This window comes from Wickerhamomyces ciferrii, contig 00207, assembly GCF_000313485.1.
Source record: "Wickerhamomyces ciferrii WGS project CAIF00000000 data, strain NRRL Y-1031 F-60-10, contig 00207, whole genome shotgun sequence".
NCBI classification, from domain to species: domain Eukaryota; kingdom Fungi; phylum Ascomycota; class Saccharomycetes; order Phaffomycetales; family Wickerhamomycetaceae; genus Hansenula; species Hansenula ciferrii.
The window spans coordinates 1-111,440 of NW_011887533.1; the positions used below are offsets into that span (position 1 = coordinate 1).

General features: G+C 31.5%; 43 protein-coding genes across 43 annotated transcripts; 31 read left to right on the forward strand and 12 right to left on the reverse strand.

Annotated features, from left to right (window-relative positions):
* Positions 1 to 884: 884 nt before the first annotated feature.
* Positions 885 to 2,036, reverse strand: BN7_5265 (SIS domain-containing protein; the record flags this gene model as incomplete). The annotated part of the gene is made up of 1 exon (XM_011274119.1): positions 885 to 2,036. The coding sequence occupies one exon, from the start codon at positions 2,034 to 2,036 to the stop codon at positions 885 to 887; it is 1,152 nt and encodes a 383-aa protein (XP_011272421.1).
* A 1,042-nt stretch (positions 2,037 to 3,078) lies between these two features.
* On the reverse strand, positions 3,079 to 4,458 carry BN7_5266 (Vacuolar protein sorting-associated protein; the record flags this gene model as incomplete). Its single annotated transcript, XM_011274120.1, has 1 exon — positions 3,079 to 4,458. One exon carries the CDS (start codon positions 4,456 to 4,458, stop codon positions 3,079 to 3,081), a length of 1,380 nt encoding a protein of 459 aa, XP_011272422.1.
* A 411-nt stretch (positions 4,459 to 4,869) lies between these two features.
* Positions 4,870 to 5,628, reverse strand: NIS1 (Nis1p; the record flags this gene model as incomplete). Its single annotated transcript, XM_011274121.1, has 1 exon — positions 4,870 to 5,628. One exon carries the CDS (start codon positions 5,626 to 5,628, stop codon positions 4,870 to 4,872), a length of 759 nt encoding a protein of 252 aa, XP_011272423.1.
* A 1,269-nt stretch (positions 5,629 to 6,897) lies between these two features.
* SFI1 (Sfi1p) lies at positions 6,898 to 10,038 on the reverse strand (the record flags this gene model as incomplete). Its single annotated transcript, XM_011274122.1, has 1 exon — positions 6,898 to 10,038. The coding sequence occupies one exon, from the start codon at positions 10,036 to 10,038 to the stop codon at positions 6,898 to 6,900; it is 3,141 nt and encodes a 1,046-aa protein (XP_011272424.1).
* A 427-nt stretch (positions 10,039 to 10,465) lies between these two features.
* On the forward strand, positions 10,466 to 12,634 carry FAA7 (Long chain fatty acyl-CoA synthetase; the record flags this gene model as incomplete). The annotated part of the gene is made up of 1 exon (XM_011274123.1): positions 10,466 to 12,634. The coding sequence occupies one exon, from the start codon at positions 10,466 to 10,468 to the stop codon at positions 12,632 to 12,634; it is 2,169 nt and encodes a 722-aa protein (XP_011272425.1).
* Positions 12,635 to 12,740: 106 nt separating this feature from the next.
* On the reverse strand, positions 12,741 to 13,001 carry BN7_5270 (uncharacterized protein; the record flags this gene model as incomplete). The annotated part of the gene is made up of 1 exon (XM_011274124.1): positions 12,741 to 13,001. The coding sequence occupies one exon, from the start codon at positions 12,999 to 13,001 to the stop codon at positions 12,741 to 12,743; it is 261 nt and encodes an 86-aa protein (XP_011272426.1).
* A 205-nt stretch (positions 13,002 to 13,206) lies between these two features.
* CSL4 (exosome non-catalytic core subunit CSL4) lies at positions 13,207 to 14,076 on the forward strand (the record flags this gene model as incomplete). Its single annotated transcript, XM_011274125.1, has 1 exon — positions 13,207 to 14,076. One exon carries the CDS (start codon positions 13,207 to 13,209, stop codon positions 14,074 to 14,076), a length of 870 nt encoding a protein of 289 aa, XP_011272427.1.
* A 644-nt stretch (positions 14,077 to 14,720) lies between these two features.
* On the forward strand, positions 14,721 to 16,163 carry BN7_5272 (Prenylcysteine oxidase 1; the record flags this gene model as incomplete). Its single annotated transcript, XM_011274126.1, has 1 exon — positions 14,721 to 16,163. One exon carries the CDS (start codon positions 14,721 to 14,723, stop codon positions 16,161 to 16,163), a length of 1,443 nt encoding a protein of 480 aa, XP_011272428.1.
* A 1,424-nt stretch (positions 16,164 to 17,587) lies between these two features.
* Positions 17,588 to 19,060, forward strand: MEP2 (ammonium permease MEP2; the record flags this gene model as incomplete). Its single annotated transcript, XM_011274127.1, has 1 exon — positions 17,588 to 19,060. The coding sequence occupies one exon, from the start codon at positions 17,588 to 17,590 to the stop codon at positions 19,058 to 19,060; it is 1,473 nt and encodes a 490-aa protein (XP_011272429.1).
* A 543-nt stretch (positions 19,061 to 19,603) lies between these two features.
* On the forward strand, positions 19,604 to 21,016 carry BN7_5274 (Thiol-specific monooxygenase; the record flags this gene model as incomplete). The annotated part of the gene is made up of 1 exon (XM_011274128.1): positions 19,604 to 21,016. The coding sequence occupies one exon, from the start codon at positions 19,604 to 19,606 to the stop codon at positions 21,014 to 21,016; it is 1,413 nt and encodes a 470-aa protein (XP_011272430.1).
* A 1,527-nt stretch (positions 21,017 to 22,543) lies between these two features.
* Positions 22,544 to 23,980, forward strand: BN7_5275 (Ammonium transporter 1 member 2 2; the record flags this gene model as incomplete). The annotated part of the gene is made up of 1 exon (XM_011274129.1): positions 22,544 to 23,980. One exon carries the CDS (start codon positions 22,544 to 22,546, stop codon positions 23,978 to 23,980), a length of 1,437 nt encoding a protein of 478 aa, XP_011272431.1.
* A 323-nt stretch (positions 23,981 to 24,303) lies between these two features.
* Positions 24,304 to 25,314, forward strand: WSS1 (metalloendopeptidase WSS1; the record flags this gene model as incomplete). The annotated part of the gene is made up of 1 exon (XM_011274130.1): positions 24,304 to 25,314. The coding sequence occupies one exon, from the start codon at positions 24,304 to 24,306 to the stop codon at positions 25,312 to 25,314; it is 1,011 nt and encodes a 336-aa protein (XP_011272432.1).
* Positions 25,315 to 27,761: 2,447 nt separating this feature from the next.
* On the forward strand, positions 27,762 to 29,225 carry BN7_5277 (Zinc finger protein; the record flags this gene model as incomplete). The annotated part of the gene is made up of 1 exon (XM_011274131.1): positions 27,762 to 29,225. One exon carries the CDS (start codon positions 27,762 to 27,764, stop codon positions 29,223 to 29,225), a length of 1,464 nt encoding a protein of 487 aa, XP_011272433.1.
* Positions 29,226 to 29,931: 706 nt separating this feature from the next.
* On the forward strand, positions 29,932 to 31,911 carry BN7_5278 (CLPTM1 family protein; the record flags this gene model as incomplete). Its single annotated transcript, XM_011274132.1, has 1 exon — positions 29,932 to 31,911. The coding sequence occupies one exon, from the start codon at positions 29,932 to 29,934 to the stop codon at positions 31,909 to 31,911; it is 1,980 nt and encodes a 659-aa protein (XP_011272434.1).
* A 1,056-nt stretch (positions 31,912 to 32,967) lies between these two features.
* On the forward strand, positions 32,968 to 34,113 carry BN7_5279 (uncharacterized protein; the record flags this gene model as incomplete). The annotated part of the gene is made up of 1 exon (XM_011274133.1): positions 32,968 to 34,113. The coding sequence occupies one exon, from the start codon at positions 32,968 to 32,970 to the stop codon at positions 34,111 to 34,113; it is 1,146 nt and encodes a 381-aa protein (XP_011272435.1).
* Positions 34,114 to 34,575: 462 nt separating this feature from the next.
* CHS1 (chitin synthase I) lies at positions 34,576 to 37,641 on the forward strand (the record flags this gene model as incomplete). The annotated part of the gene is made up of 1 exon (XM_011274134.1): positions 34,576 to 37,641. The coding sequence occupies one exon, from the start codon at positions 34,576 to 34,578 to the stop codon at positions 37,639 to 37,641; it is 3,066 nt and encodes a 1,021-aa protein (XP_011272436.1).
* Positions 37,642 to 38,399: 758 nt separating this feature from the next.
* DTD1 (D-tyrosyl-tRNA(Tyr) deacylase) lies at positions 38,400 to 38,673 on the forward strand (the record flags this gene model as incomplete). Its single annotated transcript, XM_011274135.1, has 2 exons — positions 38,400 to 38,451; positions 38,513 to 38,673. The coding sequence occupies 2 exons, from the start codon at positions 38,400 to 38,402 to the stop codon at positions 38,671 to 38,673; spliced, it is 213 nt and encodes a 70-aa protein (XP_011272437.1).
* Positions 38,674 to 39,796: 1,123 nt separating this feature from the next.
* Positions 39,797 to 45,541, forward strand: BN7_5282 (uncharacterized protein; the record flags this gene model as incomplete). Its single annotated transcript, XM_011274136.1, has 1 exon — positions 39,797 to 45,541. The coding sequence occupies one exon, from the start codon at positions 39,797 to 39,799 to the stop codon at positions 45,539 to 45,541; it is 5,745 nt and encodes a 1,914-aa protein (XP_011272438.1).
* A 553-nt stretch (positions 45,542 to 46,094) lies between these two features.
* On the forward strand, positions 46,095 to 47,498 carry NSR1 (Nsr1p; the record flags this gene model as incomplete). Its single annotated transcript, XM_011274137.1, has 1 exon — positions 46,095 to 47,498. One exon carries the CDS (start codon positions 46,095 to 46,097, stop codon positions 47,496 to 47,498), a length of 1,404 nt encoding a protein of 467 aa, XP_011272439.1.
* Positions 47,499 to 49,055: 1,557 nt separating this feature from the next.
* RIM8 (Rim8p) lies at positions 49,056 to 51,170 on the forward strand (the record flags this gene model as incomplete). Its single annotated transcript, XM_011274138.1, has 1 exon — positions 49,056 to 51,170. The coding sequence occupies one exon, from the start codon at positions 49,056 to 49,058 to the stop codon at positions 51,168 to 51,170; it is 2,115 nt and encodes a 704-aa protein (XP_011272440.1).
* A 489-nt stretch (positions 51,171 to 51,659) lies between these two features.
* On the forward strand, positions 51,660 to 52,370 carry MTR3 (exosome non-catalytic core subunit MTR3; the record flags this gene model as incomplete). The annotated part of the gene is made up of 1 exon (XM_011274139.1): positions 51,660 to 52,370. The coding sequence occupies one exon, from the start codon at positions 51,660 to 51,662 to the stop codon at positions 52,368 to 52,370; it is 711 nt and encodes a 236-aa protein (XP_011272441.1).
* A 78-nt stretch (positions 52,371 to 52,448) lies between these two features.
* On the reverse strand, positions 52,449 to 55,031 carry CHO2 (phosphatidylethanolamine N-methyltransferase; the record flags this gene model as incomplete). The annotated part of the gene is made up of 1 exon (XM_011274140.1): positions 52,449 to 55,031. One exon carries the CDS (start codon positions 55,029 to 55,031, stop codon positions 52,449 to 52,451), a length of 2,583 nt encoding a protein of 860 aa, XP_011272442.1.
* A 2,383-nt stretch (positions 55,032 to 57,414) lies between these two features.
* On the reverse strand, positions 57,415 to 60,003 carry VIR1 (Vir1p; the record flags this gene model as incomplete). The annotated part of the gene is made up of 1 exon (XM_011274141.1): positions 57,415 to 60,003. The coding sequence occupies one exon, from the start codon at positions 60,001 to 60,003 to the stop codon at positions 57,415 to 57,417; it is 2,589 nt and encodes an 862-aa protein (XP_011272443.1).
* A 1,377-nt stretch (positions 60,004 to 61,380) lies between these two features.
* Positions 61,381 to 62,064, forward strand: PNC1 (nicotinamidase; the record flags this gene model as incomplete). Its single annotated transcript, XM_011274142.1, has 1 exon — positions 61,381 to 62,064. The coding sequence occupies one exon, from the start codon at positions 61,381 to 61,383 to the stop codon at positions 62,062 to 62,064; it is 684 nt and encodes a 227-aa protein (XP_011272444.1).
* Positions 62,065 to 62,458: 394 nt separating this feature from the next.
* On the forward strand, positions 62,459 to 63,557 carry GTO1 (omega-class glutathione transferase; the record flags this gene model as incomplete). The annotated part of the gene is made up of 2 exons (XM_011274143.1): positions 62,459 to 62,482; positions 62,544 to 63,557. The coding sequence occupies 2 exons, from the start codon at positions 62,459 to 62,461 to the stop codon at positions 63,555 to 63,557; spliced, it is 1,038 nt and encodes a 345-aa protein (XP_011272445.1).
* Positions 63,558 to 63,845: 288 nt separating this feature from the next.
* On the forward strand, positions 63,846 to 64,504 carry BN7_5290 (Phenylalanyl-tRNA synthetase beta chain; the record flags this gene model as incomplete). Its single annotated transcript, XM_011274144.1, has 2 exons — positions 63,846 to 63,882; positions 63,981 to 64,504. The coding sequence occupies 2 exons, from the start codon at positions 63,846 to 63,848 to the stop codon at positions 64,502 to 64,504; spliced, it is 561 nt and encodes a 186-aa protein (XP_011272446.1).
* A 639-nt stretch (positions 64,505 to 65,143) lies between these two features.
* Positions 65,144 to 65,890, forward strand: BN7_5291 (uncharacterized protein; the record flags this gene model as incomplete). Its single annotated transcript, XM_011274145.1, has 1 exon — positions 65,144 to 65,890. One exon carries the CDS (start codon positions 65,144 to 65,146, stop codon positions 65,888 to 65,890), a length of 747 nt encoding a protein of 248 aa, XP_011272447.1.
* Positions 65,891 to 67,291: 1,401 nt separating this feature from the next.
* BN7_5292 (Isoflavone reductase) lies at positions 67,292 to 68,182 on the forward strand (the record flags this gene model as incomplete). Its single annotated transcript, XM_011274146.1, has 1 exon — positions 67,292 to 68,182. One exon carries the CDS (start codon positions 67,292 to 67,294, stop codon positions 68,180 to 68,182), a length of 891 nt encoding a protein of 296 aa, XP_011272448.1.
* Positions 68,183 to 68,971: 789 nt separating this feature from the next.
* Positions 68,972 to 70,390, forward strand: UGA1 (4-aminobutyrate transaminase; the record flags this gene model as incomplete). Its single annotated transcript, XM_011274147.1, has 1 exon — positions 68,972 to 70,390. One exon carries the CDS (start codon positions 68,972 to 68,974, stop codon positions 70,388 to 70,390), a length of 1,419 nt encoding a protein of 472 aa, XP_011272449.1.
* Positions 70,391 to 70,708: 318 nt separating this feature from the next.
* Positions 70,709 to 72,089, forward strand: BN7_5294 (uncharacterized protein; the record flags this gene model as incomplete). The annotated part of the gene is made up of 2 exons (XM_011274148.1): positions 70,709 to 70,717; positions 70,824 to 72,089. 2 exons carry the CDS (start codon positions 70,709 to 70,711, stop codon positions 72,087 to 72,089), a joined length of 1,275 nt encoding a protein of 424 aa, XP_011272450.1.
* A 246-nt stretch (positions 72,090 to 72,335) lies between these two features.
* Positions 72,336 to 74,024, forward strand: CHS5 (Chs5p; the record flags this gene model as incomplete). Its single annotated transcript, XM_011274149.1, has 1 exon — positions 72,336 to 74,024. The coding sequence occupies one exon, from the start codon at positions 72,336 to 72,338 to the stop codon at positions 74,022 to 74,024; it is 1,689 nt and encodes a 562-aa protein (XP_011272451.1).
* Positions 74,025 to 74,330: 306 nt separating this feature from the next.
* On the reverse strand, positions 74,331 to 74,696 carry VMA7 (H(+)-transporting V1 sector ATPase subunit F; the record flags this gene model as incomplete). Its single annotated transcript, XM_011274150.1, has 1 exon — positions 74,331 to 74,696. One exon carries the CDS (start codon positions 74,694 to 74,696, stop codon positions 74,331 to 74,333), a length of 366 nt encoding a protein of 121 aa, XP_011272452.1.
* Positions 74,697 to 74,990: 294 nt separating this feature from the next.
* Positions 74,991 to 75,791, forward strand: DPC29 (post-initiation translation factor DPC29; the record flags this gene model as incomplete). The annotated part of the gene is made up of 1 exon (XM_011274151.1): positions 74,991 to 75,791. The coding sequence occupies one exon, from the start codon at positions 74,991 to 74,993 to the stop codon at positions 75,789 to 75,791; it is 801 nt and encodes a 266-aa protein (XP_011272453.1).
* A 999-nt stretch (positions 75,792 to 76,790) lies between these two features.
* MRX21 (Mrx21p) lies at positions 76,791 to 77,729 on the reverse strand (the record flags this gene model as incomplete). The annotated part of the gene is made up of 1 exon (XM_011274152.1): positions 76,791 to 77,729. One exon carries the CDS (start codon positions 77,727 to 77,729, stop codon positions 76,791 to 76,793), a length of 939 nt encoding a protein of 312 aa, XP_011272454.1.
* Positions 77,730 to 79,239: 1,510 nt separating this feature from the next.
* Positions 79,240 to 79,482, forward strand: BN7_5299 (uncharacterized protein; the record flags this gene model as incomplete). Its single annotated transcript, XM_011274153.1, has 1 exon — positions 79,240 to 79,482. The coding sequence occupies one exon, from the start codon at positions 79,240 to 79,242 to the stop codon at positions 79,480 to 79,482; it is 243 nt and encodes an 80-aa protein (XP_011272455.1).
* A 584-nt stretch (positions 79,483 to 80,066) lies between these two features.
* UBC12 (NEDD8-conjugating protein UBC12) lies at positions 80,067 to 80,674 on the reverse strand (the record flags this gene model as incomplete). Its single annotated transcript, XM_011274154.1, has 2 exons — positions 80,067 to 80,545; positions 80,668 to 80,674. The coding sequence occupies 2 exons, from the start codon at positions 80,672 to 80,674 to the stop codon at positions 80,067 to 80,069; spliced, it is 486 nt and encodes a 161-aa protein (XP_011272456.1).
* Positions 80,675 to 81,292: 618 nt separating this feature from the next.
* Positions 81,293 to 82,231, forward strand: COG7 (Golgi transport complex subunit COG7; the record flags this gene model as incomplete). The annotated part of the gene is made up of 1 exon (XM_011274155.1): positions 81,293 to 82,231. One exon carries the CDS (start codon positions 81,293 to 81,295, stop codon positions 82,229 to 82,231), a length of 939 nt encoding a protein of 312 aa, XP_011272457.1.
* Positions 82,232 to 82,799: 568 nt separating this feature from the next.
* PMC1 (calcium-transporting ATPase PMC1) lies at positions 82,800 to 86,690 on the reverse strand (the record flags this gene model as incomplete). Its single annotated transcript, XM_011274156.1, has 1 exon — positions 82,800 to 86,690. One exon carries the CDS (start codon positions 86,688 to 86,690, stop codon positions 82,800 to 82,802), a length of 3,891 nt encoding a protein of 1,296 aa, XP_011272458.1.
* Positions 86,691 to 87,674: 984 nt separating this feature from the next.
* Positions 87,675 to 88,553, forward strand: SEN34 (tRNA splicing endonuclease subunit SEN34; the record flags this gene model as incomplete). The annotated part of the gene is made up of 1 exon (XM_011274157.1): positions 87,675 to 88,553. The coding sequence occupies one exon, from the start codon at positions 87,675 to 87,677 to the stop codon at positions 88,551 to 88,553; it is 879 nt and encodes a 292-aa protein (XP_011272459.1).
* Positions 88,554 to 94,635: 6,082 nt separating this feature from the next.
* BN7_5304 (uncharacterized protein) lies at positions 94,636 to 95,073 on the forward strand (the record flags this gene model as incomplete). The annotated part of the gene is made up of 1 exon (XM_011274158.1): positions 94,636 to 95,073. One exon carries the CDS (start codon positions 94,636 to 94,638, stop codon positions 95,071 to 95,073), a length of 438 nt encoding a protein of 145 aa, XP_011272460.1.
* Positions 95,074 to 101,624: 6,551 nt separating this feature from the next.
* RFA1 (replication factor A subunit protein RFA1) lies at positions 101,625 to 103,451 on the reverse strand (the record flags this gene model as incomplete). The annotated part of the gene is made up of 1 exon (XM_011274159.1): positions 101,625 to 103,451. The coding sequence occupies one exon, from the start codon at positions 103,449 to 103,451 to the stop codon at positions 101,625 to 101,627; it is 1,827 nt and encodes a 608-aa protein (XP_011272461.1).
* Positions 103,452 to 103,684: 233 nt separating this feature from the next.
* BN7_5306 (uncharacterized protein) lies at positions 103,685 to 103,987 on the forward strand (the record flags this gene model as incomplete). The annotated part of the gene is made up of 1 exon (XM_011274160.1): positions 103,685 to 103,987. The coding sequence occupies one exon, from the start codon at positions 103,685 to 103,687 to the stop codon at positions 103,985 to 103,987; it is 303 nt and encodes a 100-aa protein (XP_011272462.1).
* Positions 103,988 to 104,279: 292 nt separating this feature from the next.
* On the forward strand, positions 104,280 to 104,987 carry RPN14 (Rpn14p; the record flags this gene model as incomplete). The annotated part of the gene is made up of 1 exon (XM_011274161.1): positions 104,280 to 104,987. The coding sequence occupies one exon, from the start codon at positions 104,280 to 104,282 to the stop codon at positions 104,985 to 104,987; it is 708 nt and encodes a 235-aa protein (XP_011272463.1).
* Between the last annotated feature and the right edge of the window lie 6,453 nt (positions 104,988 to 111,440).

A 111,440-nucleotide genomic window follows, 5' to 3' on the forward strand; every position in this document is an offset into this window, starting at 1 on the left:
AATAACAATCAATTCGGGCGCGTGGCGCAGTTGGTAGCGCGCATGCCTTGCAAGCATGAGGTCATCGGTTCGACTCCGGTCGCGTCCATAATTGGGTGTTTTCCCGAATAAATTTTTTTGATCTGAAAACTTATATGTATTCAATTTTTTTTTCAGTTTTTTGTTTATATCTACATTTTTTTTGGGAAGCAATCTTTAATTATATAATAGTTTCATCATTTATAATGAAATACTGATGTTTAATTTTTTATTTATTATTAAAAATTATATTTAAGGTCTATTTCCTGTATAAAGGAATTAGGTTTTTTGTCCATGTAAAATAAAATAAAATCTTTTCCTTGATGAATATGAATATCTTTTCTGTGATGAATATGTATGCTTCAGTTATTGGATTATTTGATAATAAAATTATTGTGAATTTGGGATCCGAAGATATATTTTCATTTGATCTTGAAAATCAATCTTCCAAGTTGATTCTGATACTTTTTGGGTGATGATGTGTTGATTTCATCATTCTCTTATTCATGAAAACTTATACTGAGTAGAGTGTAATATTCAAAAACTCAAATGTTCTTTTTCTACCACTTAGTAATACTAATTTATAATCTCTTAAAATGAATCAATATTAAAAACAATAAATAATCTTTTCATATATCAAAAAAACAAAGAAAAAACACACAAACATATAGTTATATCAAGGTTATAAAGTTTAAAAATCTATAAATTTTTTCAAACTATTTATCAAATGGGCAAAAAAAAACAATAACCGATAATAACTATAAAAATTAACCCCTATAAACAACCGAATTGAATATAAATTCTCATACAATGAGAATAAAACCTTTTTTTTTATTATATAGAACCCTATATTTCTAACCCAAACTTTAAGTATATCTAACCAAATTTTCTTTAATTCTCCAATTTAATTCATTAAATGTTTTTTCTTTATCTTCATATTGATGTTCATAAACAATTCTATAAATAGATTTTAAACGATCAATTGAAATAACAAATCTTTGACTCATAATAACATAATCATAAAGTGCAATACTTTGTAAAATTTCATCTTCATTTTTGAAAAACCCAATTGAATTCCCAACATTTTTTGATTTTTTAACTTGTTCAATTAAAATTTCATCTTGAATTTCATTTTCATAACCAATATCAAATATAACTTGTGGTAAATCATTAAGAGTTTCTTCATCATCATCGATTGAAGTTAATGAAGTTGTTGGATTTAAAGCTGGTGAAAAACCTGAAGAAGATTGAGCACTTGTTGAACTTAATGAACTTGAACTATAACTTGGAGTATTGAAAACTGAAGATTGATTTGAAGAAGAGAATGAACCACCATAAGCTTCACCAATTGCACCACCTGGATGTCTTTCACCAAATATTTTTTTACGTTCATTTAAATCAGCAATAAATAATTCAGCTAAAGAAATTGAAACAGCATCAGCTAAAGTTAAACATAAAGTTGTTGAAATAGTTGGAGCAGTTAATCCATAAATTTTTTCTTCAGTTAATTGAGAGGGTAGTTCAGCATAAAGTAGTGATTTAATTTGTGGATGTTGTGATAATAGGGATTTTTTTTTATTTGTTAACAAGATTATTGGAGTATTTAATGAAATATGAGGTAATAATTGTAATAATTCTGGAGATTTCCCTGATGAAGAAATTAAAATTAAACAATCACCATGATCAGCTCTTAATATACCTAAATCACCATGTAAAGCTTCAGTTGGATGTAATAAAGCACTATGTAAACCTAAAGAATTCATAGTGGCAACAGTTTTAGCGGCAATTTTATGAGATTTACCAATTCCACTAATAACAATTTTCCCATTTTTTAATAAAGAAGAATTTAATATATTTAAAGATTTTTTCAATTGATTTTGTGAAAAATTTGAATGTTTATATTGATTTACTAAATGATGAATTGAACTTGTTTGATTTGTTAATATTGAATCAAATGTTGATAGTGAATTTTGAAGATGAACTTCATGATTTATATGAGGTTGAGGTTGAGCCGCCATTGTGTAATATGTAATAAATCTAGCAAAAATGAAATAACAAGTAGCACCCTTTTGAATCACTTAGGATTCCTTGATAGAACTTCCCTTTGATAACCTGATAACTTGATATGTGTTGGTGTTTTATGGTGGAAATCTGGGTATTATAAATTATTTTTTCCACCACCGGAAATTAATTTTAAATTGCAAAGTGTGGGCTTTGGAGCTTTGTGGGTGTGGCAGATGGTAATCAAATCGACAACGGTTGAGTCAAAGAATTGTCAAAGCAAAAGAGCAATTAACCAGTTAATTATGTCAAGTAAAGTTTATGCAAATTAAGGTAAAACAACCCCTTTATTACTTTGAAGTTTGTTTATTTGAGTTTAATTAATGGTTACCTATTCAAGTCTGAGATCAAATTTAAATGGACCCTTATCAGCGTATTACAAATAAACGGAAATAAAGATAAAAGAAATTATAATGAACTCGACGTAGTTAAATAAAACTAGGCGTAGCATCAATCAACAAATGATTATATGTTAATCAATAATTGGTGATGTCTTTGTAGCTAATACGACACTACAATACTAGAATTTGATTTAGTATTGCTTATTGCTATATATCTATGTACTTCATACGCGTCAGTGGTTGACGATGATTCGTTCATAAGGAGTTTATGGATTTTATAACCTCAGTTGGGAAAACGGTTTTTTCTTGATCAACATAAGATTAAACTTTAAACTATACAGCTATGATTATTAAAATAGATCTAGAATTAATTATTTAGCATAGATAAACAGTAAAGATGTGTATGATTAGGTATATGTAATTGATCTATTGAGTCCATACTTTGTTTTGATTGATTTTGATATACATAGTATTAAAGCCATTCTGGGGTGCATTTTCATAGCAATCTACATCAATAAAGTTATATGTATAAAATTAAATCAAATATTAAATCTAGTCTTATATATATATAGTTTAAATATTCATTAATTACATGTATATTTCTTGTTACCATCCCCTATTTCCCCTATATTTGTTCATAAAATCATTAATTATATATTCATCCCCATATTAAATTCATTAAATTACATAAACCACCACCCCATGTTAAATTTTCTAATAAATTTCTCAAGAAAAAAGGTCTTATCCAACCAAATAAATTTGCACAAACTATACCATCTTCTTTTTCAATTCCTTCACCTAATTTTATAAAATTTTTTGGTGGACAACCTTTCCAAAAATTCCACCATTTAGCTCTTTGACATAATTTAATACGATTTAAATGTTTTGTTAAAGGTCCTGTTGGTCCTTCAATAAATTTCCATTCAAATGGTGACCAACGTTGTCTTGGATCTTCTGGTGATAATTTATCATCACCCCAATGTCCTTTAAATAATAACCAATCTCCATAATTTAATTCTTTGAAATTATCTGGTTTACTTTCATTTGATACAGGTGATAAAATTTCTCCATCCCATGTATAACCAAGATAATTTTTTGATGGATCCCATAATGGACCTCTATCTGTAAAATCTGATAACATACCAAATGGTAAATCATGTGAATGTTGCCCAACACTTGCATAATTTGCATGTGTACCTCTTGAACTGAAAATTATTGGTTTTTTAGAATCAATATCAGATTTTTCTAATGCTTTATAATGATATCCACCACCACCTCCATGTGCAGACATCCAAACAAATATTGGTAATCCATTATAAAATCTCATTAATGAATGTTCCCAATCTCCAATATGATTACCATATGGTCCACCACCCATTACAAAAGGACCTAAATTAAATGAATAAAAATAAAACCAATAAGCATCAACCCATCCATTACCTTTATCAACAACAATTAAAACAGATGGTGCATTTTTAATTAATCCAGATGATAAATTTGGTTTATTTTGTTTACCAGTTAACCAATCAGGATTATCATTAAATTCAAAATCACTTGTTAAAAATAAATCATTTGTATTTAAATTTGGATCATTTGCATATTCACCAAGTTTTTTTAAAGATAATGTTTGATTTGTTAAAATAGTTTTATTTCTAAATTCTAAATGGAAATGTTTAACATAATCTTCAATATCATAAGGTAAATATTCTTCCTCAGTATATAAATGAACTAATGGAGCATAATCTAATATATATTTTGGTATTTCACCTTTTTTCAAAAAACGTTCAGATTTAATAATTGGTAATGATTGAATTGGTGGTAAATTTTGTTGTTTCTTAAAATTAGGTATACTTGATTCAATATATTTTAATGTTTCTTCATCATTTGTATTATAATCTTTAAAATAATCATCATTTAAATTTATAATTAATTGATTATCATCATTATCATTTGAATTTGAATTTGAACCTAGCGGTATACTTGTAATTCCTGGTACTAATGTTATAACAACCAAAGCAAACAATGTGTAGTTCATCATTATGATCAACTTGTATCGTAGCGCTATATTTCAATCTTCATTAAACTAATTTTTGATTAAATTGTAATTGTAATGGAAATGAATTAAATTGAAATGGTTTTATTTACTTTTCTCCTATACAACCGATTTCCGAATTCCTTATATGAAAAGTCGGATTTCACCTGGTTAACCAGCTTGAGCTGACCATATCTAATTCCGACTCTATGACACAAAATCACTTTTCTTTTTTTTTGGGCCAATTTCCAAATTTATGTTCAACTTGTTTTCGTTTAATCGTTTAAATTACAATTTTTAGTTTTCAAAATGCTTATTATTTTATTAATTTTATCTTTGAATATTCATAAATAGTCGTAAAATGTATCGTATATAGGTCTTTTCTTGGTTTTGTTCTGGTTCGTTTAATTCATTCGTTTAATATGCAATATAATCAGAAACATCAGAATCTGCAGTTATAGATCTTTGTACTGGAATTGTTAACATTCCATCTTTATAATGACGAGTTTTATTATGATTTGAATTTAATAAAACATCTGAATCACTTGATCTTTTTGTTGTTTTAGGTTTAGTTGAATTTCCAATTTGTTGTTGAGCAGGTATAAACATTTCATTTGTTTCAATATCATCAATTTTAGAAATTTCAATAGTTGGACGTGGTGATATTGTTGGTGATTTTGTTGATGATTTACTTGATGAACCTTTAGATCTTGAACGATGTGAATGACGACGATTTGAATGTGAATGTGATTGAGAATGATTTCCATGATGATTTCTATGAATTGGCATTGTAGAACTTCTTTTAAGTGTACTATTATTAAAACTATTATTATGATTTAAATGATCATATTTACCATTAATTAAATCTTGTCTTGTTATTATCTTAACATCTTTTGTTTGTAATGATTGACGTTTAGCTTCTTTAGTTGGTATTGATTGTTTAACTTCTGAATTTTTTGTTGAACCACCTGTAAGAGTTGATGGTCGTAGTATAATACCTTTTATAAATCTTGTACTCTTTGTACAAATATTTTGATTATTTTTAATTAAACTTGTTGAAGTTCCATTTGTTGTATTTGAATTTGAATTTGTATTTGTATTTGATTGATTATTACTTTTACCATTAGCTAAATCAAATGGGAAAGTTAAAATTCTTGAAAAATTTGCCATTATCATTGTATAATGTTGTATTAATGTATTGATGAATTTACTATATGAACTTCCTTTCTTGGCCGCCACGTCAATTGAATTGTTTAGAAGTATATTTCAACTAATGATGTTTATGAATTCAAATATTATAATACTATAGTAAAGTGATTATATGAAATATAGTATAATCATTCAATGTCAATCTATAGTGCCAGTTCTATCGTCATCCATAAAATCAGGGATATAGATTATATTTAAATGTAATATACAATTAAATTTAAACTTTTATATTATTAATTTCTAGAATGGCTTTAACGCATTACTTATAAATCAGTTCCCATCGTACGAATTGAAAAAATTTATAAGCTGTTAGCTTAAAAACTACTTTAATATGCATATGGAAATTTCTAAAATTCGGGTCTCGGTCATATAAATTTTCCCTAGTGCAGCGAGTAACGGCGACTCGCGAGTAGCGGATGAAGGAATTAAAAACAAAAGATTGATTCCGGCCGAAAATTTAAAATTAATAAGTTTAAACGTAATACGCGTTGACTTAATCAATTAGGAAATTAACACCATCAAGACCCTTTTAAACAATATTGAAATCTTTTTACTTTATAATTCAACCAAACATTCTCTATTCAATTCATACTTACAGACCTAACATAAAAACACTTACATAATAACCTGTTGTTTAATTGTACCATACTCAAAACCTCGGTCTTTAATACTTAAAATTCCATCCTCGGTACATATGAAATTATTTAGTTTTGAGGTCCGAATACTAGCACTTTTGAAATCCCTGTATACGTAGTAATTAATACTAGATGAAGCGCTGGATGGAGCGTGATATGTGTGAACTTGGTATATGTTACCGAATTCGTACACAAAGTGAACAGATTAGGCTTTAAGTGTCAACAATTATTAAGGTTATTCTAGTATTATAGCTGGAATCTCGGGATAGGAACTGACTACTTTACTTACTTTATATTACAGATAGATCAACTCCAGCTTAATTGTATTTTGGCGTGATATATGTACATGTATAATTATATGGTTGGTCATAAGCATTCATTAATTATTAATTGTCTATATAGGTTTCATATGTATATATAAAATGTTGGTCAATGTTATTAGGAAACGGATGTTTTGAAACTATTCTATATCCATAAAGTAAAGATGATCTTTAATTACTTAGGTATTAGTCACACAATATCAAATAAATGTTAATTACTTTGTGTGGGGGGTTTAATTCTCCTTCAAATTGGCTTCAAAGTACTTATAATTTAATTAAATCTAAAATGATGGAGAGTTTTTAAATAATTTATCAGAATAATTTGAAGATGATCTATTTGATCCAGTTTTGGATTTATTTAATGAATTATATCTTTTTAAAAAATTTTGATTAATTTTTTTATGTGATATAACTGGACTTGATATTTGATTTTCAAAATTATCAATTGATTCATCATTAAAATAAAATTGATTTTTTTCTTCATTATTAACATCAACATCATCATACTCATCATCATTTTCATCTTGTTTATTAAAATTTAATTTCTTCACTGTTGATGTACTCAATGGATTTTTAATTTCAGATTTCAATGGACTTGGTATAGCATATTTAATTTGACTATAATGATTTTTTAAAGCCTCCATTCTTTGTCTTTTAATTTTTTCACTCCCAGGAATTATTGAATTTGAAATTATTGAATTTTCATTATTATTAATTGGAGTTGAATTAGAAATTGATTTATTAAAAATTGATTGAGATGCTTTTTGAGGAGTTTTAGTTATTAAAGATTTTGAAAAAATATTGGAATTATTAATATTATTTTTAAATTTTAATGGTGAAGGATCTTCTGAAGTAATATTACCATTATCATCATCATCTTCATTAGTCATTAAACTATTATTACCAAATATTTCATCTTCTTGTTGATCATAAATTTGAGAAAAATTCAATTTTAATTGTCTTTGTTCTTGAATTTCCCAAGTTTTACCTTTCCATAATAATAAAATAGCTCTACAATGAGCACGATCCCATCTTCTTTGGAAAGATTTTATATTTTCATTATTTCTTTTAGATTTAAATGAAATTAAACTCCATTTTTTTAAATAATTTAAAATTATTTTTAAATTTGCATCATTTTCATATTCTTGAAATTGAAAATTTAAATTTTGAATTTTTAAATAACCAATTTGTAATTTTGTAAAACCTGTTGATATTAAATTTAAATTATTGATTTCATTTGATTTTAATTCCATATCTTTTAAATCATTAAATTTATTAATCCATTTTTGTAAAAAAGGTCCTTGAATTAAAGTTTTTTGGAAATCTTGTTTAAAAATTTCTTCTTGTTTTAAATATGAATTATATTTATGATTCCAATTTTGGAAGACTGAATTTATTGTTAATTGATTTTGGAAATTTATGAATTCTTTAGCTTTTAATTCTAATTTATTTTGTATTTTCAATTCATATAAATGTTTCCATTTTTGGAATTTTGTTTGTAAAATTGATTTAAAAGATTTATTTTGGTAGAAATTATCAGCTTTCTCTTCCATTGATTTTAATTTTTCCAATTTTTTTTGAAATTTTTGATAATAAATACCTTGATTATAAACATCAGCTTTTACTTCTAAAGATTTATTTTGTTTAAATTGAAGTTTCCAGTTATTCAAAAACATAATTTTGGAATAAGCTTCATAAGCTTCATCACCAATAATTAAAGTATTATTTAATTCAATTTTTTTTGATTTCCAAATTTCCCAATATTTTTCTTGTTTTTGTAAATTTATTTCATTGGATAATGAATTTAATAAAGTTCTTCTTTTCCAATCTTGGAAAAAATTTGATTGAATATTGAAATCTTTAGATCTTTCATAAATTTTCCTATTTATTGATAATTTCCATAAATTCATTGAGTTTTGTAATTTAGTTTTATAACCAACTTGATTGATTTTTTTCTTTAAAGTTAATTGTTGTTTCCATTGATTTAAAAATCTAGAAATTTTAGTTTTTTGGGAATTTTCAAGAAATCTTTCCAACATTGATTCATGTTTTAATCTTAATTTCCATTGATTAATTATAAAATTCAATAATAATTGATTTCTCTTGTCTATGACTTGATTTTCAATTTTTTTAAAATATAATGCATTTTGCCAATTTTGGAAAAATTTAAATTTAATTGAATTTGTTAAAATTGTTTCAAAATTTTGAGTTTTATTTAATGTAATTTGAGATTTTGATTTCCATTTTGTAAAGAAAAATCCTTCATGGAAAACACGTTCTAAAATTTCACCATCTTGATTTAATGAATTAATTTCTAGATGCTTTGTATGCCATTTTTTGAAAAAGTTTGATTTTTGTATAGTATTATTAATTGGAATTTCAATGGTTTTAAATTTTGTTTCCAAGATCCATTTATTTATATTTGATTTCAATAAATTTTGTTGATATAACCAATCAGCATTATCATAATCAATTTCTAATTTTTCTTTCCAATTTGCAAAAAATTTAAATTGAATTTGATAATTTGAAATTTTTTCATAATTTTGTAAAGTTTTATAATTTGTTTTCCATAAATCCCAAAATTTTATAGTTTTTTTAGTTTGATAAAACATATCAGCATTTGAAATTAAATCATCTTGGAAAGAATTAAATTTATAAATCCATTGAGATATGAATTTTTTTTTCAAATAAATTTGCCAAATTTTCCAAGATTTATTTAATTCTAAATTTTGTCTTTTTTTAATAATCCAATGATTTAATGTGGTTTTCATGGTTAATTTAGATTTAAAATATAATTTATTTGATAATTTCATTGCTAAATTTGAAGGATCATTTATGAAAATATCAATAATTTTATTTAATTTTTCATTTGATTTAGATTTTAATTGATTGAAAATTGTAATTATGAATCTATCTTTTGCAGGATTCATATTATGTTCATCTAATATAATTAAATATTGATTTAATATACCTTTAAAATCATTATAAATTTGTTGATTTGGTAATGATTGTAATAAAATCATTAGATAATCTATATCCAGATATGGAGAAGGTGGTGATTCTAATGGATCATGACTTGAACTTGATCTTCTTCTTATACCATTGGGCGTAATAGGTGTACCACTGGGTATTATTTGAGATTTTGATTTTCTTAATGGAGTTATTGGTTGATTATCTTGGAATTGCATTCTTGTTTCTGAAACATTACCGCCAAAGGCCAAATAACTAGCAGTTGTATCCAAAAAGGGGTTATCATTATCATTACCGCCAACTATACCATCACCATCACCATCACCATTACCATCACCATTATGTTTCAACCCCAGTCTATTAAAATCTTGAATCAAAGCATCTGTATTCTGATCTTGTACCCCTACCACCTTGAGCCTATGATTCTCCCTTTCCTTCACCTTATGGCTCATTGCCACCTGAACAACAAGAAAGTAAAAGAGACAACTGAGAAATGAAGAATTCAATTGATTTATAAACAAAACTCAGCGGTTAATTTTAAAATTGAAAAGTAAATAAATAAAAATTGAAACGCGACAGTATAAAAATAATTACGTAATTTATTAATAATATAATCTTTCCTTTTAAATTTCCTTGTTTTATCCGAAAATTCAATTTTCCTGTGGAGATTTTAAGGAAACAAGAGGAGAATTAATGCACAAAATGTAAAGAAATGGATTTTATTAGATTTTATATGAGATTGAGATCATTTAAATTATTCCATTTTAGTTAATTAACTTATTAATTATTGGGGTTATTGATATTTGTATTTAAATCAGTGAATTTACCTTAGATTTGATTGATTATTAGTTCTTGTTCTTATTCACTAGGTATATCATCATGTCAAAATTAGATGCTTTAAATCAATTACAATCAAATTATCCAATTCCTCAACGATTCAATTCTAAAATAATCCCAGGTTCAAATAATCACCATGGTCATTCTGGTATTTATAGAAATGAAGCTCTTTTACAAAAAAATGGTGATTTAATCTCGTCAATTCATCCAGATTTAAATACTTTAGCTAAATATTGGGATAATTCTGTGGAATTTTTCGGTAATGATCCATGTTTAGGTACAAGAAAATTTAATAATATTATAAAGCAAAAATATGATAATCATTTCACTTTTGAAACTTATAAAGAAATTGATTATAGGAAAGATAAAATTGCAAGTGGTATTATATATTTTGTTAAAAATCATAAAAATTATAAAGGAGACAAGGATTCAAAACCAAATTTTATTGTTTCTATACTAAGTCCAAATCGTAAAAAATGGGTATTAATTGATTTAGCAACAAAATGTTATTCATTGCCAAATACTGCTTTATATCCAACTTTAGGTGAAAAATCTTCAAAATATATCCTTGAATTAACTGAATCTCCAATCATATTCACTACAAAATCAAAAATTGATGAAATTTTATCATTAAAACAATCAAATTCATTACCAAATTTAAATATTATAGTTTCATTAGATGATTTCCATCAAAATGATTCTGAATTATTTAATAAAGCTAAATCATTAGATATAACTTTAATTGATTTCTTAGCAATTGAAAAAACTGGTGAAAGAAATTTATTACCAAAAACCTATAATCCACCAAATCCAAATACAATTTATACAATTTGTTTTACATCAGGAACAACTGGTTTACCAAAAGGTGTTGTATTAACTCATAAAATTGCTACATCAAGTGTCCTTGCAACAATGATTAATTTATCTGAACCAATTTGCTCTAAAAATTTAAATAATTTCCATAATTATAATAAAGATGAATTTCAAAATCAAATTAAAACTTTAACTTGTTTACCATTTGCTCATATTTATGAACGTGAAATGATGAATTTTGGATTTTCTTCAGGTTTTGCCCTTGGTGTACCAACTTTAAACCCTAAGAATCCATTACAATTATTTGATGATTTAAAAATTTTAAAACCTCATTATTTTGCAAATGTTCCAAGAATTTTTAATAAATTAGAATTAATGATTAAACAATATTTAAATTTAAATTTCCCAAATATAAAATTCCCATTAAAACCTGAATCGGAAAATCCAAATAATGATCCTGGTTTAATAAATAAAAATTTAATAATTTCCAAAATTAGAAATGAATTTGGTTTCGAAAATTTAAAATATTTCATTACAGGTTCTGCTCCATTAAGTATTGATACTATAAATTTCCTTAAAGATGTTTTAGGTTCAGGTGGTATGAATGGTTATGGATCAACTGAATCATTTGCTGGTATATGTTTTAGTAATCCTTTTGAATCTAAAACAACAAATTCTTCAGGTCCTCCAAATTTAACATGTGATTTTAAATTAGCAGATGTACCAGGAATGGGATATAATTCAAATGATCAACCAAGAGCAAGAGGTGAATTATTATTAAAAGGTCCACAAATTTTCCAAGAATATTTTAAAAACCCCGGGGCAACAAATGAAGCATTTGATCAAGATGGTTGGTTTCATACTGGTGATATTGCAGCTATTGATTCTCAGGGAAGAGTTTATATAATTGATCGATTAAAAAATTTCTTTAAATTAAGTCAAGGTGAATATATTACACCTGAAAAAATTGAAAATATTTATTTATCAAATTGTCCATTTTTAACTCAAATATTTGTTCATGGTGATAGTTTACAAAATTATTTAGTTGCAATTGTTGGATTAAAATTTGAATCTGTTTTAAATCATTTCCAAAAAAGTGTTGGTACTACTAATTTCCAAAATTTAAATGAAGTTGAATTTAAAGATTTATTAAATTCAAATATTGATCATAAGAAAACCCTAATTAATGAAATTAATAAATATATTAAAAATTGTGACTTACAAGGTTTTGAAAAAATTCATAATTTCCATTTTGATTTCCAAGAACCTTTAAAAATTCAAGATGATTTATTAACTCCAACTTTAAAATTGAAAAGATTTAATGCCAAAAAGAAATTTGAACCAATTTTGAAAAAACTTTATGATGAAGGTTCATTTTATCAAAAGAATAAATTATAAGTTTTGCTTTGAGAATTTTGTCTAATATTAGTGAATTAATGTTAGCTATAATGAAATATTAAAACATTGATATTCTTGTATTGTATTGTATATAAATAATTTGCATCTATTTCTTACCACCTTGTTTCAAAACATCTTCTAAATTTTCAGAAACGTATTGCTTTTTAGCACTATTAAAAATTGTATCTAAAGTACTTTCAGATTCTTTATCAAATTTAGCAACAATTTTTTGTGTATTCATATTAACTGCAACATAACCATCTGGTGTATTATCAACTGCAGTTTCTTGAGCCCATTCTGCATCATCATATTCTTTTAATGAGACTACTGGTGGTTGACCATTGACAAAAGCTGGGAATTGAACCATTTTAGAAGAATAAAAGAACTGGTTTCTTATATAATTTGTTAATTGTTAATTGTTGAGACATAATGAAGTTTGGTTTTTTTATATTTTTTTTTTGATCTTAGCTCATCAAGGTCAAAAAAAAAAAAATTAAAATATATATAGGAAGGTTTTACATACCTAAACATCAAACAAATAACAACGAAATACATACAAAACAGAACAAACAATGAGCATTGAAATACCCAGCTTCACAGTCCCAGGTCAACCACTTTGTCCAACTCTACAGAAAACTAAAGATCCTAAATTGGTACATAAATTCGAACCTGGTAATGGGGCAATTTTACAACAAGTTGAAATAAATAATAAAAAAACATCAATTATTTCATCAACTTTAGTTGGTAAAGTTCAAATAGAGGAAATATTAGAAGACGAAAAAGAAACTACAGATGGACAAGATGAAGAAGAATCAAAAAATTCACAAAAAGAAGATAATGAAGAATATAATATAAAAAAATTTAAAATTTCAGTTATACCAAATTTAAAAAATCAATATAATGAATTTGATTTTATAAATAAAGAAACAACAAATACAAATTTCGCAACAAATTTACCAAAAGAAGGTGATATTGTATTATCAAGAGTTACAAAATTAAATTTAAAACAAGCATTTGTTGAAATTTTAGCAGTTGAAGGATCTGGTAATGTATTAACAGATTCTGGTATTGGATCAAATGGTCATGGAATTATTGCTCCAGGTGGTGGTTCAGGTGCTGCTACTTTTTCTATCCATCAAGCTTCTTCAGATTTAGGTGAAACTTTTAAAGGTATAATAAGATCTCAAGATGTTAGATCAACTGATCGTGATAAAGTTAAAATTATTGAAAGTTTTAAACCTGGTGATATTATAAGAGCTCAAATTTTATCTTTAGGTGATGGGACCAATTATTATTTAACCACTTCAAGAAATGATTTAGGTGTTGTTTATGCTAAATCTTATAATGGTGCTGGTGGATTAATGTATGCTATTGATTGGCAAACTATGGTTTGTTCAAAAACTGGTGAATTAGAATCTCGTAAATGTGCAAAACCATTTTGAAGAAACAAAAAAAAAAAATAAATAATTTTGAATAAACGTGAATATTACAAAAGAAAGAAACAATGTAGACCTATAAATATACTTAATTAATCTTGTTGTTTAATCATTTAATAAAAAAAAAATCGCCCGAAATTGGCAAAAAATAATGAAGAATGACACGGACAGGAATTGAACCTGCAACCCTTCGATTGCACTAAATTCCAAACTGGAGTCGAAAGCTCTACCATTGAGCCACCGCATCATCTTGAAGTTTTGTGACCGCACAGATTGACAGACTGCGCAAAACATGAAATGCAAAAGTGCTACCCGGCCGTTGAGTCTTCATTAACGTATTTTGGTGCTTCATTGATGATAAATAAGCATTGTTTTGGTGTTAATACATTAAATAGTTGATGTAAGTAGTTACTTTTGAGACTGGCCATGTTTTTAGTCTGATTGGATCGTATTGTTGTGCTTTAAAAAGCTTATACTATAACCAAGTTAAGACGCGATCTATTAATCTCCACGAAATTTGACGAATATGCAGCGATTTAAAACTGTGGGATTCATCCTGACTCCTTAAGTATAAATATATAGGCTCATAAACCACCAGTTAATGTTTAATTGATCCATATGTCAACTGAAATTCACCTCAGATCTTGAAGATGATTACTTTTTCACTTTACATCAGTCTTTTAGTGATTGGATTACTTGCAGAAGTTCAACAACCTTTAGTACCACAACATAAGGAAAGAATTGCCATTATAGGAGCAGGTGCCGGTGGTTCATCAGCAGCTTATCATTTACAAAACTTTACATCTCATTATTTCAATATAACAATTTTTGAAAAAAACAATTATATTGGTGGAAGAAGTACAACAATTGAAAATTATGATAATTCTACAGATTTACCAATTGAATTAGGTGCTTCAGTTTTTGTTAATGCTAATAAAATTCTTTTCAATGCTGTTGAACAATTTGGTTTAGAAACTCAATCTTTTTCTATTCATGAACAGTACCCTGATATTTTCAAAGGAAGTATTGGAATTTGGAATGGTACAGATTTTGTTTACAAGACAAAAGGTGAAGAAGGTGTATTATTTGGAACAATTAAATTTCTTTGGAAATATGGGTTATCTCCAATAAGATCATATTTACTGGTAAGAGATATTGTTAAAAAGTTTATCAATGATTATTATCGAGATGGATTCCCGTTTACACTGAATGAAATTGTTCAAAAAAGTGGATTTGATGAGTTCACAAATACAGATGGGGAATCTTTTTTGATTTCCAAAAGTATCAGTGAAATATTCACAAAGAATATTATAGAAGCAGCTACAAGAGTGAATTATGCAAGTAATGTTGATGAAATACATGGATTAGAAGCTGTTGTAAGTTTAGCAGCTGAAGACACCGTTCAAGTTGTTGGTGGTAATTACAAGATTTTTGAAAAATTTATAGATAAATCTGAAGCTAAATTATCACTCAATACTGGTGTTCATAACATTACAAAATTAAATGGGAAATGGACTATTCATTCAGATCTTGGTATTGACGATTTTGATCAAGTCATCATAGCTGCTCCTTTAAGACAAACAGGTATTACAATCAATGGTGAAATTTCTGAATTACAAGATGTTGAATATAGGAAGTTACATGTTACATATGTCACAACTTCAAAATCTAATCCAGTAAACCACAAATATTTTGGAATTGAAGAAGAAGCACCTGAGTTGATTTTGACAAGCTCAGGAATTGATCACATTCCATTTTTCAGTGTCAATGTTGTTCATTATGATAACATTACTGAAAGAATTACATACAAAATATTCTCTCCTGATAAAATTGATTCAAATTTTTTGTCATCATATTTATTCAATGATATAACAGATGTTGATATAGTTTTTGAAAAACTTTGGAATCCATACCCAGTATTGAAACCAACTGATAAATTTGATGATTTTAAAATTGGTGATGGTATTTGGTATTTGAATTCAATTGAAAGATTTATAAGTACAATGGAAACATCAGCATTAGCAGGTGCAAGTGTTGCAGGTTTAATATCAGAGGGAAAGAATACATCAGAGATTAGACTTTCATACGTTTGAAATGGGAATCCCAAAGACAAGCTGAATGATGACTATGCTGATCCAAAAGCCAAGTTACACAGAGGTACACAAGCAAACTATCACTAATCATTGATCAATCATGCTCCGTGAAAAATATTTTGGTCTTGGCTATATACTATATACATGGATTATAATTACATGGTAAATGTTATATAAACTTTTTATCGTTAATAATTGGACAAGACAGAGCAACCTAAGATCTTTATTATGGATCTTCATACTTCCGTATTTGATACCAAAGTGTAAGGAAATCAAGAAGTATTATCAAGTTATATATGACTTTAATATACAACAGCTACGGACTTCATGATGTAGATGTAACGCGTTACCTATGTGTAAAGAAAGTCATGTAGTCAATTTGAGAACAATCTAGGATCTTCAGCATAAAAGCTGACTCGTATTTAGACCACTGTGCATCTGCTTAAAACACGAACATGTGCTTTTGATTGAACTAATTCCGATTCGAATAGCTGATTCCTGTTCCCTTATTTGCTCATGCTAAGTCCTAATCTTTGTAATTCTTTTAATTAATTCATTGGTTGTTGATAAATCCGATGCAAGATCTGGCAAGTCTCTATGATTGTTACAAAATTTACGAGACAGGTCTAGTCGGGATTTGTTATCAGAGTAGATCCATCATTAAATTAGGCAAAAGAAGAAACATCTTTTTGGGAATCAGATAGTTTTTAATTTTCAGCTACAACTATAATTTATGTTTTAATTACTTAAAGCATGCTCACTTCCATGACAATATTTAACTGATGTTCACCAAAGGATTCAATATAAATGAGGCAACTTTAAATTAATATTAAACCAGTTAGTCTCCAAATGTGAGACTAGATAAGAGCGATTGGGAAATCCACCAATGATACATGCCACCCCTACACCATCATAGAGTCTAGTCTATAGTCGCGGAAAACTTATTCTATTTGCATCGTCTTTACTGATAAGAAACTTTAAATGAAAACAATCACAAACAACTGAAGTATGCTAAAAAACTGGAATTCCAATACAAAAGACTAGACAGTTAACAGAAAATGTGGTATACTATGGTGACAATAATAGTGTGTTAATGAAGATTCATATATATCTTACAGAGACATTCAAAACAATGCCTATTGTTGTTATTGTTGATGTTGTTAACTTTGAAATTATTACTCACATATACAACCGCTTTTAGGTACGCAAGATAAAGCATTTTTTAATTGTCTAGTCCCATCTCTATAGTCATCCATATTTTAAAAATTCTCGTCAGACTTACGTGGGAACCTTACATCCATGAAGGAATGTACTTGTGAATAAAATCGTATAAAACCCCTTGATCTCCCTCGAGAATCTTCAATTTATTGTTTTCGTATTATCAATTTATACATCATACACATATAAATAATTGAAAATAAAAAATGTCTGATGAATTTAATGGTACACCAACTGAAGTTGGTACTGGTGGTGATTCACTAACAACAGATATGAACAAACAATTCAATTTAGCTGATATGGCTTGGATTGGTGTCGCTGGTGCCTTAGTCTGGATCATGATTCCAGGTATTGGTTTATTATATTCTGGGTTATCAAGAAAAAAACATGCTTTATCATTACTTTGGGCCTCAATGATGGCTATTTCAGTTGTCTCATTCCAATGGTTTTTCTGGGGTTACTCTTTAGTATTTTCACACAATGTTTACGGTTCATTTTTAGGTTCTTTACAATTTATTGGGTTTAGAAATGTTCTAGGTGCACCATCAGTTGTTTCTTCTGTTCCTGATGTTTTATTTGCATTTTTCCAAGGTATGTTTGCTTGTGTTACAGGCTGTTTGATGATTGGTGGTGCTTGTGAAAGAGCTAGACTTGGTCCAATGATGTTTTTCTTATTCATTTGGATTACAATTGTTTATTGTCCAATTGCATGCTGGACATGGAATCCTGAAGGTTGGTTAGCTTCATTGGGTGGATTGGATTACGCTGGTGGTGGTCCAGTTCATATTGCTTCAGGTCATGGTGCCTTAATTTATGCTTTAATCTTAGGTAAAAGAAATGACCCAGTTGCTAAGAAAGGTTTACCAAAATATAAACCACATTCAATTACTTCAGTTGTTTTAGGTACTGTCTTCCTTTGGTTTGGTTGGTTTGGTTTCAATGCTGGATCAGCTGGTAATGCCTCAATTAGAGCATGGTATTCTGCAGTCAGCACCAATTTAGCAGCCGCTGTTGGTGCTTTAACTTGGATGTTTGTTGATTACTTCAGATCAGGTGGTAAGTGGACCACCGTTTCATTATGTTCAGGTGCTATTGCAGGTCTTGTTTGTATTACACCAGCTGCTGGTTTCGTTCCAATTTGGTCAGCTGTTATCTTTGGTGTTGCAGGTGGTGTTGCTTGTAATTTTGCAGTTGATTTGAAAAACTTGATTCATATTGATGATGGTTTAGATGTTTGGGCTTTACATGGTGTTGGTGGTTCAGTTGGTTCAGTCTTAACTGGTATCTTTGCAGCTGATTACGTTACTGCTTTAGATGGTGCTACAATTATTGATGGTGGTTGGATAAACCATAATTATGTCCAAGTTGGTTATCAATTAGCTGGTATGTCTGCTATTATTGCTTGGTCATCAATTTGTACAGCTATTATCTTATTGATTCAAGATAAGATTCCATTCTTAAAATTAAGATTAAAACCAGAAGAAGAAGAATTAGGTACTGACGCTGCACAAATTGGTGAATTCACTTATCAAGAAGATGAAATCTATATTCCAGAACCTGTTAGATCTCATACATCACAAAAAGTTCCAGCTCAACATGCTTTGATTGATGATCAAATCAATACTGATGGTACATCAACCGGAGGTGAGGCTGAAAAAAAGAATGATATCATCGTCTAATCGACCTAATAATAACTTAATATTTATATGTCTTAATGTTTAATAAATAATGCTTTTGATTTTGTTTGACAAGTTTGTAAATTAGTGATATTCTGTAACTGATCATGAATATCTTTCGGGTCGTGATCTTATGAATCGGTATCTATACGCATTATATTTTATGATACCATGATCCATGTGAAATACCAAATTAATATACAAGCACAAAGGTTCAACAGAACAACACCATGATTCTCAATTATACAATAGATCAATACCTCATTATATCATGATTTAGGTCATGTGAGATTGAGTGATTTGGCGTGAATAATATTACTATGAATTATTTATTCGGCGTTAAGTTGAGGCGTTACCTACATACAAAATGAAATATAATTTTAACCGTTATCGTATCAGATTTAGATCGTAAGATTGAACTTGGAGACGTTGAAAATTAAGTATATCTACAGACTAAATATTAAATATATTTCTAATAATCAATTGGTTCTTGCAGAAATATTAGAGTGGTTCTTTCTGAAAATCCAATAATAAGTAACCCTTAAGATGAGAACAACTTTGATACTTAGATCTAAGATCAAAGATATAGCTGTGATTGGTGGTGGTCCATGCGGTGCTGGTCTTACGAAGGCATTATTAGCTGAAAACTCATTTTCTAAAGTTAAAGTCTATGAAAGACGTCACAAATTAGGTGGTTTATGGAATTATACTGGATTAAAATCTAAATGTGACAATGTTGTCAGTGTACCCTCAACAGATCCTAGAAGAACAATTCAAAAGTTAAAATATGGGGACAAAAAGTTTTTCGAATCACCTGTTTATAAATATCTTGATGCTAATGTTCCAAAAGATTTGATGGCTTATAAAGATCATCCATTTGGCGATGATATACCTTTATTCCCTCGTCATGAACAAATTTTGAAATATATTGAAAATTATTCAGAAAGTATAAAAGATCAAGTCAGTTTTGAAGAAGAAGTCACAAGTGTTTCATTTGATAAAGAACAACAAAAATGGAACGTGATTTCCAAATCTTTGAATACCAACGTGGAAACCAAAGAAGTCTATGATGCTGTTGCGATTGCAACAGGATCTTATGATCAACCAATGATCCCAAATGTTCCTGGTATTTCTGAATGGTCTAAACAATTTCCAAACTCAATTCTCCATGCTAAAAATTATGATGAACCTGCACAATTCCAAAATGATAAAACTATTTTAGTTGTGGGTAATTCAGCTTCAGGTGCTGATATTGCTTACCAATTGGCAACACATTTGGATAAAATAATTTATAAATCTGTAAGATCTGAAAATCCATTACCAGCTGGTAAAGATGAAAGAATTAAAGATGTTCCTGATCTATTAAGATTTGAACCAGAAACTAAAACAATTCACTTTAAAGACGGATCAAGTTTAAAGAACGTTGATAAAGTGATATTTGCAACTGGTTATTTGAAGTCAATCCCTTTTATCAAAGATGAACCATTGATTACAGATGGACAAAAAGTTCATGGGCTGTACAAACATTTAATCTATTATAATAACCCAACATTGGCAGTTATAGGATTACCAAGATTTGTATTACCAACTAGATTATCAGAAACTCAAGGTTGTTGGTTAGCTAGAGTTTGGTCTGGTAGATTATCATTACCAAGTCGTGAAGAAATGATTGAATTTGATAAATCAATTGAAGCACCAGAAGATAGAAAATACCATGATTTAGATTTCCCAAAAGATGTCGAATATTCAAATGAGTTGAATAATCAAGTGAATTCAGCTTTAGGTGACTATGGTTATTTTGCAGTTCATTGGGATGAAGAACAAACCAGGATTAGATCCGCTATTAAACAAATCAAAGAAGGTTATATCAAATACATGGCAGATAAAGGGAAACCAGCATACTCTTTGAAAGAGCTAGAAGAACAAGGATATTTTGAGTATCCTGCATCAAATAAATAGATTGTACATAAACTTAAATGGATAGAGATATAGAATGTATAGAACACATTAAAGTTCATATCGGTAATTACATACGCGTTGAACGAAACTAGATACGCCAGTAATCACCGCCAAAATCGTGAGGTTGATCTTTTTCAATTGAACTAATATATTATAGATAATTAGCTTATATACCGGGCGCATTTTTGACGCATTCGTGACGTCGTATAATGTTTAGCTGAGAGCTTTAACCCCATATGAAACTGCATTTGTTTATCAAAACATCAAAGTTACTTAAGATGTCATCTTGTGTCCTTCATTTGTCCGTCAGTAAAACTTGAAACTTGAAAGTTGAGAGTACTGAAATCAAAACCATTTAATTATGATCATGAAAAGTAGCTGATACATAATTATATCACGATAGAGCTGATATTAGCTGATGTGTTAAAGGCATAATATACAACTTATATGATCACTAGCTACTCTAGCGCATGGGTATACAAGAGATAAGCTTGCTATATTTGGCAAACTCACTGCTAATATATGAGTAGTTCAACAGTTCAACTATTTTTAAGGAGTTGATCAAATGGACATAATCGACATGAATATAAGTACTACCTTTAATGCCCTGTTCTGAATTTTGATATAGTCAGTTAAGTACCTAAAACTCCAGTTAAGTTTATTTATTACTCACAAATCAAATTTTGACCCCAGTGAGGAAAGTTGACACCTAATTCATGCGCGTACGTTTTATTTTTCCTACTTGAGCGCTACCCACTGGCCCTATCGTAACTGATGACTTATCTACACCTTTAATCCTATTGGAAAATCTCTTATCAGCAAAGATCACAAAATGGAATTGATTAATTATTATATTCAATGTTATACCATCAGGGATTGAAAGGGGTTAATAATCCAGACCATACCAAATTTATAAGTGGACCAATTTTCAATCAAAGCAAAACAGCTTATTTTGACATATCATGTACTATGTGAGTTTCAGAATAGATCAACATGGCTAGGGTACTGTGTATGATAAATGATATTTAAAATATAGATCTAGATGATTGGCTTCTAGCTTATTCCAGAAGAAATGCGCCCGTGATATATCTGTCGCACATTTGTGCGTCGACTTTAAGCTGCTCCACATTCATAGAGTTATCGGGTTATCTACTTCAAACTTCAAACCAAGACAATTGTCGTAGTAATTTTTTAGTTTGTGATCACATATAGGAAGAGTCGATAACATATGTACTGATAAGAGTTCAATGTTTGTCATAGTTCAGAACTTCAGGTGTTTTCTTCACAGTATACATGTGTATATATGACTAAATAAACACACTGTATGGTATAAAATTCTTGGAGTTTTCGCATAACAGGTGCAACATTGATCTCAAAGATTTGTTATCTATAAACTTTGATAAACCAATTTTAAAAGCCGAGAACATATTTAAAGACGAAGATGGACTTGCATTTGATCAATTGAACCCTTGAAATGTTTTGAGTCAAGCAAATTTGCTCATAGGTCCTGCTTAATATCCTATCACAATGTCAACACTAACCAAGCGAGCTATTGAGAATTATGATGAGCAAGTGGCATCGTTGGTTCCTGCTGATATGGCATATGCAGCAGTTGCAACAATAATGATCCTTTTAATCACACCTGGTATTGGTTTATTCTATGGTGGGATGCTTCGTGGAAAAAATTTCACAACAATGTTATTACAATCTTTTTTGAATACTGGTATTATAACAGTTCAATTTTTCCTTTTTGGTTTCTCATTAGCATGTTCAAATACATCATCCAGTGTTATTATTGGTAACTTTACTTATGGTGCTCTTCAAAACATCAGTGTTGGTCCACTCTCAGAAGGTGGTACTGTTCCTGCTATTATTACTTTCACATTTAATGCTATTTTTGCTGTTTGTACTGTTCAAATTTTCACAGGTGCTATTGCTGAAAGAGGTAGATTATTACCTTCATTAGTATTAGGATTCTTATGGTGTACCTTATGTTATTGTCCATTTGCTTATTGGACTTGGTCAACAAACGGTTGGTTGTATAAATTAGGTTCATTAGATTTTGCTGGTGGTGGTCCAGTTCATATCAGTTCTGGTACAGCATCTTTAGTTTATTCATTCTTCTTGGGTAAAAGAAAAGGTTGGATTGATGGAAAACCTCCAAAATATAAACCTTATTCACCAATACTATCTTTCATTGGTGCCGTTATGATTTACATTCCATGGTTATTTTTCAACAGTGGTACATTAACAACAGTCACAACACCAAAGACCTTATACATATTGACAAATACCCAATTAGCTGTTGGTTTTGCTATGGGAACTTATACTTTTATGGATTATGCCATCAATAAAAAATGGTCTTTATTAGCTGCATCTGAAGGTACAATTGTTGGTTTAGTCTTGATTACTCCAACATGTGCTGAGCTAGCACCATGGGCTGTTGCAGTAGGTTCAATTGTCACAGCAATTGTTTGCAGATCATTATACGACCTTAACATTTGGTTACAAATTGATGATACAACACATAGTTTTGTTATTCATGCTATTGGTGGTTTCATGGGTTCAATTTTCAACGGTCTCTTTGCATCACCAAATATCGCAGCAACTGATGGAGTCACAGAAAGTGAAGGTGGTTGGATCTTTCATCATTGGAAACAAATGGGTTATCAACTGGCTGGATCAGTTGCCATCATTGTTTGGACTGCTTTGATGACATATGCTTTATGTTTTATTATCAACTTAATTCCAGGATTGAAGATGAGAGTTTCAGAAGAAGCTGAAGAAATGGGATTAGATTGTTATGAAATGAGGGAATGGTCTGATCCATCTATTACTAGTGACATTTCTGATGTATCCCACGTTGAATATTTCAATGGTCAACAAGGTGCTTCATCTAACTCTAATTTGAGTTCCAATAACATTGAGCTTGGTGATGTTAAACGTCCAATAGAACAAGTTTAGAAGTAAATTTAGAAGTTTGAGCTGGTCTTATAAAAGCGAATAATATGATTCTTTGATTTTGATTTAATATAATTTCAGATTGTAGCTTAATTGTACCGTAATATCTTTGGTAAAGACTAAATTCGCGTAAGACGCGACTCTTCCCAAATCAATTTATGAAAAAAAAAAAAATCAAAATAAATGAAAACCTTATATACTCAAGATCATTTTGATAAATTAGTTGAATAATTGCTTTAGCTTTGAGATTCATACAACAGAAGCACTTAAAAGCCATCCAATACCACATGAACAGTATATGACATTTGAAGTACATTAACTCAGAAATGGTTGTGAAAGGGAGGTTCTCACGAAAAGCGCCACCACCAGAAATTACTATACCAAAATTGTTCAACAAAAATATCCACAATATAGCAGCTTTGAAAAGAAAACCACGTCAGCAGGATGCTTTGAATATCCTATATGAAATTGCAAACTTAGTTACACCCATAATGAAAGAATATGGCTTTACAGTGAAAAATTTATGTGAATTTTTTCCAAAAACTGATAATTTATTAGGTATGAATATGAATGCAGGTTATAAAATTTTTATAAGATTAAGGCCACCTTTCAATGAGAATGTTTTTTTACCAATGAATGAACTGATTGGTACTATGCTTCATGAATTAACTCACAATAAACATGGTCCTCATGATGCTAAATTCTATAAATTGTTAGACGAGTTGACCAACAAACAAGAAATTATAATGATTAAAGGTGGTCCAGTATTTGAACAAGATCCATTTGCAGGTTTGGGTAAACAGCTCGGAGGAAATAATCCATCTAATATTAGAGATGCAAGATTGAAAAGGTTGGACATCAAATACGTTGGATCTGTTCAAAAGCTTGGTGGTGATGATAATAATGGTAAACCTAAAACACAACAAGAATTAAAAGATCTAGTAAGGCAAGCTGCTATTAAAAGATATGAGGATAATAAATGGTGCCATGATGCTGTGAAAGGTGATTTACCACAAGATGATGAATTGGATATTATTGTTATTGATAGTGATAATGACAATGAAAGTGAAAATGAGAACAATGATAATGCGAACCCAAAACTAAAGAGAAGACATATAGAGAAACTTAAGTCCAATCAGATTATAACTTCCAAATCAAGCCCAAAACTGCCACCTAAACCCATTTCTACCAAGATGAATGGAAAAGAAGATGATAACGAGATAATAATTTTGGATTCTGATGATGATTCTGGTACAAAATTAAGCGAGGAGTCAGCTACCAATTCTTCTAAACCAACCGATGAACACGAGGAACTGATTGATTTGACTGAAGACTGAGGTCATTTGACAAACTAGTAATTCACAAATATTACAACATTGGCCATCATTGTTTTATAGATCTCATCTCACCCAACCACAAGCTTTGAAGATCATAATAATGAAGGATATATTCGTATAGTTTTACATCTTGATTGCATCTTCACAGATCGCATTCACCATTTATGATAGACAATCGTTAAAAAAATAGATATTTTTTTACACTAACTTATGGTAATACATAGTACGACATCTTTTAATTTATTGATGGATTGGCTAATGTCGACATTGTAGTTCTACTCTTAATTCTGAACAGGATCAACGAACATGATTAGTAGTCAGCTAGATCATCGTCGACGTGATATAGTTCAGTCTTTAATAATTTAGGCTCCAGAACCACCACCTGCTTCAATGCTTGTACGACAATGTTAATTCATTCATAATATTGACTATGATTTAAATATGCATCAGCTAAATATCCATTAATAAGAATTTAGAAACAAGATCTAATTTTCGGTTTAAGGCGCTAACGCACATATTATATAAAACTGCACACGGTTGAATTCTTAATCGGATCGATTAAATTAAAGCTATCCGATCATGAATTATACCGACGTATAAATATACTTCGTTTATACAAACGGCCAAACGTCGGTACAACAATCTAGATTCTAGAATCTAGACACTATTACAAATTAAAGCGTCATCAAATTTTCAATAATCTGCGCACTACACAGTGAAATTTGAACACTGCACATATAAAGAGAAAAAAATATTCTGATGTACTATGGCAGCTAATAGCTATACAACTATCATCACGATTCATGTTATTGCTAAGCTGAAAGCTACATCCAAGATATACACATATTCCCTCATTAACAACGTAGAAGTATATAGCATATAACTAGAGCTAATATATATAACTACGTTAAGTAGTTATATATTTTTGAATTATAACATGATCAGTAACGGGAACTAGTGTAGTACATGATTATAATTAACGCCACGGTTTAAATGGGCGCGGCCAATTCATGAATATGATCAGAACTTCATGGTACACAAGTAGATAGTTAATGGTTAATATTATCAGTCATGGGCGTTGGACGTATCAGCCATCTCTTTTGACATTAACAGCGCTACTGCAGTTCGATCGTTAACTGTCATCCTACACTTAGGCATAATATTTGACCATTCACGGAGCTCTGATTGATAATTATTGGGTGGAAAGCAAATTTTAACACCCCTAAAACAAGTTTGTTAGTAGATTGAATCTTGAATAATAGAGATCGATCATAATTTTGGGATGAATTATGTATAATCAGTACACAACTAACGGTTAAAATTTAACAGAGGTACCTCACATGGGCGATCTTAGCATAAATTTGAACGAATGATATGGCGTAGATTTGTAATTTTTGGGTGTTTTCTTAAAACCTGGGGATTAACTATGGGAATTTTGATCTCGAACGACAAACAGCTAGTTCATTGATCGACTCTTAACTCTTAACAAAAGCTGTACATATATGATATCGCAAAATCAACCAGTTAAGACCGCTTAACAGGTCTTAAAAAGTACAATTATAAGACCATAATATATACAAGGGTGTAATTTTTATCTATATATAGTCATTTCCAGAAATGCATACAGGTAGCACGTAGCGACATAGTACGCGTTCAACACATTAGTTCCGACAAGCTTTCAAAACTTCAGTCTTCAGCCCTATATATACTACAGAGGAATATTTTAGTTATAACTTACCAACTTACAACTTACAAATTAGTGACTGTTCCAGAATCGAGATTCACAATTTTAGTACAAGTACGGATTACGGATTAATCATTTACGTAGCAAAAAATTGCAATTGTCCACAGTTGAAAGAAACGGGTTTTTGAATTTTTCATCTAAAAAGGGAATTCGCGATTTCTGGCACAAAAAAATTTGTATGAGAAATAATTTTTGCTTAGAATTGAGTTCGCTGTGATTGGCTGACGATCAGATGAGCAAAAAGAAATGCGCGATTGGAGTTTATCTTCGTGCCACGCACATGATTACATAAACACATTTTGTATAAGCTATTTTGATATGGGAGTTGGATTGGGATACGTGAAGTTTGTAAAACGAAAGTGAGCTCAAGGATAGTAGAATAATCACCGTGTGAAAAGTTTTATCCCTGGTAATATCACAATCATTTCTATCATACTAGCATATTTCATTCATCAGTTGTTAGTTCAGACAGAGTTATAATAGCATCACTCCCACACATAGCTGGAATTGTCACATAGATAATAACTTATACATCATAAATTCTATCTTCTTTTGCAAGATCATTGAAAAAAAGTTTAATTAGCACAGATCATCGAGACAGAAAAGTTTTCTTTCGAAAAACAAACAACTTTCAATCATTTACATTCAACTTTCATTAAAGTTGAGTTCACACATTTCAAATTCAAAATTCATTTCATATAGCATGTCAACTACAGATCCAAATAATCAAAGTTCATCACCTCCCAACATCTGTGCTGTTACTTCACCAAATACTCAATCAACTGCACAAATTTGTTCAAATTGTTCAACTACAAAGACTCCATTATGGAGAAGAGCACCTGATGGTTCATTGATATGTAATGCTTGTGGTCTCTATTATCGTGCAAACAATTCTCATCGTCCAATAAACTTGAAGAGACCACCTCATGTTGTCACAGTGGGTCAAAATGATTCACATTCTGGTACATGTAAAGGTGATGGTCGTTGTAATGGGACTGGTGGTGCTGTTGGATGTAAAGGGTGTCCAGCTTTTAATAATAGAATTATAATATCAAATCCAAACATTAAAAAAGAAGATAGTCCAAGTGAGGGTGAAGTAAATGTTGAAAGTTTATCAAAAGATTCATTAATTAATGGTTCTAAATCTGACCAAATAAGGTCTCCAGATTCACCTCAATCAAATACTATACCATCATCAAATGTTATGGGTTCAGAACAATTGGAAAATGTTGCTATTGCTTGTACAAATTGTGGTACCACTGTGACGCCACTTTGGAGAAGAGATGATAACGGTGATACAATCTGTAATGCATGTGGTTTATATTACAAATTACATGGATTACATAGACCTATAAAGATGAAAAGAGGTGTTATTAAAAGAAGAAAAAGAAATCCTCATACTGGTGAATATGAAATTTCTCATACAACAACCAAAAAATCAAAATTAGATTCACAATCAAAATCACCAGTATCAATCCCACAACAAGTTCAGCAACCTATTTTAAATCAACCTCCTTCGTTTAATCCATCCGATTCAAACCTAAATGATGATCAGAATATAAAATTGCCACCAATAAGAATGTTACCAATAAATAATAATGCTAGTAACATTACACCACCTCACAATCATGATCATACATTTTCACCACCATCATCAAAAATACCAACATCAAATTCTTATCCTCCAGCTGTGGATTTCACATCAATGTTTGCAAAAAGATTTGGATCTAATAATCAACAACCTGAACAACCACTACATCCAAATTTTGAACAAACACCAGCTCAACAACAACCTTTATCAATCATCAATAGTGGATTTCCAAGAGCATCACCACCACATCAAAATAACACAGGGGAAGCATTAATAAGGCGCCCATCTCCAACACTTCCACCACATCAGCATAATTTTGACCGCAGTTCACCAACATTACCACCTTTGAACCAACAAAATATGAAAGTTTCGTCAATTTTGAATAACCCAGATACCAACTATTCACAAAGCTCATCTAATGATCAATATTTACCAGTTAGCTCAGTCCCATTTCAAAGTGCTAGTATACAAAATGGTGGTACAGGTACAGCTACGTCTGAGTTATCTAAAAGTAATGATGCATTATCTACATCCGATGATGATAAGAAGGATGATAATAGAACCATCCAGGTTTGATTACAATATTTATTTTATTAACAAGGCCATTTGCTAAATCAATATTGATGATTGATAATTAATTTATTCATTATTATTACCCAAAATTATTTATATTAATATACAGTGTACACATGATGTTATATTGATCAATATTCATTATATGATTTAGTATATATCCATGTGTATACGAAACTAGTTTTTTTCAGTTTTCGTCATGATATTTATGCCATTGTGTTCTTGTTTCATTATTCATCATGTTTAGTTCTTATATATTTATTTAGCAATTCATATGGCATTTTAACATTTTAGGAAAATAGTAATCGTCATCAAAGTCAGCTAAATCCACCCATAAGCTTAACACTTTGGTTGTTGAGCAGCTTAAGAGCGACTTCAAACTTTAAAACATGTTATACTTCAAGGTCCAAGCCCAACCGACCACTAGCGAGTTTTTTAAAAGTTATCTTCAAGATCAATTTCAGCTGTAAATATATATTCCAAATCATCATCACACACAAAAAAAACTATTTTATAAAATCTCACTGTTACTACGAAGCAGTTTTGGTTTTAAATATGATTTCTAACCTGCTGTTGAAAGAATGGCGAGCCACACAATATTTCACCGCGAATTATTTTAATTTATACTTTCCCACACAAGTTTATCAACGTTCTTTAAGATCTAACCATTTCACGTCTCTTCAACCCATACAGATAGCTCTATAAAACCATGCCAGAGAGCACTCAGCAACCCCAAACAGAGGAACAACAAGCTGGTGGTGGTGGTATTCTGGCTAACCTTAAGTACTACGTGTTGGTTTACTTAGCCGTTAATGCATTTCTACAATGGACGTCCCCAAAGAAAGACGATGAAGGGGTTTCATCAAGTATTAATTCCATTGCGGATAAGAGCATAGCAGCTCTTCAGAATTACAAATTCTATCCAAATATCGATAATTCATCATTTATTAATTTCGAACAGCCTGAAAATTCCACAATGACAGTTACAACTAAAGACAAAGATGGTAATGTTACAGAACATGAAATCAAAACATATGAACAAGCGTTATATGAAAACTCACTTTCACCACCAAGATTTTTGACACCAATTGCTAAAGAGGATGATCTTGTCTCGTATGAATTCTATGTTAGTGAAGATCCATATTTCCAAAGAGTTCAAGGTGATTATAAACCAGTGATTAAACTGGATAACATTGAGATATCAAAAGCTAAATCAGTAACAGAGTCATTCAAATTTCCAATTTCAGATACAATCAAAGTGAACAATGGGTCCGTATATCTATACGCGTATATAATTTATGATAATCTAGATGTCATTGGATCCAAACAATTTCAATTGAGTACCTATTTACCAAAGAAGAAAGAAATCAAATTACACAAATTAGTGGGTAATAATGATGAAGAGTTAGATGAAAATGTCAATAAAGCTTCTGAAGAGCAAGAAGAAGATGCTGGTGAGCAACCAATATTATCACATTGGCATCCAAATGTTACAATTGCAATAACAAACTTTCCAGGTCTACTCGATACTCAAAATTTACCACCTTCAGTAGTTGATATTTTCCCATTGGACCCGTTGGATCGCCGGGATAACTTAACTGGTTTGGTTACTCAATACTTTCCATTATTATACCAAAATAAGTTCTGGCAGTTAAAAGACCATATGAACGAAATAAACTCAACAACCGAAGAATTAGAATTGAATTTACATATTGATTTTACTAGATTCTGGAAAATTCAAGCTTTGATAGTGGTTGGTGAGGGCTTGAAGCAACAACAGGATAGTCCACTGGCCGCAGCCAGTAGTGGGTTGAGTGATGGTTCAGAGATTGATGCAGTAAAAAAGATTTTATTAGATACAAACCCATATTTACTAGCAATAACAATTGCTGTCTCATTATTACATTCATTACTAGAGTTTTTAGCTTTCAAAAATGATATTTCACATTGGAGAAATAAGAAAGATAATGTTGGCATTTCAGTTCGCTCAATTGTGGCGAACGTCGTTCAGCAAATTATTACCTTGTTATATCTATTAGATAACAGTGAAGGCACTTCATTTATGATCTTAGCATCACAAGGAGTGGGTATACTGGTTGAAGCTTGGAAGATCACCACCGTTTTGAAATTTGAGGTGTCATGGAATGGTGCCATACCATCTGTCGAAATTTCCGATAAATATAAATTGACTGAAACAGAGGAAAAAACTAAAGAATACGATTCAATTGCTTTTAAATACTTATACTGGGTCTCAGTACCATTATTATCAGCCTATGCTGTTTACTCATTACTATACAAGGAGCACAAGTCATGGTACTCATTTGTTGTTACTACATTAGTTGGTTTCGTTTATACATATGGTTTCTTAACTTTAGTTCCATCTGTTTATATTAATTACCGATTGAAATCAGTTGCCCATATACCAAAGAAAGCCATGGCATATAAATTTGTTAACACCTTTATTGATGATTTATTTGCATTTGTTATTAAAATGCCTTGGCTTCATAGATTAGCTACATTGAGAGATGATGTTATTTTCTTGATTTACCTTTACCAAACCTGGATTTATAGAGTTGATTATTCAAGAATCAACGAATTTGGTCAAGTTGGTGAAGATGACGCTGAGGTTCAAGATAAGATTGATGATAAAAACGCATCAAATCAAAAGGAAACCAAAAAGGCGAAATAAAGACAACAGGAAATAAAATAAATCATCCTGGTATGGAGATATCACTACATAAGTATCAGTGCAGACAGAAGATCATTGCTTTTCTTAGCTGCTCCTTTATCACGGAAACTATAACCAAGATATTATAATTGCAGCGTATAAAACATGTATATTAAGAGACTATGTCAGAATTATAAGCATTGCACTTATGTAGAGATTCGACATGCGTAGTACATAAATTACATGAAGGATACAATACATGTCTTATAACCTTCTACTTAAGAGATGTTGCATGGCCCGTTCCTACTTGAATGATGATATACAGAAGCAGATAGTAATCAGTCAATAACTCAATATATTATAGCTGGCATTATAATTAAGCATTTTTCAAGAAAATGGTAAGGACATTCAAGTGTTCGTGCTACGAGCCTTCGACTGTAATATCTATATACCCGGAGATCAAACCCGAACAACAAAAGCTTCTAAGAATTGTTAAACTTGCTATATGGATTTCTTTAAAGGCTAATTATACTTTATAACTCCTAAAATTGCTTGTGTTAGAGTTATGGAGCTCAATTACAAGCGGATCTGCCGCAATTTGAAGAAAGTCAAATTTTGATGGCTAGGTTAGTGTGAACTATGTCTTAAAATTTTCAAGTAAGCCCCCTTAGCTTAGTGGTAGAGCGTTGCACTTGTAATGCAAAGGTCGCTAGTTCAATTCTGGCAGGAGGCAATTTCTTAACTTTTTTGCTATTTTCCCCGGAAATTGCCCCCTTATACCCAGTTTGAATTCCAAACAAGCCTGTTTTTTTTTGTTCTACACTAATCTCTCTGATCTATGTTTTGTTATTACACAGAAACTCACTGAGTCCGGGCCAAGATGGTTTATTCAAAAAATATTCTTGTGGTGTAGGGGATTATGTAATATTGTTCGCGCGGCCCATGACAAATCACAACCCATACGCAATATGGGATCAGGGGTAGCGATCGCGCAGATTTGTTAATTGTAAGATCATTTATACACTGGTGTTATATATATTCTATCGTTGACTAATTTATATTAATTATTTTGAAATAATGAGCTCATCAGAAGTATCAGAACAGAAGAGAAAGAGTCAACCAATACTGGAAAGGGTTCATGATCCAAGAACTATCCAATACATCACACAGAGAATTGGAGAACAATGGGGATACAAATTATCAAACGTTCAATTTGCTGAAAAAGAAGGTACTTTGAAAGATAAATCAAAAGTTGCAAATCGGAAACCAGAACCGCTAGGTTTATATAGATACGCTTTAAGAGATTTATCAATCGAAAAGAAACATGAAACTGATGATATTGTTGGTTATGTTGAAACTTTAAATCGTAAAGCATGGAGAATTGATGGCAAAAATCCAGGTGTGTTGAAAGAAGTTAATTCTTCTACAATTGGCTCGGTCTTTACATTCGCAGAGCATAGAAAGAAAGGGTATGCTAATGTTTTTTTGACAAAGGTTGGTGAGATACTTGATGAACAATTGGGTGAGGATGCACTCACAAACTTATATAGTGGAGTTGGTGAATTTTACTCCAGATTTGGCTATAAAAGTTTTGTGATTCCAATTCATTTTATCAAAAGCGAAGGCGTGAGTATTGATACAAATGATTCAAAGTATGAGTATCTGGGCTATGAGGGCTACGACAAACTTATTGATGTTCAAAAAGAATACCTAAAACAGTTGTTGCTTCGAAAGGGGAAAGAAATTGAACAAAATGAAACTGTTGTGGCTTTAATTCCAGATACAGATACATATACCTGGATAAATGATAAAGATGCTTATACCACTGCTGCTCTGAATCCAGGTTATGAATTGAATAGTTTTGGTGCTGTATTGAAAGGATCTAACGATCATATATTATGGGTTCATGAGTGGAATGAAAACAAGTTGAAGATTGCTAAAATATTTGTTGAAAATGGTAATATTGAAAACTTCAAGAAGCTAATTCAAATCTCTATCAAAGAATCACAAGATTATGGCTTGGAAGGTGTATTTTTATGGGACTCTTCTTTAACTGAAGATAAATCTTTCCATGATACTGCTTTGGAATATTTGAAAAGTTTTGCAGGTGCTGTAATAAATGGGAGCCAAACCAGTACAACGATACCAGCAATTAGGCTACATGATAAGACTCCGGCTGAGGGTATAAAGTGGATAGATAACGACTATTGGTGTTGGTTCTGAAAGCTTTATGTTTAGATCACTGTATAGGTGTAATAATGTTAAATTTGTCGTTTCTGTGTTTCTGTGACCTTCATTTGTGACTAAAGTAAGGGCTAAGTAATTGAGTCAAATATGAGGTTGATAGCTTTTGACTATTGAAGCCTTTTCCGTAGTATAATAACTTATAAGTGACACTCAATAGTTTTCAGATCGGCTGTAGCCTGTTCCTGAAACAAAGATGACACAAAAGCGAGTTGAAGCCTCAAGGGCCCTCAACATAACATCCATTTATTTAAGGCGAAGTGCAATTTCCGACCATATTGTGTGTCCGGAACTGATTCTTTTTTTAGACGCGCGCGTCAGATCAAAACATTTAGGAATATTTAGATCTTTGGATATAAAACATTCACTTCCTAATGATTGAAAAATCGGTCCAGTTTGCTGAAGTTGATGGTTGTAAGGGCTTAGAAAGGACTAACAAATATGAGTCACAACAATAATTACAGAGATAACACAAGGCACAATCAGCAGAGCGGTACGTATGGTGGATATCAACACGACCCATATTATGAACAATATGAAAGTCAACATACCGATCCCTTTCAAACTACACAATACTACAATGAAGAAAGAAGTTCATCCACAGATAGACTTCAAGCCGTCCCACCATCACATGTGAGACCTGACTCTACATCACCACATAGAAGAAGCACTCAATTACCAGGCCATGAGTACAACCAATATATGAATAATGATACGGAATACACTGGAGCATACCATTCAGATGACAGATACCAACATTATGATAATTTGCGGAATTCCAACTATTACCATCCACAAGTTACTGGACAACCACAGACAACTGCTTATTCTCCTTTAGATAGAAATCCACCACCAATACCCAATATCGTGGAAGATTTAGTACCAGATCCAAATCAACAACGTTACTCTGATCCTTTTTACAATAATGAAACAGTTTCTGCTGCTTCCTTCAATGCATTTCCAACAAATCCAAATGAAACACCTTTACATCCTTCAGCTGATACTTATTATCACGGGGCTAGTGGTTCCATGTCGGAACTACCTTTGAACAACAATCCTTATGTTGAAAACATTGAATTGCAGGACAGTTATGGTAAAGATGAAGAAATGGAAATTGGTATGGGTCCGGTTCATGGTGATAATTATGAGTTGAATACTTTCCAAAAGGAACTATATGATGATGAATATTCATATGGTGATGAAAGCGAAGCAGATGAGTATGAAATACCACCAGAATCACAAAGAAGAAAGATCGAAGTTGGTCTTCTAAATGGTAATTTAGTCTTGGACTGTCCTGTACCTGATAGAATCTTGGAAAGATATGAAAATAAAATAATGGATGAATCACGAGAATTCAAATTTATGAGATATCAAGCAGCTACCTGTGATCCTAAAGATTTCGTTGGTGATCAATTCAATTTGAGACAACGTTATTATAAAAAAGTTCGTGAAGTTGAAATCATGGTTGTTATTACTATTTACAATGAAGATGATGTCCTGTTGGCAAGAACTTTGAAAGGTGTATTTGATAACATCAAACATTTAGAGGGTAGGAATAGGTCGTCTACTTGGGGGCAAGATTCTTGGAAAAAAGTTGTCGTTTGTATCGTCGCAGATGGTCGTTTAAAGCTAAATGAAAGAGCACAAGCTTTGTTAGCAGGTTTGGGTGTTTATCAAGAAGGGTTTGCCAGAAATGCTGTGAATGACAAAAAGGTGGTGAGTCATATTTATGAATATAGTTCAATGATCGGTATTGGATCGATCGAATCAGATACAGTCAAGTTATGCACAGCTTCAGTCCCTGTTCAATTGGTTTTCTGCTTAAAGGAAGAGAATAAGAAGAAAATTAATTCACATAGATGGGCATTACAAGCATTTGGTGAAGTTTTGGATCCAAAAGTTGTTATTCTACTGGATGCAGGTACCCAACCTTCTAAAGATTCCATTTATCATCTTTGGAAGGAGTTTGATAAGGATCCTAATGTTGCAGGTACTTGTGGTGAAATAAAAGCTATGTTGGGTAAGAATTACAGAAAATTAATCAATCCATTAGTTGCAGCTCAAAATTTTGAATATAAAATGTCAAATATTTTAGATAAGCCAACAGAATCAGTGTTTGGCTTCATTTCAGTTTTACCAGGTGCGTTCTCTGCTTATCGTTATACAGCTTTAAAAAATCAACCAAATGGTGATGGTCCTTTAGCTAAATATTTTGCTGGTGAAACATTACACGACAGACAAGCGGGAGTTTTCAAAGCAAATATGTACTTAGCTGAAGATCGTATCTTATGTTTCGAATTGGTTGCTAAACAAAATTGTTCCTGGGTCTTGAAATATTGCAGATCAGCTTCTGCTGAAACTGATGTTCCTGAAGAAGTTCATGATTTTGTTTCACAAAGAAGACGTTGGTTAAATGGTTCTTTTTTTGCAGCTATTTATTCACTTGTTCATTTCCACAAATTGTTCTTTAGTTCACATGGATTTGGTAGAAAATTTGTCTTGATGATTGAATTCTTTTACCAATTTTTATCTTTGTTAATTTCATGGTTCTCTCTGGCTTCTTTCTTTTTGGTTTTCAGAATTTTAACCACAAGTTTGGGTGATTTATATAAGCCATGCAAATATTTATCAGTGGTTTTCTTATGGCTTTACCTTTTATCAGTGGTTACTACTTTTGTTTTATCGTTTGGTAATACCCCTAAAGGTACACCCAAGTTTTATTTGGTCATTATTATTTTCTTTGCAGTTCTTATGGCATACATGATTGCTGCTGCTATTGTGATGTCTGTTAATGCTATTCAAGAAGTTGTAAAAGAGGGTCCTATAACGGCTAAAGTTGTCTTTCAAAATCAGACATTTAGAGATTTGATTATTTCAACTCTTTCAACTTATGCCTTATACTTTTTAGCTTCATTTCTTCATTTGAAACCTATGCATATGTTTACATCATTTGTTCAATATTTGCTATTAAGTCCTTCTTACGTTAATGTTTTGAATATTTATGCCTTTTGTAACTTACATGATATCAGTTGGGGTACCAAAGGTGCAACAGCTGCAGCTTTGGGTGATGCTAAAATCACTGAAGATGGTAAAGTCCAATATATTGATGCTCCAATAACAACATTTGAAATCAATAACTTGTATGAAAAGCAAATGGATATTTTAGCTCATGTTGCTAAACCTAAACCACCCGTGACAGAAGAATCAATTAAGAGAGAAGAACAACAACGCAAAGATAAAGAAGAAGAGCATCAAAAAGATTATTATGCTTTCATTAGATCAATGGTCGTTTTGATATGGATCACCACAAATTTCATTATCATTGCAGTGGTGTTAGAAACTGGTGGTGTCAACCAATTACAAGGTACTGAAGAGACAAATGCCACTGATCAAAAATCCGATAGGTCAAGAATCTTTTTATCCGTGATTTTATGGATTGTTGCATTTATGGCTGCTTTCAGATTATTTGGTACAACATATTATTTAATTTCCAGGATGGTTAGATAGTTTTAAAAGACATTATATGTGATTTTGTGGTTAGATATACACAGTAGAGAATGTAATAACTATTCCCATGAGATGCTCAGCTAATTACTACTATCAAAGCAACCAGTACTGCTTTAAATATGTTGATTTATAACAACACGAGTGCCTACTACCCAGTTGATAAACTCTGCAGTTTATCTTTCAATAATTAATAAAAGACTTAATACGCGTAAACGCGTAATTAAGACCTAGTGATATGATTATGTAATAGTCACCCGATCATCCATATGATATGAATATTCGAGATCACGGACTCGTTTACCTAATTGATCTAAATAGCGACGTCGCATGGTCCATAATTTCGAAGTTAGTTTTATTGTATATCTTCAACAAGAGAAGACGTATATTTAAATCCCAAAATGAGAGTGGTACTACAAAAGGTCAAGACAGCATCAGTGACAGTTGATTCTCAAGTGGTTTCATCGTATGTCTTTATGAGCTTCAGTTGTAGTGATTTGGCCTTTACTGACATATCATTCTAGAATTCAAAGAGGGTTAGTTTTATTGGTTGGTATTTCAACCACTGATACAGAGAAAGAAATAGAAAGACTATCCTCCAAAATCTTGAAGCTTCGACTTTTTGAAGATGATGGTGGCTACGGATGGAAAAAAAATGTCCAGGAAGCTGATGGTAAGATATTATCTAGTATGTGCTGATTTTTCTTTTTGTTTCCAACGAACAAAAACTAACTTTGAAATTAGTATCACAATTTACTTTGATGGCAAGAACTAGCAAAGGTTCCAAACCAGACTTCCACCAAGCAGCCAAAGGTAAGTTCTAATTATTAAAAGCTATATGAAAGTGAACTAATACTAAATTTTTTTTTCTTAGGAGCTGATGCAAAAGTCTTATACGATCTTTTCTTATTAAAATTGAGAGCTGTAATGGGCGAAGATAACGTTAAGGATGGTGTTTTTGGTGCTATGATGGATGTGGCATTAGTTAATGAAGGCCCTGTCACTTTGACTTTGGATACAGATAACTTGAAATAAATCATAGTAAAATAACACTTTAGACGTCATAAAAAATCACTCACAGAATCTTAAATATGATTTGAACAGATAGATATAACTTATATATATATATGATCGATGTAATAGATAGTTTGATAGTTGAATTTGTTGCCAATTATGTCTTGAATATATATAGCTGTTTAATAAACGAAGAGGCCTCATAATAAAAAATTTCTACCACTATATATGATCAATTATGAATATCGTTGATCATGATCATATATCAATGATCGTAATATTATATATAATATATATATATTTATAATATATAAAATTCTATATTATACATGTTCAATTAATTAATTGAATATTCATGATATATGGACAACGCCTAGTCAATATATATATATTAAACAGCTAGATTAATTTACATATACTAGTTCTATTAATTATAATTATCAATCCAGGGATCAGGAATCAGGATCGACGTGTATAGCGGCTTAATATATTTCCATGCAGTTAGTCGATCTAAGTATATACAGGTTATATATTAGCTCGATCGACCGGCTCGTATCTCCAGCGTACTCGAATCCCACTGAGATCTTCTAATAGATACATCGTACTAGCTGATATCTAAAACAAAATCTGAACAATTTTGCATTATTTCACCTCATTTCAAGTGTTTCAGCTTTCGTATTCTGATAGCCTGAGCATTTCCGCTTTCTTTTGAAGATTGTGTGAGTTAGCCGGAATCAACTTGCATGCTTTCGTTACTTTTTGTATGTGATAGAATCTCTGGCAAAATGCAAGATCCCTATTGTTTACTCCGAAAACGATAATAAGTTTAAATTGTATTTCCGAATTCGTCAAAACCGAAATGCATCAATAAATACAAACTGTTGAAGAGAGATTCGATACCTGATTTATGGCATACTCAAGCTGTACGAAGAAAATATTTTTGCAAATGTTGTAACTATGAGACTCTTATATACCAAACCTCAAAAACATAGAGCTTGTTTATAATGAAATGATTTCCATAAGTATATCTTTAAATATAAGTATGTAGAAGGCGGAATCTTTAACATCTCGATTGTCGATCAACCATATATTCAATAGATTAATTAAATCAAAAACTTGAAATAAGATCTAGAATATGCACAGTATGGTGTCTCATTTCAAAACCAGTGCGTTTAAGATCCTGCTTTTAATTCAACTTTTGTCTATTGTGGTATCAAGTCAAAGTATCACAGCATCAACATCATCAACAATTTCTGCCTTTTCAACAGATGCGGTTGCTTCAAGAACACTTTATTATTATTCAACGACCACCTCCGGGAAATATAAAGTCACATATGCTTCAATGAGAGTCAATAAAGAAACTGGAACCTGTGTCAGTTGTTATACTTCAACATTCAAACAGTCATCATCTTCAACTCTAGACTCATCTTCAAGTATTACGGCCTCTACATTATCAAGCTCTGTTACATTTTCAAAATCATCCAGTCTACCAGCTTCAACATCAAGCTCGTCAGTTTTGCTTCAATCTTCATCATCTGTTCCAAGCTCAGAAGTAGAGTCAATTGTCTCATCTTCAACTACTTCAAGCTTTTCCGTGTTTTCAACGGATAGAGTTAACTCAAAGACACTTTATTATTATTCATCAACCACTTCTGGTGCTTTCAAAGTTTTGAATGCTTATTTAAGGGTTAATCAAGGAACTGCAACATGTGTGAGTTGCCATACTTATACGCCTAGTCAATCCCTGACCTCGTCATCTATGCTCATTACATCTTCGAGCGTCATTATATCAGACAGTTCTTCAGAAAGATCGTCAGCTTTAGATAGTTCAATGTCGAGCTCTTCAGAATCATTATCAGTGTCACAATCATCAATATTACCTTCAGAATCAATAGGAACATCTTCCGGAATGCTATCCTCATTAACATCAGTTTCTTCATCAGAAAACTCATCAGATGGTTTATCATCGTTATCATCGGTTTACTCATCGGTATTATCGTCAAAGTCATCTGAAATATCATCATATATCCCTCCAGTATTATCATCAGTGTCATCACTTGAAGTATCTCAAATATCCTCAGATGTCACATTCTCCTCAGAAGCCCCATCCGCTTTATTATCAATATCATCATCAACATCACTACCAGAATTATCAACAAGCTTACCATCAGAGCCAAAATCAATGTCGACATCAATGTCATCATCAATGTCATCATTTATATCATCTCTAACAAGTGATTCATCATCATCTTCTTCTTCACCATCATCATCATCATTAATTGTTAGTTCATTACAAACTTCTTCAGCTAGTGATTTACCATATAGCTCATCACAATCTTCATCATCAAATAAATCACCATCATCAAAATCTAGCTCATCGGATATTTCTTCAGTTAGTGAATCATCATACGCCGCATCAGAATCTGGTTCATCTAGTGTATCAGCATTGTCTTCAACAAGTGAATCATTATTCAGCTCATCAGAACCCGGTTCATCTAGTGAACCATTATCCAGTTCATTAGTATCTGGTTCATCTAGTATATCAATATTGTCTTCAGCAAGTGAATCATTATCCAGTTCGTTTGGGATTTCTTCATCTAGTGACACATCTTCATCATTAAGTTCTAGTGTATCTGAGATTACTTCAGTTGGTGCATCATTATCCAGCTCATCAGGACCCGGTTCATCTAGTGAACCATTATCCAGTTCATCAGTATCTGGTTCATCTAGTGTATCAGGATTGTTTTCAGCAAGTGAATCATTATCTAGTTCGTCAGACCTTGTTTCATCTAGTGACACATCTTCATCATTAAGTTCTAGTGTATCTGATATTGCTTCAGCTGGTGCATCATTATCCAGTTCATCAGAATTTGGTTTATCAAGTGGCACATCTTCATCATCAATGTCTAGTGCATCCGAAATTTCTTCAGTCAGTGAAACATCATCCAGTTCATCAGAAAATGCTTCATCTAGTTATTCATTGTCATCACTAGTATCTAGTTCATCAGATACTTCTTCAGTGGGTACATCATCTAGCCTATCAGAATATCCTTCATCTAGTGAATCATTCTCATCGTCATCTAGCTCAACAGAGACTGCCACATCTAGTCAATCGACATCATTATTTTCTAGCTCGTCAGAGTCTTCTTTAGCTAGTGAATCTTCAGCATCTACATCATCATCATCATCATCATCATCATCATCATCATCATCAATGTCTAGTTCATCAGCAGTTAAAGAAAGCTTAAGTTCATCACTTTACATATCTAGCAGTGACCGCTCTTCATTTGTTCCATCAACACATTTAAGTGATATCCCATCGTCGACATTTTCATCAAGCCATCCCTTCAGTTCCATGGTTTCTAGTTTATCTATATTGAGCTCTTCTGACAACCTTTCAAGTTCTATCATTACACGCCCAGATACATCATCATATTCTTCGTTGTCAGGTAGGCCATCATCATCTTCTGTGTCGTTAGTATTGTCAGACCTTTCATCAGCCAGCAGTAAATTATCAACAGCGTTGAGTTCTTCCAGTGCATCTAGTGGGGAAAGTACAATTGAAACAGGATCTTCAGTTTATTCATTCTCATCACAAAGCCAAAGCTCAAATACGGTTTCAAGTTCATCACTTTCTTCTGTTAATTCGTTGAGCTCCATAGGTTTGCTATCATCATCAGGGTTTTCTACCACGACTGCGTCATTTGATGCAGGACTCTCTTCATCATTTAGCAAGTCAAGTTCAGATTCGGACTATAGAAGCAGTTCTTCATTTGTTCATATTTCTAGTGGTTCCAATGCGCAATCTGAAAGTGAGGGTCCTGCTTTTGAAAATAGTCACTCAAGCTCAATCAGTTCTTCTTCCCTTTCGGTCTCATGGTGGACTAGTTCTGGAGGAGCAATGAGTTCATCGTTGTACTCAAACTGGACATTTAGTCCTGTTCAAAATAGCATTTCAAGCTCTTTTTTACCCATTGAAACAACATATGAAAGTAGTGCTTATATGACATCCAGTTTCACCAGTGCGCGCTTTATATCAGCTTCATCAACAACAACTGCTCATTCAATTTCGATATCATCATCATCACCATCATCATCTTCTTATTTGTCACAATCTGAAGCGGAAAGCTCAATGTCAGAAGAACAACCATATTCAAGTGAAAGTAGCAGCATTAGCTCATATAGTTACAATCAACCTTCCAGCTCAAAACTCTCAGAATGGTCAATATCAGATATTTCTAGTTCTTCATTTGTCCCAAGCAGTTACAGAGAAATATCAAGCTCTCTCTCCTCAAGTAGCATGATCCAAACGCCTGAATCACATTTCAGTCAGTCCCTTGCTTCCTATTCCAGCTCAGAGAAGGTTTCTGAAATTTCATTCACACAAATATCAAGTTCATCAAGTTATTTTTCATCCCAGGTATCACAAAATTCAGAATCAGAAGAGGGTTTGACATCCGTAAGTTCATCGACCTCATCAATTCCATTTAGTATAACAAATTCTGAAAATGTGATTTCTTCCATCTCTCCATCAAGTTATTCAAGTTCATCAAGTTTATTGGGTTCATTAAGCTCATCAAGTTATGCTGTTACCAGCTCAAGTTCAAGAATTACCTTCGCAAGCTCTTATTCTTATCAGGAAACATCTTCCAGCTCCTTTGACTTTATAGATAGCACATCAACACTCACATCAGCCAGCTATATTTATCCAGATACAAGTTTATCTACTTTGGAAACAATAAACATAAGTGAAGAGGTTTCGAAATCAACAGCAAGCTCATCTATAACTGATATATGGACCTCCACATTATCTTCAGCTTCAACTGAACAATCAAATTCATACAGCTCATCATCGGGATCCAACACATTGATAACATCTTTGGCTCCTGAATCTTCCATAATTAGCAGTGCAATCTCCACGACAAGCTCAAAATATTCATCTGTTTTTATTCCTACAAGCTCTTCAAGAACCACATCTGGTACTAGTTTATCCATAACGACATCCAGCCAAGAACCAGTTTCGCCTTCAATTTCAGCATCAGAAGATAAGGAAAATCTTTCTTCCTCATCTAGTCTAACAAGCCAATCATCACCATATTTTTCATCTTTCTCCTCGTCATCATCAATCTCCCTATCAAAATCACTAATAGATGTTTCAAGTTCAGAACACCTGCCATCATTTTCCACCATTTCTTTCTTTTCCACAGTTTCTTCCTCATCAATGTTTGGATCAGTTGCTTCATCATCAAAATTTGTCTCCACCATCCCTTCAGAAGATACTATGAGTTCATCAGCTCCTTTTGATCCATCAATCTCAGTCTCAACATTTGAGTCAGCTTCACACACTACAGAATCACTTTCAAATCACACTGCTCTACCTCCGTCATCTCCATCCTTATTAAGTATGATTTCAAAACGTACATCATTATCATCATCAGCATCAGACGAAGGGGTCCATGCATCTTCATCATCACCATCATCATCATCGTCAACTATGGATGTTGAAATATCCCCACCAGCTTCATCTTTGGTTATTTCTTCAGAATTTAGCAGTCTTCAAAGTTCAACTAAAGCTTCAATTACTCTAATTACTCTCTCTTCATCAACAAAATCAACAAAATCAAGTTACTTTTCATCAGCAATTCAACCACTTGAAACGTTGACAACAGATAGATCACATAGTGCTTCAACACTCCATAGCTCCAATTCTTGGTTATCAGCTCCACTTTCTCAAATTTCGAATGTTTTTACATCACAGTCGAGCTCATCTGATTCAAGTGTTATATTGACCACAGCTCCAGGTTCAATGGTTTCAGGTATATCATCATACAAAAATTCGAGACCATCAATAACTCCAATAGTCCTAAGTATTGAATCATCCAGTATTGATTCATTACCACAAAACACACACACACAGACATCTGACCAGCCTTCTTCATCCCCATCATTAGAATCAAGCCAAAGAAGCACACAACCAAACGTTCAATCTATTACAGAAACATCACATTCTTCAGAACTTTCAGCATCAACAATACCATCAAAGACATCAACCTTTTCAGATGAACTCATCTCAACAAGTGTGTCAACTTCTTCAAACACCAATAGCACTTCTTATTCTTCTACAGCAGTTACTGATTCTTTCTTTTCAAGTGATAAAGAACAAAGACCAACAACAACAATTGATGCTAGACAGTCATTCAGCTCGAATGTCAGCTTTATCTCAAACACTGGTACACAAATATTGTCAGCTTCTGAAACTACCAAAAGTGATAATGAGCTTTCAACATCTTTGTCACAATATCATGATCAAAGTTCGTCATTATCTTTTACCCCAGCTCAATCATCTTCTACTCTAATGAGTTTAAGTCCTGAAAGATCAGCTTCCAGTTACTCAAGTAATGGTACAATGATTGATTCTTCACTTACTTCCATAGATAGTTCACAAACTGGGACTTCAACTTTAAGTGAAAATGTGCACATTCAACAAAGGTCAAGTTCACAATTTTTAACAGCCCTAAGTTCAGATGATCATTCTTCCACTTCCACCACAGATCAACCAGCAACAAAAACAAATACCATATCATCTGACAGTTCATACTCAAGATCTTCAACAGAAATTTATCTGAATGACGGTAATTCAAACGAAAGCTCAATTAGTAGTGTGTCATCTGGTCAATCAACAAAAAGCTTTTCCATCCCAACCAGCTCAACAGCAAACAAACATAGTTCATATAGAAGTATAGTGAGCCCAACTTCAACATCATATGTCATGAACTATTCAAATACCACCACTTTAGAAGCTGTTTCTGCTTATGAAGCTTCTGCTAACAAAATATTTTCATTCAATTTCGTTGGTCTTATTTCATTCACCTTTTTGTTTTTCATTTGATTTCTTTCCTTCAATATTTCATTCCTCTTGATGAATCATAATAATATATTATACTTCATTATATTATTTTTTACTAATTATTTTATACCCATTCACTTTGGCCACAGATCTCTTCAAGTACTTCAGTTGGTTTAAACTTTTCCCCTTTCATACAAGGTATATATATACAAATAGACACTTCCTATAATGATCTTAATCAAACGTGTAGGTTTATGAAAAGCTCCAATTGCCTAAAGAATTTTTACCTGTATGTTTTGATTCATCCCCAGTTTATTATTATTTGTTGTCAAGTTAATTATCAACAAACATTATCTGGCTTCTTCGACGACAATAAAATCTAAATGTTCTAGAAAAATGCATCGGCCCGCGGAACCGTTAGGATTACCCTGTGCAAAATTTTTCATTTTTTTTTTTTTTAAAAAAATTTCTTTTCATATGGAGAAAATTATTATGTACGTGAAAAAAAAATTTATAACTGTCTTACTACCTTTTACTTTATTTTTTCTCATAAAGTATAACATTAAGTTAATTCACATATACATTATAGATCACAATGGGTAAACCAACAAAGGAAGTTAAAGATAAGAAAGGTACCAAGAAGGTTGCTGACTCAAAATCAAAGGTTTCAAAACCAAAGAAAGAATCAAAGAAAGATGCTAAAAAAGCTGAAGCTGCTTTAAAAGAAGCTGAAGCTAAGAGAATTGCTGAAGAAGAAGCTAAAAAGAAAGAAGAATCAAGTGATTCAGACTCATCATCAGATTCAGACTCATCATCAGATTCAGATTCATCATCAGATTCAGACTCATCATCAGACTCAGACTCATCAGATTCAGACTCAGATTCAGATGAAGAAGTTAAAGACGCTGAAGAACCAAAGAAAGAAGCCAAAAAAGAAGAATCAAGTGATTCAGACTCATCATCAGATTCAGACTCAGATTCAGACTCATCAGATGATGAAGAACCAAAGAAAGAAGCTAAAAAAGAAGAATCATCAGATTCCGATTCATCAGATTCAGACTCAGACTCAGACTCTTCAGATGATGAAGAAGAAAAGAAAGAAACCAAAAAAGAATCAAGTGATTCAGACTCTTCTGATTCCGATTCATCATCTTCATCAGATTCAGATTCTTCAGACTCAGACTCAGACTCATCAGATGAAGAAGAAGAAAAGAAAGAAGTTGAAGAACCATCAAAGAAACGTAAAGTTGAAGAGGAAGCTGCTCCAGCTAAAAAACAAAAAGTTGATGAAGAACCAGCTACTTTATTCGTTGGTAGATTATCATGGAGTATTGATGATGAATGGTTAAAACGTGAATTTGAACCATTAGGTGGTGTTATTAGTGCTAGAGTTATTTTCGAAAGAGCTACTGGTAAATCAAGAGGTTACGGTTACGTTGATTTCGATAGTAAAAGTGCTGCTGAAAAAGCTTTGAAAGAATATCAAGGTCGTGAAATTGATGGTAGACCAATCAACTTAGATATGTCAACTGGTAAACCACATGCTTCAAACAACAGATCAAATGACAGAGCTTCAAAATTCGGTGATACTCCATCAGCTCCATCTGATACTTTATTCTTAGGTAACTTATCATTCAATGCTAACAGAGATAACTTATCAGAAGTCTTCTCTGAATATGGTTCAATTGTTTCAGTTAGAATCCCAACTCATCCAGATACCGAACAACCAAAAGGTTTCGGTTATGTTCAATATGGTTCAGTTGATGAAGCTAAAGCTGCTCTTGAAGCCTTAAATGGTGAATACATTGAAGGTAGACCAGTTCGTTTAGATTTCTCAGCTCCAAGAGACAACAGTAACAGATCATTTGGTGGTGATAGAAAATCATTCGGTGGTGACAGAAAATCATTTGGTGGTAGAGAAAGAAAATCATTCACTCCAACTGGTGCTAACAGTTCTTCAGTTTCTGAATTCAAAGGTACCAAAAAAACTTTTGATTAATTTCATTAGTTTGCATCAGATGAGTAAAGAAAAAAATAAACTAAACATAAAATATTGGGTTGTTTTTAAAACGTTTTAAGCATTTCACATTGTATTCTATACTATAAAGTTTTTCTATTCCTAAAATTGTTTCTCTTTTATTATTATTTTTTCATTTTGGTTATACTATGTGTTTCTTTAAAAGTCTTTGTTTTAAGCTTTGACATATGTTGAGGCATGTATATATTATACAGTGATGAAATTTGTTTTTATTTTAATTAATATATATTGCATTTGAGTTTGTTACAATATACCGTGTAGCAGTTTGGTGATATATGATTGCGCTTGGAATCTGGATCATATAAATATTATAGCTTCCTACGTTAAACCCAATATTTATACGTACGTTTTAGACTGTATAGAGTTAATCAAGCCTATTTTTCCGCCTAGCTAACGGCTGCCCAGCCCGCTACTTAGATACAAGATAAGAAATGCCACAGATCAATAAAATCAAGCTTCTTTATTGAAATTAAATTATCGAAACTGTATCTTTAAATATATGGTTCTGACATATAGTATAGGCTCATAATGTTCAGCTAGTGAACTTGTTCATAACTTATCGATCTTTCAATTGTATAAAGATCGCTCTCCGTTTGATTCTAGAATTTAGCTGCACTCTTCGGGAAAAAGAAATCTCTTGAAACAATTATAAAGAATTATGAACCAAGAGTTCAGATCGTTTGGGCCCAGACAACCTTAAGTGACAATATCGCTACGCTCATCGAACAATAGAACGATTAAGATCTTCCAATGGTGGTGCCACTGGAAATACGTTATCTTCGTGTCGGCTTCTGGCCAACATACAGTTTGTTTATTCGTCAGTTGTAGTCCTTCATTTGCATATAACCTTTCACAACTCGTGCACCAAAATATACTAAAATTGAAAATTAACTCTAGGGGGAATGAGAAACCAAAAATCCAAATCCGTGGAGGGATAGCCAGCCGGGTAGTACTGTTACAGCGCCGCGAACGGTTCACACAACATGTCTGCCTTGATATTTTAGCGCTAGAAACCAGGAAATGGGCAGAGAAGTTGTGTATGTTGAAAAACGAGTTTGGGGTTTAAATAAAAAAAAGCTTATCAACCACGCCAATAAGTTCATAATACAGCACTGCAAAAGCCCATAAACAGATCAAATCTGGACTTCATATTCCCAGAGACACATACCTTCAATACAACACATCAACACAGACACTAAAGTATTCCAAAGCTAGCTCAAATAGCGCTCAGCCACACAGTGTTCTACGGGTATTCCAACTTCATTCTTTTCATCAACTCCCGTATATTTATTAAGCCAATCTATAAAAGAGAAAGGGCATTAATTATAGCTTTTCAGCAGCTATCAATAAATTACAGTGCTTATTTCATTATTAGCTAGAACCATTTCCTGTTTTGGAAAGTTAATTTTATCTGTTAACATATTGGAAAAGGGTCAATCTTGAAGAATAGTCTATCATCTGAAAAGGTCATTAGTAATAGTCAAAATACAGATAATATCATTGAAGAAAGATATCACAATGAGGCGCGCAGTGCAACGCTTCCTGCCCTCAAGAACTCAAAGTTCAGGCTCTACAACTTCTATCAAAAAGGCGTTGAAATTTGATAGTATAAATTTGATACAAGATTTTTATATAGACCTTGATGAACCACACAAAATATTCAAACCTGGTGAAAATATCAAGGGTACTATAATATTGGATTTAAAGAGAAACATAACAGATATAAACATTACAATGACTCTGGTGGGGTTCATAAAAGTCAAACAAACAAATAACACTGCAGCGGTTAGAAGTAAACCAACATTATTATTTAGAAATACCACTGTAATATATGGGGAAGAATCAAATAAAGAAAATGAATATAGTGGTGAACAGTCACAAGAAAATATAGAGTTACCTTTATCAGGCTTAACAAAAGGTGAACATAGATTTCCATTCTCTATAAGACTACCCAGAAGAAATATTTATACATCAATCACTTTTGAAAAAGGTTCAATATCATACTCTTTAAGAGGTTCAATAAATCACACAAGACTACAATCACCAACCACATCTTTGACATCATCCCCAGCATCTTTACAATCACAATCTCCAAATAGTCTAATACCAACAACTAAAAATTCAATACAACATTGTGACAAGAATTTACAAATAATAGTACCCATTAATGTGGCAAAAATACCCAAACCTTCAACTAAAGTTGCCGTTTTGAAAATATCAGATAAAGCTTTGAAGAAGACAGTTTCTTCAACTTCAACAGTTAATTCAAATACCACTCAATTTACAGTGGCTAGTGATAATAGTATTGAATCTTTGAACAACAACAACAATAATGATAATAACAGTAATAATAATACATCACAACCAAGTAATCCAATACCAGGTCAGCAAGGTGCCAAATTATATGTTGATTTACCAGAATCAGGTTATCTACGAGGTGAAACAGTTCCTTTGAAGATTAGAGTTCAACATTACAAACCAATTCAGTCATCTGCTGGTGTCATTGTGACTTTGATTAGAATATGTAGGGTTGATAATGGCCCTGAAGCTCCAATTCAATCTTTTAGAAAAGATCTGTCACAAACCATTGCACCACTTTATATTGATCCAGCATCACTGACTGCAGATATCAGTACATCATTAAAAGTACCATTGGAATCGTTCCCTACTATAGTTGGATCTGGATTAGTTACATTTCAGTATTATGTTGAAGTTTTAGTTAATATTTCAAGTAAAAATTTGATTACAAATAACGGGACCAGTTCAACATGTTCCAAAAGTTCCAAAACTAAATTTTCACATAGTTTAGTTTTCAATACTGAAGATCCTCAAGAAATGGAAATGTCTAGGTCAGAAACTGGTGTTCTGAATGTTGACAGATTGAAAAGAATTAAAAATTTCCTGGGCTTAAATACTGAAATCATTATAGGTACTGAAAGATCTCATAAAAATGGTTCATTGGGTAAGAAAACAGTTGTTGGAAATGCACTTCATCATAACAATGGTCATATTAATAATTCAAGCTCTACAAATAGTCTATATCGTGAGGATAGTCAAAATGGTGATAGCCCAATCATTATGGATTCTGACAATTCAATAATTGAAGGATTTTCTCAAACTTCAATTAGTCCTTTGAGTATTAATGGTACATCAAATGGTGTTGTTTCTAATGGTAATCAAACAAATGGTAATACAAGTGTTGTGTCAACAGGTGAAGAAATTCCAATACCTGAAGAAGATCCTCACTTATCAGAGAAGGAAATATTAAGAATTAGAGAAGCTGCCCTGTTACCATCAGAGCCAATTATTAATGATGATGACACACCAGCACCAAGTTATTCACTAAACTCCTCAGATCTTCCACCACTCCCTGAATCCAACACATCAATAACAGCTGATCATAGTGTAACTTTGAACGGCATTGCACCAGCTGTAACAAGTACTTCAAACTCAACATACACAAATCAGTCAACAGATAAAGCTGAATTGGAAAGAAGAAGATTACAAGAACTGGAAAGTGAACCACCTGAATTTGATTATGTTCCAGAATATAATCCTGCTGGACAGGATAGGTTAGTTCATGTTAGTACTCAAGAAAGTGAAAATGGCACACTTCGACCAAGTTCTCCATGATGTTTGTGTATTCATACAGATGTTCAGGCACACTGGTACCATAAGGTAATTGGGGTTCACGTTTGATGATATTTTATTTTATTTGGTTGTTTCAACAAGTTGTGGTTCATAATATATTAGATAAATTTTTGCTTGCTTTTTGGGTTTTATTAATTTTAAGGTGTTAAGTTGTTTGTTTTTTTCACTCGTTGTGTGCCCAGTGGGATTGTGGCTAGATATACTATCGAGATAATCATTAAATATGTATAATTGTATTTATATGTACTTGTATTTTTGACTTAATTAATTTGTACTTCTATTCGTGAATACACTTAAAATTGAAAAAGTCTGTCAAAATCCCGCGTGCATTTTAAAAAAGGTGTCCGGGTGTTATAAATATTAACAAAAAATTAAATATACTCTTACTCTGTAATACAGCTATAACTAGAAGTTTATAGCCCAACAAGACCTAAACTATTGCAACACCCTTCATTTCACCAGTTCATAAAAATGGCTACTACTATAGATAGAAGAAGACTTTTAGGCCCAGCTAACGCTAAACCATTAGTTTTTGCTCCCCTACCAGAAGAGTATCAACAAAAACTACAAATTGATGCATCAAAAGAAGATGATATCGAATCACAAATCACAAGAACATTCATCAAATCAGGGCTTATAACAAACGCTAATGGCTCATCATTTTTAGAATTGGATGGGAATATTGTATCTATATCAGTTTATGGACCAAGACCAATTAGAGGTTCATTCGTGGAAAAGACAACATTGAGTGTTAACTTGGAAGATAATACTGGTTTATTTAATGATTTGCTAAACAAAAAATTTTGTCAATATATCGAAAACAATTTCCTCAGTGTGATAAATTTATCCAAATATCCAAAATCAGGTATTGATATTTTCATAAATATTATTTCAGTTCAAGATATTGATCAACTATATTTAAAGTTATTAAGTCTAGTTTCAGATGCAACTACTTTGGCTATCATCGACGCTGGTATTGAAATTATAGATTTAGTTGTTTCAAGTTTCGATTATGAAAATAATACAGTTTTAAGTTATATTAAAAATGACGAGATTGTGGGGATCTTAGGTGAGTCTGAAGATTCCATAGAGAATTTATCCAAAATTATTGAAAAGACTCAAAAGAAATCAATACATGTAAAGAATGCATTGACAACTCACTTGATAAGTACAAGTCAATAAATAATTTTAATAGATGTTTCATTTTTTTTAAACACTATTTATAAGCTATATATGTATTCAGTAGCAAGAATATTAAGATCAAAGATCACTATTCAATTCATCAAGAATTCTTTTAGACTTTTTGATTCTCTCTGCAATGTTTGAAACTGTTTTCAATTTCAAAACAAAATCTGGTGCAATATCAATATTGGTAGAATCTGAAGCCAATTGACTGATTAATCCAGGACTAGTATTTTTGAAGTTCAATGGTTCAGTAATACTCTTTATAGATGGTTCCACTCTTTGAATCAAATTAAAAAGAGATTCAGTAAAATTAGAGGAATTAACATTAAGTGGAGGAACAACAATTTCAAAAGGTTGTGATATGGCTAAAACTGAATGTGATGAACTTGCATGATATCTCAATTCATAAACACCTTTCTCAAAACTTAACAAGTTACCAGAAAATTGCACAGCACCTAAAAGTGACTCTTTATCAATTTCTGAACCTTCACTTATAATACCAACTGGTCTATCATAACCTTCTTTGTTGATTGCAACCCATCTCCCAGAGCTTGGGATTGATGTCTTCTTTCTTGAGCTTCCAGAGCTAATGACATTGTATAGACCAATCCAATCTTTCTTTGAATGATATTTTGGTGCTCTCCACGTAACTTCAAGTGGCTTACCAACTTCAATTGTGGAATCTATATCAAGGTTTGTAATTTCAACTTTATAATCTGAAGTCAAAGATGGATGTTGCTGTTGTTGAATAATAGGTCTTAAAGCGTTTCTGTGACTGACAGATTCAGATTGTGATCTCTTCTTCTTTAAATAGTCATCAAATTTGTTGAAAGTTCTGTTGTAAAGTGAATCTATAGTGTTATTTACTCGTTCAGGCATCATTTGTTTAATAGTTAACGAGACACCAGAAACGTTTTTCAAAACTTGCTGTTCACCATAAACTTTGATCATATGAGGTTTCTCAACAAAAGTGATGAACAAAGTAACATGTGCAGTCCATAACATAGCTAAAATAAACACCAAAGGTGAATATGTGATTAAAGTCAGACCCCAAATACCACTTATACCCAATAATCTTTCAGGATCGTTTAAATATCTATAAATACCAGAGTTTGTCAAGTTTCTATTTGATAATTTAGGTAAGAAGAAATCACCATAAAACCAACCAAATGTTCCAATAGATTGGAAAATTGAGCGACTAGTCCAAATTTGTAGAAGAACTAATAATCCACCCAAAATGAATCTCAATAATAACCAAGTTCCTTGATAATGTTGACCATTTAAAATTTCACGAGCTGCAACACCAAATAATGAACTATAAGATAGCACTAATGATAAATTGTATACTGATTGCCAATTTGAAAAAGCAGCAACGTTATCTAAACCATGTTTCAAGTATAACTTAGTCCACCATTTATTTACACTTTGTTTGTGTAAAATGAATCCCATACCAAAAGATTGTGTAAGCTTTATTACAAGAGCACCAATAAAGAAAATTCGAGTCCATAGTTCATCAAAAGTGTGAATGGTCAATGGAGCAACTATTGTATAAGCAGCAGCTAAGATGGTTAAATAATCAGTAATTCTAATAGGATTGAAATTTCCAAATACAATCAATGGTTTTAAATAAGATTCATGAGATTCTAATTCACCAATAGTATCATCAAATGATTCTGATCCATAAATCTTATCCATATGAGGATTTTCAACATATGTCAAGAACACAAATTGCAAAAAATGTGCAGCTAGAGAAACAATCAAGATTAAATATGATTTGGTAATTAATGCAAACCCATAATAACCAAGATACCCAATTGAATACATTGGATGTGGAGCTAAATTATAAGAGCCAGTGAAAACCAATTCTGCTTCTTCAAGGAAAAAGAAATCACCCCAGTACCAAGCAAAATCTTTAACAACTTTATGAGCATCTAATTTAACCCACAAGTTAAAACCGACTAATAATGATCCTAAAATTAATCTGGTGCTATTCAAGAATGTGCTTTGAGATAACCAATTATCAGTACCAGCGGTATAAACTAAAAACATATAAGTTGTAAAATCTTGCATCAAAACCAAATCAACAAATTGTCTAAATAGTAACCAAGTATTAAATTCATCTGGAAAAGCTTCAATATCATATGATTTACCCATTTTGGATTTTAATTCTAATTGAGCCAATTTCTGCAATAAAGTTTTGGAGTTTGTTGAAGATTTGAAAAGTCCATGATCTTTAGCAAATTTCGTTAATGAAGTATAATTGGATTGATAATATAACACAACCCCAATACCAAAGTTGTAAGCCAATCTCCAGAAAGTATAAAGAGCAACGAACCCATAGATCCTGTTTTCTTTAGTGTCTAACCATCTATAAATCAGAAAATTTGAAGCAAGACATAAACCAATAATGATTTCAGCATATGATTTCCTTAAAGTTGGATCAAACAATGATCTTACCATATCATGGGTCTCTGGGACCTCAAAAGTTTCACCATCCGGAGTTTTACCAATTGGTCTTGATGATTTATTAAACTCCTTATCTTTATTAGATGAAGTTAATTGAACTGATTCTGCTGATGATGTATCAACAGCTAATTGATCATTTGACTTATGTGAGCTGACTTTCTCATGTAAGTTAATAGTAGTAGGCTCTACCATTTTGCGTAAGCACCTCTTATATTTAAAATCTAGCCAAATTATCTTTGAGAGCACTAAAATTTTAAGACAATAGAAGCGTTGAAGCAATCTTCCGGGGCAGCAAGATATCTATAACTATACTTTGTAAACTTGGTGTAATCTGTTGAGGAAACCCAAAGTAAATCAAAATAGTTTGAACAAATATTTGTATGTCTATGTAATAATTAAAAGTAAGAAAGTGGTCGTTTGATCAAAATTGTCGAATTTATTGTTGATGTTAATCCTTAGTACTTCTTGTGGTGCATTTGCATGTGATTCAGTTGAACAAATCACGGATAAGCGAACAGACGTAGCTAGAATATAGGCTGTATTATTTTGAGTGGTGCAATTCACAGCTTCAAGAATAATTGAAGACAATAGTATATATATGCTCTGATATGTTCAATACACTGTGGCCAATATACACAAAATTTCATGAAGTTGTGAGTTAAATCCCCTTTTCTTTAAGTTGTTCTCACTTGTCTTCTCAGCTTCCACCTTCCGAAAAATCCCCATCAAATTCACATGCAAAAAATGTGTCACTAAAAAATTCGCGCCACTGATCTTTTAAATAAAATCCGAGAAGTTGATTATGTCAGCCGATTGCTAGTTCGCGATTCGCGAATGCAGAAATTAAGGTGTTCTGTGTTAAACAAGGTTTGATAAGGAGCACGTTCTGAAGATCTTAAGTTGAAAGTATATAAAGATTAAAATCCCCTGAAATCTTCCTTTCTTCTACATTTCACTTTATAGATTTCCCATTGGATGATAAAGTAGTTATCATATTCTTTCAGATACACTCATATTATTTACACCATACTGCAGGGCATCAGAAAGGGACAACATTTTCGCGGGTAGTTGATTCAAAGGACAGATCTCAGAAATATGTTTCAACTTCTCCCATCCAATTTGCTTTCAAAAAAGGGGTCAAGATGGGAAAAAAATAAAGGACTGGTCCCTAGCAGGATCGAACTGCTGATCTTGGCGTTACAATTTCGGCATAGCTTCCAGCCTTATTATTAGCACCACGCCTTAACCAACTAGGCCAAGGGACCTTCTTCCTCCGACCAGGCCAACTTGCCTGATCTCTGAAATTATGTGTTTTATGGGTCTCCTCGATTTGTAGTCAAAATTTGCAATTTTCAGCAAAAATTTCGAATTTTCAGCTTATTCTATCACTTTTAGCTGTATTTTTAATTGCTTAATACGCTTCTGATTTTTCTAGATCTCACAGATCTGTTTGTTGCCGAAAATAGTAAGTTTTGTTGCATAAGATCTCGTAAAGTTCAAACAATTGGATCTCCGAAGCACTATTTTGGGCTTGATTCGAGATCTAGACGTTACTTTTTGTCAATTGAGGCCGCTCATATTATAATCTGCAGCAGGATATTAAATATTTATGATCTAATTGAGTTAATCGAAGGTGAGTATTAGTTTATCAAGCATGTAGGTTATGGTGTTTTAAGGTTGTAATATATAGCGGAAATTATCGAGCGTGAAGTAAATCGACAACCTATAACATCCCTGATCTACATTCATATTCATATTCATCAATCGCATTAGTATTGTACCAGTAACTGTATGACGTATTATAAAAGCATTGTAGGACAGGGAACAAGTCAAATACTTCATTAATCCATGGTATTAATCTTGATGTTGCTCTATTATTCATTATATAGTGATACGTGATACCCACAGGTACTACGTCAAGATCAATATCATATGCAATAATTTTATACATGCAATTTATACAGCATGAAAATATTCTTTATATACAACCCTGTTTATTGTTACAATCCGTAGATCTTCTCCTGGTGATCACTGTTATTATATTATAAAGCTTGATTACTTTATTATATATTATACATGATTAATTAGAGCTAGTATCGAACCGTATATAATTCCCCCAAGGTGCAGAAGTATTTAGGATCTGGCTTCGGATACAGAATAATATTGACGTAAGATATAAGATAAATGTTCATTCAAAAAAATATAATCATATATATAAAAAGTAGCTAATAGCTAAAGAATCTCCTAGATCTCTTTATAAATGTAGAGTAAAGGGGGTTTTATAGTAAAACAAATTGTAATTGAAAAAAATATAATAGCAAAAAAAGTAGTGTCCAGCAAGTGAAACAAGTGTCCTAAGTGAAAAATTGGTTTTCTGGATTCTTTTAATGAAAACATTCAAGACTAAGGGACTAATTATTGTTCAATGATTTAAAGCATTGTTAAAATTTATACTGTCTTGAGATGTTGCAATTGTATACCAGAATTGATAACTTTTTTCTTTAGTTTATGATATTAATATAAGTTCGATTTGGAAATGAAGATAAGGTTAAAAAGTGTCTTTGTAATAAATGAATCATTCAAAATTACTATATTGATCAACATGGACGGATTGGGATCTGATATTTTGATTTTGACCAACGAAAGTTTGTGGGATGAAAGACTGAACATTTCTGATGTTGCTCGTTCTATAACCGTAGTCCATAGCGCCAGTTGATAATGGTCCGTTTGTATTTTGAAATTGATTAAAGTTATTGTTATTGTTATTAAATTGTTGATTGGTGCTATAATTGTAATTTGGGTTGTTAAAATAAGAAGTGTCTTGCAAAGTTGGTTGTTTAGTGAATGTGCTATTGTTCAATGTACCTGGAGTTGGGATTGATTGACTGTTATTACTAATATTGAAGCCATTATTAGTATTATTACTTGTGAAGCTGTAGCTATCTGAAGAGGAATGGGTACTTGTTGCTGTTGCTGGTGATGCCATAGGTAAAATTTCATGATCATCATAACCCAATACATTTAAATAGTATTTGGTATCAAATATCACAGAATCATTAGATGTTGTGGTTGGGATATTCAAAAATCTTTCAAATCTAATGTATTCATTAGAATTATCACTCCATAAGGAAACAAATTGGGTCAAGAGTCTCATTATAAGCTCATTGTTTTCAATCTTTATTTTGAGACCATTGCCTGAATGAAAGACCAAATGATTCAATAACTTAATAGAAAATTTTTGTAACTCAAGGTCATTCATACTAATCTTCATGATCAATTTAATTAATTTGAAAAATGCAAATGTGTCATAAAGTTTGAAGATGCTTTCAAATACTTTGAAGACTTGGAGTTGTAAAGTCTTGCCTATTGAACTGAGATCAAAGAATACTGATGAATAACCCAAATCACCATAACCTTTTGACTTTTGTGATAACTCATCTGCAAGAGTCAATGTAGAGAATAAGGAGCTGTAATTCAACAACAAGTATTTATCAGTTGCTTGAAATTCAAGATCATCGTCTTTGCCCTCAAGGTTTTGAACAGGGTGAATGAATTCCTTGAACTCGTTGTATTTCATGTGAATATCATTCAAGATTGATGAACAATAATGCAATGAGTCTAAAAGTCTTTGCAAATTTCCCAAATTTACCTGTGATTGTGATATGAAAACATTTGAGAAGTCTAAGAAATCTGAGATTGGTAAAGGTGGTAAATTATTGAATGTTATATTCTGCTTTAAATGAGTTGAAATTTCTCTTGATGGGTTGACAATTTTCAAAATGGCATCAGATAAAATAAATGAAACTTTGATGATAATAGCAGGTAAGCTTAACGATGATCCAAGATCAGATAGCGCCATGTGTGACTTGACCAAATCGAAATCACTTTTGATCAAATATAAGGAGTTCATCAATGATATTGACCATGAAGCCTCTTTTTGAAAATCAATAGCTGTGTTGTGGTCGATAATTTCTATTAACACCTTGTATCTCATATTAAGTGAAGTTTCAAATGGGCTCAAAATATCTTTATCCAAAACGCTTTTTTGTAATTTATTTAACAAAGGTTGCCTACCAATAGGAATTGATGTCTGTGATAATTTGGAAAAAATATAACCTAACTGATTAGTAAAATTTTCATCCCCAAATAGATCTAAAAATGTATCTTGCAAATTCAAAGTTTGTAAAAGGATGGCTAAAGTCTCAGCAGTGCAATTATCAGATGTGAAACTAACTAATTCTGTTAAGTGTTTGGAAATTTTATTTCCTGCTTTGATATTTGTTAAAATTGAATGAATTTTCAAAGTGTTTCTCGATAATTGACGAATGTATTGATTTTGAGAATATGGGAAAATAGTATTCAATAATGTAGTGGATATTTCATAACCCTGGAGATGACTGATCCTATTTGAAATTGAAATAGGTCCTGGTAATTGTCTATCATTCAACTGGTTTCCAGTAGAGTTTTCTAAAGTACTTTCCCAAAGCTTATTAAAGACTTCAAACATTTCAATATTGGTGGTGGGAGTAATTGCAAACAGCTTGATCACAGATTGAAGTATATCAGGGTTTTTAATTGAATAAGTAAATAGAATTGAAAGTATATTCATTAAAGATGAACTGGTTGGACTTCTTAATTTGTATGAGAAAGAAATTGTGATCAATAATGGACTAATTAATGAAACCCTTGTAAGTAAGAAATTTGGGGAGCTAAAATTATAATTTTTCAACAAGTTCAATATTTCAATGTATACCATTGTCATTTTTTCAATAAGAGATTCGTCAATTTCAGTTTTGATGAAATCATTCACAGTAAAATTTGCAGCTAATAAAGCGATTGTTTGTGAGAAATCTTTTAGTTCTTTATTCTTAACTTCATCTTCAGCAGCAGTTTTATAATTGATAGGAGACAATTTAACTTTACCAACAAGCGCTTTGATTTCTGTATCTATATCATTTGCAGCTTCAATCTTAGAATCATTAAGTTTATTTATTTTAAAAAGCCTTTGAAAAGCAGCTTCAACTTCACTCAAATCCATGAAGGATTCGCTTGTTGATAATTTAAGAGTCTCATTATCCTTGAAGTATAGGAGCACATCTTTTGAACCCTGGCGCTTAGACTCATTTGAAAGATCCAAACTTCTTAACTGATCTTCCAAAGCCATAGCTAAAGATTAATATACCAAAGCTAAAATAAACAAAGTGTGAACTGATTCAATACTGTCTGGCTGATTCAATTGGATATATCTGACCTTTGGATGAATAACTAACTTTCAAAAGTAATAAAGCAAAAGAGTGTCAAATTTAATTCGAGGAATTTGATAGCTTTTATTTGATGGCAATAACCAAATTTGGCCTAGTTTGAGATTTCACATTTTTTCGACCTTCTCTGAACAAATTCGAAACCAACGCGAAAAAACGAAGCAAAAGTAGCTTGAAGCCCTGGAAGTTCACATATTTAATGGAATACCGTGAATAATGTGATCATAGTGAGACAGAAGTTTGAAAGAAATGATCAATGGTGTTTGGTGTTGAAAAAATGGTGCAAAATTGATGTTTATGGTAGTTTATAGGTTTTGTTTCCGTGAAAAAAAAACTGATTTATCTTCGTAATTACCGTTTTAGACTAATTTCCGAATGCGGGTGTTTCGGATGTTTAACGCTTTCTCAATTCTGACACAAACACTGAACAATTTCGATTCAGACTTTAGCAGAGTTCATTAGTGGAAGGAAGAGAAGTATGCAAACTTCTGCTAAAGAGATAGTATGCTTGATTTAATGCTATATCGTTATATAGTTTGTTCTGTTAAATGCAACATGTACCAAACACGTTATGATTGCATGTACTAATACTACCAAGACAATTATACACAATACATATTCAACACCCTTGAACATAAACAGCATTGAGCAAGTGAATTGATGTCTCTTTTATTCAGTACAAATTTGTATTGGACTATTCAATGACCGTTATATGAATTATATTTGGATCGTAACCAATTAGTTAGTTCAGCTCCATAGCGTGATGGGGATTGCATATACTGGTAATTATCACTTGTTCTCACCATAGATGTAGCATAATTAGTATATAAATATGACCAATACTATATTCAAATAGGTACGCCATTGCTAACATAGATGTAGCTCCAAATCTTTGGATGAAGTGCAATCTGGTCTGAGTAGACCACCTTTACAAATCATGTATATATATAAAGTAATTGATATACCTTGTTACGCTATAGCTCATGCTCAATTTCGCGGGTGTCCCTATAGAAAATCAGATGGAGTTAATCTTTTAAATTGTTGCTTCATAAATATCTCCCTTTTATTAAGTCCACTATATATTAACAAATTGTTTGATCTTTTTTTTTTATGCTTACAGATTTTGTTGCTGTTGCTTACTATAGTATCAAGTCACGGAAAAATTGCTCTCAAAGTAATATATAAAATCAAAATATATCAGCACTTGTCCAAAATCACATCAGGTATTCACATCGTACACAGTCAAGTTCATTGATCAGCAAATTAATCAATTCTACAATATGACATCTAAATCAGCCCTTTTGGTTATTGATATTCAACATGATTTCCTTCCAGGTGGATCCTTAGCAGTTAATGATGGTAATAAAATAATCCCTGGTGTTTTAGATCTCATAAACACAGATAAGTACAACTGGGATGCAGTTGTTTTCAGTCAAGACTGGCATCCAAAAGACCATATTTCCTTTGCTTCTAACCATGAAAATATCAAGCCATTTGAAGAGATTGAATTCACTTCTACGAAAGATTCGTCTATTAAACTGAAACAAACTGTTTGGCCAAATCATTGTATTCAACATTGTCATGGTGCAAATTTTCCAGATGAATTAACTACTGCGTATAGAAACATACACTCACCAAAAACCATTATTCAAAAGGGGACATTACATGATCGTGACTACTATAGTGCTTTTAATGATGTTTGGGATGATGATCAGACAGGTTTAAGTGATTTTTTGAAAGAGAACAAAATTACGGATATCTACTTAGTTGGACTTGCTTATGATTACTGTGTTAAATTTAGTGCAGAATCCAGTGCTAAATTGGGTTTTAATACAACTGTTATCAAATCATTGAGTAAACCAATCCATTCAGATAAGATCAATGAAACTGATAAATTTTATAAACAAAACAATGTTGAGATCATTGATGAAAACGATGACAAATTGAAAGCATTATTGAAATGAATTATAAAACAACATGCCTTTTCCAAATGAATAACGAATGATTAATGTACGTCTATTACTTAACAATTAATAATGTAGCTATTTCAAACCCATTAATAATGCACAACTTAGAACACATCGTGGCTATTGTGCTATTGTTCAATATGGTTAGAAGTGCATGGTCCGACATCAAATAATAATAATCCTGCCCCTTACTAAACATTTCATAATCATTAGCAACATGAAAATCGTAAAATGCACAGGATATAATTATTAAACCCCAGTTAAGATTCTGTGTACTTAAACAAGTCAATTGGCACTCTTGTGGTTTTATTTTCATTGACTTTACTTCATTATTTCAATTCATATTCAGAATAAAGATAATTGATCAATTAAGAAATCAGAAACGTTAAATATGTCACAAGCAGTAAGTGAAATTGTAAAAGTATTATAACTATTAAGCTGGCCCAAAGTTTTACTAACTATAATAAATAACACAGGCAAAACAAGGAGGTAAAAACATCTTAAACTTTGCCAGTAAAGATGGTTCTTTCAAGAGACAAGCATCCGTTTTCAGAGATGCCATCACTAGAGATAGTGATAAATTCAAACCTGAAGCTGGTCGTTATCATGTCTATATTTCATTAGCATGTCCTTGGGCTCATAGAGTTTTCATTTATTTGGTTACAAAAGGTTTAGTTAAAGGTTTTAATCCAAAAACTTCTGAAATCTCAAAAGACTCAATCATTGGATTATCTGTTGTTCATTGGAGTATGGATGAAAAGGGTTGGAGATTCCCAAGTGAAGGTGATACAACTCCTGCTGCTACTCAAGATCACAATTACGGTTTTAAAAGATTATCTGAATTATACTATAAGGCTAATCCAGAGTATGATGGACGTTTCACTGTTCCTGTTGTTTGGGACAAAAAGACACAAACCATTGTTAACAATGAAAGTGCTGAAATTATCAGATTTTTAAACACTGAATTCAATGATTTGATTGATGACCCAGAACAAAAACAATTAGATTATTATCCAAAAGAATTACAATCCAAGATTGATGAATTGAATTCCTGGATCTATGATAATATCAACAATGCTGTCTATAAATCAGGTTTTGCTACTAAACAAGAAGTTTATGAATCAGAAGTAACAAATTTATTTGTTCACTTAGATAAAGTTGAAAAGATCTTGAAAGAAAATAAAGCAAAAGGTTTAAGATACTTGATTGGTAACAAAATCACAGAAGCTGATATCAGATTATTCACAACTATTATCAGATTTGACCCTGTTTATGTTCAACATTTCAAATGTAACATTGGTACAATCCGCTCAGACTATCCTTATTTACATGATTGGGTTAGAGATTTATACTGGAATAATGAAGAGATCAAAAATACTGTTAATTTCGATCATATCAAATTTCATTACACAAAATCTCATATCGGTATTAATCCACACAAAATTACTCCATTAGGTCCAATTCCACACATTTTACCATTGAACAAATAGTCAACAGAGATTTTCAGAATGATTATGGTTAATGTCGCATCTATTTCATCAATTCGAATGAATTTATGCTCTATTGTTTGGTTTTTCATATGAATTAATATTATGTCAATTTTTTGAAGTCTGTCTGTCAACCTGTAGTGCCAATAATTAGTCTAATGTAAAATTAAATTATGGACTCGAAAGCGACCATCAAAATTATATATAAGCTGCTGTTTATTTTTAAGGCTAGTTAATCATATTTGATCTAATCTTGATAAATCTGATCCCATTTTCAATCGGATCTATAAGATGTTTGCTTCGCAAAGATTAGGTTTGATAAGATTTGGTATACGGTATAACAGCACGTTAACCAGTATGTGTTTTAGCTTTCTTACGACCTGTATATTTTTTTGAGGAATTTTCAATTAACCATCTACAATATAGAGGCTGCATCCCCTGCTGCATTGGAACTTAAGGTTGGCTTAATCAAAGAATGTAATAGACATCCAGACGCTGATAAACTTTACGTCTCTCAAATAATAACCTCAGAGGCCGAAGATGCAACAACACTCACGGTTTGTAGTGGGTTGGTTAATTTTATCTCAAGAGAAGATTTGCTAAATAAGAAGGTTGTATTGTTAACTAATTTGAAACCATCTAAGATGAGAGGTATCAAGTCGGAAGCCATGATTTTGGCATCTGAAGATTCAGAAGCTACTAAAGTTGAAGTTGTTAACCCACCAATCTCTAGTGAATTGGGTGACTTGCTACACTTTAAGCCTTTTATACCTGAGAAGAAACCAAGCAGATTGAAATCAAAAATCTGGGAAGAGGTTCAATCCAAATTATTTACAGATTCTGAAGGTAAGGTTGTATTCAAAAGTGAAGATCAAGAATATAGATTGTCAGGTTCAAAAAGTGATGATTTTGCATTTGTTGAGACTTTAAGGAACACTATTGTTCGCTAAAATCAAACTCCGGACAATTCACCCGCTAAAAGTTGTATATAGAAAGGCTTCAAAAGCTTTGTAAATAAAGTGTTAATAGTATTTTAGCTGTACAGCTCAGTATCTGATGGCTTCTACTCTTTTATTTATATTGTTGTTTGATCCAGACCCTTGTAGGCCAGCTTTCAGACTACCTTAGTCTCCCTGTTTAGGCGAGATAATTTTACACACGTTGAGTCTCTCGAAAAAAATCAAAGTGGTGAAAAAAAAAACGACGAGAATCGACAAAAACATGAATGAGAGAAAAAAAACTTTTGGTCTTTTGACTATAAAATTTAATTGTTGAGTGGTTTAGCCCTACTATCTTTTTAACTTCTTTGCCAATTGTTCTCACCTATTTTTGATTTACAAGGCCAGTTCACCTGAGTTTTACTAAATTAAAAGCTTTGATCAAGTTCGACAATTTCGGGAAGCTTAAGTACATAAGGAAAATCTAATCAAGTTTTTTTTTGACTATCATTAATAAACAAGCTTTTTCTCAATAAAAGAATCAACAAATAACTATAAATCATACTCCAGTTTTTGCATTATTAGCGTTATTATACTGTTAAAGTATCAGATTAATTCAATAATATCATAATTACCAAATCATATTTCAAAATGCAATACATGGCGCCATGGGTTCCAGCGTTTACCAATGCAGTGACGAGACAATTAGAATCAAATCAATTACCATTTATCACCTGCTCTTTTGCTACAGTTGATTCAAATGGTTCACCAAGAGTTAGAACATGTATCTATAGGGGATTTGTATTTGATGATAAAAAGACAAATGTTATAACATTAACAACTGATATAAGGATGGAAAAATATGAACATTTAACTTCAAATCCAAAATTTGAAACATGTTTTTGGTTTCCAACTACAAATGAACAATTCAGAATAAGTGGTAATGCCAAAATATTGACCACTTCAAATACTGAAACCTTCAGTCAAGAATTGGGTGAATATCCATTAGTTTCACCAACAGCATTAAAACAATATTCATCAAGTTTAGATTTATCAAATCATGAAAATCATCATAATAGCATACATGATTTGAAACCATCTGCACAAGAATGGGAAGCTGAATTGAAAAATAAATGGGAATCATTATCAAGAAATTTGAAATCAAGTTTTAGAAAACCAGATCCAGGTTCTGTCTTAACTCCTGAAAAGCAAAAATTATTAGATTCTATATCAAGAGGTGTTGATGGATCAAATGAAATTGATGGTACCAAAAATTTTGGCCTTGTGCTATTATTACCTGAAAATGTTGATTATGTGAATTTAAATGGCCACCAAAGTCGTTACAAACATGATAGAGTTGATGAAGACCAATGGGATGAAACTGAAATATGTCCATAGACTATTTTAATATGTTGATGATGATAAATAAATAATGATTAGAAAGAAAATTATATACATAGATTGCAATTCACAAATAAAATTGAATGAACTTATAAATATTAATGTTGTTACGGCTGTTTCTCGTGTTTCCTTTATACAATTTTGAAAAAAAAACCAAAAAAAAAAACTATAATATAAAAGCTTTTGATCTATCGCATGGTTAATAAATTTATTGCATAATGAACAATTTCCTTGTGAAACTTTTGATAGATGATAATAATGTGTTAAAAAATACTTTATATACTATGATATGATAGAGTTTATAGAAGAATTATGTCTTTTGAATTGATGTCTCATGATTATATTTTGTTCGCTTTTTTGTGGTTTCAAGCTTATATATTCAAACGTTAGAACCAAGTTATAAATAATGTACATATCATAACTTGCCAATCAATTATTCTCAATAGTAGTAATATAAACAAATAATATACGTGTAACACATATACCAATAATACCTAATATATCTGTGATTTGCACCCATGCCATTTCCAAATAATGTTGATTCTTCAACTAGATGATGGAAATTGTAGATTTATTTTGGAACAAAAAGATGTTTTAACAGCGTGATCTAGCTCTCTTGTATGTCCTAGATAAAAATTCAGCATATCCTTCAAATTTTGTCTTTCAAAATCATGATGATATGAGTACGTTAGTTTCCAAACATAGTTCAGATCATAACCCATGAGAGTACCTTCACCACCAGTAACATATTAGGATCAAGTTTTGTATATCAGGTTTATTGTATTGAGCATTAACTTGAAGTAAAGATGTAAACAAATCTAACAATTTATAAGCAATTGAAAATGTCGAGAGGGCCCATCTCAATGCCCTAATTTGGATCTTCTGATACATTGTACGTTGTACGCACTTGTAGTTGTAAGTTGTAAGTTATTAGTAGTTGATCTCCGTACCTAAGCTAGCCCGGTTAAATTATCCCGGCTTTATTTTCCTAAATTAAGCCATATGTCAAGAAGTTATTTAACCGCGTGGTCATTAATCATGTCGGTTATATGAATTTTATTCTACCGGTAATTAATTTTTCCCCAAATTTCATTGGTAACCTAAGAAGTTTGAACTGATGTGCAGTTATAATGAGTATGCACTGTGGTAAATTTTGAGCTTAATCATGATTATTAACCATTTGTTGTCAAAATTAGTAATATATTGACCATAAAGTATATATTTCAATTGGATAGCTGGGGAACAGGGACAAGACATACCATGATGTTTATCAAAAGTATAAAAAGAGTTACCTTTACCCTTAAACTATTTCTAACCTCCTTGAAGTTCTTTTATCAACATTAAAGATACATTGTCCATTACAGTTACAACTTTAAACACATACAATTAATATAAATCATGGCTACTATCGCAGTTTTAGGTGTTAACGGCTTCTTAGGTAAATCAGTTATTGAAGGTTTATTATCAGAACCATTCATTTCAAAAATTAAAGCTCCAATCCGTATTTTAACTACTTCAGATAAAAAACCAGTTGAATCATCAAATGTTCAATATATTAATGTCAAAGATCAAAAATTAGATTCACATTTAGAAGGTGTTGATGCTTTCATAAACTTAGTTGGCTTCCCACATGGTGCTACTGAAGATATTATTAAAGCTGCTGTCTCTGCTAAAGTTAAATTATATATCCCATCACAATTTGGTACCAACGTTGAAGCTGCTCAATCAACCTTACCACACTTTTTACAAGGTAAAGTTGATCATTCAGAACAAGCTAGAGCTGCTGGTTTGAAAACTGTTGATTTCAATACCTCATTGTTCTATGCTAACTTTGGTGGCCCATATCTTTCACCATTAGTTACATTAGATGGTACTAAAGCCACAGTTTTAGGTGATGGTAAAACATTAATCAACCCTTCAGTTTTAGCTGATATTGGTAAAGCTGTTGCTTCTGCTGTTACTTTTGATGATTACTCAAAATTACCAAACAAAATTAGAATTTATTCTGATAGAGTAACTGTTGATGATTTAATTGCTAAATATGAAAAGGACCATGATGTTAAATTAACTCAAGAGCATACTTCAGATCAAGAATTCCTCAAAACTGTTGTTGAAAAATATAACAAAGATGGCTTCAACCCAGCTGATTTCGTTAGTTATTTAGCTGCTGTTTTCATTGCAGGTGAAGGTAAAGGTAACATTTATGAAAGTGCTAATGAAAAAGAAATCATTAATCCAAATGAATCTTTATTTAAATGGACTGAATTAGCTGATTTCCCAAAACTCTAGATGAATAACTCATATAGAAGATATAATATAGCTGATCTTCAGTGGGAACCTAATATATGATAATTGATTTGACTGAGTAGAATCTCATAACATCTATATAGACGTAGTTAATTGAAGGTGTAGACTAACCTTTCCTGATCGGGTATATATGCGCTCGGGATGACTGCTAATTAGCTCTTCGCTGGAGCCTGCGCAAATATTTAACATTTTGATATTATATTTGAATTGAATTATATTAATGCAATTATAAAAGAGGTATACTACAACTAAACACTGATCATCATCTCTCGCCAGTAATTTCTAAATGTACAGTGACAATATTTAGCTGATATCTCGCTATACTCAACTATATTATACCCATGAACTCATCACCACTAATTGACTAACAGATGATTATCGATCAGCTGTAAGTTCTTGACCGTCATTGTAGGCTACTGAAGGGCTCTTGGGTTATCTAAATTCGGTATGTTTTTCCCTTTTGTCTAGTTTGGTTCTCTAAAATATTAAACTGTCACAATTGTTAAAAGAATGAAGCAACGGTGAAGATTTACTTATCAGTGACATCGGTACTTAACCATTACCTCTCCTAGAAAAGCACCGCCAATATATTATAGCTGATTCGGAAGAACCGCGCTGAATGAATGATAATCTCATCGATTCATTTGGCTTTGGGCAATATTGCAATCTGTTGAAAAATAGTATATAAAAAGCTACTTTCCTTCTTCTTTGAATATGCTAATCTTAATTATATATCTCACATTTTATTAAGACTTTTTACAATTGGAAAAAATGTCAATTGCTTCACAATACTATCCAAACGAACCAACTGAACCAGTTGTTAAAACTGAAACAATCCCAGGTCCAGCTTCAAGAGCTGGTATCGAATCATTAAACAAAGTTTTCGATGCTAGACCAGTCTATTTCATTGCTGATTATGAAAAATCAGATGGTAATTATATCGCTGATGTTGATGGTAATGTTTTATTAGATGCCTACTGTCAAATTGCTTCAGTTCCATTAGGTTACAACAATCCAGCTTTATTAGAAGCTGCTAAATCACCAGAAATGATTAGAGCAATCATTGAAAGACCAGCTATTGGTAACTTCCCAGGTAAAGATTTGGAAGGTATTATTAAAAAAGTTTTAAAAGCTGCTCCAAAAGGTCAAGATCATGTTTGGAGTGGTCTTTCAGGTGCTGATGCAAATGAATTAGCTTTCAAAGCTGCATTTATGTGGTATCAACAAAAAAAGAGAGGCTCATTCAATGCTGCTTTCACTCAAGAAGAAAATGAATCAACAATGAAAAATCAAGCCCCAGGTTCCCCAGATTTAGCTGTTTTATCATTCCAAAGAGCTTTCCATGGTCGTTTATTTGCTTCTGCTTCAGTTACTGCTTCTAAACCAGTTCACAAATTAGATTTACCATCATTCAAATGGCCAAAAGCTGAATTCCCATCATACAAATACCCATTAGAAGATCATGTTGAAGAAAACAAAGCTGAAGATGAACGTACTTTGAAAATTGTTGAAGATTTAATCAAAACATGGCATATTCCAATCGCTGCCTTAATCATTGAACCAATTCAATCAGAAGGTGGTGATAACCATGCATCAAGTGAATTCTTCCAAGGTTTAAGAGATATTACTTCTAAATATGGTGTTGTCTTTATTGTTGATGAAGTTCAAACTGGTTTAGGTGCTACTGGTAAATTATGGGCTCATGAACATTTCAATATTACTCCTCCACCAGATTTAGTTACATTTTCTAAAAAATTTCAATCTGCTGGTTATTTCTTCAATGATGAAACTTTCATTCCAAATGTTGCATACCGTCAATTCAACACTTGGTGTGGTGATCCAGCTCGTATGATTATTGCTGGTGCCATTGCTGAAGAAGTTTTAAAACATGATTTAGTCTCAAAAACCAAAGAAGTTGGTGACTACTTGTATAGTGAATTAGAAAAAGTCGCTAAAGAATATCCAAAATATATTCAAAACTTGAGAGGTAAAAACAGAGCTACATTTATTGCTTGGGATTTAGAAGATTCTGCTACTAGAAACACTTTATTATCTAAATTAAAACTAAATGGTGCCAATGTTGGTGGTTGTGCTGAAGTTTCAGTCAGATTAAGACCATCATTAACTTTTGAAAAGAAACATGCTGACTTGTTGATCAAGATCTTAACCAAAACCCTTTCTGAATTATGAACATAATATTTAATATAGACTTCTGTATATTTCTCTGATTTTATTCGTTATTTATAATACTATAAACTGGTTTAAATCTGTAGTAACTTTTTGTTCTTCGTTAAAAAAATATCAAGATTTTGTGATTCTGGAAATCTGCACCATGAAAATTCACAAGTCCCAAAACATTTCAATAACCGCCGTGATAAAACCATATCAAAATAAGACACAAGAACCCTTTTCCAAATAATTTGAAGCGTATATGAATCCTTCTTGATTAATGAGAGAAATTAACTACAGAGAGACTGTTGTCTTTGTCATTTTGTTGTGGATTTCAGTATGGAAACAGTACGGGTTTTGTGTTATGGTGGAGTACATAACCAGCTGTCTATATTTTGCCAGTACGTATTATCAATTGATACCTTGATCTGAAACAAGCATACTTGTATATGAGCTAGCCACTAACAATTGGACAGCTATTTTAGTTCCAAGAGATGTCCTTGTACATAGGTTATTCACAAATTATTACAATCAATCAACATTTTCCCAAAGGGCAACTCTTTATGAATATTGTACAGTGAGGTATTTGCATTATAATTTCCAATATTTTGACTTAAAAACACTTGCCGGTGCTTTTTGTTCTGAAGAATTATCTAGATGGTTTCTCTATTTTAGAACTTATAGACAAAGTTTTGCCAAATTGAATGATTCCAAATGGGAGTATGTTGAAGAAGATAATGGCGTTAAAGGTATTTGGTTAACATCTGTGGGGAGATGCGCAACAAGTGATATTGATTTTGTAATGTTTTATGTTCATGGTGGTGGATTTATTCATTCATCTCCTTGGTTTTATGTTGAATATTTGAATGTATTCATGATTGTATTACAAGAACAAGGATTTAAAAATCCTGCAATATTCATTGTGGATTATCAACTGAAAAACTTCAGCAATGACTTGATTGCATTATCAAAAGCATGGGTTTATACTAGGCAGAAGGCCCCCAAGGCACATTTGACATTATCTGGAGATGGGTCTGGTGGTTTATTAGCAATGTCTTTATTATTTCACATAGCATCACCTTATGAATTTATACCCAGTGGTGAAATCCCCTTAGAAAAACCGTCAGCATTATTTTTAACATCACCATGGACCAAATTATACTATAGTGATAAGACATACCCCTGTACATCTGATGATTTTATGAATCGTAACTTGTTGAATCAATATTCATCATCTTATATTGGAGAAACTGAATTTAATGTTTTGAAAGAGCAATTAGAAACATTGGAAGAAGCAAACTCAAGTTCTTCCTCGTCAGCTTCTCTTTCACTGATCTCTCACACAGTTGACCAACGTTCAGATCATAATCATAAAATAAACCATTATCAAAATCCAATACTATGTGATTCAATGAGTCTATGGAAAAAATCATTTCCAAAATATGGTGCATTAATAACATATGGGGATGAAGAATACCTTAGAGAGGAAATAACAATGCTTTCTAAAAAGCTCAGTATGTGTGGGAAAGTTAAATATGAAGCTCAATTGAATCAAATACATGACTGGCCTATATTGACATATTATACTGAAAGGATTGAAGAACTTCGTGAAGATGGTATTCACATTTTGGCTGGTATCATCAGTCGAATGTTACTTTGGAACACTGACTCGTTCTTTGAAGATGGTGCATTAGTTCCTGTGGATAATGAGTTTACTTGACATTTGATCAATTGGTTTAATTTGAAACTTATACACTTAAGTAAATAAACCTTGTACCTATATTACTAAAGTACTTGTATTTTACGGGTAATTTTCGCGATCATACCGCGCCTGATCTTTTGGCAAAGGGAGCGCTTTTGTTATTTACCAACTGGCGAATACAGAATGTCAGCGTGAAAGCGAAATTTGAATTGAACAGAAACAAAGGAGATTTAAAAGAGATCCAATTGAAGTTTAGATTAGAAAATGGTGGAAGTGTCGTTGACTGTTGGGAAATTGGACGCATCTTTGGCGTTGTTGCTTACAAAAGATCATCATTTAATTGAATTCCCTACTGTGTTATTGCCAAATGGTGTCAATGCAGGCTCAGTTGTTACAATCAAATGTGAACAAGATCTTGAACAAGAAGCTGAAGAAAAGAAAGCATTTGAAGATGTTCAAGAACAGATCTTGGAACTTTTTGGTAAGAATGAACCAAAAGCACCAATTTTGAAGATTAAGAATGTAACACAAACAAGTGCTGTTTTAGAATGGGATCAATTAGATCTTGGTTCTGCAAATATCAAATCGTTAACTTTATATAAAAACAATTCAAGATTGGGTCAAATACCAAATCCTTTGGTTAATACCACTACAAAACTGTCTGGTTTACCAATTGATACCCCATATGAATTCTATCTAAGGCTTGATACAACTGCAGGTATTTATCAATCTGAAACTATTAAATTAAGAACTCATAAAATGACTGATTTAAGTGGTATTACCGTCTGTTTAGGTGAAATTGATCCAAAGGAAGGTGTTACACGTGAAGATATTGAAAAGTCATTAAATAATATGGGTGCTAAACCTTTACAAGATGAAGTTAAAGTTGACACAACACATTTTATTTGTACAAATGGATTAGGTACACAATGGAAAAAAGCTCTTGATAGTAATATCCCAGTCGTTAGACCTGAATGGTTGAAAGCTTCAGAGACTGAAAGAAGAATAATAGGTGTCAGAAATTTTTATTTAGATGCTGATCCTCAAATTTTAGAGCAACATAGATTCAAGAAGGAAAATTCAGAATCTCAACCAATTCCACAAAGAAATGAATCATTAAAAGCTGAAGAACCTGTAAGCGATAAGGTTAATGGAGAAACAAACAAAGATGAAAATGTTACTTCTGTTCCAGAGAATGATTTAGAAGACGTACCAATAGAATCTACTGAACAATTACCAAAACCTCCAGTGGAAGAAACTAAGGAAGAACCAAAAGAAGAATTGAAGGAAGAATCAAAGAAAGAAACTTCTGATGAGCAAGAAAAAGAATTTAAAGAAGAACCAAAAGATTCATTAGCTGTTAATGATGAATTTGAAGCACCAAAAGAAGAAACACCAATTGCCGTCAAAGATGAAGCTGAAAGTGAAGCACCAAAAGATGAAAAGCCAATTGCCGTCAAAGATGAAGCACCAAAAGAAGAATCAAAATCTGAAATTGAAACACCAGGACCAGTAGCAACAGAGCCAATTGCCGAAGAAAAGGTCTCAACTTCAAACCCAGAAGATGCCGAAAAAGTGGCTGAAGAAGAACCTGAAGAAACTGTTATCAAATCAGAAACAATAGCTGCTGAAGATAAACCAGTAGTCGAAGAAACATCCCAACCTGAAGAATCTAAACCTGAAGAAATAAAAAAAGAAGTTGAATCTATCCCAGTTGAAGAATCTAAATCTATTGAACCACCTACTGAAGAATTAAAAGAAGTTAGCTTAAATGATCCTACTTCAGAAGAACCAACTAAAGAAAATGGTGAAGAAAATGATGATGAAGAAGAGGATGGCGAAGATGAAGAACCAACTGAAACTAACGGTGAAGCTTCCAAACCAGCTGAACAAACAAGTGGTGCTAATAAAAAGAAAAAGAAAAACAATAAAAAGAAGAAAGGTAAAAAATAAAGATAAGATGCTACTATAATTGATTTTATATACAAATTACCAAAATAGAACAATAATCTAATATAATCCTTATGCGTGTGTTTTTTTTATTTACATGAACTGATAAAGTTTCTACAATGTAATACAATCTTTAAACTCTATATGACCTGCATTTATTCTTCTTAATTACTTCATAAATTAGATCTTTTGGTGGTACTTAATATTGTAAAAATACATATAAAAACAAAACATTCATTCCTTATTCTCCAAATAATCTTCTAACTTTTCTCAACACTGAATCCTTTTCAGGGTCTAGATATAAAACAATTAGTAAATTACAATACTCTGAAAAAAAAGATTTAAATAATAAATAAACTTACCATATGGATGTTCTTTTGATGGAATTTCTAAAATAGCTGGGAAAGCTTTTGTAAAATTATCAACTTTAAATCTAATTCTTTCAGCCAAATGTTGATTTATAAGTAAGATAGCTATATCATCTCTTTCAGAAGTATATTCATCAAATGCTTGATCAATTTGTTCATCAGTGGTTTTAGCATCATCAACGACATAAAAATTCTTTGATTTTGTTGAATCATCAACTTGTCCAATACCTGCTAATAGCATCCCTGTGATGGTGTCTTCATCCCCTATCACCGCTAAAAGAGTACGGTTTTTTTGTGCTTCTGACATTTTGAGTTTGTGATTCTAGTCTGACTCTTGGAATACACGTTTTGGAACTAGTTCAATTGCCTTTAAATTCAGAATTTCAACAGATTCCAAGTTTATTATCCTTTATCAAAAGTGCCATTTTCATATTGAATGTTGCAGCTGTTTTTCGCGAGTTTACCCTTTTCTCGTTTTCGCGAATGTGTTTTGATTTTAAAATGTATACTACATGGAAATTTTAATAATTTTAGATCGATATTGGATTTAAGAACGTACCAGATAAGAAGAATCCTGCGCAGCTACTAGAGTATATTCATCATGCTTGCAATTACAAGATCCCTACCTTTGAGAATACCCACAAGGCTATTTAGTACCACTCCAATATCACTTTCTGGTCATAGTAAATGGTCAACAATTAAACATGATAAAGCTAAAAATGATGCAGAAAAGAATAAAATTGCAAATAAATTTTCAAATGCTATTGCAGTAGCAACTAAACTTGGTGGTTCAGATCCAAGTCATAATGTTAGATTAGCAACTGCAATTGAAAATGCACAAAAAAATAATGTTTTGAAAAAAGTTATTGAACAAGCTATTAAAAGAGGTGCTGGTATCGGTAGTGAGAAAAAGAATGTTGATACTGCTTTATATGAAGGTGTTGGACCAGGTGGTGTTTCATTTGTTGTTGAGTCATTAACAGATAATAAGACTAGAACTATTGGTTTGGTTCGTTCGGCATTCACTAAAGCTGGTGGTTCATTATCACCAACTTTATATCAATTTGATAGAAGAGGTTTAATTGTAATTGAAAAAGGTGAATTAACATTTGATGATATTTTTGAAAAAGTTATTGAAGTTGGTGCAGAAGATTTAGAAGAAATTGAAGGTGAAGATTTTATTGAAATTATAACAGATCCAAGTGATACAGGTAAAATTGCAGATGAATTAAAGAAAGAATTTACTATAAAAGAAGTTGGAATTTCTTATATACCAAAAGAGGATATGTTAGTTGATATATCTGATGAAGATACAAAGATTAAATATGATAAGTTCATTGCAGCTCTAGAAGAAATTTCTGATGTTACGGATTATTATTCAAACTTAAAAAATGAAGAATAAGGTTGATATTTTTTTCGGAGTTATAATAACTTATATATATAGATTAACAACTTAGAGATTTGTAAATAGATTTTGTTCATATCACAGCATTAATATATTCAATTATTTATACTTATACTAAAAAGAATTAAAAAGTTGTTTCAAATGTAATAAAATATATTTTTTTTATTTTTGTGACCTATTAAAAGTGAAATAAATATAGAAACTTGAAAAAAAAAACCGATGCATGTTAAAAAAAGATCCATAAATATATATGTTATTGATTTAATATAATTTTGATGATGTTGTTTAAAGTTTTGTATTTTTTTTTATGAATATTAAATTTTATCATAATTTAATTTATTCAGAATGTTTAGCTTCAGTTTTGATTTCTGGAGATTCACCTTTTGAAGTTTCAGTGATTTGAGCAGTTTCTTTAGCACCTTCAGCTTTATCACTTAAATATTGATCTAAATCAGCATGTTGTTGTCTTGGATTTCTAGTTAATCTTAATGATTTATCATAAGCAAATTTTCTGTATGAAAAGAAAGTAGCTGATGCAACAGCAACACCCATAGCAACGAATAATGGGGTCAATTCTAATGGGACATTGAAACCACCTTTTTTCTAAAAAAAGTAAATATTAGTATTATTTTTCAATTTGATATAAGTATATATTGACGGATGGGCTTAAAGATAACAAATTAAATTAACTCTAACCCTTCTATGCCCTTCCTCACTCATGAAAAAAAAATTACATACACCAGCATTGAACAAAACTCTTGAAGCTCTCATTATGTGAATATAGTTCTAGTTTGAAGTTGTAGAATATTAAACTTAACTATGACGATGATGATCTAATTATTTATTGAACGACTTTTTTTTTTACTTGCAAGATTTCTTTCAATTTTGGTTGGTTCAAAATTCAAAATTCGCGGAATTTTATACTAGATCGTTGACTTCCCAATTTGGAAATTAAATATACATTTTTGTTCTATGACACACACTCTATAAATTATATTACAATTCTATTAAAGCTGTTTTAATTAATTCATAACTCCACCAACTCACAGCCATGGAAGGTATCACTTTGAACAAGTTTGCAGTTAATCCTTTATAAGCACCGAAAAATCCTTCAGTTTTAAAAATTGTAATTAAAGCATCACTAACAGATTTATATTTGAAACCTAATTCATTTTGTCCCATTGTTAAAACTTGAAATCTTCTTCTTAATAAATCAAAAGGATAAGTTAAAGTTTGTGCAACACCACCTGCTATAGCACCTAAAAATAATTTTGTTGTTGCTGAAGAATTTGGTACTAATTCTTTTAATTGTTCATAAACTGCAAAATTTATTGCAACATAAGGTGCAACACCTAAAGTTGTTGGCCAAATACCTCTATATAATGACCAAAATCCACCTTCATTTTTATAAATATTTTTCAATAATTCCCAAAAACCTGGAGGTTTAATTAAATTTTCAGCTTTTGATTTTGATAATTTTGATAAATTTGCAGTTTGAATTGATAATCTTGTTCTTACAAGATCTAAAGGATAAGTAACAGCAACTGATAAAGTACCTGCAATACCACCTGAAAATAATCTTTGAAAATTTCCTAATTCTTTATTATTTGAATTTTGTAAAAATTGAAATTTTAATTTTTGATAAACATAAAATTGTACTGCACTATAAGGGAAAATTCTTATACAATTAAGAGCATTACCACGAAATAAACCTTTTGTACCTTCATCTTTCCACATTTGCCATATTGTCTTAAACATCCCATTATAATTAGCTTGACCAGGACCTTGAACTTGGAAAAGAATTTTAGCTCTTTCAAAAGGTGATACAACAGTTCTTGAAATTGCACCTGCTAAACCACCACTTATAAAAGAGGCTGTTGAATCTCTTTTTATGAATAATAGGACATGATCTTGAGTTGTAAGTAGCTCAGTCATGATATTTCCTTTAAGTGAATGTATATATGATGGATAGTATGAATATTTTTTAGTTTTGGTAATCTGGGGTTATTCCATATTGGAAATTTTTTTGATATATCTGAAAAATCTAATATGGACGCGCGCGACTACTAAAAATGAACCACAATTTGAGATCCTATAAGTATATAAATAGGTTTTATATAATGAAATAAGCACAAGATTTATGAATTCTGTTGTTACCACCACATCAATTAAATCTTATAAAAATTTTGAATTGAAATTTCAAGAGAGTCTTTAATAGAGTATCACGGGTGTCATATATTAGTTAAAGTACGTCGTCTATAGAGATCTAGGAACATTCGCGGGTATATAATCAAAATTCTATAACCATTTCACCATTTCATATAAATCTGTAAACTTTTAATGAACTTTACACATAGAAAGTAATATTCTAAAGATCACATAGAACATAGAACTCAATAGAATTCATTCAATGCATTCCCCGGATATTTAAAGTTTTGGTTTACTGAAAAGGGTAGTATTTACTAATTCAGTAAATTGATCATATTGAAATTTAGGCTTAACGGATTATGATATCCAAGGAAAACTCACCCGGGAATGAAAGAAGGTGATAATTCGATATACTACTAGCACTATGATGAGATTCTTGTGTGGTATGATATATTCAGAGTAAGAACATGGGTATTGGAAAAGTGGAATACTGATTGTTTGTGAATATTATTGTATATCAAGAGGCTTTGATTGGTTCTGTAGGACACCTGTCTCTATAATTGTAGCTGTATTAACTAGAATTATACACTGTGATTTACTTGAATATCCTCAATGCCCTGAACGTGGTTGGTTATTATACTATGCTTTAACAACTGCAATGGAATTGATAGGGACCTCCATATCTCCTTTCAAGGGCTTTGATAGATTTGCTTGCTAACAATCAACAACCTTAGCTGTTAAAACACCTGCCGAATATCCTCTTCACATCCTCAAACTAAACCATAAGGTTCCTCGGGAAGAACATATAAACTCCAACTAAACAATAATGAGCTCATAATTAAATTCTATTTAAAATTAAATTCTTATCCATCCGTTTATCCTGATTCCTTACATAACACTCGCATAATCCGGGGTTGTAGGTACTACTAGGTAGTCATTTGAATCATCTCCCTTTGGCCTGTCTAGACTCTGCCTAATGGTCTGTCTAATGGTCTGTTGATCCTCTGCCTAGAAGACCCAATTCCTCTGCAGATCTGCTTATTTTGAGGTGACAGGTGATTTTGCTTTGTTGCCCTTGAACCGCCTATTCAACTTTTCAAATTTTAATGACTGTTTGCATTTTCCGATCCACCGTTCTTTGAAATTTCCCCTTGAGTCACAATTGTCATAATGTCACAAAATTCTATATAAGCAACTAGATATCCCAGTTGAGGTTTTATTTGAATAATGGTTCAATTTAATCAGTATAACTATTATATTCAATCAATCCTAATAACACACAACTAAAAATTACACAATGAGTGCTAGAACTATCTTCAAATTGAAAAACTTTTCAACAGCTTCAAGAATTAGATTACCAGTTAATCAACCAATTCAACAATCTTCAAGATCTTTAGCTTTAAGTTCAACAAATTATTCATTTAATTTAATTAATAAAGAATCTCAAATCCCTCAAGATAATTCATCATCAACTTTTGATCGTCCAACTGTTTATTCTGATGGTGAAGTTGAAACTGCTGGTCCAGTTGTTAGATTATAAGGTATTATCTGCCCCCCTGCATTTAGACAATAGTTATCGTTTTGATACATTAATATTCCCAATCCACTACACTAATGGTATGAATCGGTTATAATTATGGTTATGATTTGGTTTACACATACAACAAGAAAATGAACAAAAAAAATATATCCTAATATGGGGTTCACCTTACTGGTTAAGGTCCAATATGTGGATACTGATGAAAAACTTAAATTCTATTTATGGTACATACTTTTTTTTATTAAATGAATTCTTATGATTATATGAAATTGATTTGTAGTATATCAAGTATTGTAAATCATTTTGCGTAAGCTTAATTTGTACTTTTGTACCTTTGTACCTTACACAGTGTTACACACCCATGAATCCTGATTACAAAGGTTGAAAATCATCCCATGAGAAATTTTACAATCATGGTGATTTCAAAACCAAAACCAGACCAAACTACAAACCAATACATGATTCATCAACCATTTATTCATTAATTAAACATCTAAATTTTATAAAATGTAAAATCATCCATAATTATATTACCGCCTTCGTCTTTATAAAGATATTCCATTATTATTCAATTTTGATATATTTCAAAGTACATAATCATATCTAACACCATCAAAACTACCACCACTTAAACTTGCATTAACATATTTTTTAAATAAATTTTTATCTCTAATTAAAATACTTGCACTTTCTTTATTTAATGGATCATTTGGATTTGGTTCTAAAAATAAAAATAATAATCCAACTAATATAGAATTTAAATTTAATACTGGTGACCAATCTTCTCTAAGAATATTTAAACAAATATTACCATCTAAATCAATATTTGGATGATAAATTTTATTTAAACATTTAACTTTTGGTGCATCAATTGGGAAATTATTATTTAAATTTATTTGAAATTTAAATGAACCTTTTTGATAATATCCTTCATCTGGTTTAATTATAATTTCAAAATTCATTTTAGAAGAATCTAAAATTTTTAATTTAATAGTTGATGGAATATCTAATTCATTTAAATCTTTTTCAATTCGTAGTTGAGCTGGTGTTGTCTTTTTTTGATCTGGTGAAGTTGATGATTCTTTATTTTTTAATTCTTCTTGTTTCTTCTTTTGTAATGATCTAAGTTTTAACTGGGAAGATGTTAATATAATTTATCCTTTTATGAAAACCTATCATTCATACTCACCATTTTGATCTATATTGTTACTTTGTTGTTCAATAATGTTAATACATATTTAAAATTCTCAAGTAAATATTCTTAAATTTTCGCCATTCAAAATATCAGGTACTACTACTCGTCTCAATAATTGATTACCGGGTTAAAATGACAGAAAAAAAGGAATTTTTTGAACAACATAAAAAAACATCCATGGACATTGAGTCCCATGGTTATAGAATACATAAACATGAACCTTAAAAAGATACCTACATTAAGTGCTATAAGCTTATTGCTTGTGATTGCCAAAAAAAAATTTGTTGAATGAGAACAAAAAAATAATGAGGACCACGAGATTCGAACTCGCGCATCCGTAGATATCAGAGTATTTTAACAGCTTGAAGAAACTGAGAAACCTAAATCTGACGCCTTAACCACTCGGCCAAGCCCTCTTTAAAGATGGAGACATAAGTCGCCAATTACTTATGACACGCTCGGTACATGTCACGTGTATGACCTCGGATTTTACTCTTTGAGGAAATGGTTAGATTTACTGTATCGTGTTTTTATTTATGTTTATGATATTTTATGATTTATTTCATATACGTGTATGTTGAAATCGATCAATTATATAAAACTATAAGCTCCACAATGTCTGAAGAGCTACTTTCCATGTTCTTTGATGATGAATTCGTTCCACATGCTTATCTTGATGCTTTCTTTACAAATGGTTCAAAATCAATAAATTTGAAAAATCAATCAACAATTAATCAATTACAAAATAATTCATCATTATTATTATCAAATTTAGATTTTTTAACGAATGAGTTAACAAATGATCTTGAATCTAAAATTAATAAATTATATAATTCAAATTCAATTGTTTCTTATTCCTATCAAAATTTAAATAATAATAATACTAATAATGATAATTCATCAAAATTAAAACCAACTTCAAGATTAGAATATTATATTGATTCATTAATTATATCAATTCAATCATTAAAAGAAATAATAGAGACAACTTCAAATAAAATCAATGATATTAAAGGTGGAACCCCATCAGATTCAGAAGAAAATCAAACTTTAACCTCAACAAATACATCTACAGTGCAAAAACTCATTAATTTATCAACTGCAAAAGTAAATCTATTACAAGTATTGAAAAATTTCGAATTATTAAAATCAATAATTGATATTTCTAAAAATAATTCATCAAATCAAAATGATATTTCTAAAATAACAGCACCAACTTCAACAAGTTCTATGAAAAATTCACAAAATATTGATAATATAACAACAACCCCATTAGAATTTCAAAATTCTTTAAATTCTTTAAGTGATACAATAATTGAACAATTTAATTTAAAAATTTCTAAAGAAGATAATCATACAATAGATTTTGAATTTTTGAAAAAAATAAATAATTTTATAAATTTATTACCAATTTTTAAAAATTTAAATGGATTTTATAATATTTATAATGATTTCATTAAAAAAGTTAATAAATCAAAGCAAAATTATTTGAATACAAAAGATTCTGAATATTTTGAAAATTTTGATGATTTATTCAATGAAGTTTTAAACTGATCATATATTTGGGAAGTATATATATGGGGTGCTTGATGGTTTAGTAATTTGGTGCTATTATTTAAAGACATCATCAAATGGCTATAGCATAAGTTTATATGTATGAAATATATTTACTTCTTGGACTTATTACAGCTTCACTAGGTTTACCACTACAATGTTATTAATTTGAAATTCTTGTAATATTAACTAAAAAAGCAAAAGTCTAATGAATATGATCAATGTATATAACTCATCAAATATTTTGAATATAAAATTAATCATGATATATGCAAAGACGTTTAATATTTGATCTCATAAGCTAGTATCATTGTAATTGAAAAAAAAAAACCAAAACTCCAAAATAATATATTAATAAACATGACGTAAAAAATGAAAAACTGTAATTAACAACTTAAAATAATAAAACTTGACAACAAAATATATAAACTATAACGTCTGAAAACAATATTAACAAAAATTAAAAAAATTTATAACATATAGTAAGCAAAAGAAGAAAGTAATAATAAAATAATAATAATACAAAATAATGAGTCTAATGAATGTTAACTTCAAAATGAATTCTAAATCATGTTGAAGATGATGATGAATTTGGACCAGCTTTAGTTGGTGAAGTTAATGGAGACCATCCAGCAACAGCACCCCCAACAATAGTTGGAACCATAGTTAATGCAGAAATTGTATGAGAATTATCAGTTATTGTAGAATCATTTGATTCAAATGACGAATCTGATCTTGATCTTCTCCATTTTTGATAGATATTTACAGGATTTAAATAATTTTCATCACCAATATCTGAATCTTTAACAAATGAGATATCTCTATTAATTTGTCTAAATTGTGGAATACTTGAAAATAATGGATCTGATTCTTCATCGTTCAATGAAATGTTTTTTTGTTTTTTAGAACCCCAGAATTTTAACCATTTGAAGCTTGTAATATATTGGAACTTTCTAAAAACCCTTGTTGGGAAAATCTTAATAACCCATTCATCTGGAATTATTCTAATTAATGCACCAAATGGTAATGATAATAAACCACAAATTATAGCAGTTGCCCACATTGCTGGTGTTTGTCTTGCAACTGAAAAAGCAGCACCACCAACAAACATAATCATAACTTGAACACCACCAATTAATGCAGCAATTGCAAGGAAATAATAATTTCTAAATAAATCTTGAAAAAAATTTAAATTTTGTAAAGTTATACGATCTTTAACATTTGATATACCATCAGCTTCACCTAATTTTCTTGTAACCCATAATTTGAAAAATTGTAACCAAACAAATGTATTAAATGTTAATGCATCTAATTGAGCTTGTTCATGAACATGAATCTTTGCCTTACCAGGATGGAAAATTTTTTGTCCTGCAAAGTGTAAAGTTAATGTAACAATTAATTGTAAACAACTTTGACCTAGAATCATTTTCCAAGTTGATACAGCAATTAAAGGTTTTTTACGTCCATCAGGCTTTCTATCCAAGATTGTATGATCTGGTTTATCAGTTGCTAAAGCTAATGCAGCCAAAGTATCCATAATTAAATTAACCCATAATAATTGAACAGCAGTTAAAACTGATTTACCTTCACTTGATGCAACAGCTGAAACAAATGTTAAAATAACTGCAGTTATATTAACAGTCAATTGAAATTGAATAAATTTTTTAATTGATATAGAAACACATCTACCCCATTTAATTGCATTAACAATGGCAGAAAAATCATCAGTCATTAAGATAATATCTGAAGCTTCTCTTGCAACTTCAGTACCAGAAATACCCATTGAAAACCCAACATCAGCTAATTTTAAAGCAGGTGCATCATTTGTACCATCACCAGTAACTGCAACAACTTCACCTTGTTTTTTCAAAGTTTCAACAAGAATTCTTTTATCTTCAGGTGAAGATCTTGCTAAAACTTTTAATTTTGGTGTAATTCTAAATCTTTCTTGTTTAGATAACTTTCTGTATACAGGACCTTCTATACATGATTCAAAATCATTTTGAAAATTTTCTGGTAATATACCACAACTTATACTAATAGCTTTTGCAGTTGTTATATTATCACCTGTAACCATACGAACTGTAACACCAGCCCTTTCACATTGTTCCACAGCTTCTTTAACACCAGGACGTAAAGGATCTTTAATACCGACAATACCATCTAAAATTAATCCATCATTATTTGAAGAAGAATGATCATCATCAATAACAATTTGTGGAATATTTGCAGTATTACTTGATGATGAAGAAGATGTATTTTCAACAAGTTTAATAACATCACCTAATAATAAATCAACATCTGCTTCTAATGGATTTTTTTCACTAATTAAATGTTTTGGTGGCCAATTTTCTAATTCATAATCTTTATGAGCTAAAGATATTGTTCTTAATGCCATTTCTGCATAAGTATTAATTTTTTCAAATTTTAATTTTTGTGATTCAGATGAAATTTTTTCAATTGAACCATCTTGTATTGTTTCATATGAACATCTTTCGAAAACTAATTCAGCAGCCCCTTTAACAAAAAATCTATATGTATTTGAATTTGATAATTTAACAACTAAACCACCCCATTTTCTTGAACTTTCAAATGGAATAATTTGAACAATTGATTCAATATTTAATAAAGAAACATCATTTCTTAAATGTGATAAAGAAAATTCTTGAGTCATACCAAATGAACGATTTGCTAAAGATAATAAAGCAGTTTCAGTTTTACTACCAATAAAAGGTTCTTGATTTTCCTTTTGTTTAGTTTCTAAATCTTTTAATTTATTTTTTTGTGATGAAGACCACCAATGCTTTTTAGGAGGATTTTCAAAAGGATTTGATGAAGCTGTTCCGGTAAAATCTTTATTTTCAAAAGCTGTTGAATTTAATGAAATATTTGATAATAAAATGGTTTTAAATTCATTATTTAAATTTAAATCATTTGATTTATCAATTGTTGAATGAGAATTATCATCAAATTCTAAACCAGTTATATTACCATTAACAACTTTCATTCTATTTTCAGTTAAAGTACCAGTTTTATCAGAACAAACAGCAGTAGCATTCCCCATAATTTCACAAGCTTTTAAAACACGAACTAAATTTGAATCTTTTGACATTCTTGTAGTGGCAAAAGCTAAAGCTAATGTAACAGCTAATGGTAAACCTTCAGGGACAGCAACAACAATAACAGTAATTGCTGTGATAACAATATCTAAGAATTTTGAACCTTTTTCAGCAGGTGGTAAATCATGATAAGCTTTACCAGCAGGTAATTCAGATAAAAATCTTGCAAAAACCACAATAAATAATACTAATGCTGCTAAAATACCATATTTTGTTATACCATCAGCTAAATCATTTAATCTAGCTTGTAATGGAGTAACTTCAGGTTCTGTATTTAATGAAGCCATTGTTCTTCCATGAATAGAATTTGGTCCCACAGCGGTAACCATGGCTTTACCAATCCCAGAAATGATTCTTGAACCAGAGATCAAATAAGGATCAGGAACACCTTTATGACCAATATCAACATCATGTTCAGGAAATTTTGAATCATAAATGCTCAAAGCTTGTTCAATTGGAAATTTAATAATACTATGAGATTCACCTGTTAGAGCACTTTCATCACATTCACAACTACCTTCAGTCATCACAGCATCCGCTGGAATAATATCACCAGTTTGTAATACAATGATATCACCAACTAATAAATCATGGATAGAAATCAATTGATCATCATTACCACGTACAACAATGATTTCACGATCATCTTTTTTTCTATTTAATTTAGCAAATTGTAATTCTTTTTGATAATCATTAGCCGCCCCAACAAGAACCACGATAACAACTGCAATAAAGATGGCAACACCTTCAACCCATTCAATTTGTGGGATTTCTTTACCTTCAGCATCATGTTCAGGCGGTTGACCAAAAGTTTCATAAAGACCTAAAGCAAATGAAATTAAAGCAGCTACTGATAATAAAATCATAACTTTATCTTGCATAGCTTCCCATGCTAATTTGAAGAAAGATTTTGGTTTTTTTTCAGGTAATTTGTTTATACCAAAATGATTTGTACGATCATTTAAATCTGGTAATGAAGGATCAAGACCATTTTTTTTATTTGATTTTAATGAATTATAGAAATCTGTAACTTTATTGAATTTCGTTTGAAAGAATTTTATTGATTTTGGATCATAAAGTTCATTTAAATCATCAATATCTATAGTGAATGATGAATTTAGGGTATTTGATCTTGATTGTAATTTAAAACTTTGAACTTTATTCTTTAAGCCTGTAATTGGTGCACTTTGTTCACTTTGGCCTCTTTGGCCTCTTTGTTGATTTGATTTTAATTCATTTGAAAAATTTGAACCATTTGATTTAACAGGAGATAATTCAATCATATTATAATCTTGTTCATTATTTAATTGATTTGTATTCAATTTATGGTTTTTTGACATTATAGGAATAAGATTTAAATCAAATAATTCCAGCAAATTCCCATTCTTTTAATCAAATATGATGATTGTTTTGTGAGCTTTAATGAAATGAATTAATACTTTTTTATCTTGGTAATATACTTGGGCTATGGAAGAGAAGAATAGTCAGTGGTTCAGTAACAACACTTAAGAAGGACCCTTTCTTTGCCCTTTGCTATCACTGATCACTGATCTCTCAAATTACTAGCACTAAGCGAGCGGTTTGTCCACCAAAAGTTACACAACTACACAGCCCAGTTCCATGCGGCAGCCAGCAAAAACAAACTGATAGGTAGAGCTAAAAGACTCCCAGAGAGAGCTCAGAGCGGCGAGTTCTTCCTAGACGGGGACTTCATTTGGTAAATTAGCTACATAACAGTGGCGTTTGAAATGTAAATTGTAAATTGTAAGAATGGATTTAATCTAACGTTTAATCGATATCGTTTGATCGTCAAGTATTAATGGCGGTGATAGGGTCTCTAATCAAAAGCAAGTAAGCAAAATAAAATAAATTAATAAAATAAAATAAAATAAATGAAATAAAATAAATGAATAGCTTCGCCTAATCATCAATCCTTTTTTCTTAAGCATCGGCCAAGGATTATCATATCAAGTATAAAGTACATCATCATTTACTTGTACCACAATTTACAAGGGTATATGATTCTATTGGGAAATAAAATAGAGATGATTGGATTGGATTGGATTGATATTATATTCTTTAAAACGTGGGTTTCATAACTACATACACAACTACCCAACCATCCAATAACCTATCCATCATATTCATCAAATCACATAGTATTCAAATCTTCATTGATATCTTCATCATTCAACCAAGCTCATCTCGCGAAACTTGTTTGAAACCTTAAAAGAAAATTTTGATCGGTATAGAAAAATTGTGTATAAGGTATACAATGTATATCATCCATCTTTTTTAACCACAAGTTCCCAATTTTACACCATATGAATAAGGAAGAAGGGGCTATGGTAACAGATGAGAAATTACCAATCTCTATAATCAATAACAAGGCTTTTATATTTGATTTAAATGTTATTAAAAAATTACGGTTCTTAGGTATAGGTGGTGTTTTATCTGGTACACTACCAACTGCTCCACAACAAAATGTCTTTTTAGGTTTACCTTTACAATTAATGATTGAAGAAGTTGTATGGTTAGTTGAAAATGAATATGCTTATTTAGTACCTGAAAGAGACTTTCTAAATGATTTGATCCAAGGTTTAAATAATGATGATGTTTTACAAATTCAAAATGAAAAACAAAAATTAATGGATTTAGAACAAAATGAAAAATTAATTCAATTAAATGATAAATTAGATAAATTAGGTAAAAATAATACTTCAGATGAAACTAAATTGAAAAATATAAATCAAAGTTTATCAATAAAAATCTTTGATAATTCAAATAATTTAAAAAATTCAGAATTTTTGAAAAAAACCATACTTCAAAATAAATTAATTCAAAAAAATTTATTAAATTCATTAAATTATAATAACTTAAATTATAAAATTTTTAATCATTTAAAATTAAAAAATTATTTCTTAGCACCAGGTTTAAGATTTGGTGGGAAATTTATTGGTTATCCAGGTGATCCATTAAGATATCATGCTCATTTAATAATAAATACAATCAATTGGAATCAAGATATTGGATTAATGAATATAGTTAATGGTGGGAGATTAGCTACAGGTGTTAAAAAAGTTTGGTTAATTGGTAGTGAAAGAGATGATGATGAAGATGAACAAGAGGATGAACAAGATGAACAAGAGGAAAAAGATGAAAAAGTTAGATGTTTTTCTGTTGAATGGGCTGGATTTGGTTAAGTTTTCTCTTTAACTTCTTTTTTGGTCAAAGATAGTACCTTTATTTTGGTCTAGGATAATTATGGATTTTCTTTCATTCTATCATAAAGATTCAAATTGCTATCGTATAGTAGTGGAAATTTATTCTTTGAAATGAGGTTCATATGTTTATAACTCAAATTTTTGATACAATTTTTTTTCATTTTGGTTAAACATAATCAAGATTAAAGTATTAGTTTATCAAGATCTAGAAAATATCAAAAATTTTAATCATGTACCTAATATTGAATCTAATTTAAGATCCATAAAGTTTTCAAAATAGTTTGAGACTTGATCAATAGACATTAGAATTATGAACATATATAGTACATGAAATACTTTATATAATGTATATAATACATACATGACTTGAAACATTTGATTATATGTATCAATTAAACATGTTCAATGTCCAATCTATTAAGAAGGCTGTAAGATCTGGAATTGTCTTTTTTGAATTAATATCACTATGACAATAATAATCAAAAAGGTACGATAATCTTAAAGTACAAAACAAATATAATTTATAACAAAGAGATGAATTGCATTTATTAACAGTCAATATATCAAGTTTTCAACACTGCCTTTCTGGAAATTAACATGAATTATAGAATATCAAATTATAGTGTACTAATCATACTTTTGAAAAATGAACACGATTATGAACGACTAAGTGTAACTTTAATTAACAAAGCAACTCAACTCAGCCCACTAGTCGAATCAAAGAAACATTAGTTCATCAGAACCCATGACATATAGATCAATTACCTCAGAAGTTTGATCAATAGTTTTTGTGTATAGATCTTTAATCATGATACTATGTACTTTATTAATACGGTTATACTAAAAACATTTTACAGCACCTTTCAATTATTTTGACACAAAAATTAAACTTTCGGAAACGGAATGAACAACGGGGCTTATAATTTCCGGGCCAAAATTTTTGAAAATTTTTTGAAATATTTAATAAAACATCAAAAGTGAAATCTTTTTTGGCTATAAAATATACTAGTATTTGTAATTTCTCATGAATTATTATTTAATAATAAAATTGGACCATTTTAAAGACTTTTTTTTTTCAATTTTGAAATCTCAGAAAAAAAATGTATCTTAAAAATTTTAAAAACACTTTAAATTTAAATTATTAAATTTTACAAAATTTTAATTTTATCGATTTTGAGCATGAAACCTATATCACATTAAAATTTGGATTCTTTTCTTCAGTAAATGGCTAGTTCTAAATCAATTAATTGTGGTTTATCAATGTAATGATTAATTAATCAAAAGTTTGCTTATGTAATCAACCTGCAAAATGTTAGATATCAGTAGTACAGCGCTTTATTTTTTGCGTCGATTAGGGCGCGTGGCGCAGTTGGTAGCGCGCATGCCTTGCAAGCATGAGGTCATCGGTTCGACTCCGGTCGCGTCTATAGTGACGGCTTTAGCCCTTAATTTTTTTTGAGAGTTTGAGCATTGATTGATGGTGTATATTTGTTACAATATTTTTTTAAATATAGTATTAGTGTTTTGATTCTTGTTTTTCTTGCTTTTCTTGTTTTTCTTGTTTTTGTTGTTTAAGTATGGCGTGTTGGCATTTAACTATTCCCGAAATTATATAATATTAGTTAAAAAAACGAATTTAGAATCTACAAAATTAAGTCCTGAAAGAAAGCCAAAACATAATCAAGGCCGAAATTTCAATATATAGATCATTAATTTTTAATAATTACTGATATGATCATGATTATCGACATGGTGTATCAATCTTCAGCTATTTTTATGTTGGTTATATCGCCAAATTAGTCACTAATATGATCAAATGTGTGATACTTCCAAAAGCTTAATTCAGATCATCTCAAAATCTTCAGCTATAGACTGAAGAAGAACCTATCATGTTTGTTAGGGTCCCTGACTATAATCCATACATTAATCAGAATTTATTCATCATTGGTGTTAAATACATCGATTAGTTATAGGAATTAGCTTCATATGCGATGAACGGTAAAGTCTCCAAACTAATATAATGCCAATATAACATTAAACTAGATAAACAATAATCTCCATTCAATGATTTGGTAGATTACATATATTTTATTGATCTTATTAACTCTGAAATTTGAATATTATATGTCGATTAAAAAGTTTGAGTTGAATAATATATTAGATTTCATTAGCTACGTCAAAAGATATGAAGTGGTCATGATGGAATCCAAAAGTAATCTAGCTATACAAACGTCTCATAATTAGGTCAATTGGATCGTTTTGAACTTCTAATCAGAATATTCAATGTTTCATTTTACTTTGTACATTGTAGTGAAAACTAACGGTTGATGGGTTTGGACTTTCTAATAAACAAACACTTGGTTAGTTTTGAATGAATTGAGCTGATATTTGAGGAAGGTAAAAATTCAATCTCATTAACTGTTTGTTCAATATTTCACATTAAAAGTTAATATATTTGTCAGCATATATTACAATATTATTCTTCGTAACAGGTAATATTAATTCGAAATACACTGGAACCAAACATTTGATTTTTTCTCCAAAAGGATTATAATACATTACTTATAATTAAAAGCAGATTTTTGACTGGGAATCATAAATCAGATCAAAAGAACGCGTGTTTGTGAAGTTGATTTGAATTTTAGTTTGATATCAACATGAAGCAATGTGATTTCAAACCGAGCTTCAACAAATATGTTACACTACCTACTTTCATTAAACAATATTGCAAGACTTGCATTCAATTAATATAACTTCTTGAATTTCTAGAACCAGGATTAAGATTGATGTAAATAGTATTTAAGTTTCAACGTTTCAACGTGGTAGGTTTTGTAACTTGTATTTACAAGTTTCCAAAATAAGTTACGCGTTGTTTTGAATTTAAAGTTTCATCAACCTGGCAGTAACTGCAGTAATCTAAAACAATAATACTAAATGAGATTGAATGCCAAACTTCATGTCGTTTCAAAATTTTTTTAAATGAAAAAACCACAATAAACAAGCCTCATTTCAGGTCTTTACATTTTGCTTTGTTTATTTAACCATCGTTCACAGAATTGTAAGTGCGTGTAGTTAGTTACCTAGAGTATGCAAGTTGTGTTTTTTAAAACCCGAATTGCAGAAAAAAGTTTTATTCCATAGAATATGCATCCATATGCGAGTGAAAAAACTTTTCTTCTAAAAATTTGATTGTTTTCCAGGTTCTTGATGAGATTAATCGTGTATGACAGTTTAAACCTCAAATATAATAATTTCAAGTATTTATTGCCAATTGACTCAGAATTGTGATTATTGCTTGTGACATTTGAATAATGGTTGAAGAATTAGCAAGCATAAAGATGAAGAAAATGTAAGGATCATAAGGTTTCAAGACGTACGTGTATTGATCAGATTGTTGATACCTAGATATAAGTAACAGCTACTAACTATAGTACCGGTCCTACTGTCTACACCTCAAAAAACCAGCTATAGCATGATCTAATATTAGACAATAGCAATATTGAAGTGCGACGAATCATGGCTAAACTTCAATCGATTGTAACTCTTATTGTTGAATCACTAGTCTACCACAAATATTGTAATTAACCGGCGCTAGCATTAACTTTGAATTCAGTTTCGATGAAGCTTTATGTGATCTTGTCAAAATTTTTAAGCAGTCGCACTATGTACGGTATTTGGCGGCGTCTATAAATATAGTTGAGGTTAATCGGGCCTGACTAGTCATTTCCAGAAAAGCTAATTTAGTAAGCCATAATATTTAGGCCGATTTTTAGTTTTGAATCACAATTCACAAATTATGAACAATATGACTCTCTAAGTTTCCATAATCTACAAGATTGTCACCGTAACTGTGTACAATTATTACGTGATAGATTTTTAGAAGGTCGTAGAAATTTTAGTAACTACATTATACATCGAAAAAATTTTTTTTTTTGTATGACGCTCACACAGTTTTTCATAGTAGGTAAATCACGTGCATAATGCTAATTTTTTTTCATTGCTAATATTAAAGACCTAGACCTTGTTTTACTTCTAGTCTCATGAGATGTCAAAGTCGTGTCAAAACTGATCATCTCATCACTTTGGAAACGCGTAAACAAAGGAAAAATTTTCATAAAGTCTACATAGTACACACACCCCAGTTTTGTATCGAAAAGATAAGAAACACAAGGGCATATTTTTTTCCCAAATTTCGTGTATGTTTTGTATTTATCAATCCGAATAAAGAAAGTAAAACCACATGGTTAATCAAAAAAATATCAATTAAATTGAATAACGTGGATTGTTTAAATTGATGTTAATTTTGAATAACTTCTTGCTCTTATCATGAGGTGCTAATTGAGATACAGGAATGGTATTGTACTATAGACAGTACTTTTAAAGTTGTTTGCATTCCGCATGGTAAAAAGCCTAGCTCCAAATTAAACTCAATTTCCTCGAATCTCGAACGATTGTATCATGTATGGCTTTACCTGCTCTATAATTGCATGTTTTAATCTATTGTTTGCAGAAAAACTTTAAATAAAATCGTACGTGGACCAGTATTTTGAGTTTTGGAAAACCACATTCCGCTAGAATCCATAAAAAATATGTTAACTAATAACTACGTACAATCTACAATCTTGAAAGTTAAGATTGATCTAGAATTCATATATTGTCATAACTTAGGGCACTGTTTGATAAATATGAAAGGTTTTTGAGAATTCTAGACTGCTTTACTTTCTAGCTGACGGTTAAAACTTAGAACTATCACAAGTCATTGAAACTTTTTATTAAGTAGTTTCAATTTTACACAGAGAATCTCTTGTTAATCATGTGCATCTTTAGGGAAAGATCCTGCCTAACAAATGAGCTCTTTGAAACTTAATGATCATTGATTAGCTAGAATAATATCGGGAGAAGAAAAGTCAGTTTTTTCCAAGCCCTATAAAGCGGGAACAAAGGGACTGATATGTTCTGTCTAACCCTAATAGATTCTCCAACAAAATTGAAAACTTCGACCGAGAAATTTCCTAAATTCCCGCCTAGCTAGATTTAAAATGCAAAGTAGGTTCATTGGGAAACCAGCGGCTAGACAGCGTTTTGGGTAGTGCGTAGACAGAGAGCAAGAGGGAACGGCCTCTGCGCAAACGGTCCAGAGTCCAGACAAACGTTCCGAAAGAACTGTGTGTTATCAGCAATTTAGGGCTATAAACGTGTAGTTAATTTAGTAGCAAATTCAAATTATGTGCCAAATATCAATTAACCTTATAGTAAATTGAGAACTGAGACATCAATGCTATACATAACAAAAGTTAATCAAAAGTATTGACAATATTATCAAGCCCCCTTTTTGAGTTTGATCTATTGTTGGGTTTTATTTTTTTGGTCTATTGTAGTTATGATCACTGATTCATGATCAAATTATAAAGTTGAACCATTGAGAAAGAGGAGAGAAAACACCTTGCAAGAACTTGTTTACAAACTTTACACTGTACACCCGCCTAGCTGTTCAGCTGGGTTAATCGGGTCTTGTAAGTTGTCACTGGTGTGGGTAATTTGTGAGTCCTTAGTCCCGATTCTAGACCTGCCAGATCCACAAGTTTGAGATGTGCTCCTGGCCACATGTCGTAATTCACGTGTAAAATTGGACTATGTTTTTTATAACCACGCTTGGAATTTAATTTTTGCAGGTGTGCACGATGAGTAAATAAAAAAAAAGCCCACACCTTTTTGCTTTTTAGTATAAATATAAATCAGTTCCACAATTTCTTGAATTTATTTCAAATCAATTAATTCTATTGTTTTAACAATTCAACTAAATCATCAAAAGTTTTTAACAAACTACTATCAACAACTAAACACTTCAGAGTTATACTCTTCATTGAATTATCACTCATATACAACTTAAGGATTTTCTTCTCCACGTGCTTGTGCATATTAAAGAAATTTCTATTATAAAATTTATCATCAACAAACAATCGTTTTATAAAAAACAATCATATAAACACATTATCATCTCAAAAAGCATTACCAAAAGCATTACAACTACATTTTATTCATATTATAACTTCACATAAAAATGTCAGCATTTAACGATTATTGTATTGTTTGTGACAAAATTTGCACACATAGTTCAGTTTACTGTTCAGATGAATGTCAATTTAAAGATGGAAACTCTCATTTTGATTTCAACAATGCACCACAATTAATCTCCCCAGTCTTGGAACCAAGATCCAATTCTATTGCATCAACATTAACTTCATCATCAAGTTCAACAATAGAGACTGATGAAATAGAGTCTGAATTAGAAGATGATCAACAATATCAACATAAACATCAAGAATATTTAATTAAAAGCCCCTTGTTATTATCATCAAATACTAAAGATTCAATTGCTGGTTTAAGCCTAAATGATGCTATTCCAAGAGAAGGTAATACAAATTTAGATCAACATCATATTGAATTACTGGCGGCTTCATCAACTAATTATAAAAAATGGTTAAATGTTGTTCTATGATACAAGGTTTTACAACAATTACAACTATAATTTATTATTAATGGCTATATTTATGATGATGCTTATGACAAAACAAATCTTTTAACGAACAAAACAAAAAAAAATTAACAAACTACAACAAATCATTTTATTTTTACATCAAAAGGGAAATTTAATGACAAATCTTATATATATATTATTGGGAACGGCTAAATATAAAAGTTTATTGCATTTTAATTGAATTTATAATTGTAGTTTTTCAATCATTATCTTTTGTGTATTTGTATTTTTGTTGGGCGATTTGTTTTCATCGAATTGTGGTTAATATACAATTTGTTTAATTATGAAACCATTGTAGCATGATTTAATGTTGCGTTTAACAGGCCTAAATAAAAAGTTCTGGTCTCGACTCGGTGTGATCTCCTTTAAAATTTTTTTTATAACACAAAGAAAATTAAATTTTTTTCTTATTGCGGAGTGCGGTAAGCCTCAGATCCTCCTGCAAAATAGAAGCTTTTAGATCTTTTGGTGTATGCGCTTAATTGTTAAACAAAGATTATGGGGCGTAGTTAGATCTCATTGGTGTAAAGTGGTCAATTGCATTCAAGGTTTAATTTCAGTGAACCTCAATTGATTTCATTATATTGTTAGATGTACTATAAATTCTAAATCTTAAATGTATTGCTATATTGTTAAAGTTTGTAGATTCGACTCGAAACTCGAAACGCTAAATTTTAATGCTTTTTTTAGTTTGAAGACTCTCGAAAAATTACGTACACTAATATTTTTTTTTTCCTTAGACTTTTTTTTTTCGATCACTGCAAAATATTTCAAGACTATTGCTATTTTAAGTCTAGAAATGTTTGGTCTGAGGAATTATCAGCACCAAATATCAAATATTATCAACACCCAGTTGATTCTTTTGATTTATATGATCGATTTGATTAAACTATAGACATACACACGACTATGATCCATCGATTCTCGAATCATCAATGAAGTAAAATTTACCCCTTTTAAGTATATAAACACGTAGTAATTGATTCAATAGTTAGTCTTCAGACAATTTTATAAGACAATAGACGCCAACGTCTAACAAGAGAAGTATCATTTTTACATGAGTATACTATATAATGGAAAGGTACACTCCATATGGAAATACTTATCTGTAATGAGTTCCAAGTTCACATAATTATTTAATTTCACAGTACTGATACGATACCTTCCAAGTCCTTATATAGAATACCCATGCAAAGCTTCATTTATGTGGAGTGCTCAGCGGGACCAAAAAACCCATCCTGATCGATAGCTTCAACAAGTTACAAGTTGAAAGCTACAAAACTTTATGAATGCACAAATTTTGAAGTTGGCCTGAAGGTGAACTATATGAATTTCAAGTGTATGATCGGTTATATCATGAACTTGAATGTGATCCAATAAATTACAGCTTCCAAATCATTCTAATAGTTAATCTTGTAATCATCATATTTCATTCCAGTTGACTTATAGTCAATGCATAAAGAAGCCAGCAAAATTGCTCATCGTCTATACTTTTAGATCATGAACCATATATTCATCGTATACTAATCTGAAAGATCTTAGTTTCGCACAGCTACACAGTACAGTCTCAATTATAAGTCAATTAACTAATTAGAACGAGTCACGCTTCACAACTCATAACTCATTAATGTCGTAGACAGACTCCAGAGAAATACCTCTCATGACCCCGTACAGACTCATATAACTCGTAAGGTAGGAGGTACTCAGCTGTGTTCAATGTCACACTATAATAATATGACACCGGACTAATTAGCCAATGCACAAAAAGTATCTTCATTTTACCCCAATAGCGGGGTGGAATAAATATTCCCGACAAAGGAACTACAAACTTATATTACGTACTCCAGATCTCCAGATTCTCATTCCACCATAAAATCTCTTGAAGGTTTACGGCGTACCGAATAATTGAACCAAGACCAAGACTCATGGAACATCGAAATTTCCACTTTAAATTATGATCGTTTATAATCTTCCCAAATCATGATCATCACTTGATCTGCCTAGTTTAAGCTGGTACCTATATTTACAGTGCTAGACCATGACGACTCATATTGACGACTCACGCGATGGAATTTATTGTGGGTTTTTGTTGGGGTTAAAGGTATTATACATTAATTAGAGTGACAGGAGCCTGGAGTAGCGTAGTACGTAGTACGTACGAGTCACGACATGCAGTAAATTATAAGTACCATGTCAGTCCTGAACTAGCTGGTCAGGAAATTTACAACTTGTTGAATACTTACATTTTTATGCAACTATGTAGCTTAACCATAAAACCAGTTCATCATGACGAGATTACCATTACGAATAGTGAGACCATTTTTTAATCTTGATTCTCGATATCGACTGATAACACTTATCTAGTCGAACATGACAATTAATTAAAAACAGGTAGTTCTATGAGAATGTGTTTATATACCTGAATTATTGTTATCTTCTTCCCCAATATAATTACGCCGTGAAAATATTGAATTGATAATATATTTGATAAATTTGATGTTGTTGAATATCTTGATGATCAACAAGGGCCAACGAATGAATTCGTGCAAATTGGAAATTATGTTATAAGATATATACTGCACTCTTAGAATCATCACGTAAATATCACAAGTCACAAATATAAGATACTCATAATTAATTCAGTGGAATTAGGTTTTGATATTTGAAAGAGAGATCTAACATTTAATTTGATAACATTACACAGCTACGGCTAAAGATTAAAGTAGTAACTGAGTGATACTAAGTACCAGATACTTCTCCTACCTACATATACCAATTGATCATCCACAGGGAGAATAACATTATCTTCGTCAGAGGCATGATGCGAAAATCCATATTGGCGTATTTGATAGGAGGGTATATAGCTTAGACTTAGTTCATGAAGATAACTTGAAACAAACGTTAATATATGTTTCTCAACATTAATTGAAAGGTCAAACTCCACAGCACACAAGTTTCTCCCCCACATTATGATAATTTCAACAAATCAAAGTTATTCCTCGAAATAATCACCCAAAAATGATTTATTTTCATCAAAACATTGATATGTGTGTGTTTTCATCAAGATCCTTGAACTCAATTCAATCAAACTTTAAAGCCATTTCTGATTTTCATATCGAAAATTATCTCCGTGATATTTCTCGGATTTAAAACTTCATTATTTCAACAAAGTTACTGCTCTAAATTTTTTTCCAATTCGCGAATCAATATTTTGATTTTTAACATCAAGTATGGTTAAACTAAAGAGTTTTGATGATTGACAATTATAATGATTGACAACTCAAACAATGAGCGCTACGGGGAAAATTGACGAAATTGTCACTGTATGTATACTTCTTGGAAACTAGAATCAATATCACATTGCTAATACTCGGTAAACATAGCTCATTGAATCATTTTACACAGAGAGAAATCCGGATCGAATCTCTGAACTACAATCTTATTTGCAAACTATACAAAGATCAAACGATGGTTTGAATATAGCTGATTTGTTACTATCGGATCCAAAGTACTCACTGAACTGTAAGTTTTTTGGTGCATTGACTTATACTGTGAATTTGAACTATTATAAATCAAACCAAGATCAAGTAAAGATAGATGATATTTTAACAAAGCTATTCATCCATATAACTTCATTGATCAATGATTTGAGATTCAATAGTGTCAATAATCTTTTCATTATAAGGAAAATGCTGTCAAATCTAGCACTGGTATTCAATTTTTTTATATTAGAAGACTTAAAATGGCATGATCCTTTGAAAACTCTTATGAATTTATTAGTTTCAAACTCAACACCAACTATATCACAATTAAACTCAGATATCAATATTGGTGAATTCTTCCAATTAGCTTCCCATGATAAAACTGTCTTGAATATAGTTTTGAACTTTTCAGCTATTTTGGTTGAGGATTTACTGAAAATTGGAAGAGATGATTCAAAAACCTCGGTTCATGAGCTTATCCATTCAAATGTTTACAACACAACCAAATCGTTATTAACTTTGCTCTTTGAATCACAAGAAACTGAATTGAAAATTATTGCACTAGGATGCTTTCAACCTTGGATCTCTTATATTTCATTTGCTGAAAACAATACAGAATTTAGATATAAAGATATAAATGATTTATTAAGGTATCTATTCATCTTCTTACATAATTCTGATGATGAATTACTTGGAAAATCCATTGAAATTTTGACTGATATATTTGAGAATAACCCATTGTTGATTGATCATCAGTTACGTGAAGCCTTTCAACAATTATTAGCATCTGAATGGAGTTTAGCTAGAGTTAATGAGTTCATTGAAACTGAAGATTTTGATGCTCTAGATAATTTTGGATCATTAGTGATTTCCTTTTTAGAAATTGATTCGATATTGTTAACATCAAACATCATGCGTGATGCAAGCTCTGACTTTCTAAAATTTTTACTCAATTTAACCAATTTTCCACTAATACCAATAATACAAGAAAACTTATCAAGAAAGTTCATTGAGTTTTGGTGCCAAATTATTGAAATTTTCATTGATGATATGGATATGCTTAAAAACTCTCTTAAGAATGAGGATACAGCTATTCTTGAAGTTAACAGAAATTCTCAAGCTTTGTTTCAACAATTATCAGTTATTTACTTCAACAAAATTCAATTCTCAATAGCATCACACCCAGATTTTAAGCAAGACGAAACTGAATTTTTGAGCTTTAGAAATGATACCATTGAATTATTTGATCTGATTTACACCAAGATAGGTCCAGATCTATTTCAAAATCTTGCTTTATCGATTTTGTCAACTGATGATGTCAATGCCATTGAGGCAAGTTTATTTATTTTAACTTCAATTTCTATGAACTTTTCACCAGATCAAGTACATGAAAAAGTATTCAACTCAGTACAAGAACTATTCAATTCCAATATCTTGACTCGTTATAACGATCTTGTCCAAAATTTGACACATATCTCAAAATATCATATTAAAAGCAGTATACAATTCTTGGGTTCTTTGGAGTTTTTCTATAAGAGAAAAGGTACAGAGGTGTTAAATCCAGTAATTGAGTATTTATTCAACTCACTAAAGAATCATCCAGAACAACAATTTTTGATTTCAAGAACAATATTAGAGATTTGTGACTCTTGTAGATCACAATTGGTTTCAAGTATTGCAAATTTTGAACCAATTTTAGTGGAAATGATCAAGAATCCAGAAATCAATACATATACCAGAGAAAAATTCATCAATTCCATTAGTTGTATTATTCAATCATTACCTGATCCATCTACCCAAGAAAGTCATGTTTTCCAAATGATTGAATTGATCGAATCAACTTCAGAGCCATTTTTGACCAAAGCAGCACAAGGGGGCTTAACACCAGAAGAAATTGAGTATTTGGTGTCATTATTTTCATGTGTATTAGAGATTGCTAAAGGATTGAGCCTTCCTGATGACCTTGATGAAGAGGAACCTGAGGTTTACAGAAGTCTGTTGAGCTTCTATCAAAATTACGATCAGAAAATTCAAATTAAAACATCAAGGTTGATTGATATTTTTGCTAATGAAGTTCCGATTCTCGCAAACAACAAAGATATTCATGAGAAGGCATGTTTGATTTATAAATGTGGTCTTCTGGAAGAATTTGGTCTATTTGCTTTTTCAAACGACTTAGTCCTACAATTTGCATTGAAAAAAAATTCACAAACTATCACACCTATGTCCTTGATAACCATTCTTGAACTTTTAACTACATTATTGAATACTGGGTTCCGTGAAAAACCAGTGGAACACAAAGTTTTATCGCAATCAGATGCTAGTAATATTATACAATATTTTGTTGCACAGAACTATGAAGTTATCTCTCAAGACCCAGATTTGTTACAAGTTTCACTAGGCCTATTAACATCCCTTTTGGTACACAAACCAGGATATTTGATTCATGATGAACAATCTTGTTCTTTTGCAGTCCAAACAGCTTTTTCATTGTTATACTCCAAAGAAAAATTTGTTATTAAAGCTGCATCTAAATTCTGGACTACATTTTTATCTGGAAGAAAAACAACTCAAGAAGACTCAAAATTGATTCAACACCTGGTGGAAACGGAAATTGGACAAAATTTAACTTTTAAAGTATTTCAGGCTTTACTGGATGCTTCAAGATCTGATGTTGATAGTTATAGCAGTATCATAGTTACTTTATTTGCGAAATACCAATTACCTTTCAAAACTTGGGCAACAAATTCATTAAAACAAATTGATGAAATAAGACAATCAAATGGTAAGAAACCAATTGAAGATAGGGAATTGTTTGTGAAAAAATTGATGGTGACTCGTGCATCCACAAGAAAGTGTAATGAGATAATTAAAAACTTTTGGATCACCACAAATGGAATGATTTCTTACACTTGATTAACTATATAGAATATAAATGGAGTTCGACTTATTTACATTGAACGGAGTAGTACATAAGATTATATTTTCATTAAACAATAAAAAACAAACATAAAATAAAATCAATGGGCATCAAGCTCCTAAACTTTCGAATTTTTTAACCAAATATTCAGCTTCATTACTGAAATCTATCTTATTGACATTCACAGCATTATATCTAATTCTGACCTGACCGTTATAATTATCTTGCCTAGCTCTAATTCTGAACTCAAATTCGTTCATTTGAATCTTTGAAACAATAGAAGTGAATAAAGAGTTATCTTCTTCTTTATATTTAACCAAGTCATTGGCACTATATCCTAATAAAGCCTTGGCTTGATCTTCGAATAAAGTAACCCATAATTGACCAGTTGGATCAACAACTGAAATAGTTAAAATATATCTATAAAGAGGGACAGCGTGATTGATGTCACACTTTTCACATCTCCAAGTACCATCATGTTGTTCAATAACTTTTCTGTTACAACCTTCACTTGAACAAGCAGGATAACTGAAGTTATCAGTCTTCAAAAAGTTGACAGAAGATTTGATAGTGAAATAATCTGGTTTTTCACCAAGACCCAATTCTAAGTTTTGAACATCTCCAATTGTTTTACGTTCTTCAATAGATGTCTTTCTTGTACCCAATTCAGTTTTCAGAGTTTGGAAATTTTCATTACGACCTTGAGCATCGTACCAACCTTTGATAGCATATGCTTCTGGTGCATCAGGGTTTGTAGTGATTGTACCAGATGGTGTTATTGATAAGGTCTTACCGTTGAAATCTGAAACTTTAGCACCTTTAATTGCAATAACTGTTCCTTCTGGAGTATCAAACTCTAAAGCAGTTTTATTCCACAAACCAACAGAAATAGCAAATTGACTGTCATCAACAACAGTAATATCACGACGATCATATGCACGACCAGCTTTGGAAGTAATTTGGAAATGTGGGTTAACTTCCTTGATAACACCAACCACATCAATGATTGAATCAGCTTCTAAATCTTGAATTTTGTTCAATTTAACGAAATCAAAACTTAATTTTGGGACATCATCAGCATCAAAACATTCTTCAATAACAGTATCTCTATCTAATTGTAATTCGTATGGATGTTTTAAATTTGAAAATTGTGGTCTTGATGGTTGGATTCTAGCTTTTGACACATAATAAGCTTTACCTTCTTGCAATAAGTTGTAGAATTTTTCAGCATTGTCATTGAAAGCTGTAGCTCTAATTTCATCTGTTTCATCTAATAAATTGACGTTGAAAAGTTTACCTTCACCTCTTTGATTGGACCAAGTACGCATTTCACCTTTGAAAGAAACTCTTGCTTTGATTGTCCATATATTTTGATATGGAGATAGCTGATCAATAGCGTATATATTAGATGGTTTCTTTTGATTGGATGAAGCCTTGTTAGTATTGGTTGATGATTGTGGTTGCGGAATAGATTGTTTTGGTTGTTCTTGTTTTGGTGCTTCAGCTTGAGGAGTTGGTGTATTTTCTTCACCAGCTTCCGCACTTTGATATATATCTTCTTCTGGATGTGCTCTAAAATAGTCATCTAAAGATTCAATAGCGGTACCGACTTTAGATGCAACTGACTGTTTAATAACTAAATCACTAATAATAATAACATGTTTGTTGCCAGCACCCATTCTCTCAATTTCATATCTTTGGATAGTTACAATACTTGATCTTTGGAAGCCATTTTCTTCACAATAAGCAACACCTTCTGGTCTAACAACAGCATGTGTTGAAAAAACACCATCAGAGACCAAAAGACGTAATCTTTTACCAGCTTCATTTGGAATAGGTCTAACATTTGAAACTTGCAAAGTAGCTGGTGCTTTAGCATTCCAGTGTTGTTCAGATGTGAACAATTTCTTCAAGATACCAGTATCTAATTCAGCCATTTCTTTATGATATACAGAGCAAAACTCGTTGTGTAAAAGATATATGGTTCGCCACTAAGTTGGTTTTTTTTGTTTTGGTTTATACTTTTCATAACGCGTTTTTGAAATTTCGCGTCTTTTTTTTTTCGCGATGTGGTGTCCTGATGTCGAAAATTAAGAAGTCGGATTTGTTAAAGTACATTTGATTTGAGATGGGTATTTGTTCATATTAGAGTGACATTAAACATATTAAAATGTATTCATTGAGCATCCAGCCAGGATTTGAGGAAGTAATAAATGACGTGGAGGTTGGTGATTTGAAGGAGGATCAATTTTGGATCAACATATTTGACAATGAGAAACCCGCAGATGACCAGATAGTCAATGAAGAAATAATCAAAATCCTCAAAGAAGAGGAAGAATTAAAATTTCTTAACGATGAGATGCAGTTTACCAAATCAGGAGAGAATATTTACAAGGCCTACTATAAAGGTGAAGAGCATACCATTAAAGCTCCAATAAGAGTAGTCAAAACAGGTGTCAAGGGTATGTACTAATCTACATATTAAGATAATTATTAGAGGCAATTTGCTAACATTTTTCTTAGAGGCTTCGTCATTTGATATATCACCCCTGGGTCAAATATATGCAATTGGAGATGCTAATGGAGGAATATATATTGGAAATGTTGAAAGTGGAACGATTGAAGTGCGTATGAAATATATCAACAATATTTAAAGCATTATTAACCTTAAATTTTAGCGCAAAATCGATGAGGCACATTATTCAGAAATAACAAAAGTGAAGTTTTTTCCATCAGGGAAAGTGTTACTTACAGTATCTCTTGATATGAATATAAAGATCTGGGATATAACAACTGGTGATAATCCTAGAACTTTTGCCTCTCATAAAAAACGTATTACAGATATTGCAATGATTGAAAAAGGTCGAAATTTTGTTTCTTCATCATTAGATGGAACTATCAAGTTGTGGGATTGCGGGTCAGGATCAAACTTCTGTACATTAAAAAGGAAAGAAAGCTTAAATGATGGAGTTACATCTGTTCATATTACCGAAAAGGTTAAAGAAACCGCTGGTACAGAGACAAGCTCTAGATATCCAGAAGAATTTGGGACAGAGAATAAAATTTTATTAGCTGGTCATATCTCGGGTGTTATATCTGGTTTTGACTTATGCACAAAGCAAGAATTATTTTCGGTACCTTCAATGGGTGGCTCTGTGGAAAGTATATCAGGTGTTCACGATCAATCATGTCATCTTATTGTCGGTTATTCCGATGGAGTAGTTGCCAAATGGGATATTTCTGATATTTCCAAACCTTTAAAGAAGTTTAGAATACCCGGTAAAAATGTTATTAATATGTCACTCGATAATAGTATAGGATTGATATCGAATGAACTTAGTGTTTTTCAAATTGATAATAATTTGGAACAGATCACTTTAGCAAAAGATGATGATCAAATATCTGGCTTGAAAGTTGGGGAAAAACTCTACATCAATACAAATTTTGGAGATATATTTGTTTATAGTAAATGATCATTGATATCAATAATATATTCATATTGCTTCCATGTTGAATTAGCTTTAATAATATTTAGGCAAATTATCTTTTGTAATTACAGAAGAGAGTAAATTGTTCCAAATTCGACAAAGTTATGAGCCAGTTAATATGGCTGTTAAATCTCTATAAAATCTTCAAGTTATCCGTTAATTATAAATTCTATTATACGCACTAAATTCTAATTGCTCTCGACTTCAATAAATTAAAGTGCGGACGTTGAATAACATGCATAGAAACCCGATTTGTATGTAATTGCAGCGTAAATGTACATACATGTAAGATGCGAGCCACTGAAGTTTGAACACTTACATTAAAAAAGAAATTAATAATTTGGATACTACACTTAAACTTATAAGCTGCTACGCTGTTTTAATTAATTAACGTCTAGCTGTAGCCTGTAAGAGTTAAGATTTGGTAGTTAAGCTGTTTATGGGAATGGTAGGTTCTTTAGCTCGCTAACTTTTTTCATTTAATCGGTCAGATTCTGAAACACATTAATTCTGTTCCTGCAATTACCTTCAAGTTCCAACGTATAGTAACATTTTGAAATTTGAATTTTGTACCATTCTGTATAAAATGTTTATCAAGCTGTTCAGCTTGCGCGCATGTTGATCTGGTTTTATTTCTGAGCTTTACCCGCCATATTAAGTAATTACTGCAATTTAGGAACTATGTATCTTCTGAGGATTTTCACGTATATTCTTCTCTTCGCTAAATACCAATTCTGAAATCTGAGCGCCTGTCGGTTTAATGAACTTCTAGGTTTCAGCGCTACATAAAGTGATCTGAGATTCTGAACAGTATAGTTAGTCAACCAGGCTTTAAGAGTCAATTTCTAGGAGCTATATGACACTATAGATACTTCGATATGACTAGTGCACTGTAGAGTCGACTCGACATAAAAGACTTACGACAACCTTCCCGAAATCTCCTGATATTCTACGCATTGACTTATACTTGCACTTACGTTCTCGAACGAATCACCGATGTAGTTAAACGTTAATACTTACGTATGTGATATTATAAAAATTGCTCATGGGAATAAATGGACTGATAGATCAATAATCATAGATCAATCATCACTAACTTTTAGCTTCTAAGTAGAATAATATCTGCCAAATATTTATTGACTCTTCACTTTATTAATTAAGGTATATGTTGATTTATTATTCAACGTACTGCACGCAGCTTATAATTCGTCTATTTCCCACCCACATATATAATACGACGGTCCGTTAGATCTAGAGTCTATATACATTTTTTTTTGTCGTCTATAGTATTACATGTCTAGCTGTTATTAATTAATTTAAGCTGCTGTTCGTCGTGATATTGTGATATTATCTATATATTATAGTATGCAGTTTATAATTAACGAGTAAATATAACTATATTTTAATAGACGTTTATAAAATAATTAATGATCAGTTGAATCAGCTAGCACGTAAATATTGACGAAGTGTTAAGAGACGTTTACCCTTAAACCGGCCTTCAGCTCTTTTCAAGAGAAATCGTGATTTTGAGTGTCCATTTAGTTGAAACCTGAGTATAGTATTACTAATGAAAAGCTACAGGTAGTACAACAACCAGTAGCCAGGACTCAGAAGAACCACTGCTAAGCTTACTCAAAGCCCAAAGCTATATAGGACACTGGACAGTAGTATAGGCGACCTAATTCTGAAAGAAGTTACAAACGTACAAAATCATGAAATTATTTTTTGAGCTGTGTTACGGCAGCGCTCAACGTTGACTGTGCTTACAAAGTGACGCATTAGAAGTTACCTTGATGCGCCATGAAAATAAAAGTAATTAAACTCGGATCAGAAATCTATCGAGATCTAGTGATCTTTGAAATTCAGAAACAGCTTACAAGCACATATGATACACCGACTCCAATTTATGAGCGTGGAAGCATCCATGGACATCGCTTAGAACAAATTCATGGTATTCTTTGCATTATAGTTTGTATTTTACTTCCAAGTTCTGTGAAATTTATGTGCAGCTTAGGATTGTAAGCTCGTCAAAGCTCAAAAAATAACAGAAAGTTTAAAAGTAAAGGCGTTATGATAAAATAACACTGTGGTAATTAAGTAAATATATTTTTGCGCCCTGATCAACTCATGTGCTAGCTTTATTTATATATATCCCCTGATTTCTATACTCCAATTTCTTCAACAGTTCTTTAATTGATACTCAATTAAATAAATCAGATTCAAATCATTCAACAGCTTCATCTAAAAGTCAATTACTCTTCAATTTAATACAATCTCAATCAATCATTAATCTGTCCATTATCAAACAAGCGCATTAAACTTTTAAAGTTGAAATTTTCAAGAACTATAGATTATAGATCACAAATATGTCAAGATCTCTTGGGCTCTTCAACATCCTAAGTATTGTCACATATCTTCTGATATTCATTGGCTTCACTGATGCCCACTTCGTTCCCAATTATGGCCAATGTGGTGGTTTCTTTTACTGGGGTGTCACAGTTTGTACTGATCCTGAATTTTATTGTTCGGAGGTGAATTTTTGGTATTCACAGTGTGTCCCTAAATCAACTAAAACTTCAACTTCAACACCAAAATTAACTTCAATAAGTACAAATATTCCAACAATTTCTTCAACTAAATCATCAGTAGCTGATAGTGCTAGTATCGAGAAAAAGGACTTGAAAGCTCAAACAACCACAACTTCCACTGGTACCAAAACATCAAGTTGTGTTTCAGCCTATGGAACATGTGGTGGGATAAACTATGCTGGTCCTTCGTGTTGCGTTGATGGATGGTATTGTCAGTCTATGAATCCCTATTACTATCAATGTGTTCAAGGTACTGCTACAAGTACATCTACTGGAACTAGTACATCGAAAAGTACAACTTGTACTTCAACATCAACTTCAACGTCAAAATCAACCTCAACATCAACGTCAAAATCAACTTCAACGACTTCAACAACTCCAACAAGTACAACTTCAACAAGTACATCTTCAGCGACTCAGAATACAGCTACCCAGAAAAAGGATACCACATCTACTTCAAATTCAATCACGACTTCAACTGGTACTAAAACATCAAGTTGTGTTTCAGCCTATGGAACATGTGGTGGGATAAACTATACTGGTGCTTCGTGTTGCGTTGATGGATGGTATTGTCAGTCTATGAATCCCTATTATTATCAATGTGTTCAAGGTACTGCTACAAGTACACCTACTGGAACTAGCACATCGAAAACTACAACTTCTACTTCGACTTCAATTTCAACTCCAAATACTTCAACATCAACTTCAACATCAACTTCAACTTCAACGCCAAAATCAACTTCAACAAGTACATCTTCAACAACCTCAACTTCAGCGACTCAGAATACAGATACCCAGAAAAAGGATACCACATCTACATCAACTTCAATCACAACTTCAACCGGTACCAAAACATCAAGCTGTGTTTCAGCCTATGGAACATGTGGTGGTATAAACTATGTTGGTCCTTCATGTTGCGTTGATGGATGGCATTGTCAATCTATGAATCCATATTATTATCAATGTGTTGAAGGTTCTGCTACAAGTACATCTACTGGAGCTAGCACATTGAAAACTACAACTTCTACTTCGACTTCAATTTCAACTCCAAATACTTCAACATCATCTTCAACTTCGACTTCAACAATCGCAAATGCAATTTCATCAACAAGCTCAATTTCAAGCACATCAGCTTCAGCATCTACATCAACATCTACATCAACATCAATATCAACACCAACATCAATGTCAGCATATACATCAACTTCAACCGCATCAAGTGCGATCACACCTCTTTCCACTTCAACATCATCTTCAACTTTGACTTCAACATCAAGTAAAATGATATCAAGTACATCTTTAAGCACTTCAAATACAAATACTATCACAAAAAGTTCATCCACAGATCAATCTAGTACAAAAACATCAACTTGTGTTTCAGCCTATGGAACATGTGGTGGTATAAACTATGTTGGTCCTTCGTGTTGCGTTGATGGATGGCATTGTCAATCTATGAATCCATATTATTATCAATGTGTTGAAGGTTCTGTTACAAGTACATCTACTGGAGCTAGCACATCGGAAACTACAGCTTCTACTTTGACTTCAACATCAACTTCAACTTCAACAACCGCAAATGCAATTTCATCAACAACCTCATCTACCTCTACATCAACAACCTCATCTACTTCTACATCAGCAAGCTCAATTTCAAGCACATCAGCTTCATCATTTACATTCACATCAACTTCAACCTCAATGTCAGCATACACATCAACTTCAACCGCATCAAGTGCGATCACACCTCTTTCGACTTCAACATCATCTTCAACTTTGACTTTAGCATCAAGTACATCTTTAAGCACTTCAAATACAATTACTATCACAAAAAGTTCATCTACAGATCAATCTGGTACCAAAACATCAAGTTGTATTTCAGCTTATGGTACATGTGGTGGTATAAACTATGTTGGTCCTTCATGTTGTGTTGATGGATGGCATTGTCAGTCTATGAATGACTTTTATTATCAATGTGTTGAAGGTTCTGCTACAAGTACATCCACTGGAGCTAGCACATCGGAAACTACAAGTTCAAGTTCAAGTAGAATATCAGCTACAGTGATAAGCCCATCGCTCACTAGCTCTTCATTATCATATAACACCCCAGATTCAACTTCGAATAAATCGTCATCAACTTCAACATCGGGAAATTCAACTCCAACCACCTCATCATCAAGTATCATGATATCAAATACGCCTTCAAGCTTTTTGAATCCAAGCAGCATCACCAAATCATCTTCTGAAAGTTCATTTAGTACCAATAGTTCTAGTTGTGCTTCAGCTTACGGAACATGTGGTGGGATAAACTATGTTGGTCCTTCATGTTGTGTCGATGGATGGCATTGTCAGTCTATGAATCCCTATTATTATCAATGTATTGAAGGATCTGCTACAAGCACCTCAACAACTGTCACAAAAACTTCATCTACAGATAAATCTGCTACATCTTCATCTTCTGCTAGTTATTCATCATCATCATCATTAAACTCTAGTGCAGCAGAATCTTCATCAGTTATCGGCTCACCATCTAGATCATCGGAAATTACCCCAGGAAGTGGCTCATCATCCCAACTATGGTCTAGTGCTTCAGAATCTTCTTCAGCTAGTCAATTCTCATCTAGCTCATCGAAATCTAGTGAAACATCTTCTAACTCATCAAAACCTTTTTCAGCTAGTGGATCATCATCATTATTGACCAGCACATTAGAATCTTCATCAGTGGCTTCTTCAGCTACCGACTCCACTTCTAGCTCAATACAGATTTCATCAGCTCGTGGTCTATCATCATCGTTAATGCCTAGTGCATCAGAAACTGCCTCAGTTAGTGAATCAATATTCACATCATCAAAAAATGCTCTATCTAGTGAATCATTATTTAGCTCTTTTGGAATTTCTTCAGCTAGTGGTTCATCTTCAACATTAATTTCTAGTGCATCATACATTTCTTCAGCTAGTGAAGCATCATCCAGCTCATTGGAATCTTATTCAATTAGTGGTTCTTCATTATCATCATTATTATCCACATCACTGATGACTAGCTCAGCAAAATTTGTTTCGGGAACATCTTTGGAATCCTCAGAAGCATCACCTACAGTGAGAACATCGGCTGCTTCTTCCTCAATTACATCAAACCTATCACCATCTTTGAGCTCTTTGAATCCAAGCACCATCATCATATCATCTTCTACAATTTCACCTAGCTCCAAAAGTTCTAGTTGTGTTTCAGCTTACGGAACATGTGGTGGGATAAACTATGTTGGTCCTTCATGTTGTGTCGATGGATGGCATTGTCAGTCTATGAATCCATATTATCATCAATGCATTGAAGGTTCTGCTACTAAATCAGTTACAGTTACACATGAAAGCACTTCAACATCAAAGGAATCGGCCGACTCTATATTGACATCTACACATTCTTTGAAGTCTTCATCTTCATTTTCAACCAGTGATTTATCATCACCATTAATATCTAGTGCAACAGGATCTTCATCAGTTATTGGCTCCCCATCTTTATCATCAGCAATTAACACAGCAAGTCACTCATCGTTATTGATGTCTACCTCATCAGAAGCTGGTTCATCAAGTGAATCATTATCTAGCTCATCAGAAGCTGTTTCTTCTATTGGATCATCTTCCAGCTCAACATATATTTTTTCAGGTATTAAATCATTATCTGGCTCATCAGAAGCTGCTTCATCCAATGAATCATCATCTAACTCATCAGAAATTGCTTCATCTACTGAATTATTATCTAGCACATCAGAAATTGCTTCATCTAGTGAATCTTTATCTAGCTCATCAGAAGTTTCATCATCCAGTGAATCATCATTGATATCTAGATCATCATCTA